The sequence below is a fragment of the Vulpes lagopus genome, chromosome 3 (genome assembly GCF_018345385.1).
Source record: "Vulpes lagopus strain Blue_001 chromosome 3, ASM1834538v1, whole genome shotgun sequence".
In the NCBI taxonomy this organism is placed as follows: Eukaryota; Metazoa; Chordata; class Mammalia; order Carnivora; family Canidae; genus Vulpes; species Vulpes lagopus.
In genome coordinates, this window is record NC_054826.1 from 138171118 (window position 1) to 138315296 (window position 144179).

Here is a 144179-nt window from a genome sequence, read left to right on the forward strand (position 1 = left end):
GGTTTGTTAATGAGATCTAGCAGTAGATTTGATAACTACCATAATTTCATAAAAGTGATGAGTGTAAGTGATATTTTGAGAAATCTGTGACACCTGTAATATGATATGAAAATATGTTTTTGACAGTCACAGGTAGTGCTAATCTTTTGTAGTTTTTGCCTACATTCATAACTGATGAAAATGCTAAATTTCAAGCTAGCGAAATCAGAGTTGTACTTTTTCCTCCTATCTAAATACAGAGACCTCTTAAATTCTATTCATAAACCACCTGAAGCAGTCTATGGACCCAAGGCTAGGAACCCCTGGGTCAAAGGAAGTTAAAATGGCAGAAATTTCAGTTATGAAGTCTGAAGGAGTAAAAAGGTTTTCCTTTGACAGGTAGTCTTCTCTCTTTTCCTTCATGAAGTTCACAGTATTCACTTTTTCAGCTCCCATTTACTCTGCCCCATTACAGTAGGGTTGTACCCCTGTTGCTCCATGAAACCATCCTTTCCCAAGTCCTGCCTGATGTCTAGACATTACCCACTCCTTGGGGTATGTCTTGATCCTTACCTCGCTTGATTTCTCTTTGGCTTTTGTACTGTTGACTGCTGTCTTTTCAAACTTCTTTTCTCTTTTGGCTTACCTCTGTTTTTCTCATTTTCCTGGCTTTATTTCCAACCTCCAACCCTATCTCCTCTCCTGCCTGGGCTATGTCCTGGGTTCTACCTACCTTCTGCTCCTCTTCTCACTCTGCATACTTAGTCTGGATAGTCTCATTGATCTAGTCTACGTCTTTAGGCCACACCTCTTTCCTGAACCTAAGATCCTATATCCAACTATCTATGACACAACTCTTCTTAAATGTACCAGGGATCCCTTGAACACTATGTATCCAAAATTAAATTCATCCTCATTTCCTCCCTGCTTCATCTCCCTATGTTCCCTATTTGGGTGAATTGACATGGAAATACAAAGCCTCCCCAGTCAAAAATCTGGAAACTCTTTGCGATTTCATCTTTTCCCTTACTCCCAGACATAAAATTAATTGCCAAAATTTCCAGATTATCTTATCTATCTTAAGATCTCTCAAACTTGTCCATTTTTTTCCCAGGTCTACTATAACTGCCTTAGACATTTTAATAGCTACCAATCATTGCTTACCATGTGTCAGGTACTATGCCGATTGTTTTACATACGCTGTTTTATTTAATCCTCAAATCACCCCATGGGGTAAAAATTATTATGCCTAAAATAACAAATGGGGAAGTAGAAGCTAAGGAGGGCAAGAACTAGACCAAGGTCATTGGGCTTTTTTTTTTTTTTTTAAGATTTTTAAAAATTTATTTATGAGAGAGAGAGAGAGAGAGAGAGAGGCAGAGACACAGGCAGAGGGAGCAGCAGGCTCCATGCTGGGAGCCCAACTCGGGACTCAATCCCAGGACTCCAGGACTGCGCCCTGGGCCAAAGGCAGGTGCTAAACTGCTGAGACACACAGGGATCCCCTCATTGGGCTTTTAAATAGCAGAGTCAGGATCAAAGCATTGGTCTGTTTGACTCCAAAGCTGTAGGCCTCTTTGTTTCCTTCAGGGTCTCTGCGATTGCCTTCCTGAAACCTATTCATGCTGGTGCCACTGAAGTTCTTTCTCTCACAGGCAAATCTGATCACCTTAGCGTCCTGCCTGCAGTTTTGCAACGTTCTTGAGACCCTTCACCACAGTGCTGAAACTCCTCTATAGGCTTCATGAGCCTTGCTTATCTCTCCAGCTTCTTCTCTTGCCACCGCCCAGCTTAGCACTCTACACTCAGCTGCCTTTCATTCCTTCAGCACACTTCCCTCTCCTACCCCACTGTGCTAGTCTGCTCAGGCTGCCTTAACAAACTACCATACACTGGGTGGCTTCAACAACAGAAACTTATTTTCTCACAGTTCCAGAAGCTAGAAGTCTGAGATTCAAGGTGTCAACAGGGTTGCTTCTTCTGAGGCTTCTCTCCTCAGCTTGCAGATGTCCGCCTCCTCTGTGCATCCCTCACATGGTCTCTCCGTGTGTCTAAACTTCTTCCTTATAACACTAGTCAGAGTGGATTCAGGCCACCCTAAAGGCCTCATTTTAACTTAATCACCTCTTCAAAGGCCCTATCTCCAAAATGAGTCACATTCTGAGGTACTGGGGGGTAGGGCTTTACCACATGAATTGGGGAGGGGACACAATTCAGCCCCTAACACCTACTCACTCAGCTAACTCCAGTTTACCCCTCTTGACTCACTCATTCATGCCACGCTCACTAGGAAGTCTCTGGCTGCCCCAGGTCTGAGTTAGGGGCCTCTGCCCTCAATACTGTTACAGCCCCCAGGCTTCTCCATTAGAGTGCTTACCATTTTGTATTGTTATTACATTTTCCCTTCTCTGAAGCCTGGACCAAGCTCCTTGAGGGCAGAAGCCACGTCTCATTATTCACGTTTCTAGCTGCAGCTCCAAAACCGGTAGGAAGATCACATACTCAGCCAATTAGTCAGCCAACAATTGTGAGTTAATAATTTCCAAAATCTTATTCTGGACTTTATAATAATTTGTTGAAAAGGATACAGTGGTGAATGAGACCACACAAATCCTCTCCTCTCGTGGAGTTGGCATTTTAGCAGGCAGACAATAAGTAAGTAAAAACCAAACAAAAAAATAAAAATAGAGTCTTAGTACTGAAAAAGAAGATAGAGTAATTGATGGAGAGCAGCTTTAGGGGACTTCTTTGGCTGGGGGTTCAGGGAAAGCTGGACGAGACATTTGAGGTACTGCTTGAATGATGAAATGTAACTTTGCATGATCTGTGGGAAGAGAAGAATTTCAAACAGCGGGAAATATTGGAAGCACAGGCCCTGAAATGGGAAGAAGCCTGGCAAGTCTGAGACAGCAAGAATGCCAGAGTGAGTGTAAGGCAGTGACAGATGATGAAGTAGAAGGAAAGAATGTCAGAATCTTGAACTGTGCTCTAAGAGCAAAGGACGCCACTGAAATGTTTAAGCTGGGGCTGGAGATGTTATGATTTATGTCCTTAATAAGATCAATCTGGGGTGCAGATTTTAGAAGGGCAATGGTGAAGCGAGGAGACCAGTGAAGAGATTGCTGGCAATGATCTAGACCAGTGGTTCTCAATCGAGAGTGTTTTTGCACCCCTGGCTTCCCCAGGGGACACTTGTCACAGTTGGAAGAGATTTTTGGTTGTTACAACTATGGAGTGGGGCATGTAGTGGCTAGAGGTCAGAGATGCTATTAAAAGACCTACCGTGCACAGCCCCTCATGACAAAGAACAGCCCCCCATGACAAAGAATTATCTGATCAAAGTGTCACCAGTGCCAAGGTTGAGAAACCCTGATCAAGAGAGAAATGATGGTGGTTTGATCATATGGTAGCAATGGAGGTTGTGAAAAGGTAGCTAGCCTTAAGATGCATTTGGAGATTGCCAGTGAGCTGGACAGGGCTTGTGGACAGATTAGATGTGGGCTCCTGGGTTTGGGACCTGAGCAATAACGTGGATATTGGTAATATGTACTGTGATGAGTCATTAAAGAACAGGTGATATTTAAAGGTATGGGGCTGGGGGAAATCATTCAGGGGGATAATGTCACTAGAGAGGGACGGAGGGCCTGCCAGAGCCATGGGTCACAGCAGGATTGGAATCCTGTGAGAGGAGACATAGCCAACATACAAGACAAGAGTGAGGTCCTTGGGAAGACTAGAGAGGATGTGCGCCAAGCTCAGGGGATGGGGAGCCTGAGGAGCAGGGACATTTCTTCTACTGAAAAAGGAAGGAAGGCAAAGTCCATGAACAGGGATGTGCAAGTGAGTGGATTTCGTAGTGGGAAGGAGAGCAGTCCTCATCAATTGCCCTGTTGTCTCTATGATCTAAGGTCTGAGTATGAGTACCAGCTGGGTGTGAGTGTGTGTGTGTGTGTGTGTGTGTGTGTGTGTGTGTGTGTGAGAGAGAGAGAGAGAGAGAGAGAGAGAGAGAGAGACTAGAGATTTGAGAAGAAAGGATGTTATGAAATAGCTAACTTGGAAGGGGGTAGTGAATTTAGCATTAATTATGAGTTGGAAATGAGTTGGAATGGCCAGATAGTGTTTTAAACCATTTGAGATTTGCAGTCACAAATTTAGAGTACAATCAGTACAACTTCTGGATTAAAAATTAGTAACCTCTAATTGAGTGAATAAAATGTCATAGTAACAACAATATTAACATCTCCCATTTCTTGACCATTTACAATATAGCATACATCACCTTCTACAGAACATTCTTTATATGTATCTTAATACTCTCAAACAACCCTACAAAATAGGCATTATTATCCTTAATTAACTGATAACGAAGCTAGGAGCTCAGATTAAGAAATTTCTTCACACAGTAAAGGGACAACATTCAACTCTGGGTCAGTTGACTCCAAAGCTCATATTCTTAACTAGCGTTTCCTATCCTACTCAGATTCTGGTTAATGAAAAACACGGCCCTGCGTAGGGCTCTGTAATTTCCCTACTCTTTGCAGAAGGCCAAAGATGCCAGTAATTCCCAGAGGAGTCGTGGGAGTAAATGGAGGTAATGCTGGGGGAAAAAAAATCACCTGAGGTTCATTAAAATGCATATAATTGATTGGTATAATTTGCTCCATTGTAATTTTGCTCTTTCAAGATTCTCCTTGAGGCTTACTTAAACCCATTAAAAAAAAAAAAAAAAGATTTTCTTTTATTTATTTGAGAGAGAAGCAGAGATAGCAAGAGAGAGCCCGAACAGGGAGCAGTGGGAGGAGCAGGCTCCTCGCTGAGCAAGAAGCCTGATGCAGGACTTGATCCCATGACGACGACCTGAGCCAAAGTCAGACACTTAACCGACTGAGCCACCCAGGTGCCCAAACCCAGTTTTACCTGTGTATCCAGGTGGGTTAGGGAGGACATGTGGAAAGGGACCAAGGTACTGCAAGGGGGACAATGTACAGCTTGTGATTTGCCCTCAGCCTCCAACCCCCAGTGGGACAGTCTGGAGTTCTGAAAAGGGACAAAATGACTTCTAACAAGGAAACCTACTTCTCCCCCACCCACCCCCTCGCTCTGGTTGCAATGGCGATGCGAGGGTTGAGAAAGAGGTTATTGGAGACCGCAAGACATTATCTGGAGAGAATGCAGATTTTTCTTTGTAATTTGACTGACTGTACATTCAGCTCACTACCATTCTGGCAGCAGTGTGGCTCACAACAGGACCGAATCACGGATTAAATGCAAATATGACAGATCCTTCTCGTCAGAACCACCGCAGCAAAACGCTCCATTGAGTGTCCTTCATTTAAAATAGCTGTCAGCCATACTCTGGACTCCCCTCTCTCCAACAATTAAAAAAAATTTAGGGCCTGTCGATTTTCTTTCCCCTCCCCTCTTCTCCTTCTTCTCCTTCTCTTTCTTCTTCCTCTCCTTCTCCTTCTCCTCCTCCTTCTCCTTCTCCTCCTCCTCCTCCTTCTCCTTCTCCTTCTCCTCCTCTTCCTCCTCCTCTCCTCCTCTTCTCCTTCTCCTTCTCCTCTTCCTCCTCCTCCTCCTCCTCCTCCTCCTCCTCCTCCCTCCTTCTTTTTTGCAAGGATACTAGTTAGAAGGGAACAAGCACTGGACAATTGCTAGATCTGATAAATATCCATATAGCATTGCATATAACCATATATCATGTGGAAATTGGGGTTTGTTCCGGATCTGTTTCAGTAATATTTAACTACCACTTGCCATGAATCACCCTAATGCTGCCCTATTATTAAAAAGCTATTTTTAAAAAATAACTTCTAACTTTCTTGATACCTTTGTTTAAATACATATGAAAGACTGAGGCACCTGGGTGGCTCAGTCAGGTAAGCATCTGACTCTTGATTTTTGACTCAGATCATGATCTCAGGGTCGTGAGATCAAGCCCCATGTAGGACTTTGCACTAAGTAGGGAGTATGCCTGAAGATGTTCTCCCTCTGCCCTTTCCCCCACTCACTTGGGATTTCTCTCTCTCTCTCTAATATAAATAAATAAATCTTTAAAATAGACTCATGAAATACCAGTAAATCTCAGCATTTTAGAGCCATTTATTTTTTTTCTCTGAGCCTTGTAATGAGTAACTGTATATTTTCACCACATATTTTCTGTTTCTCAGTCATTATAAAATATGTTGACTAGGACAGACACACTCCACTGGACACTGGGTGAGTTAGCATCTCTCTTTTACATGCAGTAGGTTAAGCCCCTATGTATTTCGCTCTTCTTCCCTAGCAAAGTCTTTGAGCAATCATTTAGCATTCCACAAACATTAGGCCCCTTCTGTCTAGCACTGTATTAGATGCTCAGGATATAAAAGAGGATAAGAAATGTCCACTGTTCTTAAGGGATGGAAAAAGACAAGAATATCAAGTGTGACAGAGTTCAGAGAGCTCTACCTGAGGGGTAGAATGGAACAAAAAAGAAAAAACATACAATCCTTCAGGTGTCCTAGAAGTCCCTAAATGATCTGGTCCTGCCCTCATTCCCTGACCTCATACTCTACCACTCTCTGCCTCAGTAACCCTGCTTCAGCCACACGGGATCTGGGACCTGCGCTGTTCTTTGAACCCACCAAGCAGACTGCTATATCCTCCTCCCAGGAAGGCTCTTCTTCCCTTAGATATGAGCATGGCTGACATCCCCCAGGTGCTCGGGGCTCTGCTCACATGATTCCTTACCAGTGAGGCCATCCTCATCCTGCTGTTCCCTTATTTTGCTTCACATTTCTGCAAAGGACTCTCTTATCTAATATACCCTATATTTTACCTCTTTGTCTAGCTCTTGTCTTCCTTCACTAGAAGGTAAGGTAACTTTGTAACTATTGATTTGCTGGATATACCTGCTTAGATATCTATCAATGATCATTTACAAAAATGAACTACCATCTAGGCCTTGAAGCAAAGGTTGACAAATTTCAAACTGTTTTCAAAATATGTTTACTAGATATAACTTAACTAAATTAAAAGTCAACAATAAATGACCAGCAAAAAGAAAATTCTTATATATATATACTTGGAAAGGAGAAATTAAGATGTGTATTATAAGTATTTATAACTATAAATAATAAAAATATTCCACATCAAAACATAAAAGACCAATAGAAGTATTTTTTAGAGAAAAAAAAATATAGCTTTTAAATGTTCACATTAAGAAATAACAAATAAAGCCTAAAAAGTTAGAAGAGGAACAGAAGAAAAACATTTTAAGAAAGAATAAAGTCAGGAAAAGAATTAGTGGTTTAGAAAACACAAGATATAATGAATAGGATCTGCGAAGTCAAAAGTTGGATCGTTGAAAAGACTTAAAATAGACAAACCTCTAGAAAGGTTGATAAAGGAAACAGAAGTTGGCACAAATAAATAATGTTAACAATGGAAAAAGAAGACAACTTCATATCCAAGAAAATTTTTAAAAGATAAGAAAATGATACTTCAGTTGATTTATACTAATAAGTTTGAAAATTTAGAAAAATATGTGAACCTTAAGAAATAGTTCAATGACTATTAAAAACACAAACACTAACAAAGTAATTGTGTATCTCCCTCAAGAAAACATCAATCTCAGATTATTTTACTGGAATATCATACCAAATTTTCAAGGCAAGGATTATTCTATCTTTTGCAAACTCTTTGAGAAAATAAAAAAAGAAGGAACATTCCATTCCCTACTGTACTGTGAGTTCAATATAACCTTGATAACAACCAGACAAGAATTGTATGAGAAAGGAAAATTACAGGTCAATTTAACTTATGAATGTAGATTTAAGAATTCTATGCAAAATCAGCAAACGAAAACTGGCAATGTACAATGTAAAAAATGATCATGATACATCATGTTCGAGTTAGATTATCTCAAGGATGCAAGGCTGATATAACCTTAGAAAAATTCTAGACTGTAATTCATCAGAAGAATTTATTAAGGTAGGTATATCCTATAAACTCTTTCTTGGAAATTTGAAATAATCCCAAGGAATATTTTGGGGGGAAAATGAATGGTTTGAATTTAAACCCGTGGTTTGCCTGGCTCTGGCTAAATGTTTCTTTATGACCTGGCAAAATGAAGCAGTTAAAAATTAAAGCAAATTAGATTTTTCATATCTAAATTTTGTCCTTAAAACATCATATTTCTTTTTTTAAAAGATTTTATTTATTTATTCATGAGAGACACAGAGAGAGAGAGAGAGAGGCAGAGACACAGGCAGAGGGAGAAGCAGGCTCCATGCAGGGAGCCCGAAGTGGGACTAGATCCGGGGTCTCCAGGATCAGGTCCTCGGCCAAAGGCAGCGCTAAACCGCTGAGCCACCCGGGCTGCCCAAAACATCATATTTTATATCATAAGCCTGCCATTGGATACAGCTTTATTTTCTTTTATTGTGAGCTTTTTTATTCAAATTCCTGCAAACTTTACAAGAAAACCTTTTGAGAGGCATTATTTTTTTTTAAGATTTTTTACATTCATTCATTCATTCATTCATTCATTCATTCACAAGAGACACACAGAGAGAGGCAGAGACATAGGCAGAGGGAGAAGAAGGCTCCTTGCAGAGAGTGTGATGAAGGCCCAGACCCTGGGATCACGACTTGAGCCAAAGGTAGATGCTCAACCGCTGAGCCAGCCAGGTGTCCTGAGAGGCATTATTTTATTACTAAGTTTGGTAATCAACATCTACTCCATTCTTTTATTTTGCAATTTATAATTTTAAAGTTTAAAAAGAAATTAATTGTGTAACATGACCTGTGTTTTTAAAAATCACTAGTCTATAATCAAGTTTCTTTTGCTAGCTTAATGTAGGAATTTAGTAAAATATTTGTTGAACCTAACATAGGACAGGCATTGGGTAAAGTGCTCTACAAACTGAATTGTACACTCTTAGAAGATTACTACTGCTTGGAGAATTAAAGAAACTGGCCCACAGTCACTGTTGCCAAAATATCTGACTTTAAAGATTAGCCTTTTTCTGCTAGATCTGGAAAAAGAAGTAGCTCACTGAGACATTTATCTTGATAGTTAAAGAAATTCTCTGCTTCTTTTCGTACACAGAGTTTTGCTTTTCTCAGGTATTTTTGTTTGGGGACCTTATCCAGACGACTTCTTCAATTTCACTGGACACTCTATTGATACACCAAAGTTTTCATTGAATTTGATGTAAATAAATTCTCATTTTGATAAGCTCAATTAGCATTCTTTACAAATTATAGTAATTTGTGGTAGGCATTTGGTTGGTATCAAGAAGCATTGGTGGTTTTTTTTGTGTAAAAGGGAATGTTTCAACTGCGGAAAGGATGAAAGGGAAGAGAATTTGTGTTTGATTTCACAGAAACTTCCAGGTCTTTAAGACTACCCCTATTGTATTCTATTACCTCTTGACCTTTCATACTCAGCCTGGATTTTATTGTTAATTGTGTAAATAGTATTATGCTAATAGCTTATGCAACTCTTCTGCCTCTTTGCCAGGGATCCACCCTACCTGAGAAAGCCCCGACGCTGGAAACCCTAAAAAATACTTTTGCTGCTATTCTATCCAGACAGCTAAATTGTAAAGGAAAAAAATTTCCCAATCATACAATTGTCTCCTCTGTAATTTTATTATTTTTTTTTAGTTTGCTGGGCCCTCAACACTGTTTACCAAACTATTCCTTATTGGAGCTAAGGTTAGCTATATTTCTCTTAACTTCTTTAGAAACTGTCCAGTAGCTTCATTTTTTTTTCTGCTCAAGCCATTAGTTTATGTCTTCTCTACTCACTAACAGAAAAGAATTTCTCTTTCTCCCTTGTGGAAAATATTGAAGCCATGAGACCATCATTAGAGCAGGGCTTTAAAAGATTTACACTCTGGGTCACCTGGGTGGCTCAGTCAGTTAGCCATCTGCCTTTAGCTCAGGTCATGATCCTGGGGTCCTGGGATCAAGTCCTGTATGGAGCTGGGCTCCCTGCTCTGTGGGGAGTTTGTTCTCCCTCTTCCATTGCCCCCCTATATCTCTTTCAAATCAATAAATCAATCTTTAAGAACATGAAATAAAAGATGTACTTTCTTATGTTGTTTGTTTCCTTTCTCAGTTAGCTGCTTATATTTGTTGTTTTAAATGACATATCCCAAATACTATATCATCCATAGAAGAAAAGCAGTTACCAAAGATGTTTTCTTTCTTTTTTTTAGGAAGCTATACTACTGTTTTTAGTCACCTGGATTATCCTCAGTTCCCAGTGAATCTTCAAAACTCATGTTAAATAGATTAGAAAATATGTACACAAGTCTTGTGCTGGGACCTACACTGGTCTTATTTCATGAACACCATTCAGATGGCCTTAGATAATCACAAAAATGGAATTTGGGGAGGGGATCAGAATAATTACACACACACACACACACACACACACACACACACACACACACACACATTTCAAATGTAGACTAAACCAGATAGTTTAATGTATAAGCTGGGGCAGAGAATACATCTTGTGCTTTTCTCTGTGCCTCAGAGAGCATAATGCAGACAAATGGATACAGTAGTCACACTGTTCTTGGATGAATGACCAAGAGGGATTGTGGGCATCAGTAATGCACCTTGGACTCTGAAACCAGTTGCTTGAGGTGATAGCCTGGCTCCATTACTTCCTAGCTATGTGATTTGAGCAAATGATGCAAACTTCTGAGCCCCAGGTTCTTGGTCATTAACTGTGCATTGAGAGGCATTATATAGAGGCCTATAATAATTATATCCCCTCATGGGATTTTTATGAGCATTAAATGAATTCATACATAGAAGTATTGAAAATAGTACCTAACACATAATATGCATTCAATTAGTCTTAGCTCTTATCATTCAGAATAGATATGCTAAAGCCAAGCACTTCCTTCTTCATACTTTGCATATACATATTTCCTAAAACTATTACTCCAGAATGATCTGCACAGAATGGCTGGTCAATGAGATCCTGCCTGCTGTGAGGGTTAGATGAATATTATGACTCTAGTTCAGTTCCTGACCCATAGTAGACATCAATAAATACCAGCTTGCTTTCTCTCTTTTCTCCCCTATCTCTTATGTCCTTTGCTTCATGGTTCTTTCTGATAGCTTCTCTTAGTATTATCATATTGTGAATGACTTTTTGGCATTGATAATGTGGCAACTTTGATCTCAGGATGTGTATTATTCTTTGGATCTTTCATCTTCATTTACAAGAAATGAAGATGGCTCTGTACCTTGGCTCCATAATCAGATAAGCATGAATTTAAATCTTGGCTCTGCCACTGAATCTCAGTCTTTTTTTGTTCATCTGCAACAAGAGGATAATTTATTTTACAGGGTTGTTGAGAGGGTTAGGGTGATTACATGTTGTGTTCCTGTTATGAAGCCTGGCACATAGTGGGTGATCAAAATCTAAAATCTAAATCTAAATTCCTTCCCTCCACGAACTGATTTCCCTCATTTTGTATTTTTCTGCATTCATTTATTTCTCTAAAGGAGGAAGATAAAATTCTTAATTGACTTTGACCCATCTTTTTCACAAGCATTTCAAATTTTCATTTTGCAAAAACAACTTTGAGTTTTGGAATAGTTTTGACTCCTCCATCCTCTTTTAAGGAGTCTGCAAGGCCCAAATGAAATACAGAACTTTGCAAAACATCACTTCTTCCCTCAAAATAAACCTGTAATTTATTGGTAGCTGTAATTTTCATTTAAATTATTATTTGGGGGCATTAACCATCAAATTCCTCCTACATATTGAGTACTGAGTGTGAAGTTTTCAGATCACAAATCTGAGAATTTAAGAAAATAATTTTATTTTCCTGTAACAACATAGTTTCTATTGCAAAAATCCCCTCAGTAGGACCATCTTAGGCTGCAACTGTCTTCCTCCATTTATACAACCGCCCCTGCTAGATAGCCTGCCAAGAATTTGATGTCTTTATTTTCTGGTTATGCTGCAACTCCTTCCCCTTGCCTTCTTCCTCGCTCTTCTTTTTGGGGGCAGTGGAACACTCCAGTCTAGCAGCCTGGATAGAGGAGATGCAGAGTAAAGGTAATATGAGGGAAAACAATTAATACTCCACAATATGATCCCACTGCATAAGGATTTTATCTAAATTTTTAAATATTTCAGTCTCCATTGGATTTAGGTTTTCTGCAAGCCCAAAACACATGTCTGAGACTGCAGTTTACATTGTTGTATTAAAAGATCTTCTACGAGGCTTTGTTTTCTGACAATAGACTTACCTACAAAATTTTTGTGTTCAGATCGTGCATACTGGCCAAGTACCCTCAGGGAAGTAATTTAAGCCTCTTCTGTCTTCCACAATCTGATTAAAGTGTAACATCTGATGTTTCTGATTATATGTTGTTTACTCCTAAAGTCTTCTTTAACCCATCAAGAGGGAACGTTGTACTCCCAGAGTTCTAAGTACTACTTCTATGGTGGCGTTCTATTTGCCATATCCCTTATTAGAGTATACACTGAAGCCCTGATCAGTGTCTGTTTCACTGTTGCATCCCTAGGGCCTAGCCCAGTGCCTGGCTCATGGGAAGAGTCCAGAAAATGGTTAGATGATTAAATGAACAAATTCACTGGTATTATTTAAACCTTTTCTCACCTACCCTCAGTATGCGAGGGGAAGGGAATAAGTATAAAAAGTGTTGTAGAGGTCTTTTAGCCCAATCATCGACTCAAAGTAAAAATCCTATATATAGAATCTCTACAGAGAGTCAGGCTTTTGCTAAAATATTTCCAGAAGAGGGAATATAATTAGCTTTTTCCATTTATGGGTAGTTCACATTTTTAGAAAGTGCTTTTTTTTTTTTATTGAATCAAAATCTGCCTCTGATTCTATCTGCCCTTTGGAGTTTTGTAGATTTGCAATTCTATAGTTTAATTCTCCAAATTTGTTCAAAAGACACATTATCAAAAAGACTCAAAAGGTGATAAAGACAGCTCCTCTTTGATAGAAATCACCATCAGCTGGAAAATCTGCTTTTTTCCTCCGATAGAATATACAGGTCTTGCTTTTGAACTATTTAAAGAAATATCAGAAATGGAAAAGGACAGAAATATTGGTGCACAACTATCGTATTCAAGGAGGGGAAATTACTTTGAATTTTAGCCTTGTCTCACGATGTGAGAGAAGCATTGCTCAGGTGCTTTGTGATAGGTTATATAACGCAAGCTGTGGATTCCTCTCTGGTTGTTGTGTTATCTTAAACTAGAAAATGCTTACAAAAATCTCTCTACATGCTTTTGATCTGTCTCCAGATTGCTACTGCCTAGCTGTCATTCTCACTGCAAATTCTATGTTAGAAAGCCTAAAATTTCCTTCTCTTTTAACCAGCTACTTCCACCAACTACCACTGGCACCGTCATTTCCCTGGCCTTGTAAGATAGGATGTTAAGTTATCCTGCGTGTCCCCTCATCCTGTCAGCTGCCCAGGGGGCACGTTCCTCCCCTGCAGTGTTTCCCACATCTCCTTCCACCTCTCCAGCGAGACTGACAGGTGGCCCTCATCTTGGGAGTGATTCAACTTCCGCTTCCCTTCCTTACCCCAGCTTCTATCCCATTTTAATCCAAAAACCAGGCCGCACCCATACTAAATGTTTCTTAAATTCTTTCTTCATCAGTCACCTCATTTAAACTCCACAACGTTTAGAGGTCTACTGCACAGAGGCTAACCTCCTCTGCCTCCATCTCCAAGTTCTCTCCTGTAGCCTTCTAACCCCCGACTCTCCCACTGCACAGCTTTATTTTAGTCACTGCATCTCCCAACCACCCTCGCCCCAGACTCCAGATCCTCTCTGGTAGGTTCCCTCCCTCTCTGCAACCTACATGCACCCCCACCCCCCCCCACGACCATGCTGCACTTGCATTTGTATGATCTGCTCTCTCCTGTGGGCCAGTTCTAAAGCACACCCGAAGTCCTATTCTTCCACAGATTTTTGTCCCAGTGACCCCAGGCTCTATTCATCTCCTTCTCCTTCTCTCCTTTATCATTTTTATTGTGAATTATGAGCAAAAGTAAATAAAACTTATATGTACAGTTTAATAAATGATTGTAAAGAGAACACCCAGGTGACCACCACTGGGATGGGAACTAGACTATTACTGGAGCACTGAGAGCCTGCCCCGTGCTCCCACGTGTCTCTTCCCATCTAAATCGACAGTACTAATAATCTGTACCTCATAATTTAGCACTCATAGTAATTAAGTAGCATCTTGCTTTGCCTTGTGGCTTAAGTGTATTGGTTTAATTCCTCCCACTCAGTTGTAGGCTCTTGATGGGCAGGGCTTATATTGACTATTCTTTAGAATACCCACCACGTCTCAAGCAGTGCTAAGCAAATATGAGTATTCAAGAGACACTTGCTCATTGATTACAGACTAAGAAAAAGCAACAGTGAGAACAAACAATATGTATATTTATGTCCAAGAGCTAATATTGTTATATCTTTCAAACTCATGTGAACCTTTAGAAAATGTTCTAAAGTTCTACTTTGCTAGGTTCTTTTCCCTCATATTATGCTCCCTGGTTTCAATTTGTTTTTTGTTTTTTGTTTTTTTCTCCTTTAGATAGCATTCAGCTTTCCTGGAGATTCTTCAGGGAATTTCCAGCTTTGTGAAGCCCAGTGTACCAGAATACCTTGCCAATGAATAGAAGTCCATGACAACACTATAAGACACCAGAGATTCTTCTCCTTATTTCAGTAAAAAGCAGAAACAAAAACAAAAATAATCCCTGCTCTAATCACAAAACAGCTTTCCTCTTACACTGCACAATTCTCTCATGAAACAACTTTGCATGGTATCCAAATGTCTTTAAAGTTAAATGCCTTAGCAAATGTTGGTAACATTCCATATGTGGAAGGTTTTATCACACAGGACTTCCAGCAAAGCTTCATGCCAGTAAAAAGAAGAAAAGATAAATATATAATAAACAAATAAAGAAAATACATATTAACCAAAAAATCTCTGAAGATCTCTCTGTGTAAGCAAAAATGTGACTCTAGGAAATTATGCAGTATAAATTTCATAAAAGATGCATAAAGTATGCCAATGATGGCACATCAGAAAATAGTATATATGTATTACAAGACCCTAATAATTCTAAAATTTGGTCACATCTCTGAACCACTGAGCTGTTGGGTTAAATAAGTCTTCTTTCATAAGAGAATCTGAGATTTAGCAGCAGAAGGGAGGAAATCCACATTGTTGTCTTATCCTGGAAACTTCAGTGACTATGGCAAAATTCATTGTACTGAAGAATTATTTCTGGCTTGGGCTAATTATAATGAAACAGCAGAGATAAGCAGGAAGAAAAGTCACACTAATTGAAGTAGGTTTATTTACAACAACTTATTTTGCACACAGGCCACTGAAACATCTATATTAGGAAGGATAGTAAGCTACTAAAAAGAGCATCTGACAATCAGCACCCAATCAGTTAAACAACTAAACTTAACTGTCAAACTTCAGATAGGAAGAGAAGAATAGAAATGATTCAGAAGAGTCAGATTTTCCTTTGTTCAGCTAACAAATACTTGTTGAATTCCTACCATGTGCCAGACCCTGTTGTGTCCACTTGTGATATATCAGTGAACAAAACAGATGAATGTCCTTGTTCTCACAGAGCCTACATTCTAGTGAGGCCATGGTGATAGCAATTAGTACAGTGTGATACGTCACTTTTATGAACTTCAGAAACAAAAAATTTTGTGTGTGTGTGTGAAACCATAGAAAGACTACAAGTAAACCCAAGCCTCAAGATAGTAGCTAACTCTATCTAGACAAGAAAGAGACAAGGCAATAGGATCAGGAAGGAAAAAAAAGTATCTTCAATGATATTGGTAATATCAAAATCCTGAGGGTGGATAACAGATTAACAGCTGTTTATTTTACTTTATTATTTTTAAAAAGATTTTATTTATTTATTCACGAGAGACAAAGAGAGAGAGGCAGAGACACAGGCAGAGGGAGAAGCAGGCTCCATGCAGGGATCCCGATGTGGAACTCGATCCCAGGACCACAGGATCACATTCTGAGCCAAAGGCTCAGATGTTCAACCACTGAGCAACCCAGGCATCCCAATAGTTATTTATATTATTATTTTGCTTTACAATTTAAATACATGTTATGTAGTTTATTTTGTACATGCAAAATATTACATCATAAGTTTTTTTTAATAAAAGGGTAATTTTTTTTTTAAAAAAAAGAGCAAGAGGACAGGGTATGGGACAAGGAAGTTAACCCATGTTATTATAAAATGGCTAAGAAAGACTTCTTTGTTACTTTAAATTGATATTTTATGACATATAAGGTATAATTACTTTTTCTACTATTTTTAATAGTTTATTCTACTTAGAAGAGCAAGATTTATGATATCAAGTGGGTATATCCTAGATAGTGCTGTCTGAAAACAGACCTATATTAGTCATCCCGGGCTGCCATACCGAAATACCATAGACTCGGTGGCTTAAACAACAGAAATTTATTTTCTCACAGTTCTGGAGGCTGGAGATTTGAGATTAGGGTGACAGCACAATCGGGTTCTGGTGAGAGCTTTCTTCCTGGCTTGCAGATGGCTGCCTTCCCACTATGTCCTTTCATGGGGAAAGAGAAGGAAAGAGAGAGAGAGAAAGAGAGCACCCTTTCTGGTGTCTCACCTTATAAAGGCACTAATCCCAGCATGAGGCTTCCTCCTTCATGACTGCATCTAGATCTAATTACCTCCCAAAGACCCAATCTCCAGATACCATCACATTGGGGGTTAAGCCTTCAATATATGAATTTTGGAAAAACACAAACATTCAGTCCATAACAGATGCTTTTTTGGGGTTTTGGGAGGGGTGTTCTTAGGAGATATACTTACAAGTCAGAGAAAAAAATCAAGACTCAGCAGAAGGAAAAATTAACTAGGAATGTGGTTGAGCTGAGGCCTCAGTCAATCTTATGAGGAGCTGTGGAGCTGAGTAGCCCTTCAGAGATGGAGTGGATTAAGGCAAGGAGGTAGTCATTGGTCCTTGGCCACTCCCCGAGGCGAAGAACCCTGGGCAAGACAGTACCCAGAGAAAGAGGCAATTATGAGTGATCAGTAGCTGATTGCTCTAGCAGCTGGAGGATGAGTGTGTAAGCCCTGAAGAAATGATCTGGAAAATCATCACCATGTCTCCTAAATTTTTAGAAGCTAGAACATCATGATGGTTAAAATAGACTGCAGTTAATATCTGAGGTCTGGGTGGCCTTAAGAAAGTTAGTTGAAATCTATTAAAAAATTTCTCATCTGTAAAAAAGTGGCTGTAATGATACTAAAACAAGATTATTATAAAGATTATATAAATTTTAAAATATGTAAAGAAACTTATATAGTGCCTGATCTGTAATTTTGATAAATGGGAGCTTTTATTACTACTATATTAATATCTTATATTTTTTCAATGAGATTGGGCATATGCAAATAAAAATCAGGTATCTCTGATATCACATAATTTGAGAAGTTTTTAGTACCTATTGACGCCAGTTCCTAAGAAATATTCTGAGTTGTAGTCACAATTATAAGACAAGTGTCTGAGATAGCAAATGGATTTTATTTAAAGATTTTATTTATTTATTCATGAGAGGCACTCAGAGAGACACAAAGACATACCAGAGGGAGAAGCAGGCTCCTTGTGGGGAGCCTGATGAGGGACTCAGTCCCAGGACCCCCGGATCACTACCTGAGCCAAAGGCAGATGCTCAACCACTGAGCCACCCAGATGTCCTCAATGGTAAATGGATTAATTTCAAGTTCCATCTAAGAGACTTGGTAGTGCCTGCTGATGAGTGTGGTGTTAGGAAACTTTCTGAGGAGACATTCACTTGCAGTTAGGATGCAACTGGATGTGAAAGAATAAGTTAATAGAAATTATTTAAACCAAGGAAGACAGACAAAAGGGATTTTAGAAAATGAACAAAATATTAGGAATTGTGGTGTAATAGAGATGGTCTAACATACATGCAAATGGAGACCCAGAAGGGGAGAAGAAAGAAAAGGGGACACACACAAACATGTTTGAACCAAAAGTGGTCTAAGGGGGGCACCTTGGTGGCTCAGTCGGTCAAGTACTTGCCTTTGGCTCAGGTCATGATCTCCAAGTCCTGGGATGGAACCCCACATCGGGGTTCCTGCTCAGTGAAGAGTCTACTTCTCACTCTCTCTCTCTCTTTCATTCTCTCTCTCTCTCTCTGCTCTCCACCTCCTACTCATTCTCTATCTCCCAAATAAATACATAAAATCTTAAAAAAAAAAAAGAGTGGTCTAAGATTTTTCAAAAACAATGAATTAATGCATGTTTGTTTTCAGTGTTTGTTATATCAATCTATATTTTTGCTTAATTTTTGAACTTTCAATATTGACAAGATGAATGTTTAAGAGAACAGGTTTTGAAAACAGACTACTTGTGTTTGAGTCTCTGTTCCATAATTATTAGTGTCTCACCTTAAGTAGGTTTCTGCAGCTGTCTAAGCTTTGCCTCCTCATCTGTAAACTGGATATCATCACATAGATGCCTTGTAGAGAACATCACAGAACAATAAATGTCACATTTTTAGCATAGTTCCTGACGCCTAAAAAGAGCACAATAAATATAAAATTTCTTCTCTTTCTCCTCAACTCCCTCCTCACCTTCCTCCTCATCCTCCTCCTTTCTCTTCCTTCTCCTTCACCATCTAGGAAATTCTCAGCAGTGACCATGCCTATGCCCAAACACCAAATTTATATTTGACACAGAAAACTATTCCCAAGCCACCATAAATCAATGAAAATTTGCTTCAAATACATTATAAATTAGGTACCATATGGGGCACCATTATCAAGATTGGGTGAGCCAGCATGTACATGGGAGACTGGAATAATCAGATCTGACCACATCTGAGGATGTATCCTCTGGTCAAGCATACGTCTCTGGTTCTACATACCTGCTGAATGTACCACAAGGTACCAGAATAATGCCAAACAGACCATGACTCCATGACTAAGCTTTTGTTTCAAAGAGAAAGTAAAACAATTCAAGTAGCTTACCAACAGCATTATGGTTTCCAACTTCCTTCCTAAGTTTAGCATTTGGTTTGCCTTTCTCATAGAACAGTACGCTAGAATAATACATTGTTCACTGAATCTATACCAACTTTTGTTCCCTCTTTAATGGCCAGTGAACCTTTATGTTTGCAATGTTTTTCTCTGTTGTACTATCTGGCATTTGTCCATGTGGAAAAATTGTGCTGATTTTCTTGCATACACAGCATTAAAACTTTCATATTATTTATTTCCATTGGTTTTCAATTTCTGAGGAAGAGTTACATGTCTTCTGAGAATCCAGAAAATTGCTCTCTGTTCTCTTTTTCCAGATTGCTTCTAAAAATGGTAAGGGGGAACAGTTCCAGTTTTCCCTTGGAGAACCTCTGTATATAGTTGACCCTTGAATAACATGGGTTTGAACTTATACATGAATTTTTTTTATAATACAGTACTATAAATGTATTTTCTCTTCCTTATGATTTTCTTCATAACTATTTTCTCTAGCTTACTTTCTTGTAAGAATACATTATATAATACATATAACAGAAAATATGTTAATCAGCTGTTTATGTTATCAGGAAAGCTCTGGTCAACAGTTGACTATTAGTAGTTAAGTTTTGGGGCAATCAAAAGTTTTACATGGATTTTTGACTCGACCAGATCAGCATCCCTTACCCCTGCATTGTTCAGGGGTTGACCATATACCCTTTTTAAATTAGGGCTTATTTCTGCCTCAAGTTGTGATCTTCAGACCAGTTTATCAAATCAAACATTTTAAAGCATTTAGTTAACGAGTATTTATTTATCAGGCAGCTTTCTCAGTGGTGAAGATGCTTTAATGAATATACCAAAAACATGGTGAAGATCTTGCCTTAGTTGAACTTACAGATTAATGAGGAAGAAAGACAGTAAAATATTACCCCTGATAGGAGAATAACAGCCTTACAGCATCCATATGGTCAATTCCTTGTATAAGGTCAAATCCTTATAACAAATGGAAATGTTTATAAAACTTCCTGATGGTTCTTCTCTGATTGAACCCTGACTGATATAAGAATTGAGCAGGTTTCCATAGGTGTTCCTACCTGAACTTGGCAGAGAAACAAGGCAGGTAGTGAGAGGCACACAGGGAAAAAGTTTGCTCCTGCGCCGAATTGGCTGAAGCAGACCTTGGACAGGTGGCCATAGGGGAGGCTGGAATGAGAGGTGAGGCTGGAGGATCTGAAATAGTGCACAAAAGATGTCTGACACAGCATTCCATAAATAAGAGTGTTTATTGGATGCTCAGGAAATGCCAATGCAGTTAGGGGAGGAGAAAACAAGGGGGAAAATTTATGATTCTCTATCCCTACAGAACACTGTCCTCAAATAAATGGCATCACTCTTGCTATGGTAATTGTAACATTCCCTTTTTCTCATTAAAGCTTGTTTCTTACCTTGGTCTAGGATGATTTCAGGTTTCAATTGAATATCCACATTTGGTAAGGAGGCTGATGCTTCTGCTGCTGTAAAAAGTGCAACTTGCAGCCATAAAGTCAGAAAGAATTGTGAATGTTCTTCATTGGGTGGTGTGAAGCACTGAAGCCATAAAGTCAACATCATGTGTCCTTTGGGAGTCTCTAAAAATAGGACAGCATCTTCATGTTTGAACAGCTTCCTAGCACTTCTGTCCTAAATGCAAGTTTTGACATTGTTCTTATCTTACAACTCTTACCTCTTTCCCTTTCGTAACTCATCTTTATCAAGAGGAAGGAATTATTGCCACTGTAACAACAATGTGACAAAAAAAAAAAGGTGGCTTAGGCTTGGTACATATTCACACCATATGTGCAATGTTTGCAAATTTCCTGCTACGTGTTGCCTGAATATAAATGTTTACAACATAAATCTATGCCTATTTTAAACAACTATTTTTTGTACTAATGAATAGAAACTAGGCAATTGGGGTTTTCATCAACTAACTTTGTGTCTTTGGGTAAATAATGTAAACTCTCTGGGCTTCAGCTTCTTTTTTTTACACATAAGGCATTCTGGTTAAATAAATTTTCTTCTCTCTAAAAAAGTTTATTCTTTAGGCTTTCATTTTGCAATGAAACTTCCAATCAAGAAAGTAGTTCAAGGGATCCCTGGGTGGCGCAGCGGTTTGGCGCCTGCCTTTGGCCCAGGGCGCGATCCTGGAGACCGGGGATCGAATCCCATATCGGGCTCCCGGTGCATGGAGCCTGCTTCTCCCTCCGCCTGTGTCTCTGCCTCTCTCTCTCTCTCTCTGACTATCATAAATAAATAAAATAAAATAAAAAAAAAGTAGTTCAAAAAGTGTCAGGAAAAGTAACATTATATCACTATTATTATTACTCAGTTTCAAATTCCATTGATATTAACAGTTTAATTGAATGGCAGTTTGTGAATGGAGTTGTTTATTCTCTTAAAACAGGAAAAAGTAACACCCAACTCCTTATTATACTGGGACAAACTGCTTTTAGATTTTTATCACTTAAAAGTGGCAGAAAAAATTCCCTTTTGGATTGTCTAAATGAAATGAAACAATTCACCTTAATAGTAATAAGTCAACTAAGTGAAGCTTCCACACATCAAATTCCTTAAAGGGTATGTTGAAAGAAAGATCAGAATCTTTTTAAAATCCCTGTAGCCTCAAAAGCTCCCATTTTTCTTGGGAAGTTCCCCTGATTCATGGAATTCAAAAAAATCTAAAGATTCAGATATGATGAAAACTGAAAGAAAACGCCCTGATCTTGTGTTTATCAACATTTTAAAAGAACAAAGTTTAAAATCTTAGTGGGTGAGTTGGTCCGGATATGAGACATTCTGAGACCATATTCTTTGACCTGATTCTTATCAGATATAAAAATAAATCCAACCTAGCAGCCAGGAAGAGCTACATTTTTCTGCAGAAAAATAAAATGAATCAAACTCCCTGACAATAATGAAACAAAAGAATGAGAAGTAAGGAAGGTAAGGAGGAGGAAAATGAGCTTCTAAATATTGGAAATAAGAAAAAGAAATTTACCACCGAAGCTATATTACCTGTGACTGTCTGCACCACTGCCACATGGCCATTTCTTGTACGTCGATTCCTGGTGTTCCGATGGCTATTTTACACACATAACACTCTATGAGCGTGAGTGGATAGCTCAGCTTGAAACTAAGAGCATCCACTTATGTAGTGCAGCTGTTCTGAATAGATTCAGGCAAATCTATTTTCATGAAGGTGCTGAAGATCCCCCTGGAAAACAACTTATCCTAAGGGAAGACAGAGCCAGATGTTATGTGCCGAACCCAACACCAGGCTTGGTTATCAAAAAGAGGAGAGGGGAGAGATTCTGAGTTTACTCACACCTCAAGAGACTCCTGTGTCACTTAGATTTCTGTCTTACCCATGGACCCTTTCTGGGTCAGGGAAGAGAGCCAGGTGAGACTACAGTAGAGTATGCACAGAAAGAGCATTTCCACTAAAGCTCAGCAAAATGTTGGTAGTCCTCTGTACAGGATAATGTGAATTGAGAAAAGAGGCATGCCCCTACTTAGCATAATCCAATGAATAGTTTTAGCACATCGAGGGAGAAGTGCACAGCAAGTGACAATAGCCCTCTGGTGACATGTAATAGATGCTTTAGAAGTAGCAGAGAGATCTGTTGGATGTCCCATGATAACTGACTGGATATGTTCATTAGCACTCTTAGAAATTCACTATTACTTCCAGAAAGTTTGTAGGCAAAAAGATGAGAGTATTAGTCAGGAGAAGTTAGGTGGTCATAAGAAACATGTCATTTCTGCTCACAAGCCAATGGTCAGAGGAAGTTCGATATCCTTGCCTAGATGCAAGTGAACCAGGGAAGATAGAGGAGCAGATGGCACCCCTGCCACCATAAAGAACAGAGGCTGTAAGGAGCAAGCAGGTGGGGGCAAGAGCTAGTGAAATACACTCGTAATTTGACCTCATTCATTCCTACATACCAATGAGACCAAAGAAAGTGGTCTATACACATAACTTTTACAAAATTCTCATGATAACCAAAGGAAAATTCAGAGAAGGTAAGTAACATACCAGAAATTACACAGCTGTTCAGTTCTCTTTGACTCTAAATATGTTCTTTTATTATTATTATTCTCTGTTTGCCACAAAGTGATATGCTTTAAATAACTCTAAACATTTACTGAGTTCTTATTCCATTTATTATCTCATTCAGTTTTTTTTCTCACAACAAACCAGTGAAGTAAGATTGATGTCATTCTCCACGGGCACAGAAAGTCTAAGCAACTTGATCTAACTCACAAAGCCTGTTCGTAGGAGGAAGAGATATGGCTGAGCCACAACTCTGCCTTCAACTCTAGAGCTATTTCTAGTCACCATTTCAAACAGTTGTGCCCAGAAAGGTTAAGAATTTGCCCAAGGTCACACTAGGAAGCAGCAGACTGGAATTCCAAATCTAACTGCACAACTCCCGGTCTGGTGCTCTTCGCATTACAATGTTTCTCCTAGGGTGCCTGGGTAGCTTAGAGGGTTAGGCATCTGCCTTCTGCTCAGGCCATGATCTCGGGGTCCTGGGATGGAGTCCACATCAGGCTCTCTGCTCAGCAGGGAGTCTACTTCTCTCTCTCTCTCCCTCTCCCTCTGTGCTCTTCCTCTATCTCAAATACATAGATAAAATCTTTAAAACGAACAAACAAACTAACAAAATAAAGCAATGTCTCTCCTAAATTGGTGACACACATACTTCAATTATACCCATTATCAATGTCATCAATTGCAAGCTGTGTGCTTGGTTCCCTGCAAACCATTGGTTCATATGGTGACTGCTACTCTGGAGAATAATGGCTTCTCTCTAATTTACAACTTTATTTTTCACTTGAACAACTCATTGAACATCTCTAAAGCATAGACTTCCTTTGACCTTCACAAACTGAACACAAATAAGTTTTCAATGAATTGTTTTAGACTTGAAGTATGTAGAACAGATGCTTAACTGTAATCCATAAGATGTTTTTAAGATGGAATCTATAAAGAAAAACACAAAAATGTCAATTGACAGAAGCTGAGAAAGAAGGCAGGTGAAAAACCTATCAGGAAAAAAGAGTTTAGGGAAAGTAGATATTGAATAATGGATAAAGATTGAACACAATAATTTTTTCTAATATAAAGGAAAATGTATGTCATGAAAAATGATAGGAAACAGAGCCTATGGTGAGAATTTATTAGGTATTGATAGAATCAAAGCAGGGAAGAGAAAACTAAGAAAGCCCAGAGTCATTTGAATATCAACTAATGTCCAGGTTACTTTTCACAGGCAAAATCTAGCCCATTTGCATATATGGTTTGAGACTTGTTGCAAGAAGATTAAACTTTGCTTATCTGCAAATAGACCGAGTTTCACAGACAGGCTCTATTTTAAAATAACCTTTATAACAGGACATGCTGGTAAGATGGGCCACAGTCTACATCTTCAAATTATTATGAAGAGAAGGCTGTCAGATTGAGCTTTTACCATTTCCCCCAAAGGGCAAATGACTGGCTCCAATCACAGAGACCATCAAAATGACTGCCTTTAAATCCAAAGTCGATGCAGGGAGTCTACAGCATCATCTCAGACTCCTCATTAAACTCTGCCTTATGGGCCCACCCACAGTGATTCCAGCTAATTGGAGTAGAGGGATCCAAGCAAAGATATTTTTAAAAATTCTTCCCATGTAATCATGACATCTGTGGTATAGCTTTCCACGGTCACTCCTGTTCATGTGTACATTTCTTTGAATAATAGGCCAGCCCACTCAAGCAACCCAACAAAAATCCTAACTCTTGGGAGATTAGCCTGTCAGGCTTCGGCCAGATGGAGCTACAGTGTTATTTTTTTGTTTACTTTAGTTATTTAGTGTATTCTTAGCAAATGCGTATCACGAGTGGCTCTGCATCACATTTTTAATATGAGAAACAACATAAGAAGTTCGTGAAAAGCTTTTGACTTTAATGAACATGGTAAAAGCCTTTCCCACAACTTATTGTTAAATTTAAAACTTTATCCTTAGCAATTCTCTCTGTTCACTTCTGTACCCTTCCTTGAATGTGGTGTGATGCTCAGCGTGTCTTCTTTGTTCTTATAGTCATCTATTCCTTTGTAATGTGGTAATTAGTTTTAAGTTGGAAGCCAATCCCAACTGTGAGAGCTGAGCTATTATTACTGCTGGCTAATGTACCACTAGAAGATGAGGCACAGTAAGAAAAAAAGTTATTCTTATGTGCTTTCATTGGCTTGTTATTACCAATAATTAGGGAAATATTGTGCAAAATTTATCACTTAAGCATAAATGAGAATAGAGCTGGGAAAAAAGCAAAGATGATTAAAATGAGAAACAGTGAGTTTTCAGGGAGTAATCACTAAGCCTAAGTCATTTTATGTCCCAGAAGAGCAGAAGTTCATTATCTAAACCCTGATCCACTGGTAGAAGGAGAGTCTCTGGAATTCTGGTTGTCCTCTGAAATGACAAGCAAAGTTGTGTGCATGCATGTGTGTGTGTGTGTGTGTGTAGTTTTCTGGTGACAGATATATATCACTTTTACCAAAGGTTTATAAATGAGGCATCTACAAATTGGTTTGAAGGAGTATTACCTCCTCAAATCTTCTCTTTCTTAGTAGAACCAATACGATTCTTCTGACTACAGTTGGCCTTTGAACAATACTGGTTTGAACTGTGCAGATCCCATTAAATGCAGATTTTTCAATCTGTTCCTTATGACTTTCTTTAGTAACAGTTTCTTTCTTCTAGCTTATTTTATTGTAAGAATAATAACATTCAAAATATGTGTTAATCAACTATGTTATTGATAAGGCTTCTGGTCAACATAGGCTATTAGTAGTTAAGTTTTTGAGGATTCAAAAGCTATATTGATTGATACACAGAGCTTTGACTATGTGGGAGTCAGTGTTCTTAACTCCTACATAGTTCAAGGGTCAACTAATAGTCTTCTTTTAGGATCTTTGCTGGTACAAGCCATAAGCACTTGATACATTTCTTCAGTGTATCCTTCCAAGGACTCCTAATTAACAGATGTTGGGATCAGGCTGGCTTCTTATGTACGAAGGCCACTAGGGTCGGGATCTTAATTTCCTAAACAATAATAGCTGCAACTTCTCTTCCTTTTCTGCTGATATTGCCTCTGATAATACCTTTTGCATCTTTTTTTCTCTTACTTTGACTTCCATGGCACCATCATCTTCTGATCTCTTCCTTTTCTTTTTTTTTTTTAAAGATTTTATTTATTTATTCATGAGAGACAGAGAGAGAGAGAGAGAGAGAGAGAGAGGCAGAGACACAGGCAGAGGGAGAAGCAGACTCCTTGCAGGGACCCCGACATGGGACTGGACCCAAGGTCTCCAGGATCAGGCCCTGGGCTGAAGGTGGCACTCAACCACTGGGCCACCTGGGCTGTCCCCTCTTCCTTTTCTGTTTACACATTTTCATCTTTTTTTTTTTTTTATAACTCCCCATCTTCCAAATATCACTAAAATGTTGATCTTTCCTCCACATTTTATGCTGGGTCTCATCTCTCACTACTCCACACACCTTGGCTGCCTTACCTCATATATCACTCCTCTTCCATTCTCTCTTTCTCTGATTATGATGTCTTCTGAGCTCTAGCATTTTGTGATTTTTTGGCATTTCTATTGTAAGTAGCTCGTAAATGCCTTAGACTTGTATTTCTGGAAACATGTTCTTCCTTTGTTTTCTCCACTTTGGTCAACGATACTCTTCTGCACATTTGTGTCTAACTTAGATATATGAAATTCATTGCTGATTTCATTTTTCTGGCAGTTTCTATGGACGTTTTGTCTTTTCAAAAACAATCATCTTATTTCCCCTATTTCCATTTGTCCCTCTGCAATAATACTGTAACTCTTTGGTTTGGGTCTTTTTTCCTCCTAAGTAAGCTTTTATCTGGTTACTCTGTCTTTGGCCTTCTCTCCAATCCATTCTTTACATTTCCTTCACAAATATGTATCTGACCTTGCTGTTCTACTGCTTAAAATTCTAGTGTTCTCTAAATGTATAGCATTCCCTTGCTGAACAGTTCTTTGAAGATTCTGTAGAAATGCAAGATGCCTTTTCCAATGTCAAAGTATAAGGAAAAGGCTGGAACTGAGAAATGTGGAAACATTCTTGGTTATTTGGCAAATTACTAAAAGATATCTCTTAAGCTTCATTATGTGCCCACCTATATCCATTTTATCTTAGGATCTGATATAAAAATTATCAAATGTCTCCCTACTTTTTTTTTAAAAAAAGTAATCTCTACACCCAGTGTGGGGCTTGAACTTAGGACCCTGAGATCAAGAATTGCATGCTCACCTGACTGAGCCAGCCAGGTGCCTCTCCTTACTCTTTTATCCATAAACTATGTCTCCCATCTACCACCAGATTGCAAGCTTGATCTGTCATCAGTCATGATGAGCTACCAGGTGTTAACTTTTCCACTACTATTAATATTGTAATAATAACTCACTAATTTGAACATGCAATAATTTTTAAGTTTGCTTCTTTTTTTAGTGTGTGCCAGCCGCTATAGAAGATAGGAGGTAAAGACCTCAGAGTTTTTCTTTAGCAAGTGAATGACGAATTTTTTGCCCTTGGAATATTTTCCAGAGACACCTGATAACCTAGTAAAATTTATTTCAGGAACTATGCTATTACTGACCAAAATAAAACATTTAGTTACCCAACATGCTTTACAATATCTAGAAAATCCTTATCTCTATTATCACTAATTGATAGAAAAGAAAAAAATGACTTTGAAGTCTAAGTGATATGAAAAGGGCATAAAGTAGTCTCTCAAGAAATCAAGGGGTTTGCCTTTCATATGAGTGACCTCGCTGATACATTAGTGCCCAACACCATTTCTTTGCTTGAAAAAAATCATGTTTTCTTCAAATACACAAATCCTATACATCTTTTTATGCTCTGTCCCCCATAGGGAAATTAGAACAGAATCTCAGAGTCACTGTAAAATAAGAAACTTCTTTTTATGTTGTGATTTTTAAGCTTTTCTATGTTCCTACTTTACTAGAAGAACCTTTTTTTTTTTTTTTTTTTTTTAAAGCTTACAATTCCTCTTCTCATTTCATCCTGTTAGAATCTTCCAGGAGCACTTAGGGATATCCTGACTATCCCACACAACAGGAATCCATCAGTACTGAATCGCTGGAATTCCATCAAATCGTACAAAACAACTCAGAAATTATCAGCCTAGAATAGAGCAATGGGTGCTCAGCCTTTTAGTGACAGACTGATTACTGCCTTCACATTTCAGGAATAGATGCATAGCCTATATTCCTACAAATACCCAACAATTTAAATAATTAAGCCTATGGGGGTTTTTTGGTGAAAGTTTGCCCCATAAGGCCTTTTCATAAGTATCAGCAATCTGTTAAAAATCTATGATTTCTGCTCTTTGCTTTGTTGTTATAGCAACCATCAAACTAGACATATACCAAAAGAAGAAAGACCACCACCTAACCAGTAACATCAAATTGAAATGACAATTTCTATGTTAAATATAAAATGACAAATCAATTTCTAACTGCTGAAGCATAAATTCAAGATAAAACCAGACTTTTTAAATTTCTTTTAGCAAATTTGGTAATGCTGGTATTGGTGGTGGTGTTGGTAGGTGAAGAGATTGGAAAGGGGAGATTAGAAGAGAGAAAACATTAGACACTTATGAAACTGAGTTTAATTGTGCAAATATTAAAATTCAGTGGTAAACCGACACTGTCCAAACATTGAAATATTGTTAATTGTAAAGTGGCTACATGCAAGTATAAAGTATCAGATCTTTGTTTTACTCATGAGCAGCGGAAATTGTATACCGTTCAGAAAAGAGCTCCGAGCATGTAACCAGGCATGTTGAAGACAGAGGATCTGACCATGAGGTAACAAGTAACAATGGGTCAGAGCTGCTCATCATAGGTTGAATTTTGTCAAACACATTAATTCATAAGATCAAGTGGGCCCAGCAACAATGCACTGTACAATAAAATATCTGGAAGCAGCCATGAGAATGGGCCAGAGGGCACAAATAAGTACATGACTAAGTGTCTCACACCCATATGTCACTAAACACTGTTGCATGGGTCTTAATCTTACCCATCATCCATAGCCACAGTGGATAGAGAGATAAGATGCTGCCTTAATGAATACTTTGTCTCCAAGTGTGGACATGAACTAAAAAAGGACTGCTCTAGCCCTACAGTCCTGTTGAGAGGGGGTCCCTAACATTTAGCATCCAGGGGAAACCCTCCCACTGGGCAGACCTTGTGGAGTGCATACCTTTCTTTGTGTAGAAGTGGCCCCAAATAAGAACACATATAGATGCGTGGATAATAATGACTAGTTTAGCTGCATATCTAAGGGTCTGGAAAAAGAAATACTTGAAAATGAGGAATAAGAAAGTCTAGAGGAGAGGCATGTGGATGACCTAAGGGAGTGAATATGAAATTTGAAGATCTTTTTTATTACATATTAACACCTAACAGAGATCACCTGTCATAGAAGAGGCAGTAAACAACCAAGGAGACAGACCCAGCCAGTGGACATCATCTAGTCCCTGTCAACAGCCACTCCTGGGCTAGCACAGTGGAGTAGACATGTTGAAAGGGGTGAAGGCTTATATGTAGGGCTTAGGTGGCTCCCATTCAATAGCTGATCTAGTTAACTGCTGCTGGCAAGTGTGCAACCTGCCATAGTCAGCCCCATGCCTTGAAGAGACCAATCAGCCACTTGGAATCAACTTGGAAGCAAAGGCTCAACTGGAAGATCATAAAGTCTCCTTTAGAAACTCATCATAGGATCAAGCTATTACACTGGGTTTATACTTGGAAGTTTTGATTTCCACTTGATAAGCAGATGTTAGAGACATTTATTTTAATCTTCCCTATTAAAAATTAATATTTAGTCTGATAGTCTTCACCAAATAAAATGTTGCTGAGTCCCACTCACTAAAATGGAAACTGTCCAAATTGAAATCAGTCATCAATCAGTCCTCAGCATGACTAACCCATTTTGGTTAGATCTAGGTATTAATGAGACCAAAGTTGGAAGTCATTAACCTTTTTAAAAATTTTATTTTAAGAAGGCATATTTTATTCTTAGAATATCTATGCAGCAGAAGCTATCTGGTACAGGCCATCCATCTGCTGCTTGCCATTCAGTCAAATTGATATAGTAGGTAAAATGCTGTTGTACTTCCCCTTTCTAGTCCTAGGTCTGGTGATCCATATTTCTAATATGATTTTAAACTAGGTCAGTCGCTACTACTCTTAAAAAGGTTAGCTAATGTAATATGACCATGCTATGATAGAGCCATACCTTAGACATATCAAGCATTGAAAAGGTCTTGTTGATAAATTAATATGAATGAATACTTTTATAAAACATAATTCTTCATTTTATAGGAGCCTCAGAAAATATTTTTATATCATTCATATCCCCTGTCTTCCGCACCCAATCAATTATTCTTTTTTGAGATCCTCTAGTCTCATCCTGTGTCCTCTCTCCAGCAATGGTGTTTCTAGAGTTCTATTATGAACAGTGACCTGGAAAGTGAGGCCAGATGACTTTTCTAGAAGAGAGATAAAGCAGCAGACACATTGCCTTATCTGTTTGGGGTAGCTTGGGGAGCTAATGGCAACCCTCAGAATGCCATTGTTTTCCAGCTTCACTTCTTTCCATTCCTCCTTGTTCTGAATTCCTTTTTGGCTGGCTTTCATTAATTCCTTAGAATGTCTCAAGCCTGTTCCAAATAAAAGGGGCCTTTTTATTTGTTGCTTTTCCTACCTAGAGACATATTGTTCTAAATGCTACTCATTTAGTTCTCAGTTTGAATGTCATTTTTTTCAGGGAAAACTTCCTTGGACTAGAACAGTTCACTTACCCCCACCATTCCCCATCATAGGCTCTATTCTTCAAACATGGAGTCCAGTTCCTCCCATTAGACCATAAGCTTTGGGGATGCAGGAACAATGTTTGTCTGAATGTTTCACTGAACTATTCCTAGTGCCCAGCTCAGGGCCTGATTCACTCCACCCATGCTTTTTTTTTTTTAATATTAAATACCCAATATGTAAACATTACACATTACTGCACAAGCAACAGGACAAATAAACAATCAAAAGGCAAATTAAATATGTCTCAAAACAAGAAAACACAATATTCTAAAATGTAGGGGTTGTAGCAAAAGCAGATGTTAGAGTAAGATATATGCTATAAATGCTTATATTAAGAAAAAAATTATACCTTCAAGAACTAGAAAAAGGAGAAACTTAGCTGAAATTTAGTAAGAAGGAATTAACAAAGAAAAAAATCAGAAATAAATAAAATAAAGACCAGAATAAACAACATAACATTGAAAGTAATGACTAGTTTTTACAAAAAACAAAAACAAAAACAAAAATTGGCAATGCTTTAACTACATTAACTAAGAAAATAAAAGAGAAGGGGCATCTAGGTGACTCAGTCAGGCATCCAACTCGATTTCAGCTCAGGTCATGACCTCAGGGTCATGAGAGGAAGCCTTGAGTTGGGCTCCATACTGGGTGTGGAGCATGCTTGGGATTCTCTCTCAACCTCTGCCCCTCTCCCCACCACTTGTGCACTCTCTCTCTAAAAAAAAATAAAAGGAAAAAGGAAAAAAAAACAAAGATAAAACTCAAGACCAAAATGGGAAATGGAAAACAATACAACAGATAACTATAGAAATACATACTGTGATAATAGATTACTATAAACAATTGTATGCTAACAAATCAGATAACTTAGAAAAAAAAACAATAATTCCTAAAAAGCACAAGTTACTATGATTGGGTCACGAATCCTCATTCCAAAAAAATGGAAATCTTTTTAGACCAATAGCAAGAATGAAAGGTGAGTTGGGAATCACAAATCTCCCAACACAGAAAAACCCAAGACCAGATGGTTTCATTGGTGAATTCTATCAAACATTCAAAAAAAAAAATAATAATGACAATCTTTTTCAAAATCTTACAAACAATGAAATAGAGGAAACACATTCAAAATCATTCTATGAAGTTAGTACTGCTCTGATACCAAAGCAGGATAAAAACAATACAAAAAAGCCTAGTTTGTCTGACATAAGGATTGGTACTCCAACTTTCTTTTGACAACCATTTGCATGATAAATGTTTCTCCATCTCCTCACTTTCAATCTGCAGATGTCTTTAGGTCTAAAATGGATCATATGGATGGTCTTGTTCTTTTTATCCATTCTGACACCCTCTGTCTTTTGGTTAGAGTGTTTAGTCCATTTACATTCAAAGTAATGATTGATAGATATGTATTTATTGCCATTTTATTACTTATTTTGTTGTTTCTGGAGATTTTCTCTGATCCTTTCTTTTTGTCACTTTTGGTCTCCCCTCTGCATTCAAAGAATCCTCTTTAATATTTCCTGCAGGGCTGGTTTTGTGGTCACAAACTCCTCTAGTTTTTGTTTTTCTGGGAAATTCTTTATCTTTTCTTCAATCCTGAATGAGTAAAATATTCTTGGCTGCAGATTTTTCCTATTCAGTACTTTGAATCTATCATGCCACTCTGTTCTGGCTTGCCAAATTTCTGTTGAGAAATCTCCAGCTACCCTTATGGGTTTTCCCTTATAAGCTAAGGATTTTTTTTTCTTGCTCCTTTTAAGATTTTTCCTTTATGACTGTATTTTGCAAATTTAATTACAATATGTCTTAGAATTAGCCTGTATTTGTTGATCTTGATGACAAGATCTCTATGCCTCTGGATTTAGATGTCTTTCCTTCCTCAGATTAAGGAACTTTTCCACTGTTATTTCTTTTCTTCTTTTTTTTTTTTTTATGATAGTCACACACACAGAGAGAGAGAGAGAGAGAGGCAGAGACACAGGCAGAGGGAGAAGCAGGCTCCATGCACCGGGAGCCCGACGTGGGATTCGATCCCGGGTCTCCAGGATCGTGCCCTGGGCCAAAGGCAGGCGCCAAACCGCTGCGCCACCCAGGGATCCCCTCCACTGTTATTTCTTGAAATACATTCTCAGCCCCTTTTTCTTTCTCTTCTTCTTCAGGGCCTCCTATAATATGAATGTTATTACTTTGGATGGAGTCACTGAGTTGCCTGAGTCTATTCTCATGTTGCATAATTCTTTATTTCTTTTGTTCAGCTTCAATATTTTCCATTATTTTGTTTTCTGGATCACAAATTCATTCCTTTGCTTCTTCCAGCCTGCTCTTCAATGTATCAAGCCTATTTCTAATCTTGTTTATTGTATTCTTCTTCTCTGATTCTTTTTTTTAATATTTTATTTATTTATTCATGAGAGACACAGAAAGAGAGGCAGAGACAGAGGCAGAGGGAGAAGCAGGCTCCATGCAGGGAACCTGATGTGGGGCTCGATCCCAGGACCACAGAATCACACCCTGAGCCAAAGGCAGATGCTCAACTGCTGAGCCACCCAGGCATCCCACTCTGCTTCTTTCTTAACTCTTATCTCTGTGGTGAAGGTCTCACTGATACCTTCTATTCTTTCCTCAAGCCCAGTGAATATCTTTACGATTGTTACTTCAAATTCTCCATCAGACGTATTACTTAACTTCTGTTTCACTTAGATCTCTGGCTGCAGGCAGGCATATCTTGTTCCTGCATGTGGGATAAATTCCTGTGTGTCTTGGCATTTTATCTACGTCTCTGTGCCTTCTTCTGTGTGTTAGAAAAGCCAGCTACGTCTCCTGCTCCTGAAAGTAATGGCCTAATAAAGAAGATGTCCTATAGTGAACTGTGTTTGGTCCCTGGCCAGAATGTGGAAAGTTTTAACTCCACAAATAAAGGGAGAAAAGAAGCAACATTGAAGAAGGTAAGAAATGTGGTGATATGGCTTGGGGGAGAAACCAATCACAGGTGCTGCAAAAGGGAGGGAGCCCTGGTAATGGAGAAAGGCGAGAGAGAGAAAAGCACACAGGGGAACACACAAGGAGAGTGTTTCCCCAAAACAAGAGGGACCTCACAGCTAGGGATGCTTAAAGCCTGGAGTTTCATAGGTCAGCGGGCTTGGCTGGGAAAGAGCCAGAGGGCACTGCACTGCTCCTGGAGAGAAGGCAGCCAACAACCTAGGAGGCAGATGGTATGGAAACAGTCACCTGAAAAATGCCTGGGACACACAGGGCAGAGATTATTTCCTGTTCTAGGAGTGCTTTCCTGAGAGGCAGTGTTCAGGGAGACACCTCTTCCAGAATAAAGGAGCTGGCAGGCACCATTTCCCAGCCACACTTGTTGAATGAATGAGTTGCATTGCAGTTGGAAGAGACTTTATCAATCATGAAATTGCATCACAGGATGATTGCTTGTATTGCTCGTGGTCTTGTAACTAACAGCAATATCAGAACTGGAACACTATAAAGAACACTGACTCTGGACCGAGGGCCCTTTCCAGCCACTTCTTCATCAATGGGTCAGGCCAAAGTTGTTATTTCAGGGCCTCAAGCAATTTTTGAAGTTTCATCTTTGCTTTCACTTCCTGCCAGTCTTAGGGTTGTTGATTGTTTTTCTGCTGGTCTGAGGATAGTGCTGTCTCCCTCCTTTTCAGAATGACTCTTCATTTGGATTTTCTGGTTGACTCCAGAATCTGGATGTGCCCCGCACATGTCCTTTAATGTCTTTTATCATACATTCTGACTCTTGAAATAATCTGCCTCACTCCTCAGCCCATGCCTAGCTCCAGGTCCTTGCACAGATTCTGCTCCATGTCCTATCATGTAGTGATGTCTTAGTCTTGCTCACTGAATCCAGGTTACATGAGTCTACATTTGAACAATTCTATCCTAGTGCACAGACTTACTGCAGTATTAAAATCCCTAACATCCCACATCCCTAAGCCGGGATGTAACAATGAGTATATACAGGGGTCTTGCTTCCTATGTGCTGAGAATTGTTTTATAGATTTACACATATTAATTCATTTAATCCCCCATAGCTATATGAAATAGGTGCCACTAGGTAACTTGCCTGAAGTCACTCAGTGCTAAGTGTAGAGTCAGGGCTTGAACCCATGAATTTTGGCTCCAGAGTTCGTACTCTCAACCACTATGCTATACTGCCTTTAAGTAGAAATGAGCATTCAAATACACTAGTAGAAATTGAGAAAACAGACAAAAAGTGGCCTCTTCATAGGCAGGCAGAAAAGAAGTAGATAAAACAAGAAAGGTTAAGGATAGTGGTAAGAATTCAGGTGCAAACGATACTGAATAGATTTTTTAAAGCTACATGCATCTCTTGTGAAGTGGCCTGTGTTCAAATGTGTCCTGTTAATTTGGTAAGTACCACCTCTGCCCCACGGGTAAGGATGGGTACATATCGTGTCTGAGGAAGTTGAGGTATAGTGGTATTTCAGACGTGATAAGGACGTGCTTCGTGAGAGCTGCTGACGTTGAATGGTAGAAAACATTTGTGTTTCAGAAGAAAAGGGCAAGAAGGAAAGAGTGAAGAGAATAGGACAAGAGAACAGAAATAAGAAAGTGAGTGCTGAGGAGAGGTGAGGAGAGACAGGAATGAAGAACAGAATGCTGGGATAAGGCAGCTTTTGTGGAATGGGTTCGATGCTTGCTCAAAGGAACTTGCTCATAGGTTATATTAATTTACAATGTGGATACTAGGATTAATGGGTTTTGTCTTTATTAATATTTCTATTGCTGTTTCTAAATACACCACTTTCTAAAAACAGTAGTGACATATTTATATCATCATTGTCACTCTCTGTCTCCTTTAAATATATTGGTGAAAGTATAATATTTATGAAACTATGCTTAAGGATTAGCTCCTTTTCTCTTAAAGCCCCTGCAAGCCTCCTTCTGCTCTATGTTTATGTTGCCCCAACCTGAGGCCTCTTGGGTATCTAGGCCTTTGATACTCTGTGATTGCATAAAGGGTAGGGCTGGGATCATCAAATGATCTCATTACCACTTCTAGAAAACCCAATACTTAGCCCATTATAGACTTTATTTTTGCTTACTGAGGCAGCATGTGCTTATAAAAATGAACACTTATTCATGATTTTGAGTATAAACTATGAAATGATTAGATTTCTCGTTAACTCAATTTGAATAGACTCACACCAGAGAGGGGTGAGATTCTGATTCTAATAGAGAGAATGTAATGTGGCATCCACTAAGAAGTGAGAGAAGAAAGTAATGCTCATGATTAGAGAGTTGGTCCTTGTGTCATATGTAAATTGGGAGTTGTGATGTCTTCTCCTAAATCTCTTCTGCTAATATAGATGCCATGTGCAGTACAGCTGGTGTACTTCACAGGAGAATATTGTAATCCTGTAAAAACATGTTGAGACTGTAGGATGTGAGTCATGACAAAAATCTCAAGGATTATTATCTTTTTACTTCTACCCAGGAGGGTTCAATTTTTGCATCTCTTCTATAGAAATACACTTTATGAAGAAATAATAAGATGACATAAAACCAAATATGGAAATTTAAAATTATGCATAGACCATAAAATGCTAATTTCTTCATTTAAATTATATTGTTCATTTTTAATAGAATGGGTAAAAGATATAAACTCTTGAAATCAACTTGGCAGCCTCAAAATTTGTCTGAATACTTTCTTCTTGGATTCTAAATTTCCTTCATGATGAACTGCATATTTGAAATCTATTTGGTCTATTTTGCCAGTTTATTTTGTATTGTCTTGATTTACTTAGTAAATCATTATTTTTTTGTTTATTTAACTAGTTTTCAATGTTACAAGGCAGGATATCCCCCAAAACAGATTTTGCTACAAATATGGCTTTTGCTTCTGTTTTATACAGAGGCCAGATTTTTACCAAATTTATTCAATCCATTCATTTAGGGATCCCTGGGTGGCGCAGCGGTTTGGCGCCTGCCTTTGGCCCAGGGCGCGATCCTGGAGACCCAGGATCAAGTCCCACATCGGGCTCCCGGTGCATGGAGCCTGCTTCTTCCTCCGCCTGTGTCTCTGCCTCTCTCTCTCTCTCTCTCTGTGACTATCATAAATAAATAAAAATTTTTTAAAAAATCCATTCATTTAAAAAGTTCATCTAACAAAAAAAAAAAAATAAAAATAAAAAGTTCATCTAATAAATACCAGTTATTGACATTCTAAACTTATTTATATGTGTAAAAATAGCCTACTCCTATTTTTAGTATGTATTAGTAAGCTTCTATGAGTTGTTTACTTCATGGCAATTATATGTGATTTCAATCTTACATATAAGGGTCAAAATTTCTTATTTTTCTATTTAGCTTCTTATTTTTTATTTCTTATTTTCTATTTTTCTGTTCTATTTTCCATCACTGTAACAATGGTAATTTCTTTCTTAGGCATATTTCCTTCCTTCTGTTTCTTTTCCCTCATTTTATCTTCCTGTGTTTCCTATTTTTAATTGTTTTCTCCTGTTCATTTGAACTTTACAGACCTTGAACTTGGTTATATTTACCTCTCATATATATACTTTCAATTGGGAAAAGGAGTCTAGTTTCTAAAGATTGCATATGTTGGCATCTTTGATTTCAAGCCTGCTATAAGCATGAGATGATTTTAAACACAAATTAGCTGATTATCACAAGTAACATAATTCTCACTAGTTACTACTTGGTCTTTATGATACTCAGGGGCTAATGTGCTTGTTCAGGAAAAAAAATTAAATTAAATCCATAAATAAAAATATGTTTAGATAAAAATACAATCAGACAAAAATATGTTTAGATAAAAATACAATCAGACAAATCCACACACAAGAAGTGTGTTGTACTAGTTCCTGCATGACGATCTGTGTCACACAATTATAATGTGAAGGACCAACAAATAGTGAAACTCCATAGCCATTCTGGCTCTGCAGTTTCTTCTACATCTCCAGCAATTCAGTGATTATTCAAATCTTCATTAGTTGAAAGGTGGGAGATGGTACAACATCCTTTTCATCTTCAGGAGTTGACCCCAAGATTTGTGCACCTGTCCTGCTATGGCAGTCAAGTATGTAAGGATGACCTAGCTTCAAAATCCGGTTCATTTCAATGCTGTTGATTTGACAACCATGTCTTCTAAATTTCAGAACTTCTGCTTCTCTGCCCCATCTGATCATTCTCAATGTGTGTGTGTTAATATTAATTACTTTGTTAGTCCTGACCTTTTTTTTTTTTTAAGATTTTATTTATTCATGAGAGACACACACAGAGAAAGAGGCAGAGACACAGGTAGAGGGAGAAGCAGGCAGAGGGAGAAGCAAGCTCCATTCAGGGAGCCTGACATGGGACTTGATCCTGGGTCTCCAGGATTAGGCCCTGGGCTGAAGGCAGTGCTAAACCGCTAAGCCACCCAGGCTGCCCTAGTCCTGACCTTCTTAACAATCATTTCCTTTAGTTCTTCCCTTGGGCAACTCATCATCTGAATATTCTGATAACTGTACATTCTCAACTTGCTTTAGGACCTTAAAAATCTGACGTCTATTTCTGAAAAAGTCATGCTCCAGTTTGATACTTTAAAAAAAAAAAAAAGAATCATGCAGATAGTGTAAGTCATTTGGGAGGGAGAGGTAAAACTGTGCTTTGCTACACATGCCCTTCTTCTGCATCCATCTACCCCCCCATATCCCTACTATGACTAGCTTTTCATTGCATCTCTCCTCTGGTTTCCCAGTTGCCAGAGCTAGTTGGCCACTTTGAGGCAAAAGAGCTGAGTTTTCATATTTCTGCACTGAGCAGTTATTGGCTACGGGCTGATGGGAACTTTTTGTTTTCAAGGGAGCTGGACAAGGGATCCCAGTAGCCTAAGTGTAGCTCTCTGGAGAAGGGTTCATATGCCAGCTTTTAAGAGTAGAGCATGTGGAAACTGGGGGATGGATACCCAAAATTCATACAAGGGATCTGAAGGCATCTGAGTCAAGTAACAGTCACCATTATTCTGTCACAGTAGTTATGCCTGACCTGTCCCTATGTGTTATCTTTTGCATGAAAGAATCTACACTCCCCTAGAAAACGAAGAAAAAAGTAACTGGCATTTCCTTATGCATTTGAACTTGTTCGTTCTTTTTTTTTTTTTTTTTTTTAAGATTTATTTACTTATTTTTACAGAGAGAGAACATGAGCACACAGTGGGGAAGGGCAGAGGGAGAGAGAAGGAGAGACTCTCAAGCAGGCTCCCCATTGAATGAGGAGCCCCACTTAGGGCAGATCTCACAACCCTGAGATGATAACCCAAGCCAAAACCAAGAGTCAGATTCTCAACCACCTGAGCTATCCAGGCACCCTAAACTTGTTCATTCTTTAAAGAGACATTTATGTTGCCTGGTATGTGGTATTTATGAAATTTGTTTTCCTTTGAAATTGCCACTCATACATTTGCAGACATGTACTAATTCAGAATATTTATTTATTCAATAAAATAAGGAAATATTTACTGAAAAAAATTACTCTGTATATTGTAGAAAAGCCAAACTAATGTATGTGATTGTCAAATGGTATGGTTGTTAATGATTGCCTGGGGCTGTTGACCAATTTTGCATCAGTTTAACACGTTCGTTTCAGCATTGTTGATTGCCTGTGTATGTGTCCACTCTAAATTCTTCAAACCATGTAACATCTCACTGGTTCTCTCACAAATCAATTCAGGTGAGTAAAATCTCTGACTAATTAATTTTTCTACAACTTCCCTTATTAATAAAGCAAAGTATATAAAAGAATAAGTTTCCCAAATGGCCCAAATGATTAAAAGTACAAATTTATTCTAATTCTAACCTGAAAAAGAAAATAAATGGCAGGCAAATGTTTGGGCCATAGAAATTTTAATCACACAACTGTAGCAGCTGAACCGCATTTGACTAATTCTTTGGTCTCTGTTATTGGAACAAAACATGCTAACTGCAGCTGATTAGGCTTCATCATCATACATAGTTTGAGGTCAGAACACATATTAAAAATAACCGTAAAATAAGAGAAATTTTTTAAAGTTATATAACAGAATCAAGGCAGACTTTTTTTAAAAAGGAAAAGGTGCTAAAAATATTCCTGAATATCTGATACTTAAATAATATATAATATATATAAAATCATTATATATAACTTAGTAGCACATTTTGGTGAATTCTCTCTGTGTATGTGGTGACATACTCTTCACTGCCTCCCAACTCATCTGCTTTGCCCCCACCAAATCATGTGCTGTGTTGGTATAAAAAAAATAAACAGTAGTGTCTAAGCACAGACATGGGTTTTTAAAAAAATTGACAAACACCACGATGAAAACATAGAACTTTGTTCCCTTTCTTTTTTTAAAAAAATTTTATTTTATTTATTTATGATAGGCACACAGTGAGAGAGAGAGAGGCAGAGACATAGGCAGAGGGAGAAGCAGGCTCCATGCACCGGGAGCCTGACGTGGGATTCGATCCCAAGTCTCCAGGATCGCGCCCTGGGCCAAAGGCAGGCGCCAAACTGCTGCGCCACCCAGGGATCCCCTTTGTCCCCTTTCAAAGGACAAAGGAGTTGCAAAGCTTTCCATTCACAAATATTGCAGCTTGATATCACACACACACACACACACACACACACACACACACACACTCAAGAGTCTATACTGGATTTAGTCACTTTCCTAAATCATTAAAATAATAAAAATAATGAAAATATTATCATAATTCTTTTAAAGCAGTAAAGGTCAGAGGCACTCAGAAAAAGATGTTCATGTGCAAGTATAATATGTTAGTGACACCAAATTATCTTACAAGAAAGTCACCAATACTCAGTAACAAGGGACACTCTCCTGACATTGACTTTGGTTTGGTATGTCTTCACTGGCCCACTTACATTTGAACTGAACTACTGACAAGAGCATAGATATGGGGCAGTTCAGTTGAGCCATCCTCCACCTCCATCCTACACTGAGAATGTTCCTAAGGCCACCAACTCTCTCTACAAATGGCTGTTTCAGAAGATTTTGACAAAACTCTCAAGACTACAGCTAATAGGCATCCCAATGGCAAATATTCTGTTTCCAGTCTGGACTAAGAGAAGAATGGGGAAATATAACCCAATTTCATTGTCTTTACAAAGCTGAGCTGCAAGCACAGAATTCCAGAATTTCATTGTCTTTACAAAGCTGAGCTGCAAGCACAGAATTTTGGCATTTCTCCACTTTCTAGTACTTTTTCTAAACACAGTCTTCCTCTTCCTAGTGGAATACCAGCTTGCCTCTATGGTGCTGCCCATTCTTTCATATTTCTGGTACTAACGTGTGTTTTGCTTTACTGCTCAGTTGTTTGGTAGTTTTAAGAGCATCTACTTAAAGAATCTTGATGTTCACAGATTAAGTATTTAGGAATATGAAAAGTGGTGGAAACTATTGATAAGTCAGTGTCCGTGGCAATGGAAGTATTTTGAATTATCAAAGAGGTGGGGGTTTTAAATTTTATTTATTTATTTTAGTGCATCATATTCAGTGAATGCACAGCAGTCAGTATTTTATTTCCAGGCTTGTTATCTGAAGAATTGTTCCTCAGGGAGCTATTGGCAGTTCTCTGAAACATATCACCTTTAATGGAGCATTAGCAGAGCGTGGCCAAATAGTCCCTGCTCTGTTCATCTCAGGTGGCCCTCATTTCCCTCTGACTTACATTCAAAGTCTTTTGGAAATCTGTTTACTTAATCAATGTAAGGAATATATGGAACCATGCAAAGTAGTTTAAGAAACAGATTCTCAGAAGTGGCCAAACTTAGTCGTTCATTATTCCAAGGAAATTGATTCCATTTCAGGTTCAATGATAGTGACAGTCATCAGTACTATTTACCAAATATTTCTACTTTGGCCCCATTCTAAACACATAGTAAGCTTACACTTCTATATTCTTTTATTAGCAAGTATGAAATCATGTGACCACTTTGACCCAATGAATTATGACTAAAATGATGTGTGTCATTATTAGAACACTTAGTTTCCATGAGAAGACCCTCAGATCTTTCTTTCCCTGTGCATGACGATGAGTAATTCTAAGATAAAGATAATGGCTGTTCCATCAACCTAAGTCCCCAAATGACTAGGATGAACTGAATCCCGTCACCCTGACCCCACTGTCCCCAGATGGGTATGAAACACAAACAAGGAATAAATCTTTGTTATTTTTAAGCCACTGAGCTTTTGGGGTTGATTGTTAATCCAAGTCATTCTAATCTACCTTCCCTGATGTCTATACTCACGAAGAAGTAGAGTTATAAATTACTAGTTGGATGTAACAAGAGAAAGAAAACACGTTGGGATGGAGGGCATATCTGACCACAGAGATTGCTGGAGTTCTCTTTTCATAATCTTTACTTGGCTTAGACTGGCATTAAGATTCCTTTAATAGTGGCATACCTCAGCACTAAGTGCCACCAATAATGTGCTTTTCAGATAGCTTCCCACTAGGGCTCTATGCAAAAGATAACATAGTAAGGCCCCAAAATAGTGTGGTTAAAATATGTTGATGCCTTGAAGTGAACTCTCTGAAATTCTAAATTTAATTCAGCTCAACACACTCAGCACAGTGGTGGAGAAAAACATCATGTAAGACGTGTCTTTAAATTCAGGAGTTCAAACTTGTAAGTAAAAAACAAAATGCACTTAATTTTTAAGTATATTGTGCTGTAGACTTAAATACCCTTCTCAATGAATCTTTAAAACCTTTTGGGAAAGGCATTGTGATCTTGAACTCATAATGTTGACAATTTACTGTGCTTGTGTGCTTTATATATAATGACTTATTCGTTTACTGCAGCAAGTCCATGAAGAGGAGGCCGAGACTCAGGGGGTTTAAGGAGAATTTCCAAATACACACACTAGTAAGTGGCAGATATGGGATTCATATCTAGGTCTAATTTCAAAGTCTGCAATTGCTCAGCATCGAGGTAGGTGCTATGGAGGGGATAGCATTAGGAATTTGGCATCCGTGGGGAAGATGACTAACATTTTTTAGTATGAAACTGAGAAAAGCTCCCAGCAAAGCCAAGCACATGTAGCTAGTAAGTTCTTTCTGTGAGAAATTATTCCTCTGAGATTTTCCCCATTGTCTTTTTATTCCAACCATAGCATCGATTCAGTGGTCCCTCATGATTGTTGGGGATCTGTGTGATTTGGAACCTGACTGGAATGTCTTCTCTTTGACTTTTCTATCTAGAAAACTTGTACTTACACTCCAAACTCAGTTCAAATATCAGCTCTCCGGAAAACCCTTTCCTAGCTACCCCAGGTAAGTTCATCAGTCTCTTCATGGGACCAGCAAAGGACGTTGCTCCGACTGACAGCATCAGCTTCGTTGTGTTATAACTTAGCTGTTCTCAGGTCTCTTTTTTCTACTAAACTGGGAGTGGACGCGAAATGTCTTCAGCCTGATTCCTGGGACTTGCATAGTGCTTGGCACATGGCAAATGCTCCAAGATGTTTGCCGAGTAAAAGGAGAAAGTTTTGCTCCCTTCACGCATAGATACTGCCGGTCAAAAACGATAACTCAGTCATGAGACCCAGACACAGCAGGCCCATCAGAATGACTTGCGCCTTTGATAACTGAATTTTAGCAAGTGTTCCACAGAAACAAAACAGGCAGTCCTCCAGCAGGATTTTGACACAAATACCTAGGTAAGCAGCGCTTCTATTTTGAGCATCTTGTCATCTCCCACTTGTCTCCAGAGCGATGTAGAATGAGCTCCGTACTGGCACTGAGGATGATTTAGGAATTTCAGCTGTGGGAGCAACCACTGCTCTTTGCCTCATTGTCCCTGCACCCTCAGAGCAGGCCCTCCACACTGTCAGAAGCGTCCTGATTCAGAGCAAATCGAGACAGATGGCAGAGTCCTCATGCCAGATTTTGATAAATAAGCTTCATAGCTCTGGGGTAGCAGGACACTTTTCTCCATTGGTGTATAAATATTCATGAAGAACTCTCTCTCTCTCATGCACACATACACACACACACACAGAGTCTCAGAAAAAGAAATATACAGCAAGAATAAGAAACACACACACACACATCTACAGTCATTTGCTTTGGACACATTCCTAGAAAATTTTGCTTCCATTTACTACCCTTTTCCCATCCAGAAAGGCCTGATTTATTTATTTATTTATTTATTTATTTATTTATTTATTTATTTATTAAGAGTTTATTTATCTATTCATGAGAGACACAGAAAGAGGTGCAGAGACACAGGCAGGGGGAGAAGCAGACTCCCTGCGGGGAGCCCCATGTGGGACTCGATCCCAGGACCCTGGGATCACGCCCTGAGCTGAAGGCAGATGCTCAACCGCTGAGCCACCCAGGTGCCCCCAGAAAGGCCCAATGCAAAATCTGTCTAGTCCAGAGACCTGCTCACCCACAGTTGCAGTATGAGGTAGACTCTGAGTCGCTCTTTCCAGGGGTTCCGTACTTAGCGTTGTCAATATTTTCCCCTGTGATTGCCAATTATGATAACATGACACTGCCAAAACTCATTTATCAGTCATCTGTGAGTTTTCCCCCTTGTAGACAAATCTGTTTATATATGCTCATATTCCAGGAACAGAGAACATATGGATTGTCTCATTCTGCTGTAGCAGTTCAGAATCAACAGTTTGCCTAAACTTAGCTAATTAAACCTTAAAATTAGATAGCTGATTATATTCTCTGAACACATGGCCAGAATATTTGGGAACAAAGTATTATCTCGATCCTAACAGCTATTATGGTTTGTTTTTTGTTTATGGTTCTTCATTCCTACACTCGCAGTTCTGGATAGCAAGCATGATTCGGAGGTTATTTACCCAATTCAGCATTAAAAATGTGCCCCTAAACTGTGCTGACTTATCAGCATTTTAATGTTATGACACATATGTGCATATTACCACAGCTCAAGTTCCCTGATAACCCAAATTAGGAGAAGATGAGATTTTGCACTTTTTATGAGTTGAGGTTTATATATTTGCAAATATATTTATGTGTTATATTTATATATATAATGAAAAAGATGAAAGACATGGTTAGTGTCTTTTGTTGTCTACTAAAAACTCATACTAGATCTTACTATATAGTTTGGATTATCAAAGCTGCATTGCTGAAACAACTTTTGTATTAAAAATAAGACAGCAGCAGACTAGGTGTGAATATGTATTATGGGTCCAGGGGAATTCGACTGTGAGATTTTGGAAACTTTACCTTTCCAGAATTCTATCTTCATAACTTTAAGATGAGAGGATTGAACTCAAAATGCTACTTAATAACTTCTCTTTTTCCTTCCTCTGCCCTCTTCTTCATTTTGCAGCTGAACCCTGTGAGAGATAGTAAAACTGTATGCATCCACATGTAACTGGAGGAACAGAATTCTTCCCAATTCATTTCTGGGGGCATTGCGTGTACAGAGCTCCTAAATGCATATTCCTTCAACTCACAGCATGTGAATATGCCTAGATATGTTATCTGGCCCAAAGTGGTAAAATCTGTTAACTGCAGTTCCTGCCAGGTCCTTGATAGGTGGATGGATTTGAAACAGGAGCTCATTTCTTTTTCAGATTCATCCCTGAACACAGCTTGGAAACCAGATGATGGCTAAAATGATGAGCAAATGGGTGTAGCTAACACCTTTGCTCATATGGTAAGGAGTATCCCATTCGTAGGCAGGGGTCTGCATGGATTCTGTTGCATGTAGGGGAAACATTTCTTTTTTAATGCATGGAACTAGTTTACCCTGTTTCCAAGAATAAATACATGTCTTTGGGAAGTTTTTTGCCCCCATACATGTATTTGATTCATTGACTTGGACTGGATGACCAGTATGGCTTGTTCTTTCCTGGATCTCACACTATGGGGAGATTTCAAAGTGGTTCACACTCTTAGAGCCAAAGCCCCTCTACACCATCTTGTTAAAGCTCCAACAATGGGTTGAGTTACACTGAATAAATTAGTGTTCAGAAATGGCATTGCAGGGGATCTTATATCCCACAAATTGTCTCATAGGGAAAGGAGATGATGAGTTCCAGTACCACTAAATTTCTGTCTCCGAATCTCCATATATTTCTAGTGGCAGACAACTTGATTTTAGTTATTTCTGTATGTCTTCCTTTTCAAATCCCATAATCTCAGTTTTGTGCAGTGCTATCATGCCCACAGAGTATATGGGGGGAGGAGCCTCTGTGGTGTCTGCTTCTTTGTCCTCTCAAGTGATCACTGAGAACCCACCATCCTTTACTGTGTGGTCCCCTCAGATCTAACCTGATTCCGTGTCTCGGTTCCAGGAAATAAAATATTTTGATGAACTGCCAACACTTCCATTTCCTTCAGTGGGATTTGCCACCTTCCCACTGCTCTCTTCTCAGTGCTCTGAGAAACTAGGCCTTAGGTCATCCTGCCCCAGGACACCTAAAGTTCCCTCACTTGGGGTTTCTCTCACTCCCCTTTTCTCTTTTTCTTTTGCTTGCCTCTCTTTCTCTTCTCTTCTCCCCTTTCTCTTCCCTTGCTCACTCATCCAGGGGAGTCCACTGGGATTGAACAGACTAGAACACACTTGATAGCTTCACACAGGAATTTAACAGACATCTCAAACTTCAAACATACAAATCAAGGATTCTGAGTTCAGTTCCTCAAACTGCTACTTCTTCAATGTTCCCCATCTCAGACAATGACACTTGTTCACATTCAGAAGTAAGAAACTTGGAATCTTCCGTGATTCCTTGCTTGTCCTAATTCTCCTCATGCCAAGTCTTCACCTGTTTACTCTTAAATCTAATCCTTACCTTTCCATTACTTTGTCTTGTATCATGGATGGACTGACTCCAGAAGGCCGCACTTCCCAGGGTCCCCTAGCAGCCAGCTGTCAGCTGGACTTACCTGAGAGGCATTGTAGTAGATCATAGAACAGGAACAAGGAGAGAAGCCAGGGTCTCTCTCCATTCCCGCTGAGTGCACTTCAGTAATGGCTGCTCCAGTCTCCCAGTGGAAAGACCCTCTATATTCCAGTCTCTGCTAGATGGCCGTGGCTTCTGGACTATGATAATACTTCCTCACTTCATCCTTCCAGCAGAGAGACAATAGTGGCCTTCTGCTATACTAACCTATGGGATGCCTCATCACCCTATATTGGCTTCTTGGCTCTTCCATCACTTGTGTAAATAACTTTCCTTAAATTTCCTCCCTTGCATCTTACTGGCCAGAGTTTATATCAAACACCCATTGCTTAAACATATTACTGGATAGGGGAATGGAATGGAACAATCTGCTTACATTAGTCCACTTTCATCTTCTGGCACCGGGAAAGCCATGAAACTCTTAGTAATTTCTCAATTTTGCTTCTTTATTCCCAGCAGCTCTTTCTACTATTCCTTAATCAAGAGAGGAAAAAGATAAAGATATCCAACTCTATTTATTTCTCTAAATATTTGGGGGTATTAGTAAGTATTCTGAGATTAGAAACAGCTCTGCTTTTGTATTTGCTGAAGAATTTTATCTTCCCTTGGTTGTCATTTCCTGAAATACATTACATTAGGCTATGCCCTTATTTGTTGTGGGTAGAGGAAAAAAGCTATTTTTAAAACTACTTTCCTCATATTGTTTTTTAAAAAAGATTTTATTTATTTATTTATTTATTTAGAGACAGAGGGAGTAGGGAGAGGGGTAGAGGGGAAGGGAGAGAATTTCAAGCAGACTCCACACTGAGCACACGGAGTCCGATGTGGGGTCAATCTCACCGCCCTGAGATCATGATCTGAGATGAAATCAAGAGTTGGATGCTCAACTGACTGAACCTTCCAGGTACCCTAACTTTTCTCATTTTGTACAGGAAGAAGAAATACCTCTGAGGAAATTTCTTTAAAAAAAATTTTTTTAAAGATTTTATTTTTTAAAGTAATCTGTACATACAATGTCAGACTTGAATTCATAACGTGGAGATCAAGAGTTACATGCTCTACCAATTGAGCCAGATCAGCACCACTCTGTGAAGAAGATTTTATTGACTTAATTCACAAGTGAAGTTATTTTATATAAAATTTAATGAGACACCATTAAACTACATTGCATAGGTAATTGCTAAGAGGTAAAACCATGAGGAAAATCAAGGAGATGGGGGTGCCTGGGTGGTTCAGTAGGTTAAGCATCTGCCTTTGGTTAAGGTCATGATCTCAGGTCTTGAGATCAAGCCCTACATCAGGCTCCCTGCTCAGCGAGGAGTCTGCTTCTCCATCTCCCTCTGCCACTCTCCTTGCTCGTTTTCTCCCTCACTCTCTCTCCCAAATAAATAAAGAAACAAAATCAACAGCAGCTGCAAACTGTAGGGCCTTGTTACTTAAAAGAAAATCAGATTACACTACTAACATGTTTAATAATCTCCCAATATTTCCAAAAGCAAGTAGATTCTGATCCAAATGCCCCACTGTGGATGTCAAGGCTTTACAAGATCTGATGTTCACTCGCCTCTACAACTGCTCCCTTATCGCCCCTTCTTGTCTAAGCCCCACCCACACTAGCCTGAAATTCCTTGAATATGTCAAACGCACACCCACCTTAAGGTTTTTGTACTTGCTGTTTTCTCTGCTTAGACTATTCCTTGCCAAGCTCTTCACAAAGCTGGTACTACCTGAAAGGTCATACTCAGCTCCCAGTTTATCATCGCTCAGATGCCTCCCCTCAATGCCTGACCTACATTAGTACCCCTGCCCTATCATCCACCCCATCCTCTCCCATCACTGCACTCCTTTCCATCACCTTGCTTTGTTTCTTTCAAATATTTGTCGCTACATGAAATTATGAAATATATCATCTCCTATACTTTTACTTCTTGAAATTATTTTGTTAATGAGTCTACTTGTCTCTCGCCATCGCCTACTAAAATATAAATTCCATAAAAGCAGGAAACATTTCTATCATGTTCATTGTTTTTAATCTTCACGTGAAAAATTGTTCGGCACATATGTGCTTACTTATTGAATATTTGCTGAATACATGATGTTTCACCATAACCATCTCTATGAATAAAAATGATCTTTTCTTAAGTTGTCTCTCTCCTAGAGTATCACCTTAAAGGATTTAAACCAGGAGGCAAGCAATGCTGATGGGGGCAAGACATACTAACATAAGAGAGAGAAGGACAGTGGGAAGAGCTCTGCAGAAATGGAAAGTATGGGACTTATGTAAGACTATAGCTCTACGAGGCTCTAAGTGATTGTGGCCACATGAAAATAGTAGTCCAGTGTGGCTACATCATCCAATTTTCAAGAGAAGTCAGAAATTCATATTTCTATGTGAAATATGTCTAGTTATTGAGGCACCTGGGTGGCTCAGTGGTTGAGCATCTGCCTTTGGCTTAGGTCATGATCCCAAGGTCCTGGGTCCTGGGAGCCCATTTCTCCCTCCATCTATGTCTCTGCCTCTCTCTGTGTGTCTCTCATGAATAAATAAATAAGATATTTAAAAAAAGAAATATGTCTAGTTATTACATGTTCCCCCAGGTTTTAAAAAGTCCTATATGAACTCAATAAAATATATCTGTGAACCAAATTTAATTTTGGGGTTTCTGGTTTGAAATTTGGCTTAGGAGTAAGAAAGAAATTCCCAGTCAAAAACCTCCTCTGGGGCAAAGAATGGAATCTGTTATCAGATTGAACAAAGGTGAAAAAAAAATGAACAAAGGTAAAGAAAAGGGAAAAATAAAGGTTAAAAAAAGTCAGATTGGTATCTCAGTATTATCCTGCCACAGGGTTTCTCTGAGTGATAGTCTGTGTGAACCCTTGGCTACATCAAGGTGCTAAGATTGGTTTTAAAAGGAGCTACAATAGGGCAGTTTTGCTTAGGTTTAATGGATAAAATTTTTAAAAAAAGACAACTATGTTTTGAGGAAGAGAGGATAGATGGAAATAGAGGGACTCCTTCCTTATAAAACTCATCATGGGGATCCCTGGGTGGCGCAGTGGTTTAGCGCCTGCCTTTGGCCCAGGGCACGATCCTGGAGACCCAGGATCGAATCCCACGTCAGGCTCTCGGTGCATGGAGCCTGCTTCTCCCTCTGCCTGTGTCTCTGCCTCTCTCTCTCTCTCTCTCTCTCTCTCTCTCTCTCTGTGTGTGTGACTATCATAAAAAAAATGTTGTGAATCATGTAGCCAAATCATTAAATGACCAACTTCTTCGCATTATATGCAGAAATCCCATAAAAATGTAGACACAGTTTATTGTAAACATTCTATTAAAGATATTGAGATTCTTTAAAAAAAAAAAACTCATCATGCTATATTTAAGGTAAAAGGAGCACCATGTGACGAGGAGCAAAAATCCATTAGAGACAATCTATCAAAGCTCTTAAAGCAGATAAGGCAAAGAAGGTAAGAATTGGGTTGACTTGGATGTGTATGCAAGCATAGACTAGAGTAGCTATTATGGGAAAATCAGTCAAATAATGAAATCATTAAAGAACAAACTACTTTTTTCAAACAAATGACTGTTTGATTACTTAGGGAAGTCATGATGTATACCTTTAGGCACAAACTATGTCTATTTGATAATATCAAATGTGATTCTACTTTTGTGTGTCATCAAACAGAACGAAACTAATCATCTGCTGGGGCTGTCGGTTCTCATGGGATGACCAGGCCTACTTCTCAGAACCAGACGTTTCATAATTCTAAATAATCATCAGATCTTTCAGATGGTGAATGAAGGAAATTCAGCTCTGCCTATGGGACTGGCTCCTCAGATCGCTTTCCAGTTAATAGGAAAATGGTGAAAAACGCCTGCATCACCAAACCTACAATCCAACACTAACCCATGAGATTTGATTTTCGTGAGAGTTCAATCATATAAATATTGACAATAGAATTTGAATATTAGAGGAGGGAATTTATATGAAAAGAGTGAGGATGATGGTGATGGGGACTTGATGGGTAAGAACCAGAATAAAAACAAGGCATGGAGAGAAAATCAGACAGAGAAAAATGACTTTGGGATAGAAGGCTAGAGGAAAGAAGAAAAAGGAAGTTCCAATTTAAAAAACAAAACAAAGAAAAGCAGAGAGGAAGCTATGGGAAGGGAAGGTAAAAGGCAAGAGAAGCAGGATACGAAGGGTTATAACAGTAACAGGAAAATGTTTGACCTCTGATCTGGGAAGTCTCATAAATTTTGCAATGAGGCATATGGTTGGAGAAACTGGAGGTCACTCTGCAGAATGTATAGTTGGCACAAGGTTGTTTTTCTTATGTTCTAATGCTGACTTTCTGAGTTCTGTTTCCTCCTTTACTTTGATTTCTGCACTAGATAATAGACAGGTTGAGTTGGCAGGGGGCTTAAAAGCAATTAGACTTGGGTACCTTAATCCCAATTTCTTAAGTGTAGCTTGGGCAAAGGAGAAGACTTCTGCCAAGGAGGGTCTCCCTCTGTATGGCAAAGGACTCTCTGAGGTGCCTTTGAAACAATTGAAACCTTTCATTTCAGGAACACGGGCTCCCACAGTACTCTGCGGCCCTAGGGTCAACAGGAGCACCACCAACACCCATTAGTTACAATCACAAATGTCCATTTCTTGAAATCTTTCTCATTTTATCCTCTTTCCTAAAGAGCTTTTGAATACATTGCTTGACAGACCCCAGATGGTATTTTACTGCAATTTTTACCTTGCACCGGGCAGAAAGCAGCCCACATAAATGTAAATATACACTAACAATCTGATCAGTGGATAGGGAAAGCTTAAATGCAAGGCAAGACATTGCAAAGAAAAATTAAAATACTGCATAAAAATCTTCTGTAAATAAAAAACAAGTTTAAAAAGAAGACAAGAAGCTGGGGGAATACATTATTAAATTTACTATATACTTCTGAATTGACAAAGTAATAAATGCTTATTGTTGAAAAACATATTTGTATATATACATATATATACAATGTATATATATGCAAGGCAAGAGAAGCAGGATACGAAGGGTTATAACAGTAACAGGAAAATGTTTGACCTCTGATCTGGGAAGTCTCATAAATTTTGCAATGAGGCATATGGTTGGAGAAACTGGAGGTCACTCTGCAGAATGTATAGTTGGCACAAGGTTGTTTTTCTTATGTTCTAATGCTGACTTTCTGAGTTCTGTTTCCTCCTTTACTTTGATTTCTGCACTAGATAATAGACAGGTTGAGTTGGCAGGGGGCTTAAAAGCAATTAGACTTGGGTACCTTAATCCCAATTTCTTAAGTGTAGCTTGGGCAAAGGAAGGAGAAGACTTCTGCCAAGGAGGGTCTCCCTCTGTATGGCAAAGGACTCTCTGAGGTGCCTTTGAAACAATTGAAACCTTTCATTTCAGGAACACGGGCTCCCACAGTACTCTGCGGCCCTAGGGTCAACAGGAGCACCACCAACACCCATTAGTTACAATCACAAATGTCCATTTCTTGAAATCTTTCTCATTTTATCCTCTTTCCTAAAGAGCTTTTGAATACATTGCTTGACAGACCCCAGATGGTATTTTACTGCAATTTTTACCTTGCACCGGGCAGAAAGCAGCCCACATAAATGTAAATATACACTAACAATCTGATCAGTGGATAGGGAAAGCTTAAATGCAAGGCAAGACATTGCAAAGAAAAATTAAAATACTGCATATATATATATACACACACACACACACACACAAGCAATGCAGAGATATCTATGGAAAAGTGAGAGTGACTTTCTCTTTGCCACCATGACCCACTTCTCACTGTTAGTTTGCTAACAGTCCTGTGCACATGTAGAGGCTTTCTCTATCTGTATATGAACACGCATGCCCCAAGTATCTCCACCAGCCCGCACTGCTCTCCCATCACTAAAAGTGACTTCTCACAAGCGTATGTAGGGAAAGGGGAGATATTCATCTTTTAAAAGATTTTATTTATTTATTTGTGTGTGAGGGAGAGCATAGAGGCAGAGGGAGGGGGAGAAGCAGACTCCCCACTGAGCAGAGGGCCCAATGCAAAGCTCCATCCCAGGACTCTGGGATCATGACCTGAGCTGAGGCAGATGCTCAACCGACTGAGCCACCCAGGTGCCCCGAAGAGCTACCCATTAGTAAAGCTTTTTCTAGAGAAATATTTAGACAGCAAAATGTCTTAATGCCTGTGCTTCTCCTTGAGTCACATTCATGTTGCCACAGATCACTCTCTGACGCCCTTAAATAACCTTCAACAGGATGCTACTTGCTTTTATAGGAGCCACAAAAGGACTAACCTGGAGTCTTGGAGTCATGAAGTCGGCTGCATTTCCCTTTGCTGCCGCATCTCTTTGTCCTCCAAGGCACCCCCATGGGGGGTATAGATTTTACTAAAGTGGTTAAGTTAAAAGGAAAGCCGATGGCTATGTGCTAAATATAGCTCATCCCAGGTTTAGGGAAAACACACACAAGGAGTTGAAACCTTCAGAGGGACTCTATCCATGGGCAAGACTCAGTGTCCCTTAGCTTCAGAGTTTAGATCTCTTGAAAATACCTTCTAACTTCCCAATGGGATTTTTTTTGTGGGGGTGGGGGAGACATAAACTGATATCCTTATGATTGTTTTATAATTGCGTTCTCCTAGGAGGCCCTAGCAGGACAGTCAGTGATAGGAGTTGACACACAAAGTCCTACACAACAAGCCTGAATTGAGTCCCTTCAAAATTTTCCCTCCCAATATGTTTATTCTCATGCATGCATACTAAATATCTATTTGGGAAAAATAGAAATATAGCCTTAACTGACTCAAAATTTGTGAGGTAGGGACACCTGGGTGGCTCAGTGGTTGAGCATCTGCCTTTGGTTCAGGGCATGATCCTGGAGTCCCAGGATCGAGTCCCGCATGGGGCTCCCTGCATGGGGCTTGCTTCTTCCCCCACCTGTCTCTCTCTCTCTCTCTGTCTCTCATGAATAAGTAAATAAAATCTTTTTTAAAAAAAAGTTCAGTATTAAAAAAAAATTTGTGATGTATATATTTCTCTTTGAAGTTAGTATTTCATATTATTTTGCAGAATAGAGTTAAATTGCTTCTTTTCATTCTTAAGTCTCCCTCATCCTCAAACTCTTTCAAATTGGGCTTCTTTGTATCTGTGTGGGAAAAGAAAGAGTTTCATTGAACAGCAATGCCCCTGTTAATGGCTATACCCTTAGCTAACCAATTTAAAAATCTGGCTTCTAATAACTCAGTTAAATTCTTTTCTTTCCTTCCTTCTTTTTTTTTTTTTTTCAGAGAGAGAGAGAATGAGAACAAGAGGAGAGACAGAGGAAGAGAGAGAATTCCAAGCAGGCTCCATGCCCAGTGTGGAGCTCGAACCTGAGACCCTGACCTAAGCCAAAATCAAGAGTCAGATGCTTAACTGACTGAGCCCTAAGGGACCTCTGTAGTTAAATTCTTAACTAAGAATTTTGCATATGGGTTGCTCAAGCAGTTAAGTATCTGCCCTGGCTTAGGTCCATGGTCTTAGGAAGGGAGCCCCACTTCTGGCTCCCTGCTCAGAGGAGAGTCTGCTTCTCCCTCTCCTCTGCTCCTCCCAGCCCCTCCCTCACTTGTGCTCTCTCTCTCTCAAATAAATAAATAAAATCTTTCAAAAAGAAGAATTTTGCATTTGAGAAGTATAAAGACTAACTTTATTTTTCGAATAACAACTACACTGACTAATACATAGCGTTCTATTTTACTAAAGGGAGTGATATTGACATAGCCTAAAATTTATTGGGAAATACTTTGTAGAAAAAAAATGTAAAAGTGTTAATATCCTTAATAAAAAGAATTCTTGGGCAGCCTGGGTTGCTCCACGGTTTAGTGCCACCTTTGGCCCAGGGCCTGATCCTGGAGACCCGGGATCGAGTCCCGTGTTGGGCTCCCTGTGTGGAGCCTGCTTCTCCCTCTGCCTGTGTCTCTGCCTCTCTCTCTCTCTCTCTCTCTCTCTCTCTGTGTGTCTCTCATGAATAAATAAATAAAATCTTAAAAAAGATAAAAATAAAAATAAATAAAAAGAACGCTTACAAAATCCATAAGAAAAAAGTTTGTTATAGCTAAATGGGCCAAAACCCAATACCATTTATAAATAATAAGAGTGTTTCTCTCTGTAAATATATAAATCAAAATATAGTTGCAATAAGACATTATTGCTGTCCATAACATTTACCAAAAAAGTATATTGAATGATAGTCCTGATGACAATGTGATGAGATGAGTTCACTCATCTAATCTTAGTAAAATTACAATTTAGTAGAGCTTATCTGAAAAACACTTTGGCAATAAGTATCAAGACATTTTCTCCTAGTACTTCTAATTTATTAATCTCTTTTATTTTTTTTTAATTTATGATAGTCACACAGAGAGAGAGAGGCAGAGACACAGGCAGAGGGAAAAGCAGGCTCCATGCACCGGGAGCCCGATGTGGGATTCGATCCCGGGTTTCCAGGATCGCGCCCTGGGCCAAAGGCAAGTGCTAAAACGCTGCGCCACCCAGGGATCCCTATTAATCTCTTTTAAATAAGTAGGAACTTTTGATGAAAAATTTTATGCATAAATATTTCTTCTGATGTTAATTAAAATATTTATAATTTAGAAACAACCTAAGTGCCAAACATTAGGGGACAGTACAAGTATATTATGGTACACATATGCCACAGAATATTATATAACCTTTAAAAATGTTTACACAAAATGGGTGAAGAGGAGTGGGAGATACAGGCTTCCAGTTATGGAATGAATAAATCACAAGAATAAAAGATACGCACAGGAAATATAGTCAATGATCAGTGATATTGTAATAATGTTGTATGGTGACAGATAGGAGCTCTACTTGGGGTAAATACAGCATCATGTATATAAACTTGTCAAATCACTAAGTCATACACCTGAAACCAATGTAACATAGTGTGTCAACTACACTCAAAAAAACCTTTTTTTTTTTTTATGTTTATAGAACTTGTTTTTACCAGCAGAGGAAAAGACATATGATATAATGTTTTTTTTGATATAATGTTTAATGAAAACTCAGGTTGTAAAATTATTTTAAGATCAATATGATGCTATATGGATTGATGATTGAATAAATAGTGGCTAATTTTAGTTATTTGGGGGTTGACAATTAATACATTCTTTTTTTTTTAATTTTTTTTTAAAATTTATTTATGATAGTCACACAGAGAGAGAGAGAGAGGCAGAGACACAGGCAGAGGGAGAAGCCGGCTCCATGCACCAGGAGCTCGATGTGGGATTCGATCCTGGGTCTCTAGGATCACGCCCTGGGCCAAAGGCAGGCGCCAAACCGCTGCGCCACCCAGGGATCCCGACAATTTAATACATTCTTAATCCTTTGTTATTTTTTCCAATATTTTCCATAATAACTCTTATTAAAAAAAATAACACGTTGTATCTAAAAATCATGAACAGTTAACATGGTAGCTATAGACAACATATCAATGACAGAAAAAAGGTGGAAGTAGGATCTGACCCAAAGGCTTTCTGACTCAAGCCAGATAGTTTTCAAGACACAGTCACATAAGCTTCAAATGCTGCTGATCCATTGAAATATCCACCCATATTATTTTATAGTTTACTTAGAAAAGAGTATTATTTCCCCCAAATTTACAGTGGATTAGGCACTTATATTTAGAACGATATCACACTCCTACTACAAAAAACAAACAAACAAACAAACAAAAAACCAAAAAACTAGTGCTTGCCTTTATAATGTTCATTAACACTGACAAGTAACTCACATCTTAGGAAATGTTTAAATTAAATATAAAACTATGTCAATGAAGTAAAATATATCTTTTTAGAAAGAGCCATATAATTATTTAGATTTAGATAAATTGATTACAGGTTGCTTTGGGAAACTTTCACATGGAGTGAACTAGATAGCCCTATTTGATAAAATCTAGAAGCCTTGTAATAAATCCCCTGCTTAGGCAGTTAATCTACTAATGCTCAGTGAGCAGACTTCTGGATGAATTCAGCATTTCTGAAAACAGGAAGTCCAGTGTGAACTGAGGAAGCAAAAAATCCCTATATCCTTTCATTTGAAGGGCAAAAAGCCAAATAAGAAGTTCATGGAAGTTCTACTTGACATTAGCATTCTCTACAGTAACAAAAAGTTATTCACCATAGTTAGTCATTCCTCAGGCTAAATGGGTTGCTTCTTCCAGATGTTTCCCAGTACTGTTTAGCAGTTGAAAATGTAAAATGTAACAAAACCCCATTTGGCAAAAGTGAAGAGAATTGAAAGTTCTTTTACTTTCTCATCTTTAATTGTTCAGTAGATATTTAAACCAAAAATGAAAGAACTATATTTAATATAGTCACATAATCAACAAATCTTTATTGAGCACTTGTTTTAGGGCCTGGAGATACAGCTGTAACACAAGACTGCACTCCTGTCCTCAAGGAGTGGACGATCTAGTGGCGGAACACATAAGTAAATACACACTGTAATTTCAGGGAGTAGTAAGTGCTGTGAAGAAAAGATAAAACAGGATAAGAGGTAAGAGTCATAGTACATGGTTTTGTGAAGACCTCCTGTATATAGAGAGCATTGGAAAGGCCTCTTGGAGGGGGTCCAATTTAAGCAGAGTTCAGAAGGAAGTGAAAAAACAAACCACAACATGATCCAAAGGAATGGTAGTGGGAAGAAGTGCAAAGATCCAAGGTGGAAACAAGCTTCACATACTTTAAGATGAGTAAGAATGGGTGAAATAGAGTGATCAGGGCAGGAAGAGATGGGTAAGCCCATATATTTCCCTGACTTCAAATACCATTTTGTGCAAATGACTTGCAGCTTATATTTTGAGCTCTGGTTTCTTTCCTAACTCTGCTCTATATATTCACTTGGGTATTGGATATCTTTATTTACATAATCCCTGTAATTAAATCCTGTTTAATTCCTATTTTAATGACTTGTCCCGATCTTTCCTTTGTCAAGCCCAAATCTGAGAACCTTGAATTTTCCTTTATTTTAACTTTTCTCTCATTTTTCACATTGAATCTATCACTATCTTCTATCAAATCTTCTTTCTAACGTTTCTTATATCCATCCTTCTGGCCCTGATAGGACACTGAACTAACTTCTGAATTGTATACCAAAATAACTTTTTAACTAGAATATCTGCTTTCAATCTTTTCTAAGATTCAGTCTTACGATTCACTTATAATACCCTGAATGTGCCATTGAAATAGACATAAATGGAGATCCCTGCTCACAATTCCTTCAGAGACCAGAGACATTTCTCCCGGGAGTTGTGTATTGAATGAGAAGATTCTGCCTCTCTGTTTTAGGAGAGTAGTAAGGGGAGGCTGAATCTGGATTGATTAGGTTCCTTCCTAGGAATTTTCAAACTAACAGTAAAGGAAGACAGTGGGGGATTCCTTGGTGGCTCAGAGGTTGGGCGTCTGCCTTGGGCACAGGGTGTGATCTTGGAGACCCGGGATCGAGTCCCACGTCGGGCTCCCTGCATGGAGCCTGCTTCTCTCTCTGCCCGTGTCTCTGCCTCTCTCTGTGTCTCTCTTAAATAAATAAATAAAATCTTAAAAAAAAAAAAAAAAAAAGGAAGAGAGTGTCTCTCCTCTCGAATCAGAAGACAATAAGCCACTGAGTCCAGAGCTTCCATCAACCAGGCTCTGTATCTTATGGAGAATCTTATCTGAGAGCAGACATTTGGCCCATAAAGAGAAGCAGATATGAAAGGTGGGGAAAAGAGTCCTGAGCTGGTGGTTCCAATGGTTTAGCCCTAACCTTTCGATCCATTTCTTTTAACTTCAACTCCTTCTTGAAGGGTTCCTCCTATCCTCTTTCATTTGGTAACATTCAGCCATCTTTTAAGACCCAACCTATATCTCACCATCTCTGGGACACTTTCTCTAGAGTCTCTGGTATGCTTTGAGTGACTTAAGAAAAAAGACTCTTTTATTCCTTAACATCACACACAATATGTTGAATACAAGAGGAAATGAATGAATGAGTCTCACACTGCATTCACTTACTTATTATTCACTTTATACTCATCCAAATACTCTCCAAAATCCTTCTGCCGTTAAGTCCATGGATATCTACTCAGATGTGTATCTTCTTGACCAACTTTCCTTCCCTATTAAGGGAGTGTCTTTTACAATGCTTAAAAATATCCTTCCTTTACTTCCTTTATTATATTCTAATCTTGGATTCCATCTGTCTAAATCTCAATAATGATTTTAGGACTTTATTTACCACCGTGGGTTAAAATGTTCACCTTATTTCCCATGATTTTGACATTAACAGATTAATTCATAGGCCCTATGCCTTGATTTTAAATAATTGGCCATTTTTCAGTCCTTTATATTACCACTCTATAGCACCTGAAACTGGATCACTCTTGAAAAATCGCTCTTTCTTTAGCTTCTGTAAGAACTTCTTCTTTTTTTTTTTCTTACCTCTATTGTGGTTGGACCTTGATTGGCTCAGATTCAAGCAGAATTTTTAATTTAACTTTCTCTTTTAATACATTTGAATGAAGAAAGGAGCCATGGAAAGAACCAAAGCTTGTGTTTCAGGTGCTCGAGATTTCAGTCGTTAAAGAGTCTCCCTTGGCTCAGGATCAGCTGGAGTGAGTAGTATTCTGGGGTTGATTATTCTCAATCTGTTTTGTCATATCCAAAATAAGGGTAACTATGTCATTATATATCTTTTTATTGATCATGTTGACCCCATACACAGCCAGCTCTGTGATTCAATGAGGCAGTGTGCTTTTAGATTTCCATCTTAAGCTGTTTCTTATATACCCTATTTCCAAATCACCACTTCATAGTTAAGGCCATCATTACTCCTTTTTTTATTTGTTTTGGAAAAGGCTTAACTAATGGCTCTGCCTCCTTTCTTAAAATACCCTTCTACTCTTTGTAGTGTTGAGCAAGAAATAGTCCTAAAGCACTTGCCCAATTCAAATAACTTTGTGTTTCTTTTTGCCTGTAGAATAACATCCATATTCCTTAGGGTGACCTTCATGGTCAGGTCCTAATTTAGCCTGTCTCCATCATTTTGAATATCTGATTCCAACTCAACTGATCAGGACAAAGTGTCATATGATAACATCTCATGTTTGTTGAGTGTTCACTCTGTGCCAAACACAAGTCATCCTTGTCATGGTGATCACAAGATTTGACCTGAGGTAATCATAGTCCTAACCTGACTCTTGCTCTGTCATTCTATCACCCCACCCAACCCCACCTCCATTATTTTACTTTCCTTCTTCTTCAGTCCTTGTGATTATGGCATCCTGATTTTTTGGCTTCTCTAGTTGCCACTTGCCACTTTTTTTTCCCCAGTTTTGTCTTCTCATCATCATATTTGCCCAGTCTTCCTGTTTGTTAACTAACCCTTTGGCTTGTCCTCTGGATGCCCTCATTAGAATTACCACTACAGGAAACCCTGCTGGCACTGACCCCAGCAATTTAGGCTCTACTCTATTCTTTGGCTTTGATATCAGAGGGGTGGGCCCAGGGTGTTCCAAACCTAGCCCTCCTAATTTATTATAAAATCTTACCTTAGATTTCCTAGAATCTAGGAGGTTTAAAAGGAATTCTAAAGTCTTTAAGAGTATGACTCCTATCTGAGTTAAGAAGCCCTATATTCTTTCTATTATTTTGCCACTCTTTATAATAGGATTTCAAATCATTGATAGCAGATTTCATATCCCTAAATTTTTCTAATCTAAACATCTCAGTTCCTTTAGTCACAGTCTCCAGCCTGATTGATTTCCTTTTAATTAGCTGCATTTAATTACTGCCTTTTAAAAATAAAAGATGATGGACAAAATTTTAAAACAATGTCCTAATTGTGTTCTGACCAATTTGGACTAGAACCATGTTTTATATTATTTACTATCAGCTTTTACCTAGCCTTTTCCATGATGCAGATTGTGAATCAATGTACTAGCTACTTCCTGCTTCAATTTCACCCTGATCTCAGATCTGAGTCATGAACTTGGGGGTCAGAGAGTGTTATGCCTCTTACCCTGAGGGCAGCAGCTTTAACTAGTCTCTCTGCCCCAATGTACAGATATACAGCAGATTGTTGGGGGTACATCCAGACATGTTCTTGAAGTTCAAGGGTTCAAGGATTATGCACACTGCTCTCCTGCTAATTTTAATGTTCATTCCTCTCCTGTCTGAGTGCCCATGAATGAGAGAGATTATTCGAGGGGAAACCTCAAATCCATATCAATTTACTTTTCAATCTAGTAGCAAATTCCTTTTCACACATACTGATTAAGATACCCCAGTGTGTCTATCACAGATCAGATTCCCCCAGATATGAAACTTTCTGTAGGTAACAACCATTCACCCAGTACATGTTTTCTATAGTCATTCAATCAGTTTTCTCTAACTGTTCCACATCTGCCCCCAAATTTAAAAAAAAAACAAAAACAAAAACAAAAAACTGTCAAACCCTTGCCAAAATTCTGATTTCCTCATATCTATTGCATCCTTATTTAGAAGCTTCATGAAAAATGAAAACTAATTTAGTTTGGCATAGCTTTCTTTCCCCTTTCAAATTTTAATTATTATTGGTCCATTTTTATTTTTAAAGCTTTAGGATCTTACCAAGGTCCATGTCAAGCTCCCCATTCAATACTGTTTGACAATCTGCCTCCATTCGCTTGAATTAGTCAAGAATTAGTGGTAATTAGTGATTTCTTTCTGTCTGTCTTTTTTTAGTAATTGGGATATGATTCTTTGCTCTATTTATCTTTGCTAATATTCCCCATCCCCAGAGCACACCCTGCCTTTTTTGCACAGCTCCCCGCCACTGCCTCTGCTTATGGGGTCCTCTGTCTGAAATATCCTGTTTGGTGCTATTGTGTAACTTATATGTCTATACGCCTTGGCTCTTCAGCTACACAGAGTTCTCTGATGGTGGAGGCCCTTTATTAAACTTCGTAGTGTCTAGTGCAAAAAAGAGTATGTAGCAGAACTTCAGTAAAGACACACTTTCTGAATGGATGAATGAGAATGTGCACAGGCATGTATATATATTGCTTTTTCCACCATGAATATAGTTGCAACAAATATCTAAACACATATGCCCTCATGGACCGATGCTTTTATTTTTGTGATAGAGAGCCTCAGAATGAAGTTGTTTTGGAAAAGTACATGGTAAACTTAGTAATTCTTAGTAACTTATTCGACTAAACATATCCTCTGTACTTAATGAGTTTTTGTATTTGTATCTATTTCAACAAAATTATTTAATTCCTCTATGATTTTGTTCATTTTTTGTCTATTACAGATGACCAGTTCTGAGAGTGGTATATTCATGTCTTCCACTGTAGTTGTATTTTTATCATATTCTCTTTGAATTTCTAATTTCTTCTTTTTAATGACTATATCATATCCCCTCTTGATGTTTTATAATTTTTCATCCCCAGTTGATGGTCATTCAGTTTATTTTCAGTGTTTTGTTGCTATGAACACTGCTGCAATAAAAGATCTTTATTCACATGACTATGTATCCAGAGACTTTTATTTCTATGGAATAGATTCCCAAGAATGGAATTGTTTAATTGAAGAATACATGTTTTTAAAATTTTAATAGACATTTCTAGTTCTCCATCTGAAGAGTTGTATAATATTTTGATCAGCAAAGGAAGAGTGTTCGTGTTGCTCCAACATCCTTTCCAACAATACCTTTATAGCTATTTTCAACCATTACCATACAGTAGAAATGTTTGATATCTCACTGTTATTTAATTAGTATTTCTCTGACTACCAGAGTCGGAGCATCTTTTCAAAAATGTTTGTCATCTGCTTTGCTCTTCTGTAAACTTCCCTTCACATCCCTACCCACTCACCTCTTTGTTTTCTACCTCTTTACATCTCTGTTTTAAATTTGTTTTCTATAAATGGTATATTGCTACATATAGTTCATTTGGCTTAAGCAGTCTGGAACGGTTAGAGTGATGAAAGACATAACTTTAACCCTTCCCTCTTATTTATGTTTATTTATTTTACAGAGCAATTTTTCATTAATTTTTTTAATTTTTCCACTTTTAACCTGGAATTCTATTGCATTTCACTCTTTCGTTAATGTTACATTTCTTTCCCTTATTCCCATTATCAGGCATGTGTTAATTCACAATTTGTATGAAAAAAAGATTTCAACTTTTCTACCAAACAAGGATCCTTCTACCAGAGCACTATTTTCTATGTTACCACACTTTCTGCTTACCCATTAGGATGTTGGGATGACCAAGAAAGAGGAAAGCATTGCAGGCAGAGGTCAGAGTGTGAGCACAGGCATGGAGGCAGTTAGTGGTGTCATAATGGGATACAGGGAGGGATAGAGGGTCTTGAGATGCCACTGTGAAGAGCTGCGGCCTTTTATCTATAGATAACATGGATACAACCAAGTTTGGGAAAAAGAACTTTATAAATGTTAGTCTGCTGATAGGTGTGGAGCACACTCCAATTACCCTAGAGGCAGTACGGGCAAGAATCAGGAAACTGTTATCTGCAGTCCTTTGAGTATGAGGGATGGGGGTCAGCAGGGCTAGATGGTAAGGAGTAGTGCGCAGAAAGTGAGCAAGGGTGAGTGAGCTTTGGTGGTGGACTAGACAGGAGAGGTGATGCAGATGACTAAGGAGTTTGTAATCTTTTTCCCATTTTCCATTTCCTAAGAATTCTTGAGTCATATACAGTAATTTCCTACTGGTACTGTACCAAATTATTATAAACTACATGGCTGAAAACTACAGACATTTGTTATTTTGTAGATCTGGAGGTGAGAAGTAGAAAACAGGTTTTACAGGCCTAAAACAAGGCATCTGCTTGCTTCCAGGAGCTCCAGGGGTGGGGGGAAGTCATGTTCTTACCTTTTACAGCTTCTACAGGCCACCTGCATTCCTCAACTTGTGGCTCTTCCCTCCATGGCCCTCCCGTCTCCCTCTTATAAGGATCCTTATGACTGCATTGGACCCACTTCAGTAATCCAATGTAATCTCCCTATCTCAAGATCCTTAATTTAATCAGAAAAATGCCTTTTACCATGTAAGGTAACAAAATCACAGGTTTGAGGGATTAAGACATGGACATTTTTGGGGAGTGGAGGTGCCATTGTTTAGCCTACAACACAAAAAATTTGAGTCAAGCATCTTCTCCAAAATGATGTCTCAACTAAACACAGTTTTCACTAGATATTTTTACTATCTGTGCCTTACTGTGTTTTCTGTCTATTTGGTGCCATTATCACCAATTTGGTATCAGGCTGGGTCTCTTTGGGCAGCTTTAATTCTTTCTCTCTTACTCTTACTAGTATAGAACACCATGAAGCTTTCATTTTGCTTTTTAAAAAAAAATTTTTTTTTGCTTTTTCATTTTCTTTCCTGCTACCTTTTTACCTCCTTATTTAAAAGTTTCCAAATTCAAAAAGTACAAATAGACATAAAGATCAAACATGTGCTGTACTTTAGGTCCAAAGCAATTTCCTCAAGAATTTGCTTATGATGGCAGTTGGCCGTTTAAACATAGTAACCCATATGTTTCTTTTAAATTCAACAGAAAGAAAGTAACTGTCCAGTGAACAAAGCTGGATATTTAGCATAAGTAATCCAGGATTCTTATGCTCTTCAGACTAATACACAGTAAAAATTTATCTGGACAATATTATCAGCCCTTCTTCCTTCCCATAACAAAAAACCAAGGACCTAAGATAAATTTCTCTTTTTGGATTGCTTGCCATGTGTCCTTCAAAAATGTCTAAGCCTGTGGAAGTCTATTTTATGTCCATGAATTAAAGGTAGCACAGCACAGAGAATAACAGCGCAGGTTCTAGAATCAAACTGCAGTCAACCATGGCTTCATCTATTACTGACCTTGGGAAAATTACTTAAATTTTCTAGTTTGGTTTACCTGTTGGTCAGATAACAGTACTTAGCTGGACTGTTGTATTAAATAAAATAATTCATGCAAAATACTTAATTCAGGACAGGCATGTAGTAAATTCCCAACAAATATTATCCATCAGTTCTTTTTATAAGCTCCCATTAAAAATGTCCCATAGACATCAACCAGATTTGTTCTCCTGCTTTGTTCAGCCTGAAAAAGCAGATGTGCCCTGGGGCAATGTAATGGGATCATTGACCAGGGTCCTTATTCCCTGATGCATTTCACTAATGTTGGCCTCAACTTCATTTATTGACTAAGAAGAAACAAGTTGGTTTATGCTACCATTATCCTTAGATCCTGAGGATATAGTTCTTTAAAGGAAAACAGTGAAAAAAAAAAACAAACCAAAAAAAAAAAAAAAAAAACCTAATCCTTCAGATTTTCTGTTACTATTATTCATGCTTCTTTTTTTCTCTTCCCAGTAAAGCTATAAAACCTTTTTTTTTTTTTTTTTTTTTTAAGACTCCTAAAGTTTCTCTACCTTGTTTGGAAAGCCTGAAAAATTAGAACTACATTTATTCAGATAAATCCTGGGGGAGTTTATGCTCCTTTGCATGCCGGAAAAAGGGGCCAAAAAGCAGACTGTGGTAGTAAGGGTGAACCCAGAAGGGACAAAGGATAATTTTCTTATGTCAGATATATAGATAAAATTCCAGAGCTATTTGGCTGGAAACTTCTAAGCAAATCAAGTGAATTAATAACCTAATTGCTCAAACACAGTAATTTAAAATAATGACGTGACAGTTTTCCTCTTTTCTCCGGATTTCTGTAAGTCCTTCTTTATCTGCTTATGCAAATGATCAGATGTCCACAGTAGTAAACTGGGCAAGACTGGAAGAGCATGAACCAATGATTCTTGAGACAGAGAGGAAACATTTTCAGGAGGCCTCAGTGCTGGGCTGCAGAGCAAATCGTCCCCATACCTGGAGGTTTAAACCTCAATATTTCACTTCAGTGTGGCATTTTACCACACAGTCAAGGCCCGGTTCTTCCTGACTCCAGCCCCATGATAGTGTGGAGTGATGGTGTACAGGCTCTTCATGTCATTCTCCCTTCACCCAAGGTCTCAGGGCCTTATTTAGAAATTCCAGAGGTGCTTAGTGGTGAAAGGCTGCTCAAGTACTTTCCTCTCCTTTTATTCTCTTCAGAACAAATATTCACATGCTCAGAAGGCCAAAGCAGCTGCCTCACCCCATGTCTGGATTTCAAAGGCCTGAATATTTATAGGTCTTTAGGAATTCCAAGTCTCAAGTTCAGGTAGAAGGCTATTTTTACTTGGTTGCTGTTTGGAGACTTAATTGCTATGGTTAACACACTAAACAATAACTACTCTGACGATTACTGTGATACCTTCTAATTTGGAAAATGGAGAATGGTACAAATAAGAAAATAAGAACAGCCATCATGCCACTATCCATGCTAGAACGTTCATTTCCTTTCCTCTCTATATGCATACTTGCAGAGGAACACATAACGTTCAGGTTTTTATGATGCATCTGAATTTTATATACAATTTTTATTCTGATTTTATTAATCGGTCATTTTATTCTTTTGTAACGGAACATGGTCTTTTATCCTCATGCTGATAAATATTTTTAGAAAATGTCATGCTACTAGCTAAATGATCTTTTTTGAAAATTTTATTTTAATAGCTAAATAATAGTGCATTGCATGCATGCATGGCATAAGGGGGCTCTTCTATTTCTCACTAATGCGGCAACTAAATCAGAAAGGAAATTACTACTACAGGCAGGAAGTTGGGAAGATAGTCTCTGGGAATAGTCAGGAGATAAAAGCATAGAGAGAAAATACCAGACAAACATGAGGTGCCAGCTTCCTGATCCCGTTAGTCCCTTTCATTGGCTCCTATCCTTGAACAAAGCTCAAACTCCCAAGTTTAGCCTTCAAGGCCTTTCATGATTTATTACACCTCACTTCCCCAAGCTTAGTGCTCACTGTACTCTTTTCCCCTCCTCCATACTTCTGCAAAATGGACCAATTTACTCTTCTCTACATGGAAGTCTCAGGCTTTTGCTTTCTCCATACCTATGCTCATTCTTTCTCCTCGAACGTCTGCTTCTCCTCATAGCAACTTGTCTACATCTTGTGCAATGATTCATGGCACGGCTCAAATAGCACCATGGGGCCATGCCCGAATCCTTCAGTTTCTCCTGGCCAGAGCTAGTGTTCTCTTCCTCTCAGTTCTCATCTCTACCTATGCATTAAATTAATTTGAATTATGACTATGTGAATACACATATTATCACTCCTCCTGGGTGATGGGTCAAAGTTTTTGGAGATTATTGTGTCGCAGAATCCTTTTGAGCATCATAATTTCTCTGGGCACACGCTAAGGAATTAATAGTATCCACAGTTATACTATTCACTGTCACATTGTGTGTCCTTGTTAGAATAAAATTTCCCAGACTCATCTCACTCATTTTCCTTATATAAATGTGGTTTTCTTGCAGTAACTAGTCTCCAAAAAGATGGTCCGCAATATTTCCGCTTCACTCTATAGATACATATTCACACACACATCACAAAATGGATCTCATCTCCAATCTCAGTAGCTGGGCTGTCTGGTTTTGACAAATAGAATGGTTTTGACAAATAGAATGCAGTGGAAATAATAGTCTGGGGCTTCCAAGTCCAGGTCATGTTGTGGGAAACCCATATCACAAAGGGAAGACCCAAAGTTCTGTGTTTGACAGCTACAGCTGAGCTTCCAGCTGACAGCGGCACTAACCACCAGCCATGTGGTGAATTAGTTTGAATATTCACATCTAGCTGAGCCCTTAGAAGACTGACCTGCTAGCAGAGGTGTCTCAAGCAGAAAAATCCAAATCCGTGAAACTTACCCAATCAGTCCAAGAATCAGAAGACATAACAAAACCATAAACCATAGAATTTTGCGGCATATTACCTAAATATACTGAAATATATTCAAGTAATATATTACCTGAAATACTGAAATAAACCTAATAGCAATGTACAAGTTAAACCATATAAAATGCTCATATTGGACAGTTTTTGACTGACAAATTCATATAGTTCAACCTAATACAAATAATGCCTTGATATTACTCTATCCATCTTAGCTCTTACTCTGTGCAAGTTATAAACTTTCCTGTCTCAGGATCCATTCAGCAAAGAATGGTTGGAAGGCATCACCATAATAGTAAGTAATAATAAAAGTAAATTAAAATAAATAAATAAATAGAATATCTATTTATTTGATCAATAAATATTGATCAAAATCTAGTGGTCCAACAGAGAAGTGTGTGTTGTATATATTAGTGTTCCATATATAGTACTAAGGAAAATCATCCCCAAATTCAGTTTTTCCAAGCTAGTTCTTCACATACCATCTGCATGACTTGGGGTACATCTTCATATTCAATGTATGACTATCATATTCATTTTAATGAAACATCATATCCCTCTCATAAGTGAAAAGCCACTATGCCTCCCCAAAGTAGAAGGTGAAAATAAGTCATGAACTATTGAAGCTTTTTAGAAATATTTTTTGTGTACCACATCCCGACTACAGACTTTGGAGAAACTAACTCAAGTTTTTAATTTTCTGAGTCCAGATTAGTGTCTGATTCAAGCTTTAATTCCCTATAGCACCTTAAATACAGCAGAATTACATATACAGATTATTAGAACTGGAGGAGATACTAGCTATTATCAACAAGAACATATATTCAGGACTCTAACTCAGCACTGTGCACTTTCATCCACTCCATACCTTATCATTTGCTAGCTATGTGATCTTGAGCAAGTTACTCAAGTTATCTGTAAAATGAGAATAATAGTACTTATGTAACAGTGTTCTGCTAATTAAATGAAGAAAATGCCTAGAACAGTGCTCAATAAGTGTTAGTTACTATTACTGTAAGGTATTGCTTTATTTTATTCATAGTATTAGCATTGTTAATGAGAAGTCTGAGGTGAGTCTACTGTCCATCTGATTTTTCTTCCCTTTTATAGATGACCTATGTTTTATCCATGGCAACTCTGAGGATTTTCCCACTCTTGTAATGTCCTAATATTTTATTATAATCCATCTAGATTTGTGGTTTTACACTTTTATCCTTATTGGCCTTGGTGTTTCCTTTCAACTTCTACAGCATAATTATAAGCACCCTAAATTATAGATCTTTCTCATAGATTTTTCTTTCAGAGGCCTCCCAAAATTTCCAATCTGCTAATCATTAACCTTCCTGTTTTTGATTGAGACTATGCATACATCTTCAAAAATATCCAGCTGTATGGGTACAGAAAATGTGGTATACACTGCAATATTACTCATATTAAAAATGAAGGAAATCCTTCAATAGGTGATGACATGGATGAGCCTTGACAACATTATACTAAGTGAAATAAGCCAATCACAGAAAAACATACTACATGGCTCCATTTATATGAGATATCTAAAATAGACTCATAGAAGCAGAGAACAGAACAGCTATTCTCAGGGGCAGGAGCAAGGGAAAAATGCTGAGTTGATAACCCATGGGTATAAAATGTGAATAATGGAAAATAAAGAAGTACTAGAGATCTGCTATACAACACTGTGCCTATAGTTAACAATATTGTATTGCATACCTTACAATCTGTTAAGATGGCAGATTTGATGTCAAGAGTTCTTACTACAATAAAATTAAACTTAAAAAAACAGACAAGACACATCAAAAACAAACGATAGAATGTTGGATTTAAAAGCATATCACTACACATATCACTAACAATAATACAAAGAGTCTCAACATTCCAATTAGAAGGAGATTGCCATGCTGGCAATAAAAGCAGAGCCAACCACATGCAATAAATAGACTCTAAATATAAATACACAAATAGTTTGACAGTAAATGGATAAAAAAATTGATAGAAAAAGTATAACATGCTAATACTAGTTAAAAGACACATGGAAAAAAAAGACACATGGAATAGCTAGGTTCATAGAGACAATTAGATTTCAGAGCAAAAAACTATTACAAGGGGAGAGAGCTTATACATAATAATTAAAAGATCAAGTCACCAAAGGACATACTAATTCTAAACAATTTTACACCTAATGAGAGAGCTTAAAAGTATATGAAGCAAAATGGATAGAACTGAGAAAATAAATAGACAAATCCAAAATCATAGTTGGAAATTTCAATACCCCTCTCCCAATAATAGAATAGGAAGACAGAAATATAAAGAACTATAAATGAAGGTGCTCCTGAGATATCACTGAAGATGCCCAATGGACCTCAGGAGACCGATTGTCTTGGAATGTATACTTGAAATCATGACCATATAAACCACAAAAAGGTTGAGGTCACTGGGGGAAAGTATCTAAAATGAGAAGGAAGTCACTATGGAATCCATAGTACAACAACATGCAAAGGCCATGGGAGAGAAGATTGTGTAGGAAAAAATGCAAAGGGAGAGCCAGAGAAATAGGAGGAAAAGCAATATAATGTGCTGTAATGGAATCCAAAAGGGAGAGAGGCTTAAGAATTAAAAAAATGGTTAACTATCAATGCTGAAAAGAGATTGAATTGTTCTTTGCACTTAGTACTATAAAAAAGCCAAGATTTTCATAATATAATTCCTAAGTACAAAAAAAGTTAACTTTATTATCTAATATTGTTTTACTCTTGCCCTCGAGTCACCATTTCTGCTGATATCAGAAAAAAATGTTTAATAATTGAAAGCATTCCCGTTTCATTTAAATAGTTTCATATTTACTCAGCCTTATATACTGCTCTTTGTTCTCTTCTCAGAAGTCATATGAAGACAGTAGGAGTCTTGTGGTGCCCACGCTGTTGGCTGTTGGCTGGTTCTTTCTGGCCAGAGGTCTGCTGGATGCCCTTGTCCTGCTCAGTGTAGCTGGTGTAGCTTGTCCTGTCTTTTTTAGGCATCATGTTATTAACTACTGAGACCTGTAGATCTGCTGTTGTGTCTGGTCCTAATGACCCCACACCTTATGTTTCCCCAATTCCAGTTCTAGGCCACTTCTGGTTCACTGATCTCCTCAGCCCTCTCTTCCAATGCTACTCCTCTGCTCACATACTTCATGAGAGATTGCTGAACCCAAGTCTTCTCTGAGAAGCTTCAACCTCTAGGAAAGGGAGCTCATAGCCCTTATGCTTTCTTGGTTCCCCCAACCTATTTGAGTGATTCTGCAGTAGTGACCCTCCTATAATATCTGATCCCAAAGCAGAGAATGGCAAGGACATTCGTGTCTAATATCTCACCATTCCTTTATCTTTCTTGGCTTCTCCTCTCAATTCTATGACAGTTTTCTCCCCAACTGTATGACTGGGACTTACCTTACATCCTCTGTCTTCTCCACACTATAACCTCTTGCTGTGTTAAAGGAATTTTTGGAATCCAGGGAAGGGCTTTACTTTCTCTACTTAATCTTCCTTCTAAAACCATGGTCTTCCTTTGGCTTCAGATACACCTGGCTTGAAATTTGAAACTGAACCATGATTCTTTCTTTCTCACCTAGGTTCTCTCTGCCTTCACAGATAATGAATGAATGAGTGAGGAAGCCTTGAGACAATTAGGAATTAGAGACCATCAGAAATGAAAACTTGCTGGTTTTATTTTTCAAAATTATGCCCATTTATATCAGCTAAGAGACTAGTACTGACTTTAATAGGGGCCTATTCAGAAGCTAGATAGGAGTTTGTTACACAGGGACTGAGAAGCCGTAAGCTCTACGATTATCCCTTCTAGAATTCTGCTGTGAAAGGAAAGATGAAATAAGGCTGTAACTACCAGGAAGTGCAGGAATTAAGAAAAAATTTTTGTTAGTTTTTTTTTTTAAGGTAGAAGAGAGTAGACTCTTATAAGAGCTAGTAAAGATAGGAGGCTGAAGACAGAAAAGTATTTGAATAATAGAAGTTTCCAGAAAAGGTGAGAAGAGATGGTTTCAGACAACAGAAACCCTTCCAAAATTCAAGGCTCAGTCAATGCTTTCTGGGGATGAAAATCTACTGAATAGCTAAATAGTTTTATTGGGAAAATGTTTCCCAAATGCAGACCTAAGAATCACCACGGATATTTATTAAAATTTTAAATTTTTTCAATGAGAGATTCCTAACTATAGGAAAAAAACTGAGGGTGGCCGGAGGAGAGGTGGGTGGAGGGATGGGGTAATTGGATGATGGACATTAAGGAGGGCACTTGATGTAATGAGCACTGGGTGTTGTATGCAATTAATGAATCACTAAATTCTAACTCTGAAACTAATAATACAGTATATATTAACTAAATTGAATTTAAATAATTTTTTTTTAATTGGATTTTTCGAGTCCCACTTCAGAGATTCTAGTTCAGTGGGCCTGGGCTAGAGTCTACAACTTTGTATTTTAAGAGTCCTTATGAAATTCCCATGATGAAGAGAGTTTGAGAAATGTGGCCAGGACACTGCCATGGGAAATCCAAGTGTGTAACATTAAGGGTTAACTCTAAGATAGCTAGACCACTTAAATAAGAGGAACTCAAACCAACAAGGAGAAGCAGGCCTTTATGAGATTGTCACAAGGGAAAATGAACTTGTTGGTTCAGTTTTTTGCCTGGGAAAATAATGTAATTTTCATGGCAATGTAGAAAATGTCCATAAACCTTGGCAAAGCAGTGACAGAAGCTCCCATAAAAAGCCACTCCTTGAGTCTGCTGCTTTTTAAGTGGGTTTCATGTGACTATTCCTAAATTCTTAAGTAATAAATATGAATTCCAGCAAATAATATTCATTTTTATTTCTTTTTTTAAAATTTAAATTCAATTTGCCAACATGTAGTATAGCACCCAGTGCTTATCCCATCCAGGGGTTCGTTTTTCTAAGTTCTGTATTTAATACTACTTCTTTTGGGTTTTCAGCCTGATAGTATTCAACATCCTGGTAATTGAATAAATTTTAATTGCATGCAAGTTGGACTAAAGAAAGTAATGACATTCTTTTTTTTTTTTTAAGATTTTATTTATTCATGAGAGACACAGAGAGAGACATAGAGACCCAGGCAGAGGGAGAAGCAGGTGCCCTGTGGTGAGCCTGATGCGGGACTCAATTCCAGGACCCCGGATCAAGACCCGAGCGGAAGGTAGATGCTCAACCACTGAGCGACCCAGGCGTCCCAGTAATAACATTCTTAATTGCAAACTGACTTTAAACCTCCTTTTCGCAGACTGAAACTTTCATTTAAGAAAGTTGAAATTCTTCACAACGCAACTCAACGTAGGAGTGATTCACCTCCACCTTTTGCCCCACAAAGTCAGTGTCTTCTGCTCATTCGTTTTCAGTACTGAATCATTGCTTTTTCAATCACTGAATCAACTCTTTCTTTTCTTCACAAAACCCCCAAGAGTCCCTGCCAAATGACGAAAGAACCAAAAACAATTAACATACTATCTCCAGATAGCATTGTCCTTCACTAAAAACCCAGACGTTTGATTCCATTCAATTCATTGTACTTTTCTCAAGCGAGTCTTACAGAGCAATCTTTTGAGAGAAACCATATTCCTCAATTGCAACAAAGCTTGAAAAGCCACTGCATACATTTTTTTTTCCAGAAGTAAAATTTTCATCACCATTATGGCTAAAATAAAAGACATTTCAAAAGACATTGTAAATGCCCCTTTCCTCTGCAGGGAAGAGTGGCTATTATGAAATCTTTGCAGAAACTGCTCCCTGATGTTGGCATTAATTTAAACGTTTGATTTTTTGGTCTCCTGTTCTGTTAAAGTTGAGTAAGCAAAAGATAGAAAATCCCTAGGTCTTTGTTTGGCTTAACACAAAAAGCTTCTCTAAAATAAGTGACAAAAATTTATCTATTGCACATGTGTAAATTTTCAAAGAACATTGTGCTTGAGAGCTAAAAAGGACCTCAGAGTTTACCGCTAGAAACTCTTCATTTGTGTGCAAGGAAACTAAAACTCTTTAATTGCATAAGGTGATTGACCTCAGCTATTACCTTCCCCAGAAATTCTCACAGTCCCTTTGTAATTTCCCAATACCATTCACCCAGAGTGGGAAAGATGTTGGTATTGTTATAAGATGTGAGACTGTCAAGACTTTTTTTCAACCTGCCAATTAGTCTTGGTTTGACTATCACGGTATCAGAGAGAGATGGCAAACTTGCCAGTCTCAGAAATTCAAAAAATGTTCTGGTAGCTGAGAACCAATACTACCAAAGATCTGAACCTATTTCTAAGACAATTAGACTACGAAACATTATGAGGGAAATGAAAGTTCACTAACATCCTGCACGTGCTTATGTACCTCCCCAAATCAACTGTTTGCTTCCTTCCCACTGGAATATTAGGCAAATGAGTCAGTTAATTTCATGTTCAGATTTATAGACAATATGAAGGATATCTACTTGAGTGGGGGAAGCCCTGGTAGGTGCCTTCTATGCTTCACCAGTCAGCCAGAAAAAAAGTTGGCAGTGTAGTGTCTAATACAAATCACACTCACTTCAGAGACTAGGAGTCAGGTAAATATTTCCCTTCTTCCCAAAGATCTGGCACCTACTGTCAAGGTAGAAGACTCTTTTCTTAACCTGTCTTCAATCTCATTTCTGCTACTTCCCTTTAAAAGTGCTTAAACAACATCAGGAAGACGAGGTGGGGACCTCTCTGCTTTCTAGGGGAGAAAGAATCACTATTTTTCCTCACATCATTATTGAACTACTGGAGTAAAGAATTCAATGCTTGCTAAAGGAATTTTATAAGTGGCCTGGGCTACTTTGATGAGGCGAGGGCTAAGGCTCAGTGAGGTCGCAGGTCATGGACAGGCATCCTTCTGGAAAATGAAAAAGGTTTACGGACAGCTGTCTATTAATTAGAGGGCCCTTTCTTGGCAGTGATGAAAACAGCTGACTTGACTTCTCTGCAAAGGTGATGAGATGAGTTCTGGTGGGAACAATAATGCTCTGTCTCCGAGTCCTACTGGGTATGTACATAGGTGTTTATTTGTTGCCCTCTGACATGTGCACATTCACCTGCATTCACTCTTTTTTGTGTATTCTATTTTTTTAATTTAATCGCAAAAAAATTAATTGCAGATTCCAAGGACACAAAACAAGATATCTAAATTCAATAGATTAGTATGGCCTAAAAAGTCTGAATTTTTATCAAGTTCTCAGGGTGATTCTGATAAAAGTACTCTGAGGATCGCACTTCAGGTATCTACTTATTATTTCTATGGGTTCGACCTCTTTACTTTTGGAACTTGGAGTTTCAAACGCTGTGATGAAAGGAGGCAGTTAAAATAAATAAACACACAATTCTTCTAATTCTGGATATTATCACTTTACTATACAAAAAGAACCCCTAAACATTTACAAAAGAAAATCAAAAGCAGTTGCATTTTAGACCACATTGGAAAAGTTACACAAACAACATCATAAAACATCTTCGTACCATGTAAGTACCATCCAGAGAAATCCAGTCAACCGTTATATCATGGGTTGAAGTATTTAGTACCTGAAGGTGAACCTAGTGCCTTCTTGGTTTATCATTTACCCATGAAAAGATAAACCTTGGTATCTTCATAAAACATGAAATTATTGTCAATGAAATAAATTTTACCAAAATAAAATTTTGTTAAAGAAAACAAAATATTAAGAAGATGACATAGGTTAGCTGCCAGTCAATATTCATGTTAAATTTTCTTAAGATGCATTCCGTTACGACAACCAACCGAGGCAACACTGTTTAAATATTTTGAAGATCTAACTATAGAGTGCTGTTATTCCAAGTGATCCTCCTATGGCATAAATTTATTTTACATATGTACAGATCATGTTATTGTATATACACATCAAGGAGCTACTCCAGTCAACACATTTCAATGGCAGTGCCTATTTTTCAGGCAGAAAGTTTTCTTTTAGCCTCTTGCTCACAGCATGGGGCACAGGAAGCCATTTCTTTCCAAGAATTCACTACATTCAGGGAAGTCTGGACTCTTAGTTTGTTTCCCTCATGGAATGATGAGCAGTATTAAGAATTTGGACTGATAAATAGTGTCTCTAGTTGACCATTGCAAACATTAGCTACACTTTTGATTTCTGCGCTTCTACAAGACTGTATGACCCCTTCATGTTGGCTCTTCTGGCAAAGTAAATGATCATCCCAATGGCTGGTATTATCAAGGAAGATGCACAATAAAGCACGAGTAGTTCAGGAGAAAAATAGTCCTTGTTATTTTCTCTTCCTGGAAAACAACAAAATGGATGCAGTCAACATCTATTACCAAAAAAAAATTTTGTAGTAATAGTTACATGTTTTATTTTAATAGTACAACTAGAGTTTCTTAGATTGGAATGAATCAAAGCCGTGATAAGGGCCAGCAGGACCTTAAATATGTATTTCTCTGAATTATCCAAGTAATCAGTTGGCAGTTGCTGTGGTCATGATGAGTCTAAAGATGACAGCTGTTGACTTACGCAAAGTTAGATCCAAACGGAATTAGGTTCAATTGTAGAATGGAAGCAAGGGCACAACTTTCTAGAGCTCATTTAAGAAGTGAGAATTAAAGAAGAGTGTTTGCTTTGGAATGTATAAAAATCCACTACAGAACTAGGACTCTGATAACTGTGAATTGAAATGACTAATTTATTTTCCAAGAACATCCTTGTGAAGTATAACCATTATGGTCAAATGCCATATATGATAGATATAGGATAGTAAGAAAAAGAATTCTTGCTGACAGCTTTTTCAGAGGTACATCAAAAACTTTACATTTTGTATCTCTGAAGTAGGGTTTCTTCTTATGTTATTCCTCTTCAGCATTTATATCATCTCTTGATAAGCTGAAGTTCTTTGGATAGTATCATATTTTATTTAGAATGTTCCTTACTCAGAGGCATTTTCTGACCCACATTTTCCCCAGCTTAAATTAGGAACCCTGATATAATTTCATAACTCACTATACTTTTTCTCGTAGATTTTTCACCACTTGTAATTAAATATTTGTTTGTATGTTTATCTATTAACCTTGGTCTCGTTTTCCAGACTATAAATTACATTAGGCCACCTATCAATTTTCTTTTTGGTTCACCGCTGAATAGCCAGTACTTGACTCTTGCTTGGAGTAGTTGACACCCAATAAATTTTTTTTGACTACATTCCCTCTAGAATTTTCTAATCACTGGAGATCAACCAAATAGAAAAGGATCATGATGGTCAGATGATGGGAAGTCAATTTTTTCAAATTATTGAAATCAAAAAGCACTTAACCCTAAACATAATAACTGTCTCATTTTTCTACTTCCCCTTGCTAGAGTAGAACTAGCCAAAGTATAAACATTATATTTTAATGAGATATCCATTATCATAACTATGGTTAGGCATCAATATGGACAACAAGCTGGACAATGATATTTCTACTCTTATTGTTTTCTTTTCAATTTAATAAATAATAAATCTTTTGCCTTCAGTTTTTCCTTCAGTCATCTGCAGTCAAACACAAATTTGCTGCTGAGTCAGTTACCAGGGCAACCTTCAAATACTATTTTCTATTAGCTGTATAAACAATGAAAATCCAAAAGACTCTCAACCATTCCTATCATTGGAATACATTCAAGCCAAAACAAAGCAAAACAAAACTACTTTTAAAACTCAGCTAAATAGAAAGGTAAGCTAGTTCAAAATACCAAGGAAATATGTTAAATTTTTGTCTCCATTCATTCGCAATTACTTTACACCATAGTTTGGGAGCCTGAATTTCTTAGCTGAGTGTCTAAAATGCTTTGATAGTTCATGTAAGTAATGAGTGAAAAATAGCAAATATGTGTGTTACTTATTTAATAAAGCAATTAGAAGAGACAATGTGCAAGAGAGAATTTAAAAAGTAAGTAGAGAAGCTTCGATATGTCTTTAAAAGAGAATCATTAACTACAAACTTCTAACTACAGAAATGTTAGAAGTCCAATTTCCTGGGCCTATGCTGAATTAAAAGTGGATTAGAAGCATCAAAGATTAAAAGAAATAGGAATAAATTAATTTCAACCTAGTCATAACTGAGATCTCCATCCATCCAGAATTACCCCCAACTTCATAAGAAGCACTAATTGCACACCCCCTAGTGTCCTTTTGAGTGGCATGATACAAGGTAAGTGTTCCATTCTTTGGACACATAGTAATTTCATTGGCCAGATCAACTCTTTTCAGGAAAATCAGTGCAGGTGGATGACTAGAAGTTTTACATGTAATCATGATACTTTCCCCTTCTTTTATATTTCTAGGTAGATGTGTTGATAATGCTATGTTTCAAGGAGATACTGTGAAGACACAACATATGGTAAGGCTTGCAATGTTGAGAAATTTGGCCAGATGAGTAAAACTTTTACTGGTTTTCTGACCTAAGTTCAAATTTTCTTTACATTGACAGGTGGTTGCAAATTCCAGTGGCCAAGGGCCACAGGTTCCAAGAGTTACATTTGTTTGCAGTCCTGTTTACTCCAAGTGTGACTTCCAACACACAGTGAGAGCTCATTAGCACCCAAGACATGGAGACTGGTTAGCAAAGGCTAACATACTCTGCTTACACCAATAAGATCAACAGATCCTACCGTATATTCAGAAGAGGGGTCAGGAAGTTAAAGGGCCCCTGAATTTCTTTGCTGAGGCCACTGCTCACCCCACTCCCTACTCAGAATAGAGTAGGATGGACAAGGGGCTTGGATTTTTAAGAAGGCAATTTTGTAGTCTTATAGATCCTTTTATGTTGGTTGGCATCAAGATTGCCACTCCTAATTATTATCCTGAGAGGAATCAATCCAGAAAATAGGCAGTTACTCCATGTTTAGAGAATAGCATTCTCTTGTGATTGAAGGATAGAATCTTTCTTCTTCCATGTGCCAATCCTACTTCTTTTTTTTTTAAGATTTTATTTATTTATTCATGAGAAACACAGAGAGAGACAGAGACAGAGACACAGGCAGAGGGAGAAGCAGGCTCCACACAGGGAGCCCGATGTGGGACTTGATCCTGGGACTCTAGGATCCCACCCTGGCCAAAGGCAGCACTAAACCGCTGAGCCATCTGGGCTGCCCGGCCAATCCTACTTCTTTAGTTTCCTTATAACCTCCAGGGAAGGGTTTTGAAAGTATGTTTAAATGCTTAGGAAATGCAAGACTTCAGAGACCAATGATGAATTGTCAATGTTGAAAAAAGCACATGGGAATCCTGAACTCACCAATGATTAATGTCAACTTCCTGGCTAACCTCCATAGGATAGGGCAGCTGTGCATGATTATTTTAGGAAACTTTGAGAAATAACCACCGTCAACGTGGAATTGAGCTCCATGCTGCCAACTCATTCACCTAATTCTAGAAACTCTTTACAATCCATCAAACCTCTGGCTATTGTAAAAATAATCAAAAACAAAACCAGAAAACTAACTAACCTTTAACATCGAGGGTTAAACTTCTTAATTGCAAGCCAGCCTCATTTTTAGATTCACATTCGTACACTCCCGCATCCTCTAACTGGACCTTGTGGATGGTATATGCACCATCTCTGGACTTTAGCACTGTGTCTCCCGTCTCTGCTTTTTTCTTCAGGATTATCCAAGTTTTTGGAACATTTCCACATGTACAGGAGATAATGACAGTGTCTCCTTCCTTGACACTCTCAGAAGGAAAAGCTATAAGCTGTATGTCTTTCGGAGCAACTGTAAAGAGAATTTAAAAGGCACCTCTGATTGGGTGAAATATAAACCAATTCCATATTAATTTAATGACAGCAACAGTCAGCTGTCAGGGAGCTATTTGTGCTTACTGTTTGCATCAAATTTTTACAGGGTTAAATACTGAAATCAAGGTTTGTTGTAAACGATCATGTTTTTAATGAGAGAAGACATGTCTATACTTCTCTCATGTCTCTTAATCTAAGTCTTTATCCAGACTAGCCCCCCAAAATGGTTTTTGACAAACAGCAATAGAATTCAAACATGGAAAAGAAAACATTTCTTTTTGTCGCAATGTTGTGCACAGTGTTTCTTTGAAGTACAAAGTTCTTTGTAGGCTTCTGAGTTTTGAGTTGGATTCCTGGATCAAGTGGTGCATAGATGGTTTTCTTAGTATTCTTTTTTTTTTTTTTCTTAGTATTCTTAACAACCACAACTGCCATTGACTAAGTGGCAGGCACTGGGCTAAGTATTTAATGTGCAACATTTTTATTAATGCATAACCCATGAAAAAAAGTATCGTATTGCCATCATTCATAAGTGAGATTCCCACTAAGTTCATCTATTTTTGTGACTCCATTTGAGATTCTTTCCCCAAACAGAGCTATAGAACCAGGACATCCATCCTAAAGGCTTTCTTTAAAGTCGAGCATTGCCCTTCTGAGGTTGTTTTTATGAAATACAAATTATCACTGAACTGGGGTAACAAGAAAGTCACTAATACCTTAGTGGAAATAATACCAAGGAGGTAAGAGAGGAAATGACAGCTCCAGTGGGAAAGAAAGGAACTCGAACCACCTCCCAAAGGGAAGGAGTGGGGAGAAATCTGCAAGCTTTCGCCCAAAGCAGTCTGTGAATTCAACCTGTCAACTAGGAATTGTTTTGTTCTTGGTCTTGGCTCTCCATCCTGGAGAGAGGGGGTCTGGATCTGATAACCAAAGCCATTTTAGTGGTTCTGTGGCATCAAGTTGATGACCCAGAGGCATGGTTACTTCTACTTTTAGCCTCAAAATTTACAAAAGGTGTAAGTGTCTTCTTAGGCTTCTAAGCAAATGCTAGCATGTGCCTTGTGAGAGTGCCCCTCAGAGCCGGTTCAGCCGGATTAGGGGGCTTTAATCCTAACTAATTTCCAGATACATATATTTCACTTCCTATCCTTATTTCAATACCATAATCGTTGCCTCATAAGTACAACTGGAACTCTGGCACCATTCCTGCAGCTAGCATTCCACTCGAGGCTAAAAGAATTTTAGGATAAGAGACATGGAATGGTTTATGAGGAAGTACCATTCCAGGAGCTTGCCAAGCATAGGAAATATCATGAGCTCTTCAAAACCCTCAATCGATGTTTTTGGCAAAAATTTTGGTTTCAGAGAGGATTTTGTTCAAAACCAGTAGCGACCAAAATAATACTAACAAATTATATAACTCGTTAATCACATTTTACTTACCTTGGATAATTAATTCTACTTCTTTTCTGCTTATTCCAGCCTGGTTAATCCCTTCACACACATAAATACCAGAATCTTCCATTTTTGCAGAAGTTAAGGTGAGAGTTGGATCCTCAGAAAGAGACTGCAGGCGCCCATTACTTAGCCGCCTGCTCCACAGGATGTTCGGAGCTGGAAGGCCATCGCTAGAGCAGGTCATGTTCACAGGACTACCTTCCTCCACGATGGAGGAGGGGCTGACCACGACGGTTGTATCCCTGGGGGCAACTAAACAGGTAGGGACACTTGTTAGCTTGACCCTTTGTACCCCGAGTTCCAAAAAGTTTTAATAATGTTGCAAAATGGAACTATGGATTCAATGGATCAGAATAGTTTACTAATGTTGATAACTTTACCAAAAGAAGGGCTTTTGTCCTCATTTACTTTAAGAGCAGATACAGAATGATAGAGAGTAGAGTAGGAATGCATCAAGGATGTTTTCTAATAGGAATAAGCTCCTATTAGCGAAGCATGGATGATCATTGACCATGCCTATCAGCATTTATGGTATATACCCTTCTCATCTTCGCTGGCCTGGTGACTTGCTTTGACCAGTATAACATGAAAGGAGCAATACTGTAGGACTCCCAAGCTTGAGCCTGCTTTCATTATCACTCCTTCGAAATGGCACACTCCAGTGCTCACTTCAGCAGCACATACTTGAAGAGCTGCACTCTGGTGACTAACCTATTCCACTTTCCTTCAAATCATAGCATGTGGAGAAAGAGAGCCTCAGACACTCCAGAGAAGGCTCTAGACATATGACTGAGCCCATCTGTGACAGCCATCCCCTACCTACCTGCCAATTGACTGAAAATGCATGAGTGAGTTCATCTGATACCACAGGCAGCAGAGAACTGCCCACCTGACCCCTTCTAGACTTGCCAACTCATATGATCATAACCTAATAAGTGATTATTGTTTCCTGTGTTGGGAGTGGGCTGTTATAATAATTACTTTAAAATTTCTTTCCCAGTTACTTTTTTTCCACAGAGGTTTTCTCTATTAACCCCGTGTTAACTATTGCCTGATAAACATGAGAAGAAATCCATATTAAATTGTGGCTACATCACACGTGTACTTACCATTAACATAAAGTGTCTGTGTACTCTGCCTTTGTTTGGGTTCAAATTCCATTTCATCAATATGTAACTTAGCCAGACAAACAAGAACTTTTCCAGTATCTTCTGTGGTGGGGATGAAGGTCATTTCCAAACTCTTAGTTTCTAGAGATTTCTTGTCCATGTCCTCCAGAAAGCTTTTACTTTCTATGATAGTCTCCCCCTTAAATAATTCAATCTCCAGTCGGTCAGAAGGATACACATTAGGAACCTCGCAGCTCACAGTGACTGGGTTTCCATCCACTAGTAGACCACTCATCTCAACCTCTGGATCTCTAGGGAATGCTGCAAATATTATGTAAAAATGATGTTTATATGTGAACATCCAAAAGAAAAATGGAACTAATCTCTATTAAATACAAGGGTCTCAAAATGACCATTTTAACTCATTTGGGATAGAATCATCACCAACATATAAATCATGACATTAAGCATACATATTTATGATATTAAGTATAAATAATGTTATAAACAAAAAATACTTAATACATGAATCAATTAAGAAATAAATATACTTCCTACTTTTCTCTTCTTAGTGATGCAATCTTTCTGACAGCCATGGACTGGTCTTTTGAAAGGAACATGAGTTTCCACCATCTTATTTAGTAATTATATATTTTAAATGTTTTAAATATTTCCCCTGATGTATTGAATATTAACTGTCTGTTGGTCTCTTAGTATTCATTATCTCAGTCTTCAAAACAGTCTGATAAAATGGGTATCATTTAACCTAATTTACAAGTAGGAAAACTTATAAAGAACTTACAGTTAGGAAAACTTATAAACTTCGTAGAAGCTCAGAGACTCTCCTTAGACATTGTATCTATTAAGACAGAGTTGAGATCAGAACCCATATTTCTCTGAGCTCAGAACTCAGGTCTGGTTTTACAAAGCTGTGAAGCCTCTAGGTATCAAAGAAGATCCACAGGGCAGTTCTTAATTTAGACATTTTAATTTCCAGGGGCTGGGTTTAGACAGTAAATTTTAAATATTTCTCAAAAAAATGCTTGTAGTTGACAAAAAAAAACTGTAGGATTTAGATTCTAAATAATTATAGGGTCTTAGGCAAACCAATAAAAATAAGACTAAAATAGATATCAAGAGTAAGAGTAATGCTAAAATTCTTTTTCCTTAGGCAAAATGTTGTTAAAGTGATACATTTTCAAATATTTCCATGTTGCAGTAAGACTGTACCACTGGTTCTCATTTTTGTTGGGAATGTGCCTCCATCAGCAGATCCTGGACTCTGGGTAATATGATACCACAGTAAAATTTACCCTTATTTTGAGAGATTCAAATCCCTTTACAGACATACTCTAACTCATGCTGAATAAAATCCTGATGGGTAACACAAGTTTGGGCAGGTTTTCTGGTAGAAAATGTTCTATTTTTCTCTTGAGTTCTACTGAACAAAATAAGGCAGAGTAACCCTCTTAAAGGAATCCATTTTCAGGTCACTTTGCATATTTTGTCCTTCATTCATTTTAAACAGGAATTCCACCAATGTCAAATTCATAGAGATTCCTAATGATTTTTATTAATGTGACAGGAACAGCAAGAAAAAAGTGCAGTGGATGTATGCTGTGTATAATCAATTTAAGATCTAGTGCTAATTCCCGGTTCTGCTTTTCACCTGGGCAGCTGCCACTGGCCATCCCCGAGGGCCAATATAACTAGCTGTTTTCAGTTTTGGCTTTCTCCTGCTCCCCACTGCCTCATTTTTTCCCATCCTGCCAACCAGCTTTCCAAATGTGCCTTCAAAACCATAGGCTCCAGCCTCCCCCTCTGTTCAAATAGCTGAGCAGTAGTAACCCCTATCCAGTCACCTCAATGGGCATTGAACCCCACTCCTTTTTCATGACCACTTCTGAGCACCCTCTATGCACAGAGAGGGGATGGGAAGCAGTGAACATGTAATGTGTTCAAGTGCATGATGACAGAAGGATTAATGATCTACAAACCAAGGTCTGTGCATGCTGTGTGCATATGCAATATATACTTCAGACTTGGGCCAATTAAGTTTCATTAAAAATTCTGGTTCAGAGATTTAGGAACAGTTCACAGTGCTAAATTCCCTTTCTAAACACATGGATCTCATTGTATATCAGACCTGCATTCTGTTTCTTTCAATAAAATTGAGGGCACTAAAACCCTGAGAGTTTCCCAGTTCCTTATATGCCAGCAAACAATTCTGAAAACCACTTACAGTAGAGGTCCACCTTAATTCCCTTTTCCAATTTCTTATGGCCACAGGTCACAGTGCACAGGTAAGAATGTTCATTCTCCAAATTCACAGGGCTTAGGGTCAGCGTAGACTTGGTCCCTTCAACCTTCACCATCCCACTCAGAGGACTATCTATCTGGGTTCTCCAAGAGAAAGATGGGGACTCGCAGTCTGTGACACCACATGTTAACACAACTGAATCACCGATCTGAGCGATAATCTGGGGTCCTGGGAAGATCTCAACAGTGAATGGTTTCTCTAGAGGAAAAAGAACGAGACAAAAAGAAGATAAGATTCTTTTCTTCCTTCCACATTCCAAACTGTGGTCTTTTTAGCTAACATTTGTGCCAAGAATAAATAATTCCTTTCCATGTTGGGACCATCCTGAAAGACATTTTTTTTGTGTGTGTGTGTTGAAAGACATTTTTAAAGAATGAACGCACAAGAGTTCATTGTTTCATTCATTTAACAGAATGAACACGGATAAAAACTTGTCATGATAGAAGTTGGCATCTTTTTGTGACAATAAATCAGTCTCTCCTCAGCTGTAGTTTATCAAATCCCTGGTAATAGTGGACAACAGCTCAAATAATGTTAGAGGTTCCAGTGTAGAAGCATTGTGTAAAACACTTTGCATGTATTAATTATCTCATTTAATCCTCATGACTGAATTCTTCTCTTTTACTTTCTCCTGCTTCTTCTCTTTATCTTCCTCTTCCTTCTTCTCCCATCACCCTCCTTGTCCTATTTCTCCTTATGGAAATTTAGGCTCAGGAATACTAAATTAACTTTATCTAGTTTACAAGTAGTAAAATTAGGACTTGAAGCCAGGCAGATCTGATTCGAGATCCCAGCTTTTCAGTTGCTTGAAAAACTAAACCAAGTCATCTTCATGTGGAGATAAAGCAAGATCTAAGAGAGGTTGTGAAAAAAGCTACAAAACTATGTCTTCTGGTTAGATGCAATACCCATAGTGGACCTGCACTTAGAGTTTCTGTGCCAACAATACAAACTTATACCATTGAGAGCACACAGAATCAAATTGAAAGCAAAGTCAAAATCTAAACATGAAAATGATATGCAAGGCACCTCTAAAATTTGTTTGATGTAATACAAACATACTTTCAATTAATTCAAAGGTTGAAAACTGAGATAGGAGGGTAAACTGCTAAGTCTCAATATCCAGAGAAGCCTTTTGGCTGCCAGTGTGATGCCTGCTGGACACACAGGCTGCTTTGGGATGATTCCTGTCTTGAGGAAAAAGGGTATTTCAAATATCCATTCCTCATCCCCTGAAGAAACTGCCAGTGGTTGGGTAGCCCTGAAAGGGACAGATGAGACTCCAGAGAAAATCACTACAACTGTCCCCATAGAGAGCATACTGAACAGAGGAAAGAAACCTCAACACCTAAGTAATCCAAATATACCACATTTTGCAGGTTTCTTCTCTGTGCCAGGAGACGTTATTTTTCTTTTTGGTTTGTCTCGCTTTGACATTGTAGTATCTTCCAGAGAGGGCTTTCCTCAAATTACCTCAATGATCTGATATGCTATTAGACTTTGAAAAAGAGAGAGCATTCAGAACAATAACCAGAGTTTCCCAGTTCCTTATATGCCAGTGTGAGAATGGGGAACTTAAAAACAGACCCACTTCCTGCCTGGGAAGAGCTCTCAGATAATTTTTTCCAGTGGTTGCATATGTTACCAGGCAAACTTTGTGGCCCCTGTGGAGTAATTCTCAGGTAACTGGAGAGTTCTTTCAAGGTTCAATTCTCTCTTTAATACTTAAGGTTGTTAGTGTCCTATGATGCAAAATTCAAAACAGCCCTGCCTAACCCCAGAGTGCATTTCCTTTTCACACTGAAATAGGATCTAGTCTATTATGGGGTAGACTTATTCCAAGATGGGTGATTAGTTTCCATGATTTTATTAGTCAAATAGTTTCCTGGTCTCTTGAGAATGGTAACCTAACACCCAACAGAGTTAATCTACTAATGCTGAGTTTCAATTTTATTGTTTTAACCAACCAAATTAAAACCGTATGTATTCATATTCTAAAATTTTGTGTTGCTCGTGTTTACAATTTATGCAATCAATATTTACTGGGCACCTATTTTGGGGTAGCACCCGAATATTAAAACACACGCACAATTCCTAACTTTAAGGAGCTTGCAGTTTAATGAAAAGACATATTTAAATATATATATATATTTTTTTTGGCTCTTACTAAAGTATATTTAAATTATTTACTTTCATGCTTGTCTTTTCTCCCTATAGGATAAGTTCTTCAAGGGTGGTCGCTAGCCATAGCTTTTTTGTGTCTGCCCCTTGGCACCAGGCACAATTCTTGGATTCTTGGACAAAAGCTCTTAATTAATATGTGTTGAAATAAACAGAAGTACATAAACTTTAGTAAGAAGTGTTGAGTGTAGACAAAGGGAAGAATGGCCAGCTTTGCCTAACAACAAGCTGAAATTGGGAGGCTAATATGAGCTTTGTCTTGAAGGATGGCTAAGACTTTGCCTGGTAAAGGAAGGGCACTCCAGGCAGAAGGAACAACAAGGACAGAGGCACAGGGACACCAATGAAGCTACAAAGGTAGTTTTTGACCAGATTATGAAGAGTTTTATTTTAAGAAATGTGAATTTTAATTTACATGCAATTAGGGTTTGGATGAAGTAATATATAATGAGCCCCTTTTTTGTTTTAGGTATACACTCTGTTAGCATTACACATGATTGACTATCTTGGGGACTGAATGATAGCAGGATGGCCATTTGGAGACAATTAGCTATTTATTTGAAAAGTCACAGAGTTTTAGATTAAAATGTGCCTGTGTTAAAATAATAGTAAATGCCCTAGTGAGCAATTTGGCTCAAAGCAAATTATGAACTGTGCTGAACTTATGTTCATATTCACTTCATAAGGTAGTGGTGAAGACTAACAAGACAACATATATAAAGTGGAAAGTAGAATTGCCAGCAAATATTAGGTATATGATCAATAGAAGCATTATTAATTTCCATGAGACAATATGCTGTCATCTGTAAAATGAGTAAAAAATACTCTTATTAGTTATTTCTTGAAGATTACAGCTAACATATATAAAGTGCCTGGAATATAGCTGGTGTTCAGTGAATATATAAAGTGCCTGGAATATAGCTGGTGTTCAGTGAATATATAAAGTGCCTGGAATATAGCTGGTGTTCAGTGAATGTTTTTATCTAAAAACATCTTGCAAGAGTCCAAGTCAGAGATGATAAACTAAGGCAATGGCAAGGGAGATGAAAAACCTGAGGACAAATTCTGAGGATCATTGTGAGGAAGAAATGACAGGTTTTGGTGATATGGAATGGGAACATGAATTTGGGAGTAAACAGCATATAGTGATCCAAATACTGGGAGTCCAGAGTGAGCAGAGATGAGAACAGATGTGATAACCTGAGAATGCAAATATTCAAGGGGTGGAAGGAAAAGAGAAAGTCGAAGCATGAGGCGGGGAAGAAATGGTGAGAGATGGCAAAGAGCCATGTGAGCTCTGGGAGGAAAGACTGCTGAGAAGTAGGAGTTAGTTGAATACTCAATTTGCTAAAGGACATGACATCAGATGGGTCATCAATAAAACTCAAGGAAGCCATGTTGGCATTGAAGTTGTTGTGCTATTGGGCAAACCCCACTTATAACACCTTTATCATTCCTTTCTCACAGTCTACTTACCTTGAACGATTAATTCCACCTCTTTTCCATCTTTCCCGACTTCATTGACACCTTCGCAGACATACGTTCCAGAATCTTCCAGCCTCATAGCGATTAAAGTGAGAGTTGCATTCCCAGAGAGGAGCTGTAGATTCCCATTATCTAATTTTTTGCTCCAGAAAATCTGTGGAGGTGGTAGGCCTTCACTGGCACATGTCATTGTCACAGAACCGCCTTCTTGCAACCTCGTAGAGGGATTCACAGAGATAACTGTTTTCCTGGGTGAGACTGAAAAGGCAGGAGAGCACAAGATTAGTAACTACTAGGCATCACCTTGATCCAACAAGGATAACGCAGTTCTCTCACAGGCTATATTCAATGTTTTCACAAATGTGACAAACTTACTCTGTCCAGTTAGGATCAAATCAGCATTGTGGGTTCATAAAACTCAGTCAATCCAATTTCTGACTAATCTGAGTGAGTTACTTTTTTGATGTTTGGTGTTTTCAGATGGCCACAGATACTCCGAAATTAAGAAAGACCCTTAGAATAATGTGGTTCAGTCTCCCAGATAAAGTAGAAGTCTTCTTGGTATCTTTGCCAAGTGCTCATTTAAGTTGGCTTCAACACTTCCGTTGAAGGAATTGCCGCTTTACAAAATAGTCCATTTGATTTGGGGACAGCTCTAATTATTAGAACGATTGAACTGAAACCTTCCTCTTTGTAAATAAATTTCACTCAATGGCCATAGTTCATCCTCTGCTGTTACAGAATAAATCAAATCCCTATTCCACATGGCTGTCTTTCAAATAGTAATGATAGCTCTCTCTTCCAAGTTTTGTATTCTCTAGGAAAAATACCCCCTATCTTGACTGTGCTTTTCAAAATATTGATAAAAGCTTTTCCATCTCATTCTCTTTCAGCTAAACACACTATAGTTGGCAATACTCCTTTTAAATGTAGTGTCCAAACCAAAACACAGCGTTTCAGTCTAGAATGGAGTACAGTGAATCTACTCCTACATGATTCTGGGACTACAAGCCTGCCTCAAATCTCTGCCCTTCTCAGGAAATGTGGAGGTAATCAAACATCACCTCCACTTTCCCACCCAATGCACATGTGTATGTGTGAGCACATTCACACACGTGCACGTGCATGCATGCACACACAGAACAAATGCTCACCTTGTAAAATCTCTATAACTTGATATTTCAGGGCACAAGAGTTTGCAAAACACGATTAAAAACATTTTCTCATCTGAGCCTACTTCCTACTACCAAGTCAGTTTGGTATTAACACTCCCCCCTAATAGGTCGGGAAATAGGGAAATTAAGTGACCGGAGTTCACACAGTTAATGGAGCCAGTAGTCCTCTCAATCCGAATCCAGTACTCTTTTCACTGAATTATGCTGGTGACAAATATTATGTTCTTGAATAAAAACGGAGTAAAAATGATAAACAAGTGCCTTCCTGACTTTAGTTGCTAAGTTTACTGCCGTATTCATCCAAGACTCCATTACCACAAAGACTAGACCACCACATAGGTACTTACTGTAGACTTGTAGTTCTTTGGTAGTCTCCCTTTCTTTGGGCTCAAAGTCAATTTCATCCATGTGTAATTGTGCTCGGCAAACAAGACCTTTCCCAATATCCTCATTGGTAGGAGTGAAGGTCACCTCCAAACTCTTGGTCTCCAGGGACTTCTTCTCCATAGGCTCTAGAAAGTCCTTACTCTGTAGGAGATCATTGCCATTCATCAAATTCATCTCCAGCCTGTCAAATGGGTAAACATCACGGACCAAACACGTGACTGTGACTGGCTTCCCAACTTCTAGGGGGCCACTCAGTTGGATCTCTGGGTCCTTAGGGAAAGCTGCAAAGGTCAAGCAAATACATGTGAGTGGGCTTTCTGTTCATGTAATATAAGGTCTTTTACTGATTCAGTGCAATGCAATGTTTCTGTTATTACAGTCGTAATTCATTGTTTGAATAGCCTTTTTGGGATGCCTGAGTTGAGTGTCCGCCTTTGGCTCAAGCTGGCTCCCATGTGGAGCCTACTTCTCCCTCTGCCTATGTCTCTGCCTCTCTCTGTGTGTCTCTCATGAATAAATAAATAAAATCTTTTAAAAAATAAAATAAAAAAGATACATAAATAAATAAATAGCCTTTTATGGGTTTGGGTGGGTTCACAAACCGGAATCAATCACCTTTTAGAGAGTTCTTCAGCACGGATCCCAGATGTACTAAGGGTTGCATATTATTCAAGTAAAAGAAGGGAGAAGAAATGAATGTTTATTGAAAACTTATACGTGCCCACTACTGTGCTATTCATTTAACATTAATAATTTTAATTCTAAGACATAGACATTTTGATTCTAACACATTTCACAGATATGAAAACATAGCACATTTACATAACTGGCCAAAGCTCACACAACTAGTAAATGGCAAGTCTGGGATTTCACTCAGGATTTCTATTATTCTGTACTGCTATTGAAGATTTACATTACATCACATTCCCTTATCTTAGGGCAGAGATATGACCACTTTACAAATAAGGAAACTGAGGCTCGGAATGTCATTGCAAAGAACAGCTACTGTGCATCATATGCTAAGAAATGAAGAGAGCGATATTAAATAATTGGTTCTGGGGATCCCTGGGTGGCGCAGCGGTTTGGTGCCTGCCTTTGGCCCAGGGCGCGATCCTGGAGACCTGGGATCGAATCCCACGTCGGGCTCCCGGTGCATGGAGCCTGCTTCTCCCTCTGCCTATGTCTCTGCCTCTCTCTCTTTCTCTCTCTGTGACTATCATAAATAAATAAAAATTAAAAAAAATTTTAAAAAATAAATAATTGGTTCTGGAAAATGATGCCCCTGACAGGAATCCATCCACCAGGAAGGTACACCTGTGCAATCTTCAAATTCTAGAAAGGAGATTTACCTCCTGCAATGCCCAACTCAGCATCCTAACCAGCACTCCACTTGAACCTTCCAGTGTCAAGGTGACAGGGAACATGCTATTTCAGTCAGCCATCGCTTCCTTTGCAAGGGCTACCTTTTCATTACAAACTGTCATGAAGGTAACAATTGGCTGGATTCAGGATTTCGTGTAATAAGAACACAAAAGTCCCAGCTCTAAAGAATATTACAATCAAATGTGGAACGGAGACAGGATTGTTAAACATAATGAGAGACAGATATTCTTAAGCAAAAACTTCAGGAAAGACAATTAAAGCCAGAAGGGTCTTTATTCCTCTTTTTTAAATCTTCAACTATTTGATTCTTGAGTGCAAAGGCAAGGGAACTGGAAATGTTTTACTCTGTGAAAAAACAGTATTTTTCATTTTTCTACCAATAGTTTCTCTCTCTCATATTCTGTAAGAAATGTGCCCATAGTCCACATAGTTTGCTGTCAAGTAATATAAGAACTTGCTACTTTTCCCTGTATTTACATAAGGGGGCCTTTCAAGGCGCTCAGGAGGCTACGCAGACAAACTATGCATGTACAACGGGCATAATTGAAAGCAGCCGGCCAGGCACGGTTTCTTGGTACGCATTAGCAACACATGAGGCTTATTGAAGAATCAATTACAGATGCTGGGCAAAGCAGAGCTCCATCACAGCAGAAGGAAACCAAAATAATTATAAGATAATCAAATGAGATCTTCGTGAAGAGATGGCCATAAAGAATTCTGGGGTTGTTTTTTCAAATTTCTAAAATTTAATTTTATTTTGTTTTTCTAAAAAGTAGTCATCAGTAAGCAAAGGCAAGATTTTTATTACAGGTTGGTTCTTTATTCCTCTTGCTAACTTTGTAAGCTTGGATCAAGATGGATTGGCATGCATTTTAGTAGAATGGCAAACTAGGGATGTTTATTAACATTCGTGAGGCAAATCTAATTCATTGCACCAATATCCTTGAGGTTGCGCATTAAGGCTTAATGACACCAAAAACAAAAACAACCTTCCTAAATGTATCTGTGCTGAAGTCAAACGAATGAAATGTTTGCAGATACTTTCCTTATGTCTAAGGAAAAACTCTTGTACAGAACCCTATTACTAAATTATAGATTCCCTACTTAGGCTGATTTTAAGCACAAAATTGCGTAAGAATAAGTAAGTGGAAAATCCCTGAAGAATGGAATTCATAAATCATTTAGGCGTAGATGACCAAGTAAACATGTAAGGATAGAATCAAATAGAAATGTTTGAAAAAGAAGATTTCAGAAAAACTTCAGAAATCTTCATTTTACAGCTAAGGAAAGAAAAGCCCAGAGACATTGAGTCTTACCCTTGGTCACTATGTTTATGGCAGAGTCAGAAGTAAAAGCCAAGGTTTAGATTCCTTTTCTAGTGCTAGACTCAGCAGTTCACTTTCTTGGAGCAGTATGTCCTCTAACCAAGAATCTGGACATGAATATCCTTTCATTTTTTTTCCTTTAAAAATACGTTTTCTAAAAAAAACTTATTTTAATACAAAATTGAAAGACAAATCAAAGAGCCTCTGCAGTACTCACAATAAATCTCCACTTGAATGCCTTTTTCCAGTTTCTTCGATCCACAAGTCGCTGTACACAAGTAAGCATGTTCATTGTTGAAGCTAACAGGGTCCATGGTCAACGTGGAATTGTTCCCCTCATTCTTCACTTTCCCATTCAGTGGACTGTCTATCTGGGTTCTCCAAGAGAAAGATGGGGTCTCACAGCCCGTCGTACTGCAAGTCAGAGAAATGACATCACCAATCTGAGCAGCGACTCTGGGTTCAAGGAAGATCTCCATTTTCGAAGCTTGAGCTGGAGAGGCAAAAAGAAGAGAGAACTTTGTTTAGCATGCTACTCCCTCTGCTCTGTTCTAGTGTAATGTCCAAAATACAATCTGGCTGATATTTCTTTCCTAAATTTTGAACTAACTGCAAGGCAGCCAAAAAGCACTGGAGTCACTGCCAGAGGTGTGGAATCATGGAGAACTCTGTCCTGACCCTCACGCCCCTTTATGAAAGTTGTTTCGGTATTTGCTCCATTTAAGCTCATTATCAAGTATAAGAAACTGAGGAGATAGACCTCCCTAGAGATAGAATCCAATTATCTATTTGACACTGAAAAAAGATACCTAAAAAACATCAATTTGCAGCTCCAGCTATGACAGCACAGTGGTACATAGCAATACTCAATAGCCCATTACATGTTACTTTAAGTTTTCCCACGGCTTAAAAATCCAAGTGCCTGTCTTCACTACCATAGCACAATGACTGCAGCCAAAATCAGCTGAAACGGAATGTGAGCATTTGGAACAGATCAAAGAGAACTTACAAATGGCAAACACCATCCAAAGTATATTTGAGGCTCCAAAGATCACGACCATCTTCCTAGGCATTTTTAGTTGCTGCCGTGATGAGAACATAGTGGTCCCCAAAACCCTTATCCCACCTGAAAGTGCCCTGGAACAGGCTTTAGCCTGTAAAGCCAGTGAGGCTCGATGAGGAGTGAAATGGAAAGTCTGCTCTTTATAAAGGGTCTTGTTGCAGAGGCACAGGGCGGAGGGAAATCCCTTCAAGGGGAAACCCGGAGCAGAGCCAGAAAAAAAGCTTAACTGACACCCAGCCAAGTCCAGGATTAACCCCTTCATTTGCTCTCAGGACTCAAACTACTCTCTCTGCCCTGGAAAATGAAACACTTCTAAGGTGATAAAAAGTTTTTCCTGATTTTAACTCCAAAAGGATATCTTTGCAAGAAAAAGTACAAGGTAATTCTCCTTTCAGAATAATGTTTATTTCAGGATAAATGAAAAGCGAGAGAGAGGGGAGAAAGAGACAAAGATAGAAAGGGGAAAGAGAGAGAGTGTGTGTGAGAGAATAATAAATTACACTCTGGATTTTGAAATGGCTAAATAGCCACTATGTGATATGAACTGTTTTTTCTCCATGAAGGCATATTTGCAAATTCTAAAATGGGGTCAAATTATTCACTTACAAAAAAAAAAAGAAAAGTTTTTATCTCTTGATGAGTTATTTTTTAAAAGGGAGATCATATAACTTCTTAGTTTTATTTTCTCTATTCATAAAGATACTAATAAAAATAACTCTTTTGACAACAAACATCAACTTGCTGAAATGATTTCTGGAGTGGAAAGTAAAAGAGTGTTAGTAAAACAAGAGAAATAATTTTTCCCTTTTGTTTCAGAAAAGTTACCAATCTTTTGGTTCAATTGCTTGGTAACTGAAAGTCTTTCGCAAACTTATATATAAATGTATGGAATTCATCTGAAATGGTAAATCTCTTGGACTGGACCATAGACACAATTGAAACATGAAAAATACTTTGGTATTGTTATATGAGAGGTGATGATAACCAATTTGATGCTGTTCCCACCCCACCCTGCCAAGTGAAAGTATTTTTTTAAAGCTGTCTTAAAAATGGCTGGTGTAGCCTTGCACACACAGAACTCAAGTCTTTGTAAAATGCTTGCTAATCAGAAAGAAACCAAATAGCCACTTCCTTGTATTATACACGTGCTGGTCTACTTCCTTCATTGGATCATCAGGGTTTTTTTTTAATGACTGGACCAGTTCTTGTACATCATTGTATCTACCTCTGCCTTCCCAGTACCTAATGTATGGTTTTACACTTGGCGGATACAACAAAGGTACAGTCATAAATCCTGTAAATTAAAATTTGGAAAAGAGACTTTCAAAATGCTAGCAGTCATATGTAAATACTGCATGAGAAAAAGTTGGATTCTACAAGAAAATACCCAAGCTCATTGACTTGGGGGGATGTGTATAATAATAGCCAGTGCTGTGTAGCAAAGGCAGAACTAAGGTTTAGAAACTGCACCTGTCCTTACATGGCTGGAGAGGTTTCTGGACATCCTCCTGGATACTGATGAGGATGGACTCATTAATGAACAAGGAAAGAAAAAGAAGTGCGAGAAGTGGGAGAAGTTATTCTGAGGCTCTGATATTGTGATTTCACCTACCAAATATGTAGAGATCAGAAAAGTGGCTTCAGGCAAAATTAGCTGGTAGGCCAGTAACCTAGTGGTCCTTACAAAGTTGGCATCATAGAAGATGATCTGAACCATTTATGTTGACTACTTAACTTCAGAAGAAATCTAAAGGGGATTAAGGAATTTTAATGCATTTTTCTAAAGTACAAAAACAAGTGACTAATAGGATCTAAAATGGGATCCCAAAGACCAAGTCATGGTAAATAAATTCAGTTCTCAGTTTGGATATGATTCCAAGTTTTGAACATTGAAGAAATACTTCATCTATTGAATTAGTTCATAGTGCTTCCAACAAAATATTCAATAAAGTCCCTCATTATATCATCGAGTTGCACACCATTTGAGGTCCCACCCACTTCTTTCAGGTTGAATTGATTGCGCTCTTCTATGGCCTCTCTACACTAATGTACACTGGTAGCAGAGCACTTGTCATGTTACATTTTTCTGTTAACATGCCTATCTTTCCCAACTTACGAACTGAGACAGTTTTTTTTTTTGTTTTTCATCTTTAGGCATTCATTAAATTTTGTGGAATGAATGAATAGAGTTGCAAGCGTAAGCATAACAGATTGGGACTAATCTGCCTGGATAGTGTTACTGTGTTTTGTCTTTGAAACTGTTCAGTTCAACATTTTTATCAGTAACACAGAAGACATGATTATCTAATTTATTCATGATAGAAGATTGGAAAAGATAGTTAACCTTAGAAAAGACAGAATTAAGATAAAAGAAGACCTGAAAGGATGGTGAAATGAAATTTAATAGGAATACATAAAATCTAGTATTTAAATTAAGACATCAAATACTTGAGTACAGGATGGAGGAAAGTTGACTTGACCATAACCTGGAGGAAAAACTGGTGATTTCAATGATCCATAAAGTGAACACAAGCCAACGTTGTGACAAGAAACCAAAATCGATACAATAAGCTCATAGCATTCAACCTTCTTATCACCTGAGGCCATCCAGGACCATACTGAGAGCTGAAGTGTCTGATTCAGGATGCCATTTCTTACACGAGAAACAAAAGTAGAGACTATCCAGAGTAAAGTGATGAGGATAGTAGACAGCTCCAAAATCCTTGATCTGGTAGGAAGCCATTGAAGGAATAGTATGTTTTGTTTGGATAAGAGACACCTATGAAGTTAGGTAATGACTAAATGACTGATATGCGTAGGAACCGAATATACTTGTTACTTTATAGCAGGGGCTAAAAGTGGCACACATTGGTATGTGGTTACTAGATTATTAACTGTAGGAAGGCCAGGAATATGTGTGTACTTCCATCACCAGAGCTCCAGCACTTAACAGTGACCAGTAGATAGTAGGGGCTAAGTAAATCAATATTGAATGGATAATTACAATTTGAAAGAGAATTTGACTCACAGCGCAATGATCCCGAGTTCAAATCCAACTACTCTGCTCAGGAATTGTTAAACCTTACACAAGTATAGATAGCCTCTCTGCACTTGTTTACACATGCTCAAATAGGAGTAATGGTACCATCTGAAGTGATTCATATGATATTTATGACTATCAAACCAAAAGGGATCTTGTGAAAACTCTTTAAATAAATACATAAAGTACTATATATATGGCGTGTAATAACATTAAAATACAGCTACATTGAGCTCACTGGAAAAAAAGGACTTTCCAGTTATCAAATCTTTTCAACAACGAAATGGGTCACCACACGAATTCACCCACTCCTAGTCATTGGAAGTAGTCAAGCAAGGTTGGATGATGTCTCCTAACAATGTGGTAGAGGTCAAGTTTTGCCTTATGTAAGATATTCAATCGGATGGCCACGAAGGTGCCCCCACTGTTAGGATTTTTTAATTGTGGGCAGAGCTATCCATCCTTTCTAGCCTAATTTCATCAATCCCTTCATTGTCCATATGAAAATTGTAAGCATCTTCTGATGCTTCTCTTGTTGGACTCTGTGATGCTTCAGGCATACTTCTTTCAGCCTATTTTAATAATTACTGAGTTTGTAGAAACTCCAACTCTTCACGACTTTCAAATAGGTAATTTATTATGGGCCTCCCTGGAGCAGTTTCTTAACTTCTTTTCTTAGGTGACTTAACACATCTGAGGGAAGTGATGTTCCCAGTAGTAACAGTGGCTCATTGTGACAGCAATTCTCACCCAGGTGAGAGAAAGAGCAATTCACTTTCAGGAAGGCATATCAGAATGGGATTGGGAAAGTGACAAACCACTTCAGTACATCCTATCATGTCAACTTCTCCCCACTTTAAGAATGAAAGTATCTATGTTTAAGATTTCGTTAGGTTCTATGTAACAGAAATCTTTGACAGTGGCAAAACTCATGTGAGGTTCAAGGCAAAGCAGTTCAAGTCCAAATCAGCTACTTGAAAATATCAAAGACCAAGATTGATTCTAGTTGGTTCTAAGATGGCTGCTCCATCTCCAAACATTACATCTCTATTTCAAGCAGGAAAATAGGAAAAAAAATGAAGGCAAGAGGACAAAGTCAGTGGAGTTTATCCCCTTTTAAAGGGCTTTCAGTAAGTTCCAGGTGGTGACCTCTTACAGCTCAATGAAAAGGTGAGAGATTGAATATTTTAACTGAATACATTGTTGCCCCCAAATAAATCAGGATGCTGTTCATAAGAAACAGGGAAGAATGGATGATGAGTAGGTGATTATCAGTGCCTGTCACAATTTCCTACTTCAGTTCAATTTACAAATGTTTATTGAGGAACTACTGCACAGACACTGTGCTAACACTGGGAACATATAAATGAAGCCACAGACTCAGTTCCTACATGAAAATGAAGAACTACACAGTATCTGTAAAGAACTTTCACATAGTTCAACTTGTGACACAGAAGAGGGGCCATTTATTTACCTCTTCTCTGTAATTAGGAAATAAATTGTATTTTAGCAAGCTAATGGAAGTTTGACATTTTCGGGAAAGCAAAGTATAGGAAGAATCACTGGTTAAAAGCCTACTTCACCATGGATTTATTGTGGCTTTCTGGAATTTTGAGAAAAATACTACTCATCATTAGGAGTAAAAAATGTCTATTTAATAATACATATGTACCTGATAGAGCGACTTAACTGAATGTTCAACCTACCACTGAATTATTACATAAAATAATAGAAAAAAGTCTGCCACTATAGGAATTATTATTCTTCCCCTTTTGTAAATTTATTTAGTAAAATTCAGAATTTTAACCATTTATCTTTGAGTGTCACATGTTTTCAAGTTCAGCAGTTCATATGGACAAGGGTACCTTCTTATCTTCCAGTTCTCCTGTTTGACATGACCTCCCCTACGCTGCTAATCCCCGTTTCTGGCCTTCTTAAACACCTGGCCTTGAAATTGTTCCCTTACTTATGATTTCCAGCATCAGCTTTGTTTTCTAAGCAAATTTTAACACTTTGGATGTCGAAGTCTTGCCTATTTTTACATATTACCTGGTCTGATCCTCTGGCTGCCCCAAGCGCCTATAACGAGATAAGAATAAACAAGCACATGCTTTTTGGGCTGCTGGGTATTATCGTTTCCACAGATAATTAATTACAGAGGCAATAATTCAGGACATTTCATTCCGATATATAATAGTACTTCCCATTCATGTAACTCTTTTCCTGAAGAGTTTTCCTAAGTGTTTTGAGATTATTGTCTGTGAGCCTCCCAGCAACCCTATGAGAGGAGTGAGGTGGCTCTTTTGTCTTCACAGTGTTGATCAGAAAACTGAGGCTCAGAGTTTAGTGACCAAGATCACATAGACAGTGGGCTGAGTCTTAAACCTGGCTCTCCTCACCCTCAGTGCTCTACTCGATGCACCACACCAAGGCACCTCAGTCTTGCTGTTGGTTGAAAGACATACCTTCCCCTTGACATTGTCACTTAGAGGACCCAGAAGCTCCTGAGTTTAACTGCAGTTTGACACAATGAATATGACAGGTGATCCAGGATACTGTGCCCACTTCTTCCCAAGCTGATGAGTATAAGCTTCTCAATACTACTTTCAGAGCCATTTTTGAAGTTTAAACACACCTTCTGCTGCAAGTGTACAAGAAGGAGGGGAATGAGTAGACATTCAGGACATACAGGAACACTTTGTCCAGATTCTCTCCTAGAGGCCCAAGATCTAATGTTAAAAGAGGAATTCTCTTTGATGCTTGTCAGAACTTAGAAAAAAAATTAGGGGCACCTGGGGAGCTCAGTCGGTTTAGCTTCTGCCTTCAGCTCAGGTCATAATCCAGGATCCTGGGATGGAACTCTACATTGGTTACCCTGCTCAGTGGGGAGCCTGCTTATCCCTCTCTCTCTGCCCCTCCCCCCACACATGTGCGTGCTCAGCCCCTCAAATCAATCAATAAAACCTTTAAAAAAATTAATGGAGCCCCTGAGCATCAAAACACAGTTCCCACCCATGTTCGTATGACTGCTTTCCAGTCAGCCCTAAAGGGGATTTCCTTGGCAGCCAGCCTGTGAGACCAGCCCACCACATCTCCTGGCCCCAAATGAATCCAACTCCATTCTTCACTTGCAACATGGCCAACACTAAGGAATGAGGAGATGAAAATATTCAGGGTTCATCTCATTCCGGAATGATTGCAAAACATCTGTTTACATTGTGAGAGGAGACTTGGAGAGGACATTTTATGAGATTGTGGTAAATAGGGACAAATAAACACATGGGAAAGATAAAAGAGACAAATATAAGAGAGAAATCACTCTAAAATGTGTTAGATCTATTAACTATTTAATTTGGAGATGATCTCTTAACTTACAATGATCAGAGTTTTGTATGGAAAACAAATAAAAAATTTTCCTGCCATTTAACTAGAACATGAATACCTTTCCCCCAAAGCATAATACCTTTGGAAATCTCCCTTTGAAAAATTTTAAATTTCTGTGCTAAATTAAAGTTCCAATATTCATAAATAACACATAAAATTTTCTTTTGGAACCCAGTGCCATTTCAAAAACTGTAGCACAGTTGAACTGTTGCTACACTGCACTGTTGAACTGTTTAGAAAGACATTTGGACATTTACAGAGTACCGTGAAGAAAAAAGTAGTCAGGAGGAGAGACAACTGGATTCTTGCTTCTCTTCTGTAAATAAAAAGGTAATCTAGGATCACAGTCTTAACTTTTAAGGTCCAAGTTTTTTCACCTGCAAAGAAGAATGGGGCAGGACAGGTAGTCTCAAAGTCCTTCCCTTTCATCATTATGATTTCTCAGCTAATAATAACTAACTAAGGAACCACCGATAAATGGGCCAAATATCTGCTGGCCAGGCTCTAGGCAGAATGACTCACAGCAAACCAACACTGGTCATCTTGCAAAGCACATATTCCTTTGCAGAAACTTCATAGAAATGCTACTTCATAGTTTTAGGTCATTGCTATTGCTTTTTTATGCTTCAGAGAGACTTTCTGCTTTCGGCTGAGGCTCCAGGCTCTAGGATTTACTCATTTCCCAATGTTTGTATTTGTAGCCCCGGACATGGGCATGTCTATTTCCCCTCCACAGCTAAGGTTGGTGACAAAATGAATATTTTTTCTTTTTTTTACAAAATGAATATTTGTGTGCCAAGCACCGTTCTAGGTGCCGGGAATACAGTGGTGATGAAGCCAATGATATCCCTACTTTCATGGAGTTTCCATTCTAGAGTAATGAGACAAAGAAATGATCAGCAGGGAAGGAAAGCAAACACCAAGTAGAAGTACAAACCATTTGAATAACAGTGAATTTCTTTCAGAAGTTTCTCTTCTTTCCTCTTTCTTCAGTATACATATACACATATTTTTAAATATTGTTAGTAGCCTTAAATATGGAAAATAGTGTGAAATAAATATCTTAAGAAGTCACACACCTAAATAAATATCTTAAGAAGTCACTGCTTTTGCCCCCGCCAGCTAAGCTAGAGCAGTGCAGGTTCTACAAAAGTATAATGCTGGTTAAACCAGTTGGGAGTTTGCCAGCCGAGGACAATGGTGCAAAAGAGGGGCACAGGAGGTGAGGGTGAGTCTGGAACATCCTATGTAGGAACAATAAGACAGAGTCATATTGAGAGTTAAAGAACTGTTAAGCAAGTGGGAAAGGGGAACAGAGGGAGAAGCAGACTCCCCGCTGAGCAGGGAGCCTGACATGGGGCTCGATCCTAGGATCCCAAGATCATGACCTGAGCCAAAGGCAGCCACCTAACCAACTGAGCCACACAGGCGCCCCCTATAATTTCTAAAATTCAATATACTTTGTCCCATGTGAGCCTCCTGACAATTCTAAACATGCAGGACAACTATTTTTTTTCTCATTAGATGTAAAAGAAAACTGAGGGTCAGAGAAGTTAGCTGATCTGCTTGAAGGCACACAGCTAGGTAATAGGAAAACCAGGGCTGGCACTTAAGCTTCCTGATTTTATGTTTGGTGTTCTTTTCACTCTAGCACAGTGCCTACATTCAAAAGTTTCAATTCAACTCAACCCCAGCCCTTTTTTGGTCTTCCTGTACCAGTAGCTGTCCAGGGCAGCCTTGTAAATAACTTTGGCATCACCTTTTCCTGAGATTGGTATTGTCAGACGCACACTATTTTTACCACTTTTTCTTCTGATTTCATAAAACTTTCCATTTCCAAATCACACTGAAAATTCACAGCCCTGTTAAACAAATGTATCTGCAAAAAAGTAATGTGAAGTAAATCAGCTGAATTCAAAAATTCCCTGCTTTCAATTTCTCTATTTTTTTTGGCTCAGAACATAAGCTGTGGAAATTCCAAGACTCCCATATAAAAAAATTAAAAAAGCTTGCTTGTGATTTGCCACATTATAGCTAAAATGGGACTTAAGGAGAATATCCTGTTTTTGAAGACTTTGTGCCAGGATAAATAGGGTAAATACTAAGTGATTAGAATGTTTAAAAGGGAAATTGTAACACAAATATTGCATTGTCCTTATGGAGATTAAAATGTTTTATAAAAATTCCCTAGGCAGTCTTTAAGGAATCCCAAAGGGAAAATAAATGAATCCCAAAGTGCATAAATAAATAAGTGAGGAGAAACGCTGAATATAAAAGTAAAAGCAGACAGGTTGGACCTAAAAGATTTCCCATTGGGAGATTTGGGCACCTAAGGTCAGTGGGCTCCATTATTTCCTCTATTCCAGGGCTGAGGCCATGCATCAGATGACAGGAATCTTCAGAAGCCAGCAGGCACCAGTCAACCTGACATTTTCCATGATTTTCAGGATTCTGCAGGAGAAGTGATTCAGGCAGCAATTTTATTTTCCTCTCAGGGCTGTTTTTTCAAGGAACTGCTACAACACCCTTTTTTTTTTCTTTCAGCAAACTGGACACAACTTAGAAGTAATTGTGCCATGTAACTCATCTTCAAAGCAGTGAATCCAGAAAGACCACTGTGAAGGTCTACTGGATAAAAGTTCCAAGACTATAAATGACATGTTTGTTTTGGAAGAGGTCTGAAAATCATCTAATCCCATGGTTCTCAACCAAAGAGATAGTGATCAGGTGTGAATTCTATCACCAATAATTGATCATTAATAATAATGTGTTGCCATGTGGAAATGATTTATTTTTAAGAAAATAGATTAGATTTCAGGTAATTCATCATGCTTACTTGCATTCCGACGTGCTTTCCTGATTAGGAGTAAAGAGGTGTGATTACCGTCAGCTTGCCTTAGATTGCTCATAACTTTTGGTCTATCTTATCTATGACAGGGTGAGTAAGATAACCAACATGGGCTAATTATTCTAGTTGTTGCAATTAGAAAACGAATGTCTGCAACCGCCTTTGGTTTGCATCCTTGTGAAGCATTAACAGGTTTCACTCAAACCTGGGTCTGTGAATGTGAAAATCCTCCATCCTATACTATGGTGAGCAAAACTCGAGTCCCTCTGATCAAACCCAACCCCATCAGACGTAAATGCAGGATTCAAAGACTGTCAGAATCACGGTGAGTAGCAGCAGAGCCTGGGCTGGAACTCAAATCCTAAGAGAGTTCTCTTTCCGCCAATTGCTGATGGCACCAAAACATCTGCCTTTAAGGTCACACGTGAGAAATAAAATAATTTTTGAGTAGTTTCTTTGAATGTCAGCAAGAAAAAGGGAATGCATGACCACTTTTTAAAAAATTTCATTTATTTATTTATTTATTTATTTATTTGAGAGAAAGCTTGTGTGCGAGTTGGAGGAGGGGCCGAGGGAAAGAATCTCCAAGCCAACTCCTGCTGAGCAGGAACTCTACGTGAGCTCAATCCCACCACCCATGAAATAGATCATGACCCAAGCAGAAATCAAGAGTTGGACACCTCACCCATGATGCCACCCAAGTGCCCCAAAATGCATGACCATTTTGAAAGAAAGGGCATAAAACTAATTCTTTAAGGACCAGACATGCCAAAAGAGTAAAACAGATAATAATAAACTTATGCAACGTAGCATTTGATTTGTTGTGGAAAAGGAAAGTAACATCTAAAATATTTCAAAAGTTAATATCTGGTAACCACATCCTTTCTCTGTTGCACTTAGTAAGTCTATTATGTTATTCATTTCCCCATTACCCCTGGGAGATAGGCCCATTTTACAGGATGTAAACAGCAAAGAATGTGTGTCATGGTTTTCCAGGATTCTACAGTTGGAGGCAGTAGAGTACAGCACACTAATTCCACCGCTTCTTTTTTGAGCAACCTCGGGTGAATCACTTTGCTTCTCCAAATGGTAGCTTCCCCGTCTATAAAATGGAGATAAAAATATCACCTACCCAGTGGGATTATCTCAAGGGTTACATGAGCTATTACAGGAGAGTGAATAACAAATTTCATGGTAATCAGAAAATACTGGATAAATATCAGCTACTCCAGAGAGAAAGGGAAATCATATCTGAACTCTGATTGGTGCTCTTTGTCTATTGGATTCTGCTGAAAAGTGATGGTGTATCATTCAAAATATACCAATCTTTTTATTATTTTAGACCAATTATGGGAACCAGACTGTCTACAGTTTGGGTCATGAAGTGAAGAAGAGAGAAATTGAGTGACCATATGTGTTTGTCCCATTCTCCATTTTCTGTCTTGCTGGAGAGTGTGTGTGTGTCTGTGTGTGTGTGTGTGTGTGTGTGTGTGTGGTGATTATTGTTGGAAAACAGAATCTTCTGGAATCCAAAACAGAAGGTTGAGGCATCATCTCAAAGGCTGCCCATCACATACTGTAACCTGGGGGTGAGGCTGACATGGAGAGATTCAGATCACTGCCTCAACACTGGGCAAATGATGTTCTATAACAGTGGTTCTTCAAAGGTGGTCTCTGACCAGCAACATCAGCTTCACCTTGGCGGGCTCTTGTTGGAAATGCATATTTTCAGACTCCATCCCAGATTTACTGAATCAGCAACTCTACAGGGTGGAGGGAATAGCAATCTGTATAATTCTGGTCTCCAATGCATGAAAACCATTATTCTCCAAAGAGTCTTTCTCAAGGAGATTCCCTTTTCTGCTTAGGCTATCCAAGAACAGGGCCAGAAGTACATATCTGTGCCTAGCCTGCTTCTTAGTGTAGAGCTTCCATATGTGTTAATAGTTTTGTTCTGGAGAAGATTAACCAGAAGAAAAATGTGTTAAGATGAAAGGAAACCGTACTTTCTGTTCTTGCTTCAAAAAATTAGAAAATTAAGGCAAAAAGAGTCATAATATTCTAAATTCCCACTGTAGTTTGCTTTGTCTGTAGGTTTAGTAGTTCAATAACTTATGAACTGGACAAGATCTTGCCATTTCTATAGTCCAACTAAAGCCTCAAAGAGTGATCATATTACTAATAAGACTGTATACACCACAGAGCACAGTTAAAACCCAGGCCTCTGGCCTAAAATTAGTTCAGTTTTTCCAGTGGACTATGCTATGGTCCAATATATTTTGCTACTTTTTGAAAAACAAAAATGTAATGGCAATAGAAGGAACCTCAGAGAATTTTTCTTCAAAAACTCTAATATGGCTTATCACTTAATCCAGTGTCCTAATGCCCATCTTACAGGCAAAGGGCATTTGCTCAAGTGAACGATAACACTGTTACTGTCTATAAGGGGCTGATTGTCCAAACAGTCATGGAGGAAATTGTCCTGAATGTTATGGGGTCATGTGGTAATTGTATGGATCAAAAATGGTGGGGGAGGGGATGAGAATCTCCCAGGTAAAGGCTTACAGTGTTTAAATCTTCCCACTTCCCAAACATGCACCTGCCTCCCAGCAGACTGTAAGAGGGATCTCCCTCTCCCTCACCCCAAGTTGAGATTCAATCACTGCTCTTGGTGGAGTAAATTTCCACTGTGAATTATAGAATACATTCTCTCTTTTAAGAGGACACTGATTTAGCATCAAAGTTCAAAGCCCCTGTAAAAGAAATGTCTGTGTAAGAATGTCTGGAATGACTGTATCAGGCTTTCTTGGGGACTGAGAACTTCGCATTGATAGGAGAGGTATTGCAATGTGGTCACTGGAGCTATCACGTGATAGTAACAGAAGAATTTGTGGGCATTGGGTGAAACAACATTAAAAACAAACAAAATGATATACGTATAATTGAGTGAGTTGCAAAATACCATTGTGTTAACACTCAGATTGTTTATCATTAAGTATTTATAAAATATTCTTGAGAAAGCAATTGCAAGGTAGTTTTGCAATATTTTCTTTTCCCAGCAGACTTAAACCCAGTTTCTCTTTCCACAAGCCCATGGTATCAAGCTTTCCATATGTTTCACATACAAGGGGCACTAATTCAAAGCTTCTCCATTCTTTCCTTAACAGATCTTCAAAAGTCTGTCATCTTAGAAATTCACCTCTAAGACCTCTGCCAGCAAGTTGCATGCATTTGATTGTCCCTGATTTTAACACGGAGGCACTATTTCTAGTACATCAGAAAACAGTTAAATGAGATCACTAGCATTGCCATTAGCCAACAGGGAACTTGTTTTTTTGTTTTGTTTTAAAGATTTTTATTTATTTATTCATGAGAAACACAGAGAGGCAGAGACATAGGCGGAGGGAGAAGCAGGCTCCCTGTGGGACTCGATTCCAGATCTGAAATCACATCCTGAGCTGAAGGCAGATGCTCAACCGCTGAGTCACCCAGGCGTCCCCAACAGGGAACTTGTATATCCCATAGCACCATCCTAGCTCTGTGGCTAGGTTGCCCACAGGAAATCTAACCCACTCTCTAGTGTCAAGATAGGACAACTTTGTGGATGGAATGAGATCCGATGCAAAGAAGAGAGAAAATCCCTGAGATCAGAAGAGAAAGGTTTACTCTTATTAGTGACCTTGGGCATCTCCTTTAATGTTTGATCACCCCATTTATTCACCAACCTCACATGCAAGAAAAAGTTGTAACCCCCCCCCAAAAAAACCAGGAGTGTTTCAAATATATTCTAACTTTAACACTAGCAATTCTACTGCTGGAATAGAATTATAGAATCTGAAAAGATTCTCACACAGGTCCTGTAGGGTCGTGACTTCAGTATCTCTGGGGTGACGTAACCAGAGGAAATCTGGTGCACATACCTGGGAGAGTGCATAGGAAAAATTATATATCATGAAGTAAATTTATCATAGGGAAAATGTACACATTGTGTGGTGGTTAGAATCTAGGCACTAATTTTTACAAAATGACATGGGTGAACCTTAAATATACAGCACTGCATATAAAAAATAGAAATATAAAACATGATGTTATTTATTAACATACATTATTAAATGTACACAAAGCCATATCCATTTTGCAAGAACATATGGGGAAAAATACACTTCCAATACACCAGAATGGTTACTGCGGGGAAGTGAAATGGGAATGAGGAATAGAAATAAAATGGAAAAAAATTTTAAATAAAAGAGGCTTTTATTGCTTTAGCCAGTGATGATAATATGTTGTGAATTGAGGAAATCATCAACTCAATCTTCTGCATCCGATATCCAGAAAATGAAAAACAATGATTACACAAACAATATTTGTTAAGATAATTGCTGTCCTCCCGCTCCAAACTCATCTTTCTTTCAACTCTTCATTGAGGAATTTCCTTTCCTCCAATCCTCATTCATCAACAATAGCAATTCTGCTCTTAGAAAACTGATATGAATAACTTTCGTACTATTTTTTTGTATCCCATTGTCTTATTCACCTTAGTACAATTATTTATCACTAGATAGAAATAAATGCTTGAATAAAAGGCCTGTCCCTTTTTGGTGGATTTAAGGACAGGCAAATGGGTGAACTATGTGGGAACATAGAGAATACTCCACTGTTGCTGGGTCACAGACATCAAAGGTCCTCAGAGTCTGTGACTGCAGACTGAAATTTTCAATCAGACCTCATGTGATTTAAAAAAAGAATATCACAAGTGACTGATTATTCTCTTCTCTCTTCAAATGTTAGTTCAGAGTAGTTTTCAGGTCCCCTGTCATCCTTAGCCAACACACACATGGATCATTCAGTGAACATGTCTACTTTAATCCACTAATGTCTTTGAGACTTTGTGAGTAGAGCAATAAAGTTATCCCCAGGATTTGGGGATAACAAATAAAATACAGCTTGCTGGATGCAAGGCCCAGACAGCTGCCCCCATAAGATCTTTTCCACCAGGTATGTCACGCTGCCTAGGCATCTGGATTCCCCCTACCAAGGAAGTGAAGGGGTTACAGTGAGAGGCTCTCTTTTATGTATTAACAAAAGGGCAGGTGTTTGTAGGTGTACTGCGGAGGAGTCTTCTGACGTTTCTTATTCTGTGGATTATGTTTAACTTGTCATCTTGTCATCTTTCTTTTGTGTTTCTTATATTCCCCCTTTAACATTTTCACCTTGTTTTACTGACTCCTTTGTTCCACAAGATGTTAAGGGTCATCAAGCTTTCATAGCCATTGTCAAGACACTGTCATTTTGTCAGGAAGATCAGTCACTGCATTTGTCCTCTCCTACCTGGCAACTTCTTGGGTGAAGTTTAAGGTATTAAGATAGTTTTCTTGTTCTTTTCTCAATCTTGATTATTCAGTCTTCCAGGTGTCATAAGGCAATGAAGGAGCATAGTATCTGGCCTGCCCTCAATAGGTTTATCTTCCAAAAATAGTTCATAATAAGACCATTTACAAATAAGAGCATTGACATCTCCTCTTCTCTCTCTCTCTCTCTCTCCTTTTCTCTCTCTCTTTCTCCCCCTCTCGTTTTACTTGTTTTAGGAGAATTTCTGTAATAATTATTTGACCAACATGCTCTGTGATTTCTGAGAAAGATCCAGATACTGAGTTGTCAGCTGCTCAAAAATTTAAAAAAAAAATTTAAGACACCATTAATCTTGGTATTCTGTGTTAAGTAGTAGAATTTAATTTTGGTCATTTGTGGGAGTTTAAATTCTATTATGTCCAAATAAGAATAAAATTTCATCCATATTGTTTGTCTAAACTTCATGTGGCTTAGTAGTTCAGCGCACTGGAAAATCCATCTCAAAGACACACAGAAATGTGTTGGCCATACCAGATGCTGCCAGTTATTCTAACCAGTCATAAGACCAGATTAGAAAAAAAAGATACAGGAAGGATTTCTTTTTCTTTTGGTTTCTAAGGAAATACTGCTGTAATTTATGGACCCAAAGGGAAGAACTGGATAGATGAATAATATTCCAGAATAATAAGAGCAGGTGTTGGTCATGGTATAGCCTTCCCTTATTATCGTGAGGAGCAATTGAGACAAACACCTTTCCTTAAATACATTTCTACTCTGGAACCTGGGCCATAAATACACAACTCTTTAAAATCTCTAATAATTTAAAGCAAGATCTCATTTGCCCCTTTCTCTTCAGAAAGATTTGTCAGAAAAGAATTATGACAAACAAATCTCCAGTAAAACTAAGCAATATGACCAACAAAGTTGATGATTTCTTTTATCATTTCTTTATATTACTTCAATAATTTTTGTAAGGAAATTCAAAATCTACATTTCATATGTAATTCTAGCTGATATAGCAAATACATGGGTTGCTAGCTTTTCCCCCACCAGCCTTGATGTCACCACACATGTGACAATGAGGATGGAGCCAAACACTAATGTGAGAACTGAGCAAAGGCCCAGCTGGGAGGCAATTGTGTTGCAGTTAATGAAGATGATGAAGGTGGAGAGGGGCAGGGTAGGGGAGGGGTAGAAAAGCATTATTCAAGGCTTGAAGAGAGCTGGAAAACATGGCTGAGTATAGAGCTGAGGACACGAATTGGAGTTGTCTTCTTTTCTCCCTTCCCTTGTTGCATTAGAAGGGCTACTCCAGTTTGCTGTATTGCCACTGCAGAGCCAAAAAATCAGCCAAATCATTGCATTACTGGCCAGAAACAATAACGCAGTGCCAGAGCCCAGCTAGAGAAGAAGTGAGTAACAACAGATGCAGACAGAACAGAGACTCCTGAGAGTTCCTTCTACACTTTCCGTTCCTCCCTTTCCATATGCTGAGGTTGTGGTGACTTTGCAATGTGTCAGCTTGGCTAGAATGAACCACATCTCCAAGAACTAATTTTCCCACATTTCCAGTTAGACCTCCTGGGATAATGTTCCCACCCAACCCTTATTCCTAAAACTTACCACAAAGATCAAAGTTAACCTAGAATTTAGCCTTTCTATGAAAACTAATTAATACTCCCAGGAGAATATGAGCTCATGGGTACACTTGTAGGACATCTAATACCCACATTAAGAAACAAATTGAGCCCTTTCACGAAGATGGCGCCAAAGGCAAAGAAGGAAGCCCCTGCCCCTCCCAAAGCTGAAGCCAAAGCAAAGGCTCTGAAAGCTAAGAAAGTGGTGCTGAAAGGCGTGCACAGTCACAAAAAAAAGAAGATCCCTACGTCACCTACATTCCCATGACCCAAGACCATACGCCTCCGAAGGCAGCCCAAATATCCTTGAAAGAGTGCCCCCAGGAGAAACGAGCTTGATCACTATGCCATCATCAAGTTCCCCCTGACTACTGAGTCAGCCATGAAGAAATAGAAGACAACAACACACTCATGTTCATTGTGGATGTCAAGGCCAATAAGCACCAGATCAAACAGGCTGTGAAGAAGCTCTATGACATTGATGTGGCCAAGGTCAACACCTTGATCAGGCCTGATGGAGAGAAGAAAGCATATGTTCGACTGGCTCTTGATTATGTTGCTTTGGATGTTGCCAACAAAATTGGGATCTCCTAAACTGAGTCCAACCGGCTATAAATCTAAATATAAATTTTTTGACCTTAAAAAAAAAGAAGCAAATTAAAAGGTCTGTGTTTTGAAAATATAAGACCTGGGGCACCTGGGTGGCTCAGTGGTTTAGCACCACCTTCAGCCCAGGGCCTGATCCTGGAGTCCCGGGATCAAGTCCCACATCGGGCTTCCTGCATGGAGCCTGCTTCTCCCTCTGCCTGTGTCTCTGCCTCTGTGTGTGTGTGTGTGTGTGTGTGTGTGTGTGTGTCTCGTGAATAAATAAATAAAATCTTTAAAATAAATAAATAAATAACCTAAATAGAGATAAATGATTTAAGGTAAGTATTAGAGTAACCTTCAAAAAGATGAGAGAGATATTAATAACACAAAGAACAAGCAGTTATATGTTATAGCCACATGGAAATAGTGTAGTAGAAACATAAAATTTTAAATATTATAGTAGAGATATAAGGTTCGAAATAAAGGCCTCAATACATGGTAAAATAAAGAACAAGTTAGTGAGCTGGAAAATGAGAAGAAATCTATGAGAGCACTGAGAAGAAGTAAAGTTGTGGGAAATAATTTTTAAAAATTTAGTAAGAGACGTGATAGAATTAGAAGAATCAACATTTACATGAGAGTCACAGAGTAAGAGAGAAAGACAACAAAAAGTAAAACATTTGAGGGAATAAAGACAAGAATTCCTCAGAATTAGAGAAAGGCCTGAAATCTTGAAATGAAAGGGCTCAAAAAGTACAAAATAATATAAATAAGAAAAAGCCTGTATTTACATCCTATGTGAAAAATGTGAAAAAAAAAATGTGAAAAAATGAAAGAACAAAAAAATTCTCCAATATTGCTGACACAAACTACAGGTCACCCATAAAGAAACAGGTATAAAATTAATGTCAGATTTTACAACAGTAACCTGGATGCAAGAAAACAATAGATCCTTTTAAGAAGAAAAAGAATTTTAGGTTTATATTTTCACAACTAACCAAGATATTATTTATTTATTTATTTTCAAAGATTTTATTTATTTACTTGAGGGAGAAAGAGAGGAAGAGCACGAGAAAGAGGAGGGACAGAGGGAGAAGCAGATTTCCCCCTGAGCAGGAAGCCAGATGTGGTGCTGGGATCATGAGCTGAGCCCAAGGCAGATGCTTAACCAACTGAGCCACCTAGGCACCCCTCAGGGTGTTATTTAAAAGATAGAAAACGAAATATCCTTTCTGGAATATAAGATCTCAGAAATTTACTACACAAGAACCTCTTTAAACATCTTTCGGAGAAAGCACACTATCCAGAAGAGCAAGAAGGATGCTATAACCAGTGATTTAGTTATCCAGCCTTACACAATAAATCTCCCAAAATTCAGTGGTTTAAAATAACAACAGCATTTCTTTGGTCCACTAATTTGCAAATTAGTCAGGGCTATGGGCACAACTCTACCTGCCTCATTTAGCTGTGTGTCTCAAAGGCTGGTATACAGAATGATCTGAAGGCCTAGTTGCTCATGTGACTGGTACCTAGGCTAAGAAGACTCAGTGAGCTGGAGATTGGAACAGCTGGAGCCCCTTCAGGAACTCAAATGTAATGTAGACACTCCAGGTGATCTTTCCAGCTGAGTGGCTTCAAGGTAGCCAAACCTAGAACATATTGACTTAGGACTCCCAAGGCATTTGCCTCAAGGGAGAAAGCAAGACAGAAGTTGGATCGCTTTTTAACCTAGTCTGTTCTATCTTATCTGTCAAGAGCTGTGAAGGGTATGAGACTCTACATTGCTTGCAAGCTAACAAGTTGGCCTGCTACAGTTCCATGGATGCTAGCAGAGGCACCAAAATCCTGGGTCAGAGACAAAAGACAGTTCATTACTTGTAGCAACAGCAGTAGACAGAGAAAAAGCATTTTTCTTTCACTGATTCCTTGAATTCCAATTCCCACAGGTGTTGCAAAGAAGGCCAGTGGCAACTTTTTACACACTAGGTTGTATTTCAGAAGAGCACTGAGCTTAGAAAACCCCAAATAGATTTTACTGGACAGGAAGCATGCTCGTCGTTTGTTCTGGAGAGAGATGCTATCTCGCTATCTCTATTTTCCAAGACCTTAAGCATACCTGCCCTTTCCTTCAGAAGGAGATACTCTTCTATCTTCTAAGACAGTTCATTATTCAAATATCCTTCAAAAATTCATCTGGGGGGTGCCTGAGTGGCACAGTCAGTTCAGCGTCCTTCTTTTGATTTTGGCTCGGGTCCTGATTTCAGGGTCATGGGATTGAGCCTAACATTGGGTTCCATGCTCAGCATGGAGTTGACTTGAGATTCTCTCTCTCTCTTTTTCCCTCTGCCCCTCCCCTCCATAATCTATGTAAATTTCAAAAAAAAAGTTAATCTAGGACAAAAGTGGTCAGTGCTTCTGCTTAGAAGAAATAATGAAATGCAAGAGTCCCATGGAAAATTGTCTCTCAGGAAGTTCATTTCTACTGCATTCTATTTGTCTGAAGGATCAATATTTACTATGGAAGATTGAGTCACAGGGACTTGTGGTGCTTCCAACAAAGATGGAGTAACAAGAAACAGATTTACTCTCCTATTTAAAATAAACAAATTGGATAAAATGTAAGAAATAATGGTTTTCAAGACACTGGAATAAGATAGTGAATGATAGTAATCTTTGAGAAATGGGAAACAAAAGAGGACAAAGGAGAATTTTTTTAAAAGGTAGTGTGTGTGAAAATGTATTAAGATGCATGTCTGATTGCATGGGGAGGAAATATAAAGGTCAGTAAATTGATAGGAAAAAATATCTGCTTTGCCAAACTCACCAGGTTGGCAAAATAATAAATAAATAAATAAATAAATAAATAAATAAATAAATAATAAAATGTACAATGGAATATTACTTGGCCATCAAAAATAATGAACTCTTGCCATTTGCAATGATGTGGGTGGAACTAGAGGGTCTTATGCTAAGTGAAATAAGTCAGAGAAAGGCAAAAACCATATGATATCACTCATATGTGGAATATAATAAATAAAACAGCTGAACATAGGGGAAGGGAAAGAAAAATGAAATAAGATAAAAACAGAAAGGGAGGCAAACCATAAGAGACTCTTAACTCTAGGAAACAAACTGAAGGTTGCTGGAGGTGAGGGGGGTGGGATGGTAACTGAGTGAGGGACATTAAGGAGGGCAGGTGATGTGATGAGCACTGGTATTATATGCAACTGATGAATCACTAAGTTCTACTCCAGAAACTAATAATAACTAAACTGAATTTTTAAAAATTTTCTAAGAAAATAATTTAATTTAATTTAATTTAAAAAGTATGTAAAGTGGCAAAATGTAATGTTCCATACGTTATTATTGTTGTCTTTCTTATCCTTAGGGCAGCCATTTACTCACCATTTAGCTGTAGCATTTTAAAAATTAGAACATTCAGTGAAATAATACTGTCATGTATGTACACTAAGTACACATAGGTTCCCATTATTTTTCACCACCCAAAGAGTTAGGTATTGATGCTTCCATTGTAGAGACAATGGCACTCTAAGTCAGAGAGGCCATGAACTGGATGAGGGTCGTCCAGTTAAGAAATTGCAGAAGCTACAGTTGAACTCATATCTTCTGGACACCAATGTTAAGAAACAACACTACATTCACCCAACACCACCTAACCTAGAAAACCATTCACTATTCTAACCAAATAATGAATAACTCTGAAGTGAGTTAAAACTAGGAAAGGAAATGGTTCCTTAATCCTTGAAAAGGTGTGGAGGGCCTAAGGAAGTAATTAGAGAAGCAGTCAGCTTTCATTGCACCTCAGGGCCTGAGAGAAGCTGCAGTGGCCTAAAAGCAATGAGGCGTCCAGCTCCCTGAGTCCTCAGCCAATGGCAGCCAAGAATGGCCCAGAAAGCCGGCATGCTGTCAACCATTCCACACAATGCTCTATTTCAGAAGAAATGTATGGGATATTTTCCTGTCTTGGCCATGGAGTTTCCTCAGAAAGCGGAAAATGAAACCTGCTGCTCAAAGGAATGGCCTTTCTGAGCAAAGGGTGGAACCAGCTGAATCACCCAGGCTCTGTTCTTTCCTGGTTTATCAAGAGCCTTCAGGAATCTGCTCCCTTTCTAGGCAGGAAAGAACAATCTGTATGCGATGGGGACAAGAAGATAACAAGAGGCTCAGTGTTGGAGTTGCTTGGAAGATACCCAAGGCATCTCCCTGCCAAGCGTCTTTTCTCGGCGTTAGTGAAAGACAAAACTGAGTGAACATAGTGAGGGAGCCGCAGAAGTTCTACCCCCACCCCGCCCCCCAGCCCATCCCATCCGTATTCAGAATCTTCTTGCTGGGAAATCCCCATTTCCCCTTCTCCTCACTGGCCCACTTTCTCCTCATTGCTCTGCCTCCTGACTTCTTTTACACCTCAGAGTAAAAACAAAAACTTTTATTCTGGGATCACTGGCTTCTCAAGCTTCATCTCTGATTATTTTTTTTTTCTTCTTTTTTTTTTTTTTTTTTTTTATCTCTGTTGACTGAGAAACTCATCACCCTCATCAAAGCAACTGCAGTCAGATTTGGGCAGGAAGAGTGAAGGGCCCTCCCAGGCCTCTGAAATCTCAGAGCAGAGGCTCGCTGACTTCTACTTCCAGCACTGCAGGGCAAAAGACTGGACAAGTCCCTCTTCACTTGCCAGTTGTGCACTCCAACTCACAACATTTACCAACTGAGGATTTTGAGGAAGGAAATTTTGTGGCTGCCTGTCAGTGTAAGTGTCAAGGGAAAAAAATCCCATTCGGGGCAGGTGGCCTATTTTACCAGCCACAAAGAGGAAATTTAAATCTTTTCCTACTGAAGCATGCAGCCCTACTATTTTTTTTTTAAGACCAGGAGTAATTAAACCAGAATTGGGAGAAAAACAAACACAAATTATGATACTTTATAATTAAATAACACATTTCAATCTCAGACCTTTCAGCAGAGAGGGTTAAGACTTGAGAATTTTAAAAAAGGGGTCTTAGCTTTTTGACCTTTCACCATAAAAGTAAAAGTTATCCACATTATATGGATTTCTCAAAAACAGGAAGTATGGGATGCCTGGGTGGCCCAGTGACTGAGCATCTGCCTTTGGTTCAGGTCGTGATCCCGGGGTCCTGGGATCAAGTCCCACATCGGGCTTCCCTCAGGGAGCCTGCTTCTGTCTCTGCCTCTCTTTCTGTATCTCTCATGAATAAACAAATAAAATCTTTAAAAACAACAACAACAACAACAACAAAATGCAGTAGAGGTAGGATGGAGGTAAGGGGCTATTAAATTTATTTTATCCACCACAGTGTAGTGACCTCGAATGAGAAGATTATGTGCTCTTCTCCTTTGTATATTCAGTGACTGGCATGTAGCCAGGAGCATGGATAGCACAAGGGTCTTAATTTGTTTCTTAAAAAATAAACAAGGGTTTTACTAGTTTGTTAACTACTAGTCTACTGGTAGTTACTGGGCTTTGTGTTGAGGATTCAGGGCTCAGAGAAAAAGAGTGCTATGATCCACTCAGCCATTTTTCAAGGGTATGAGTTGGGGGGAAGAGTCCAGATACCCTGGTGTATTTCCCATTCCCGTGGTAAAAATGTTCAGTATGTTGGTGAATGAACTTGCTGATGGTAGGAAAAGAGGTGAAGGAGATTTTGCAAATATAAGAATTTATCCTGCGAGGTCCCAAGGACTTCTCTGTAGAAATAAAGAACCATTTGGGAGGAGTTCCAGTTTCCAGTTCTGCATATAAGGAGCTTGAAAGTTGCCATTGTAACCTAACGACAAGTTAAAAGCTGAACAGACTGAAAAAAAAATCAACAAGTCTTCTTGGATCCATAAAAGAGGGGAGAACACAGGGCAAGCTATGGCCCTCACATTTGGAAGGACAGACCAGCAAACACAGGGGGTCCTGGCTTACCAGATCAAACTCACCAGTGGAAACCACCATGGGAACCAGTGCCAGGGTTGGAAAACTGGGCTGGTAAGTGACAAAGTGCTGGAGGCTCAGTGCAGACAGTGCCCAGAGTGATAAACGCCAGAGGGTCCTAATCATGCCCCACCGCCACCACTACTGCCCTGCAATATTGTAAGATTTAGCTCCAGCAGCTCCATCACCTTCCAAGACTAAAGATCCCCTCCTGCTTCAGGCAGGGATGTGAGAAAAGGAACAATTTTGAAATATGCCACAGCACCCAGTTCTTCTTGACAAGGCCTACACCCAGACGAAACTAATTAACCGGAGCCTAACCTGCTGGGGTATTATCAGAACCTACCTGGCCTGAAGAAAGGGACATATCTAACTCCAGCCGGCTCTAGCCTTCCATGTGGTTGAAGGGACATACCCAACCCCAGCCCACTTTACCCATCCTGTCCCACCTAAGGAGGGAGAGAAAATACTGAGGATCACTTGTGAAGTTCACAGTCCAGAGGCATAAGGTCACTGAAAACTGAGGCCTGATCACAGGATGATAGGCTTCCCCTCGTCTTGCACGTCACCACCACATTACTAAAAACCCATTTATAGCAGCTCCTTTTCCCTGATACATCATGTCTGGCAATCATGGAAAAACTACAAGGCATACTAAAAGGCAAAACCAAAATTTAAAGAGACGGCTTCTGAGCCAGTTTCAGATATGCGGGGAGGCTGGAATTTAAAAACAACTATGAGTATAATACAACTATGAGTATAATATGCTAAGGGTCTCACAGATAAAGTAGACAGAATGCAAAAACAGATGGGTAATGTAAGTAGAGAGATGGAAACCCTAAGAACCTTCCTTCCAATTTTATCATAAACTGAAAACCGCTATTAAAAGAAGAAAGTGGGGATCCCTGGGTGGCGCAGCGGTTTGGCGCCTGCCTTTGGCCCAGGGCGCGATCCTGGAGACCCGGGATCGAATCCCACATCGGGCTCCCGGTGCATGGAGCCTGCTTCTCCCTCTGCCTGTGTCTCTGCCTCTCTCTCTCTCTCTGTGACTATCCTAAAATAAATAAAAATTAAAAAAAAAAAAGAAGAAAGTTAAAAAATAAAATAAAATAAAAGAAGAAAGTTGTTTCTTGTTTTTTGTTTTTTTAAAGAAGAATCATTTGGCCATGCTATCTGTACTGACCACTTCCACCAAAAACCTCCCAAAAAGCAAACAAATCAGAAACCCTCAACTCAAGCAAGAGAGTAAACATCTTTTTTCAGTAGTGGGCCACAGGACCAGATCTGCATGCAAGCTGCACAGTTGTTTGTTTAGTGGAATTAAACTCAGGCAACTCAAAATGATGCTAATAGTTGCATTCACCTTCCATCTCCAGAGCTCCTTGATCCAGGCCTGCTGGCCTGACACTTATTAAACATTAGCAAAGGCAGCAGGTGGTGGGGGCACTTCAAGTGTTCTGGCCCAAACTATCTTTTAAGTAACCATTTTGGCTACAAACTTCAGACCAACCACTTTCAGATCAGATAAGTCGTTGGGTCACATTTTTAATGGCAAAGAGATTTCCTGTACAAGAATGATCTTCCTCTATTTTGCTCCAATTGCAAGGTAAACTCACTGTAAGACACTTTAATTTATTTTTCCTAACCAAAGGATGATTGATGGCACCCCAATGAAGAAGGGGATTCAGGAAGAGGAAAAGATAAATGGGCATTCCTCTGCCCAAAGGAGACATTCAAACTCTTGTGTTTAGCCCACCAGACAGGCCTGTTGCCCATCCTCCACACCCCAGGGTCTCAGAGTCCGGGGGCAGCAATTATGAACAATGTCTCTGCTGCGTTAAACGTGGAGCACCGTGCAGCTGCCAAGCACCCTCAATCTCCAGAACATGTGGCTTCCTTTAAAATGCCGCTGTTACAGTAACTATTCTCACGCTGTCATGGGACCCTGGTTAAAGAGTGGAGAAACTTCTACCTCCCAACTACTGCCTGAATTTGGAGAGAGAGAGAAGACAAGAAGGAACAGATAGTGCGGGGTGAGGGGCTTGTCAGGAAAGATTTCATAGAAAAGAAAACCCTCGAGCTGAGACTAGTAAGATGAGTGCATATTCTTCTGGAATTCTGGAAGAAGGGACAGTCTGAGCAAAAAAAGACACAGAGATGAGCAACAGCTGGGCATATACAATTCAGGTCTTCCACGATAGCCTCGTTCTCTGTCATGAGCTCGTGATTTGGAATGGCCTGCAATGAATGGTTAAGTGATTTTTCTCTCCTGCTCTCTTCTTGGTGGCTGAGGGGCCAGCTCCATTCTGAGAACATCTACCCTTGGCAATGAGCAGCCTCAGAGCTTTACAGCAAAGATAACATGACCAGAGTCGTGCTTCAGAAAGATCACTCCAGCAGCAGTGAGGAGGATAAATGGCAGAAGGAACATTTGGAATCAAATGTAATAGTCCAGAAATAGCAAGAAAAGTTGGTGGCCTGAACTCAGAGCCAGACTCAGACATGTGGGAAATCTGAGTAGGATAATTATTTCCCTCTCCTACAAACTGATATTTTCTCATATTTGCTCAACATTTGCTTAGAGAAGAGGCTCAGTGCTAATCGCCACTCGGCAAATGCAAGGCCCTGCATTACGCAGAGCCCACCTGCTTCCTAAGGCAGTTTAGTGACCATCTGCTGTCAAGGTCTCAGCCCTCATTCCAAAGGCTTTTCAACGTACTCCTTTCAACCCATGCCGAATTCTCCTGAGAATGGACTTTAAGCACTGCTGATAGATTAGCATCCTAGGCTCTCAACTGGCTTAACCTACCCCTCAGTCTGTCTTTGCTCAAACTAAATCATAACAGAGTGTTTAGGAAGGAAAGTGTTGATAGAGACACCGTTCAAGAAGCAGAGTACATGTGACTCAGGAGCTGAAAAGCAGGGGCAAAGGCAGAGGAAATAATCAGCAACAGATAGTGAGAAAGAAGAATTGGAAAGGGGGGAGAATCTTGAATGAGATGGGTCTTAGAATCTCTATTAGATGGGGTGGACAAACAGCCCCTAAATCTCAGTGGTTTAAATATAAAACTCTCACTCATGCAAAATCCAGTGTAATTCCTAGTAGGGAGACCCTCCTGAAAGGGGTGACTCTGGGACCCAGGCTATTTCCACTGTGTGGCTCAGCCACCCATAGTTTCAAAGTTGCCCTGGTGCCAGGCTGCCAGCAGGTATTTAGAAGATCATGCTCCTCAGTTCAGAAATGATGAGCCACATTTTTTCCTACATTGTTGGCAATACCTAAGTCAGTGAGCCCACCCGGACATAAAGGGGATGGGGAAGTTGAGTTCCTGTCTGGGCGCTGCGGTTCAGCAACTCTACCACGGGAAGGGGGGCCCCAAACAGTCATCACCGGCCAGGTCTGCCACAGATGCCGAAGGAAGAAGAAGTTCAAATGTGAGTAATTGATAAACTTAATTTTTTTTATTCAGCAAATGAATGGATAAAATAAAATGCAGCCTAAACATGATACGGAATATTATTCAGCCTTTAAAAAGGGAAATTCTGACATATACCAAGACACGGATGAACCTTGAAAACATTATGCTAAATGAAACATGCCAGTCCCATAAGGACCAATGCATGATTTCCCTTATACCTAGAGTAGTCAAATCATGAGAAAAAAAAAGTAGATTGGTGGTTGCCAGGGCCGTGGAGAGAGAGAATGGGGAGTTGCTTTTTCTTGTACAGAGTTTGGCGGAAGATGAAAAGGTTCTAAAGATGGATCGTGGTGATGTTTGTACAACAGTGTAAATATGCTTAATGCTATAGATTGTACACTTAAAATGACTAATAAATTCTGTTTATATATATTGTTACATATATAACATATAAATATATTCATAATAAAAATACTTAAAATATTTCATGAAGATGCTTAATAATAATATGGATAATAATATTGAGTATCTAATATTTAACAAGCATAAACCTTTCCAAGATAAAGTTGCATATCAATAAAAAACACCAAACTTTTAAGTTTTTTAATATATGTCCTATTTATTTTAATTAAATGACTAGCCAATAGAATAATTTGTCTCGGTGGAAACTGAATCCCACAGGTTTTTAGGTCTAGATAAACACCTACTGGGTATCCTTAAGGCTTTGTCTTATTCCCTGCAGGCCTGGAAATGTACCCCAAATTCTTGGCAAGTTAAACTTGGCAACCAAAAAAAAGTGGGCCAGATTGTCAGTGGAAGAAAAGCATGATAGCAAACCATATGCACACAATATGACACTTCTTTTTCACATAAATATGACATATATATGACTTTAAAAATTAACGGTTATCCACTCTAAACAGTGTGATCCTAAGAACAGGTAACTTTCTTCTGGATATTTCTTTTTTTTCCAAGATCTATTTAATAAGCTTGTATTACCTTCGAAATCTACTAGTCTAAAAAGGCAGATAATTCTTAGGCTTCAAAACCCGAGAGACTCAGTTTCATTGAGAAAAAAACATCCAAAGCGTACGCCTTAGTGGATCTGTGAGATCGATTTCTTCCTTCTCCTTAGTTCAAGAGGAACATTTGACACCTTCTAATCTGAGTAGGCTTAAATGTCAGCTGCAATTTAACACTTTTCAGAGGACCACAATACGAATCTCTTGCCCAAGGAACATGCCACATAAACAGCTTCTTCAGTGATTCTAACCTTCCTCACAAATACTTCTGTCGCAAAGGGCACAGAGGAAGTGATAGGATGTCCAAGTAAAACATGTAACAATGGCAAGAAATACTTTGGTGAAACTGCCCCCAAAGATCTGAAAACATAATATTTGTATTCTTTTTTCCCCTTTTTGCCCTCCATTTTTCGTATCCTTTTGTTTTGATTTTCTTATTTGCTTTGTTCTTTGTCAGTAGTCCCTGCAGCTTCCTTTAGGACAGTGACTGGGCAAAAGGGAACAGGAACCCAATGTTCATCTTATAAGAAAAAAGTGTCAACTGGTACAAAGTAAGCAGTTAACCTCTCCTTCTTCTCCTTCTTCTCCTTCTCCTTCTCTTTCCCCTTCTTCTTCTTCTCCTTCTTCTTCTTCCTCTTCTTTTTTTTCATGGAGCCAAGATGGAAAACTGCAAAGGCAACCATTACACTTGCAAAGCAGGGTTTAGGTAGTGCTTCAATATGGTCCTGCTTTCAGTGAGGCTTCATGGGACCAAATTTGTAAACCCTTAGGAAGGAGCCGATAGAGCGATTCATTCTCATTGTCCTGAGAGTAAGAGAAAAATATTAAGTTCCACAGCACTTTTTGCTTTACACACTTTTACAGACATTAAGGTGCATATAATTTGAATGTAAAACTTCCTGTGCTTCTTCTAAGATTTAGCCACACCTTTTTCTTTAAAATGTTTTTTATATATGAGTATAGCTTATATCCTCCCAAGTGACTCAGGTTCTTCGGATGTCAGAATCATGTTTTATGACTTCTCTTAAAGAGCTAAGCACTTTGCCAGACCCGTGGTAGTTGCTTAAGTCAAAGCAATAGAGGTACTTCCCAAACAACAATGATACAAATATTCTAAATGTATAAAATACTTTGACAGAAGCAGCAACAATATAGTCCCCTGTACAAATGCCCTATCTCCCACCCTACCTTGACTTAGGTGACTACTTTGAATTCCTACAGCCATTTCTACTGGTACTTTTTCCATATTATTTTCTGATATGTATAGTAACTTCTTTATTTATCAAGGTTATATCTTCCTTTTTGACATTTTGCATTGAAAGAGGATTTAACACCCTTACACTACCAATGCCCACACACTCAGTTCTCCTCCCTTCTTGCTTCAATAAAGCCACATGACAATTTGTGGTAGAAGAAATAGTTAATGACCATATTACAATGATGATGTAAATATTATTCACTACTGAGTCAAAGAGTACACAGAATTATATTTTCCTTTATCAACAACTTTCTATTTCACTTTCTTTTTTCATTTGCAAAGTTTTCTATGTGACTAATTGCTCCATCAAATCTGTCAAATGTTTGTCTTTTTATTATTCAAGAGCTCTTTTTTTCTGTCTTTCCCCTAGAGCTCTCCCTTCTGGATTTCTGCATCCCTCAGCACAGAGTCATTGAAGGATTTCCTTTCTTGGCAGTTATTCCTTAGCTAGCTGTTTCCAAAGTCTTGTCTTCCTCTTTTTTGTTTTACTCAACCCCAATAAGTTTCTATGACAGGATGCATAGATTACATCTTTTGAGACCTTGTATGTATAAAAAGTGTCTTTCCACACTGATACTTGTGAATGAGCCAATAAATGGGAACAGGAATAGCATGTGCAAAGGCCCAGAGGCAAGAAAGCATAGCACACTTATGGAGCTATTAAAGAGAAGAGTTCCAGGCTTGCACCAACAAGGTGAACAGTAAGAAGCCAGATTACAGCATTATTTTCCTAAGAAGGTAATTTCACATGAGAGCAAAATAAATAACTTCAGCTGACTGTGGATTCATTGATTTATGAAAGCCAAGAATCATCCAGAAAAGCAACAGAAGAGCCTTATCTATACAAACAGAATTAGAGACAATACCATTGATGATTTCATATTCTCAACCAAAATTCTAACAGCAGCAAGATGTTATGAGGAAAGATGATTCAAAGAAACATTTGTCTTTTGCCTTTTGACAATATCTCCCACTTCCATGTGAGATCACTACTGCTGCTTATACATAGGGTGGTTCCCACACTTCACCGTGTATGAGAATTATCAAGGAGAGCTTTAAAAAAAAATCTAGTTCCAGTTCTCTCACTTTAGACCCACTGAATGAGAAACCCACTTGGCTAGAGTTTAAGAATAAGAACATGAGGTAAGGAGAAGAGAAACTGAGATTACTGTGGGATGGACAGTTAATGGAAACCCCCTTCTCTTCTTCCCCCCCCCCCCACCCCCTTCTCTTCTATGCTCACAGAGTGTCCAACTTCCCTTCTACTCAGGGAGCAAAGGCTATGCCTTGTATCTCACTATATCCCAATGTCTAGAACTCTCTCTGGCTAAAGACACACTCTCAATAAACTTACGTTGGATGATAGTCATCACCTTAAACTATACAGATATACATGAAAAAAAAAAGGCAAAAGGAAAAATAGCTTTCAGGGTTTGTTCAGCAGAAAGTCCTCCTAGAGGCTGCATTCACTCCTGGTAGCAAGAGTGGCGCCATCAAGCTTTTTCTCCAGGAACTACACTCAGCATCTCAGCATCCAGCCACCAGAGCTTTGAAAGACGTCTGTGAGCATTTGTGCTTTTTCTCAATATTCTTCGTTTGATCATTAACAAGGTGTGACCTAAAGTATCAGAAAAGCCCAAGAGAGGTTATTTTGGAGTGTGAGAAGGTTCAACATTTTTTCCATAAAGTTAATGGCAATTGCCTCTTCACCTCTTGGCTTCAAAAACGTTTGATGGGAACACTACTTTCAGATGGTGAAGGAAATCTTTAAATACTGATAATATATCTACCCCACAAGCCCCACGAAGCCTGACTAGATACTTGAGGGCCTGATATCTATTATATAAGCACATCTAAATAAAATCTCCAAAGTGTAAACACATGAAACCGTAGATATAACAAGAAGGAAGTTATTAAAATATAGAAGAAATATCATATATAAATTTAGTATAAATTTTAACTGGTTGTTTTCATTCTGATATCAAAGGTATAAGCCAAGCCATGCTATATTTTGTTGCTGATATATAAAGAATATGTAAGCAAAATTATAATTTCAAGATTGGAGATGAGGCCATAGTGGCAGGGAGGAAAAGAAAAAGCCAAAGTCTTCTGGGAGATGCAGTTCCATTCTCAGACAGTATTGAATTGGACATAGGAGTACTACTGAAAAGAAATCTTGCGATGTTCTTATTACATAACTTAATTAGCAGGATAGAGTCTCTGTTGGATTTTTGGATAAATAAATATTTACATGATGCTAACTGTATCCGACTATTATTTGGAAGAGATAATAAAAAGCTGACTAACACTGTCTTCAGCGAGGACATTGAAAACTTCCTTATCCAGGAAGACAATGCTTAACAGGGTAAGTTTAACCAATGAGGTGCCAGTGTTTTTCAAAAGGGTCAAATAATAAGAATAACAAACTCCAAAACAGTGTGCCCCAAAATCTAAAATTCAAAGATCAAGACTTTTATGTCATCTAAATCTACCAAATCTTAAAATATTTTATCTTGTACACCATGCCACACAAATACATAAAAGACCCCCATACATAATTTTTGCTGTGTAAGTCTCCTACAAGGACAAACTTCATGGTAAGCAAATTTCCTTCTCTTCCTTTGGGAAGAAATAGAAATTCTGTCAGAATATCCTGTGGTCATTTTTTTTTTCCTTTTGCTTTTAAACCTTTTTCTGGTTATTAAAATAACACACATTTTCTTTGTAAAGTACATGCAAGTGTAAAGGAAGAGGAATAAAATCACCAATTAACATCTTAAGATATTTTATTATAACCATTTTTTCCTGAATTCTGACATAGTAAGAATTTAGTCTGTAAATTTAGAATCTTGACTTTTTTCCACTTATTATCCTTCATGAATACATTTTTACCTCTTTCTGATTACTGTCTTGTAAAACATGCCTAGAAGAATAAATAGGGTATGACCACTTTAAGAATTTTAATATATTCAGCCAAAATGCTTTTCAGAAATTTGTTCCAATTTATCCATCAGCATTTGATGTGGGTACCCATTCTATCTCACTCAAAATAGATCTGGATTTTTAAGAATTTATTCTGTGCTAATCTGAAAGACAGAAATGTAGTTTCCATTGGCATTTATTTGAGTTCTGGTAAGGTTGTTTATATGTACTGGTTAGTAACATTTTTCTTAGGTGGATGGAAGATTGATGTCCTTTGCCCATTTATCTCTCAAGATTTTACTGTTTTTGTTATCATTTTTATGAGTTCTTAATATGTTAAGATTATAAATCTGTCTGTCATGTTTCTTATAAATACCACATTTCCTTGATTCTAAGTTGCCATTGATGGGAAGACACACCATTATTTTAATAGCAGCTTTTAAGAAAAAAAAATAGCTATACTTATCAGATGTTGCTTATAAAGACATCTTGATTTCAGAGATGTTAAAATGTAGGGAATGTTAAAATATTAAGATGTGGAGAATGTTAAAATGTAGAATTAGCTCTGAATCAATACAGTATGAACTTATTGTGGAATTGTTAGAAATCGATCATATCAACTGATGAGTAATGCTACTAGATAGAGTGATATGTCCCAATATCTAACAGTGTAATCAGTTTGAAGAAATAGATGTATTTTTTTTGAAAGAGAGAGAGAGAGAGCACAAGTGAGGGGAGGGGCAGAAGAGAGGGAGAGAGAGAATCTTAAGCAAGTTCCACGCTCAGCACGGAACCCAATGAGGGGCTCAATCTCACGACCCCAAGATCATGACTTGAGACAAAACCAAGAGTCAATCCCTTAACTAAGTGGGTCACTCAGGTGCTCTGAAGAAATGCGTGGATTTCAATATATGTCATTAAAATATTGAATCAGTGGCAGTTGCCTGAATTTGAGTCATAAATTACTCAAAGCCATTTAGCTGATAAGGGCTTCTTGATGATGTAGAAATTGATGGGCAAGAACTCTGCTGTGAATGCTAATGTCATGTGCTGAGTCTTATGTGTCAGGAAACTTATACACATTTGTAGTTATACCTTTATTTCTGTATTTACATGCATATCTATCTACCTATCCTGTATATGTATATATGTGTGCTTGTGTGTGCAAAATGATCCACTAATGTTGAGTATTTAATATTTACAAAAGCTGCCCTGGGCCCTGTTTCCAGAACTCTTTTCATGTCCATTGCCTATCAAGAATCATAGAAAGTCCTAGAAAATGTGTGGCTTTGAAATATGAGAGTTTATTGAAGTGGAGTTATTATACATGCAAAACTTGTTATAATGGCATAATCTAAACTGGGCTTCTTTTATTGTAGGAGACACTTGAATGTGGTACTGTCATTGTCCTTCCCTTTGGGGGCAATTTGTAACCCCGCAATAACAATAATTACGGTTGTCATGTATTAAGTGTATGTTCTGTGCTAATCACTGTGATAGAATTTCTTGAAGACAAAGGAGTCCAGGCGGAACCAATAGATTGGCTCTAATGTATTCTTTCCAGCATTTATTGAGCACCTGCTGTGTGCCAGGCACTTTTCTCTGTGTGAAAGTACTGGGACAAACAAGAAAGACAAGGTCCCTGGTCTCCTCGTACAGCTCCTCCTCGACCTATAATGGGGTTATGGCCCAATAAACTCACTGCAAGTTGAGAATATCATAAGGTGCAAATGCATTTCATACTCCCAACCTACTGAGCAGCATAGCTTAGCCTAATGTACCTCAAACAAGCTCAGAACACTTACATTAGCCTCCAGTTGGACAAAATCACCCCACACAGAGCCTATTGTTTAATAAACTGTTGACTGTCTCATGTGATTCGCTAAATACTGTCCTGAAAATGAAAAACAGAATGGTTACATGGGTACAGAACGGTTTTAAGTGTGTTGGCTATTTACCCTCAGGATCAGGGGCTGACCGGGAGCTGTGGCCGCCCCTACCCAGCATCGTGCGAGAGTATTACACCACATATCACTAGCCAAGGAAAAAATCAACAGTTAAAATTCCGAGTATAGTTTCTCCTGAGGGCACACCACTTAAGCACTATTATAAAGTCAAAAACTCATTAAGTCCAACCCTAGTAAATCAGGGTCCATCTGTATTCACACGTGCTGGGTCTGCTGTGAGAACAGACGTAAGGGAGTTAACAACTAAGTAAGGAAATGTCAGAGTGTGAGAAGCAACATGAAGAAAATGAAATACAGTCACGTGGCCGTGGCTGGTGAGAGCACCTGTCTGGAGCAGCATACCCTCTCTTGAGGCCCACGCCCGCCAGCATATGCCACTTTACAACCAAGTTCTCTCTAGACCAGCAGACTGTGCTTCAAATGAATGGAAGTCTTTTGGTCTTGCATTAAAAGCCATTTGAGGCAACAGATCTGTAGTTTAAGAGTTTACATTTGGGTATAACTATTACCAGAAATGTAAGCTAATGATTGGTTCTTAGCAATATAATTTCAAATGGTTACTGAGTGATTTGTACATTGTCAGCCTGGTTGCTTTCCATGAAAAGAGTGACTACCTCACTTAGAGCCCTACACAAAAGGCTCTTTAGGGCTATTTTTTCAGAGCAGCCATCAACAGAGGCCAAGTAGAATAGCTGTTGCTCCCAGTCTGAAGGGGCAAACCCAATTCCTTAGGATCTTAGGGCTGCAGAAGCTGAGCTCACTGCAGTCTATAACCTTATGTTCTATCTCCATCTCTTGCCTGGACTGATGAGAAAATGCAATGTTGGCCTGACCCCCCCACCCCCTCACCCCCAGCTAACTGCTCTAGGGACCCTCTTTTTCCTTTACTATGAGTCTAGGCACGATGCATCCTTCTGTTTTGCTCACACCTATGAATCTACATTTTCTGAGTAAAAGTCATTTTACCTTTAGTTGGATTTTCATCTTCAGTTAGCCTGTGTGACTCAGCTCAATCCCCTCACCCTTATCCCAGCTCCTTTGGATTCTGTCTTAACTTAAAATTTTGATACTTGATCATGCATTTTTGCATTAATTTTTTAAAATATTGCATTAAAATATTATTTACAGTGATTTCTACATTTTTTTGCACACCCTTAAATTTTGCACCTGAGGTGAGTGCCCTCTTCACCTCACTCTAGTCCTGATCCTGCCTTGGATGGCTGTGTGGAGCAGAGCCTGCCCACTGACCACACTGCGCTGATGTGTTTGTTGTGCTAAGCCATTGAGATGTGGGAGGATTCGTTGTAACAGCTGAAATCATCTATCATAACTAATACACTTATTAATTGCTCCTGAATTAATTGCATCTTGTATCCTAGTAGATGTTTCTTAAGTTGATTCTTTATTTAGCAAAGACTTCTATTTCTCTATTATCCAAAATATCTCTTGTGACTGACTCAAGAGGCATGGTGGAGATTAGCTTATTTTATAATTTTGGAATCCATTAAAAAAATCTTACATCAGTGATTCTGCTCAAAACTGTCTCCCAGTTTTGATTGCATCCCACATGGCTCTTAAGTGGGTATAGTATAGTGGTTATGTGCACAGACTATGGAGTCAGATATTCTAGATCTGAGCACCAATTTGGTACAAGGTGTAATCCTAGACTAGGTACTAACTTCTCTGAGCCTCAATTTCTTCATTTATAAAATGGGGCATATAACAGTGTTGTGTGAGGAATTAAGACTTAGCATATGGTGAGCACATAATAACTCTTGGTAGTTACAATTCTAATTTTCTTTTGAGGTCATTTCTTACCTCTCCCATTCTGATATTTGATGTAAATCTAAATTGAGAAGATATTTCTCAACCAGTAGTACCTGATTCCACTTAGCAGAATGATTAATGTTAAACAGAAACTTGAACTGTACTACAAAGAAGTTCTGTGGCCGTCCTATTGCTGGGAAGGCAGTGGTACCTACAATGGTCCTGGTGCAGGCTGGGTCACAAGAGCCTTTGGGGCTGCCACATGCCAGAAGCTCAGGCACCAAGAGTGGCTCTAGAAAGTCTGGTTCCCACCCATAAGGGGAGCACAGGAGTTATAAATAAGAATGGAATCTCCTCCGCCATTGGATTAAATTCAAAATATGCAATGGCAGTTAGAATCAAGATATCTTTGCCAAAAAGAACCCAGAAAAACAATGGACATTGGAATTTTCTTTTGAAGACAATTTCCCACAATGACTTTCCCCCCCATTCTTGTTACCTGTAAATGTCTCAATTCACAGAAAAGATTAGCCACAGAAAAAAAGAATATTAAAATATTTTTCCAGTGTTTCAATGGCTATTTAAGAAGAGAAGATACTGAGTCACCTAAGAGAATTCACTTTCTGTTTCAATTTACTGAAAATATTTGCTTCCTAATTTATAGAATCCTAGAGCTTAAAGCCAAAGAGTGCCCCTGAAAGCACTCACCCAATTTCTTTTCCTACAAATGAAAAAACTAAGGCCTGGAAAGGAAATAGAAACTAAGTTCTCTGTCTCCTGGTCTACTACTTATACATTATGATCCTTCACCTGACTTAGGTTAGTGAGTCTTTCTTAAGAGTTCTGCGATCATACAAAAGCCCTGCAATGACTCATACTGTCCAAAGACTTCATAGCAGGACACAGATATCATGACTACATGTGTAAATTCCAAATTCTTTTTTTTTTTCAAATTCTTATATTTAAAATATTTAAAATGGAAAGGGTCAAGCAATGATTTCAAAATTCATATCAATGTCTATTTCTAAGGGACCAGCCATACATGTTAGCTACTTAAAGCTGAGACCCCAGACACACATCCGCTCTTGTTATTTAAAGCCTTCGGCCCTCTCAGTTAAGATTTGTGTTTTGGAAGAATACAGAGAGGTTGAGAATCAGCGATAGAGGGGCTGATGGCCACGGAAGTTATCTTTGAAGTCACTTATGAGACCCTAAGTGGCATAACACTCAGAGAAATTATGCTGTCATAATTCATTAATTATTCATTAATTCAGTGAATAAATGGGCCACACACTGTGTAGGAACCAGAGAATCAAACGCTCCGCCTACAGGAGGGCAGACGGGGAAGACTCGGTGATGCCATCTGATAAGCACAGTAACCAGCTTGGATCTGAGGGGTCAGGCGGGGCTACGGTGATGGGTACTGGTGACCCGAGTTCTGCAGGATGAGTAAGCATAGGTGGACAAGATAGGAAGGGTGTTCCTGGCAGAGGAAACACTTGATTGCAAGTGTTTTTCCTCAGACGTGGTGACTTGTGGTTAAATTTTGAAGGATGATGAGTAAGAAGAGGTAGATGAGACAGGAAAGAGCAATCCTGGCAGAGAGAACAGAATAAATCCTGAAAGTTTACTTCCAGATTTAAGAGGCTTCTGAAGGTCAGAAGCCATGTGCTGCTCCACTTTACAACCCAAACTCTGGCACAGAGCCTGGTGGGATCGAGAATGTAGGATGAATGACGGTTGAGCAGATGAATGGATGCACGCAGAGAGCAGGTTGTCCTCACTGTTAGTCCTCAGAATTCAGCGCTCTATCTATCCCAAAGGGGGCCTGGGAATCTACGTACTTTCGAAGATCCCCTAAACCTCTGTCATGAGACATGCATCAGACGGCTATGACCATGGGTCACATCTGGCAGCAGCTCTCTGGTAACCCAAGACACACCAATTTGAAGAGGAAGGCCCTGTTTTCTTAGCTTTGGGCTCTGCTGGGAAATGAAGTAAATCTTAATACAGAGATAAAAATCAGCTACAGGAGAAATCAAGCTGTTCTTTAATACAAACATGGACTGGAGCTACGGGTGGAGGAGAGCAAACATATTAAATTCCCCCTTACAGAGCAGTCTTTGATGTTGCTTTTTAAATTGTGGATTGTCTTATAGCATCCAGATAAAGTCATCCATCCCTCTAGCTACACAGCTGAAAGAATTTAGGAGCAGACTGGCTAATGTTCCTTAGCCCAGGAAGCCTTCTCCTGGTTCTAGGACTAAGTTTGGACTAACAAGCCCGTGGTTGTGAGGGCACTGGGGCAAATCACTTTCATTATGTTAATTTTTTTTAATGTAAAAATAATACATGCTAGTGGTAACTTTTTAAAAAATAGAACAAAGGGAAAGCATAATCAAGTAACACTGCTAATTGTTGAACCTAGATGATCGGTAGATGGTGGGGGGGGGATCCATTGTATCATTTTTTACGTGTATATGTTTGAAATTTTCCATAACAAAATATATTTTGTCTTTTTAAAAGATTCTATTTATTTATTCATGAGAGACAGAGAGAGAGAGGCAGAGACACAGGCAGAGGGAGAAGCAGGCTCCCTGCGGGGCCCCCGACGTGGGACTCCATCCCAGGAGCGGGATCACGACCTGAGCCGAAGGCAGAGGTTCAGTCACTAAGCCACCGAGGTGCCCCTCTTGTTTCTTTTTAGCACCATCTTAGAGGAAGAACTTCAGGCTTAGGGCACTTCTGTAAACATCACGAGGCTAGAAGGTGCCTTGTACACACACGTATCACGATGCCTGGCACTTAGTGGGTGCTCAACACAAGTAGATACTGAATAAATTCATTCTAAACCACTAAATGGCTTGCCAAATTCTACATTACAACATTCAGAGCATTTTGTCCCAATGTCATGTTAATGTTCATAAACGCTCTGGAAGCTCACAACTAATGCTGACTGAAACATTTACCCACTAATCTTCACAACTAGCTGGTGCAAGGCGCCTTTCTTAGGAAGCAGTGAACAAGAGTGCACTTAAATTGTTGTGACACAGACCTCAGCCCCACATTCCTCCTGGGTCCCCATCCACCCGTCAAGCCTCGGGCTGGGACTTCTCCCCTAAAAGCACTGGCTTCCTGAATTTCCACAAGATGTTTTTTTTCAGTCTTGTTTTTGAGTTGTGATTTTTCCATGACCACCGCTGAGATTCATTTGACCTTTTGTCATAGTTTCAAAACAGCAGCCAAGAAACTTGGTTTTGAAATTGAATCAGAGACAAGGGTTATGAACCTGAGTACTCTCCCAGCCATTTGGTTGCACTGTGGACTGTTAGAGAACAGCTGCCAATAAAGTTTTATCCAGCAAAACTAGTGCCCCAAAGAAACGATATTCATTTGAGAATGAAATTGTTCCCAACTGATTTTACTTCTTGGATTTTTTCAGCAATCACGACTAATGTCTAGGGCATCTTAGTGGGGCCTGCCTAGCAATGGCTTCCTTGGCGCTTTCTGTTGTTCCACTATGTATTGATTCCTTAAATGAGTTCAAAACTCCTAAATGGAAGAGAGCTTCTCCTCCTAGAAATGGAACCATGTGCTTCCTGTAGACATAAAAACAGTTAATTTGAACATCAGGAAAAATTAACCAAAGTAATGTAAAGGACTTGGAAAAGTCAAATGATTGTAAATTGGTTCTTTTTTTTTTTAATTATGTGTAATACTAAGTCTTGATTACCCCTGAAGATTAACTAGAATCAGAGGAGCAATAATAGATAGAATGCACCATCCTATCTGAGGCAAACTGAAGTAAAACCATTTTATAAAAAGAGTTTACTCTCCCTTTACCCTCCCTTGGCAACACCTTTGTGACATAGCAAGGCAGACTGAAATAAACTTTGTTAAAAGAATCTCTTAAAGGACTCTGTTTATCTGGTTCAGGTTCCTATTCTTCTTCTCCATACCTAAAGAAGACTCTTTAACTCAAGATATTAAGAAATGACAAAAATATTTGTTAAAAATAACTGAACCTGGGACGCCTGGGTGACTCAGCAGTTGAGCGTCTGCCTTTGGCCCAGGGTATGTTCCTGGGATGCTGGATCGAGTCCCATATCGGGCTTCTTGAAGGGAGCCTGCTTCTCCCTCTGCCTATGTCTCTGCCTCTCTCTCTCTGTGTGTGTGTGTGTATCTCTCATGAATAAATAAATAAAATCTTTAAAATAAAAATAAATTAAAAATAATATAAAAATAAAAATAACTGAACCTACATTCTATGCTGTGTATCATATGCACAAGGAATAATAGCTTTTATCATTACTATTGATGGCCAGTGTGTATTGAAAAGCTATTCTGATTAAAATTTCCTTATACTTACTTTTCTAAAATTGTGCACCACAAATGTGTTCGCAGAGAATTATTGGATACAGCTATCATTGCATCAACAGTGAGGAGTGAGTGTGTTAAGGATAAGCATAAATTTTGGATCTCTGAATATAAACTTTTGAAAAGGGACTTTTTTTCTTTATTTTTTAAATGTTTTAAATGGGGGTGTAATATACATATAGTAAAGTGTTTAAATCTTAAGTACAGCTCAATTACTTTTTACATGTGTGTGCATCCATGGAAGTACCACACAAACAGGGTGCCTGGGTGGCTCCTGGTTGAGCGTCTACCTTGGGCCCAGGGCATGATCCTGGAGTCCCGGGATCGAGTCCCATTTTGGGCTCCCTGCATGGAGCCTGCTTCTCCCTCTGCCTGTGTCTCTGCCTCTCTCAGTCTAGGTGTTTCTCATGAATAAATAAATAAATGACCCCCCCCCAAAAAAAAGAGGAAGTATCACACAAACAAGACATAAAACATTCCTGGCCTTCCAGAGTCTTTCTGGTGTCCACTCCAAAGATAACCACTATTCTTCTATTCTTCTATTACCATAAGTTAGTTTTATTTGTCCTTGAACTGGGGATCCCTGGGTGGCGCAGCGATTTGGCGCCTGCCTTTGGCCCAGGGCGCGATCCTGGAGACCCGGGATCGAATCCCACATCGGGCTCCAGGTGCATGGAGCCTGCTTCTCCCTCTGCCTGTGTCTCTGCCTCTCTCTCTCTCTCTGTGACTATCATAAATAAATAAAAAATTAAAAAAAAAAATATTTGTCCTTGAACTGTATATAAATGGAATCATAATTGTTTTCTTTTGTGCCTAGCTTCTTTCACACAACATTATGTCTGTGAGATTCATCCATGTTGTTGCGTATAATAATAGCTTGTTCTTTTTCATTATTTTATACTATTCTGCTATTGATGGACATTTGGATTTAAGTCTTTGGTTATTATGAATACGGTAACTATGAACATTCTTGTATATCTTTGAGGTAGACATATTTCTCTTGGGTATATACCTAGGTGGAAATTCTAGAATATAGAAGAGACTATGGAAGCTTTGTCTTTAATAATTTTTTTTAAAAGTGGTAGTAAGGGGGGAAATTACCTTCTGTTGGTATCTATTGTGTTAGCTGACATTCTTAGAGAATATTTTACAGCTGTAGTTGATCAAATTAAACATATGTACTTCTGGTTAAAACCTCATAGAGTGAGTGGGTAAAGCCAGAAGACACTTGAACTACCCCACTAGTACATTGTAGATGGGCCAATGAGAATTATTTACGCGACTTATTTGATCCTTTGGGAAATGCCAAAGTTTGAAATATTTTGTCATTAAAAATTTTTGGAAGTATGAGAGTGCTCCAATTAGACTCAGCGATAAGATCTTTGATATAACGCAAAGCTGTCTATGGACCCCAAGCAATCACAGAAAGAGACTTATTCACAAAGAAATAAACAATGCTCTCTCATTTACCTTTTCTATCGGCCACTGTGGGAGTTGGAACTTCCACTTGGAAGTCATCAGTGTGAATAAAAATATTTTCGTTCTTAATTCAACCACAGCACCCAACTTCAAATAAAATGTCTCCACTCTCTTAGGGTTTTTCCTAGGTTTGAGTTAAAGTCTTTGTGTGGGGAATAAATCTGGTGCCAAGTACAAGTTAATAATTAAATTATACTTATCCTCTGGGGAAGCTGAAGTCTGATCAACTTCCTCCACATTGTAGAACTGTTTCTTCTTCCCCTTAAAAGCGTCCCTGCCCTCCCCAGCTCTCCTCGCAACTCTTACACAAATAATTTGTGTTTATCTTTTACATCCTAGTCTGCTTTTGCGAATCACTTTATTTTCTGTAAAACCTCTTTGTTACAGTAGATCTCTTAACTACCTTCCTATACCCCATTGGCATTAGATTAATTGTAGAAAGTTTATCTTGGGGTTTTGTCTGGACTTAAGAAAAAAAAAAAAAAGGAAAGAAAAAAGGCATCCCGGGAATAGTTCCAGGGTTTTTGATTAACTGGGCAGTTCTGGAAATTAAGTCTGCTTTTGCCATTCTTCATTTGAATTACGGTATTTGTCACTGGCCTTTATATCTGGGTGTGCTGGTAAGAACTTCTGCTAATACAGGATGTAACAGCTTGGATTCTCATGAAAGTGTTCATTCTAAAGTCACTTCACCTCCGTATATAAATCTTTATTTAGATTTCTTAATAAAAGAGGGGGTCAATATTAGACCTTTTCTTTAAAAAATGCTACCAAGTCCTTATCATAGAGATTGGTGTGGCCTTCAAATCTTTTCCTTTGGATGGCATTAACATCTGTTGGTCCAATTTAACTTTGTTTCAAAAGAACTTGGATCAGCATGGATTATATTATTCACGATAGGCAACCACTCTTCAAGATTGTCAAATTTGTTCCTCTGTTGGAACCTTATGCACAATTCAGAAAACTATGATGACTATAATTTTATTCCAATTGATCAGTAGCATGTAGCTGCCTGAAAGACACCATTAAACTGAGAATAGTCAACATGTTAATTACAAAGCCAGATCATCTCTGGGGCTCCTGGGTGGCTTAGTTGGTTGAGAGTTGGATTCTTGATTCCAGCTCAGGTCCTGATCTCAGGGTTGTGGGATTGAGCCCCAGGTCAGTCTGCTTAAGATTCTCTTTCCTTCTCCCTCTCCCCCACCCCACTAATGTGCTCTCTCTCAAAACAAACAAACAAACAAAAAATAAAGCCAGATTAGTTTCTCTAAAAATGGAGAATTTCTTTTTTCTTTTTTTAAGATTTTATTTATTCATGAGAGACACAGAGACAGAGAGGCAGAGGGAGAAGCAGGCTCCATGCAGGGAGCCTGACATGGGACTGGATCCCGGGTATCCAGGATCCCTCCCCGGGCTGAAGGCGGTGCTGAACCGCCGAGCCACCCCGGCTGCCCAAAATGGAGAATTTCTTAACCATAGATGTTACAGATTTTATGGATTCTTGTCTAATCTGAAGGTTTCTTTGCAGATGAGTAGAAGGAGTTGAGCAGCTGAGCCTAAAGACTTTCCTGTCTTGAATAATTATTGGTTCAACTCATTAATGTATTTTCTCAATTGTACATCTAGCCATACCCTGTCTCTCTTACTAGGTTTTTAAAGCAACTGTTAATTATTTACTTATCTGCTTCTATATTGCTGTTTACCTGCTACCCTGGGAATGGACTTTCTCCTGGATTGCTGCTCAGTTCTTATGTTGGCTCTTGTCCTGCTTGGGCTGCTTGCTCTTCTCACTTTTCCAGAAACTCCTGGCACTGCTCCTGGTTGGCTTCTGGTGCTATACCTGCCAACTCTTGCTGATTCCTCCCACTTATCATTTCATCTCCCAATCTGTTCTGGACTTGTTCCACCTCAAACTGGTGCCACCTCATTTGTTTTCCCATTCTCTGTAGCTCAATTCTAGATCTGATGCATAGGACAGGACTGACCAAGGCACACACAATTTACCTACTATACCTCCTCACTGTTAAATTGAATGGATCACATTGACCAAAAGTTATGACCAGGATGATTCTGGAATTTATTCTTTGCACTGGTCTGTAAATCTAGTCTTACAGATACAATTAAGGAGTACTCAAGGGGGATCCCTGGGTGGCTCAGTGGTTTAGCCCCTGCCTTTGGCCTAGGGCATGATCTTGGAGACCCGGGATCAAGTCCCACATCAGGCTCCTGGCATGGAGCCTGCTTCTCCCTCTGCCTCTCTCTCTGTGTGTGTCTTTCATGAATGAATGAATGAATAAAATCTTTAATTAATAATAAATAAATAAATAAATAAATCGTAAAGTTATGGTAAATTAAAAAAAAAAGGGAGTACTCAAATGATTGATCTTGAAAACCTAACAGAGTTGCAGGAGATTCCAAATCTACTTATCCATTTTTTAAAGATTTTATTTATTTATTCATGAGAGACCCAGAGAGAGAGGCAGAGACATAGGCAGAGGGAGAAGCAGGCTCCCCACAAGGAGCCTGATGTGGGACTCAATCCCAGGATCCTGGGATCATGACCTGACCCAAAGCCAGATGCTCAACCACTGAGCCACCCAGGTGTCCCTGCTTATCTATTTTTTTGAAGAGTAGCATCTAATGATTTGATAATATCTCTAAAGTCAGGAACTTTATGTGAGAATGATTTTCTGATGTTGGATAAATTTTATAAGATAGAAAATAATTGAAAATCTCTGATTTTCTTTCTCTTTCTTTCTTTCTTTCTTTCTTTCTTTCTCTTAGATTTTATTTATTTATTTATTGAGAGAGAGAGCAGGGGGAGGAACAGAGAGAGAGAATCCCAAGCAGACTCCATGCCCAGCATGGAGCCCAACATGGGGGCTTCTTCTCCTGACCATGAAAACATAACCCAAGCTGAAATCAAGAGTCAGGCATTTAACCTACGGAGCTATCCAAGTACCCCTGGAAACCTCTAATTTTCTAACTATAGAATGGACTTAATATAGTACTAGTTACCAGATATTTCGTTTAGATTTATTTCCTGATCTACTTTTTTAAATAGTCTTTTATAAAAGGCTTGGTAATTCCTCTGTGAGAGGAAAATGGTTACAAGCTGATTAAATGCTGAATAAATGTGGTTTGGCTCTTAAATTGATGTCATCAGTTCTTTCTCTCCTATGTGAATGCCACATCTCTATCTGAAAATGGAGTCTATTCCTCTGCCACCAGGAATCTGGGCTGACCTCTGAGAGCTTCAACCAATAGAATATGGTGGAAATAGCAAGGTGTCCATTTTGGGCGTGATCTTTGTGAGAGCCAAAAGCTTCTACTTTCTGCCTCTTAGAGCTCCGAGCTTCCATAACAGAAATCCAAGTTACTTTGCTAGAAAGAAAGACTACTCTAAGGATCACAGAAATAAATGCTATTCATGTAAATAAGAAGCCATCCTGGATACTTCCCCCAGTTGAGCCTTCACATGGCTCCAGTCTCAGCAACTGTATGACTGCAACTGTGTGAGAGATCCCAAGGGAAGTCTGCCCAGATGAACTCATTCAATTAACAAAACTAGAAGAGATAATAATAAGTTGTTGTTTAAACCACTAAGCATTGGTGTGGTTGATTATATAGCAGTAGATAACTGAGACAAATGAGTCCCAAGTTTCAGGATAAAGCAAGAATCCAAACCAAGTACTTTCCATCAAAATATCCTCTCTGGATTTCTCTCTCCACATTCAATCTAGTTGGCTTTTCTCCAGTTGTTTTATCCATAATGTTAGTAATGAATGTGAATGATTACTGTTAAGCCTAAGCCTTCTATGTGTGGGTATGTATATATAAATCTTAAAGTTTGTTTGCAAATTTGTTATATAAATACAATTCACACAAGCTATTGGCACATCACAAAATTGGGCATGTATAATTAATGGTGGGGAATCCCAATGGAGATCACCAAATTTTACATATCAGTGACTTATTGGGCAACAAGGATATACCATCTGATATGTGCTCTTATTCTTTTTTCCATAAGTGGGTACTAATAGAAGCCATTCTCTGGTCACTAAAAATATTCAACCTGATAATTTTCTCTCTGGCTTCCTAGAGAAAATATCCTGCATGATAATTTGTTATCTGGCTTCCAGAGGAAATTAATCCTCTCCCATTACCAAGAGGCAATTCCAGCCCCTAGAAACTAGAAATATAAAACTTTTAGAGCCACAGCTTGGCTTCTGAATAGCAAATCAGTCTCCTGCTTAAACTCTCTGACTCTATATCCTGATTTCAGCAACTGGACCTTTGATTTGCTCTTTGTGTCCAAAAATAGAGAGGAGATGGTAACTACGAAAAAGAAGAGCCAAAAATATATTTCACATTTACAACATATGAGGCATTTTTCTATGTGCTTCTAGGTTATCTTCTAATCCAGTGATACAGAGACTTCTCCTCTCCCTGGTTCTCTACATTTCAGCAAATGTTCCCCATCCCGTGTATACACAGTCATTTAATCCCCAATCCAAGACAGGTCCTTGATGTCTCTCTTCATTTCATACTTTGAATCAACTCCATTATTACACTTTGGATACAAGTAAATGAAATTTTATGGTATGTGAATTAAATTTCAATAAAGCTATAATTGAAAAAATTAAAAATATGTCTAGAATCTTTCCTCTCCTCATCACCACCACTATCATCTTTGTTCAAATCTGCACATTTTCCTTCCTGGTTTTCTGGTCACCTTGCTTCAAATCTTCCCCACTTATGGTCTATTTCCACACTGCACTCAGAAGGATCCTCCAAAACCCAAATCCCTGACATGTTACTTTCTTGCTCAAACCTCTTCAGTGATTTCCCATCACCCTGAGAATAAAAAAGGTTCATCAAGGTCCCCCATAATCTGGCCTTTCTTTTAAACATCAACTCTATTACTCTCCACTTGCTCCTTTCCTCCACCATACTGGCCTTCTTGCTCTACCTGAAATGTGCTAAGTTCACTCCCGTCTAAGAATGAATAGTTTTAGCATTGGTATTCTCTCCATCTGGGACATGCTTCCTTCAGATCTTACAGATCTCTGTTTAGTTCTTCTTATCAGAGACCTTTCAACGTCCTTCCCTATGATATCCTTTCCAAACCTCCCCATTATTAGCTCCTTAAACTGCTTTACCTTTTCTTTATAGCACTCATCATTATGACATCATATAACATTGCCATTTGTTCATAGCAATGTAGTCTCCATAAATAGAGAGGCCTTATCTGTCTCCAGCACTCAAAATAGTATCTGGCACATAGCAAGTGCTCAGTAAATACTGTGGAATGTTGAATGAATGTGATTGGCAAGTTAAGAATGGAGGTATAAATATTACTAAACATCTATCTTTGCCTGGTTTACCACTTTTTCTGTTCAAGGACACTCTCTTCATATCACAAACAGCAACTTTGTATAACATAATTGTGCTCTGGTTGGGTCTTACTCCCACCCACTCCCCAGAGCTTTGTGGGTTGCAGATATCCTAGCCACTTTGAAGAGATACTGGCAATCTCAAATGGTAGGAAGAAAAGATCTCTAATACACCCCCATAAAAGGCCTCCAGTGCTCTCCTCCCACCAAAAGGACTAGGGACCCATGAGCTCCATCAAAATCAGGAAAACATTTTCCTAAAATTATCAGTACTGAAGCCCAATTATATATTCTCCAATAACTGTTTATTATATGTGAATTTATGATGGGTCCTGCGCTGGACACTGAGTATTTGAAACTAAGTACAGTAGAGTCACTTGGAAGGTCCCTGCAGTTTCCCTTGACGAAAACACATTGTTTAAAGAAGACACTAACCTAATTTTTCAATAACACATCATTGCTTTTTCAGTTCAAAGCATGAACATATTTCTTATTCTCTACGCTGGTAAGAGCGAGCTTAATATCACTCCTTCCCACGGACAATGTCTCTCTTAGTCCCCTTCCTCCTGCTCTCCTCTCACAGAATATGTCCATCTTCTCTTTAGATGTTAACCCACTCACCATACTCTTGATTTCACCACTTCCAACTACCCCACCATAATTCCATCTCTGTAATTTTTATCACCAAATATGTCAAAAGAACATCTTCATCCTATACTGAAGTTGTTTAGTATCACCAACGATCTCCTCTGAGCTCAGTGCACTTTCCACACTCTCTTCCTCCTGCCACTTTCTAAAGTGTTTGACCCTGTTGACCTTTCCCTCCTCCTCAGACTGTCCTCTGCCTCATTTGAGTTGATCCTACACTATTCTGTTCTTCCCTCCTCTCCTTCTATCAGTGATCCTCGGTCTCCCCCACAGGCTTATCTTCTTCCCGTACTCTGCAAATGTAGAGTCCCCAAGGCTCTGTCTTTCAGTCACTCTTCCCCTATGAGATTTGCATCTGCATTCATTACTTCAGCTGTCACCTCTTTAGGGGGTCCCACAGTCTACATCTTCAATTACATCCACAAGCCTAAATTCTATTCCCATGGATCCATATGTTTAATAACATTTCCATCTGAAATTCCTCAACTTCAGCATAACTAAAATAAAACATCATATTCCCATTCTAAAAGTCAATTCTCTTTCTTATTTTTCTAATTTCATTTGAATGATACCAATATCATGGTATGATACCACCACTGTCTAATCATCTTCAGCTTCTCGCTCTGTGTCTCCTCTGTTCTCCAAACAGATGAGCTTTCCAGTTTTGTTGATGTCCTTTGCAGATTGCCTATTCATTTTCCGTCATGTTCATCACTGCTCTGGTTCTCCCTTTAGTATCTCCTCCCTGGACTCTTCAAGTAGCCCCATAAATGTCTTTAGCTTCTCTTCAATCCTTTCCTCAATTAGCTTCCAAAACCTCCTATGGCTTATCATTTCCTGCTAAACAGACTCTAAATTCCTTAGTCTGGAATTGAATGAAGACACTATTATTTCTCTGTGTTGCACCTTACCCTTTACCAGAAGTGGACTTTTCACTTTTTTCCTGAGTACATCTTTCTTAATACTCTTATGTGCACCCAGATCACTTTCTCCCCATTTCCTTCTCATAAAATCTTACTTTATTTGTGCCCAAACCAAAGGATACATCCTCTGTTAAGCTTTTTATGACTAAACCCAGTCAAAAGAAATCTCTCTATTTTAAACTTCCTGAGACCCAGCAATTACACTACTAGGTATTTACCCCAAAGATACAGATGTAGTGATCCAAAGGGGCACCTGCACCCCAATGTTCATAGCAGCAATGTCCACAATAGCCAAGCTGTGGAAAGAGCCAGATGCCTATTGACAGATGAATGGATAAAGAAGATGTGGTTAATATATACAATGGACTATTACTCAGCCATCAGAAAGGATGAATAACCACCACTTACATCGACATGGATAGAACTAGAGGGTATTATGCTGAGCAAAATAAGTCAGTCAGAGAAAGACAATTACCAAATGGTTTCACTTATATGTGGAATATAAGAAACAGTGCAGAGGATCTGAGGGAAGGGAAGGAAAACGGAATAGGAGGTCATCAGAGAGAGAAACACCATAAGACTTAAAAAAAAAAAAAAGACTTTACTTATTTATTTGAGAGAGAGAGAGAGGAAGCACACAAAGAGGGAGAACCAGGGGCAGACTCCCCTGCTGATCGAGCCCAACACAGGGCTTGATCCCAGGACTCAGGGATCAAGCCTGAGCAGAAGGCAGATGCTTAACCAACTGAGCCACTCAGGTGGCCAGCCATGAGAGACTCTTTACTATAGGAAACAAACCGAGGGTTGCTGGAAGGGAGATGGCGGGGGTGGGAGGATGGGGGTGGGGGGTGGGGTAAGTGGGCGATGGGCATTAAAGAAGGCATGTGATGTGATGAGCACTGGATGTTATATGCAACTGATGAATTATTGAACTCTATATCTGAAATTAATGATGTACTGTATGTTGGCTAATTGAATTTAAATTTTTTTAAAACAGGAATCTCTCCTCTATCTTTACAACATACTGATTGCACCTCATTTAAAAAAATTATAGATATTTGTGTGTAGCTTCCTTTGGAACTGTATTTTAAACACCTTAAAAATAAGGATTTCTCTGGTAGATTATATTATTATTCCCAAGTATTCATTGCCTTCCTGGGGGAAGAATTATATGTGTCTGCCCTTCGTGGGAGGTTTCCCTGCATGACTAGCTTTGGCCAATTAAATTTGAGCACTTTAAATATGCTAATTCTGGTCCCTGGCATGTTTCTGCCATTTCTCTTGTCCCCCTGCACAAGATAGGCTTATCCCAATTAGTGGCTGCTCCTCCTGCCTGGATCCCAGAATGAAAAAGATGGGAAACTGAGCTATAACTAACTCATGGTGAACTTTAACATAGATGAGAAATAATCTATTGTGTTGTAAATTACTGAATTCTGGGAGTTGTTTTTTAAGGCAGCATAACTTAACCTAAATTGCATCAAACTCCTACCCAATTCAACAAATATTTAGTCATTCATTCCACAACACTGCGAATATATTCTACTCCAAGACTTCTTTAAGTGCCAAGGAACATACAAAAAATTTGTAGAGCATTGTCAGTCTTCCATTGCCTTAGTTCTGAATAGTAAGATAAGACATGTTCTCAAGTTGCTATAATACAATGCAAAATGTCATAAATCTATTTGGAGACTTGCAAACAAAGAGCTACTAGGTTTCAGAAAAGAAGAAAGTAACACTACACTGTAGGAATCAGAAAGGGTTGCATGAAAAAAACATTATTTGTCTCTTGCAGGACACCTGGCACACAGTAGGTTTTTTTTTTCACAGCAGGTTTTAAAGATGTGTTGAATTGAGAAATAAATGGACAGTTGTCATCAATAAAAGATGATATTTCTGTGTTAATGAAACCCCATTGGGGCAAATGAAATGTTCCAGGGTAAAAGATAATGGCACTTAAGAACTTGTGAGTGGGTGAATTTGCTTTAACTAGATCCTCTGATGAAAGAAATCTTACTCATCGACGCTGGCATCTTTTAAGCTCCAATTATTTCTAGTTAGTCATGTGGCTTTTCATATGATCTGCTGCTTTTGGCAGGCTGCTTAAGCAAGATTATCTCACAGTCAGCAACCAAAGGCTTCCTATTTTCAGTTTTATCCTTGATGGGAACTATCAAGCCGACCCTTCGGGGCTGGTACTTCTGAGTTCATCACAGCTGGGAGAATTCAGGGCAGGATCAGCAAGGCATGTACAGTATCCAAGGTAAACAAGGATGCTTACCTTAAATAGTCTAGAGTGGAGCTTCTGGAAGAAATCTTTCCCTCTCTAAGTCTCACACATGTTTCTAAAATGATTCAAATGATAAATGCCCTTTTCCTGGATTAATAAATTAAAAATTCAGGAATTGGCTAAATAGCTTAATCATGCACCCAGTGCCACAGACAAGAAAATGTTGCATGCAGGAGGACAGAGGGCGGGGTAGGGGGTGGAGGGATAAATGAACTCTTGTCCTATCTTTCCCCTTGCCCGACTGAGCCATAGGCAAAAACCCTAAATTCTTTTCAGCTCTGAAATTCTGTGAGTCTATGAGGCTCCATATTTGCCTCTGA

General features: G+C 38.7%; 1 protein-coding gene and 2 long non-coding RNA genes across 7 annotated transcripts; 2 read left to right on the forward strand and 1 right to left on the reverse strand.

Annotated features, from left to right (window-relative positions):
- Positions 1-2584: 2584 nt before the first annotated feature.
- Positions 2585-73024, forward strand: LOC121486916. Of its 2 annotated transcripts, none has more exons than XR_005986770.1 (3): positions 2585-2634; positions 50360-50442; positions 50661-51970. It is a non-coding gene; the product is annotated as an uncharacterized LOC121486916 (long non-coding RNA). The 2 variants fall into 2 exon arrangements; XR_005986771.1 differs by lacking the exon at positions 50661-51970 and adding an exon at positions 72978-73024 and having other exon boundaries at positions 2587-2634.
- A 19-nt stretch (positions 73025-73043) lies between these two features.
- LOC121486915 lies at positions 73044-82276 on the forward strand. Of its 2 annotated transcripts, XR_005986768.1 has the most exons (6): positions 73044-73104; positions 74866-74954; positions 78250-78305; positions 78396-78523; positions 81186-81421; positions 81899-82276. It is a non-coding gene; the product is annotated as an uncharacterized LOC121486915 (long non-coding RNA). The 2 variants fall into 2 exon arrangements; XR_005986769.1 differs by lacking the exon at positions 78396-78523.
- VCAM1 (vascular cell adhesion molecule 1) lies at positions 75298-93727 on the reverse strand. 3 transcript variants are annotated; one of them, XM_041748342.1, is made up of 9 exons: positions 93536-93726; positions 92744-93019; positions 89779-90099; positions 88248-88514; positions 84513-84788; positions 82271-82591; positions 81147-81413; positions 79414-79680; positions 75298-76217 (listed from the first exon to the last, which is right to left on the reverse strand). In XM_041748342.1, the coding sequence occupies exons 1-9, from the start codon at positions 93624-93626 to the stop codon at positions 76057-76059; spliced, it is 2247 nt and encodes a 748-aa protein (XP_041604276.1). In that variant the 5' UTR covers positions 93627-93726; the 3' UTR covers positions 75298-76056. The 3 variants fall into 3 exon arrangements, with proteins under 3 accessions (XP_041604276.1, XP_041604278.1, XP_041604277.1); XM_041748344.1 differs by lacking the exon at positions 93536-93726 and adding an exon at positions 93336-93444; XM_041748343.1 differs by lacking the exon at positions 79414-79680 and having other exon boundaries at positions 93536-93727.
- Positions 93728-144179: the final 50452 nt, after the last annotated feature.

Bases quoted from the DNA above. Each gene is read 5' to 3' on its own strand.
- VCAM1 (XM_041748342.1), bottom strand. From the start codon at position 93,626: ATGTTCTCATCACGGCAGCAACTAAAAATGCCTAGGAAGATGGTCGTG. The intron at 81,414-82,270 runs GTAAGTACACGT...CTACCTGTTTAG, and splicing joins ACAGACACTTTATGTTAATG to TTGCCCCCAGGGATACAACC. The intron at 76,218-79,413 runs GTTAGTTAGTTT...GTTGTTTTCCAG, and splicing joins TTTAACCCTCGATGTTAAAG to GAAGAGAAAATAACAAGGAC.